The sequence below is a fragment of the Anabrus simplex genome, chromosome 8 (assembly GCF_040414725.1).
Source record: "Anabrus simplex isolate iqAnaSimp1 chromosome 8, ASM4041472v1, whole genome shotgun sequence".
Taxonomy (NCBI): Eukaryota; Metazoa; Arthropoda; class Insecta; order Orthoptera; family Tettigoniidae; genus Anabrus; species Anabrus simplex.
In genome coordinates this window covers 96,155,302-96,277,197 of record NC_090272.1, presented here as the reverse complement: position 1 = coordinate 96,277,197, position 121,896 = coordinate 96,155,302, and the positions used below count along the sequence as shown (strand labels likewise).

General features: G+C 39.2%; 1 protein-coding gene across 2 annotated transcripts; it reads left to right on the top strand.

Annotated features, from left to right (window-relative positions):
* Positions 1-7,617: 7,617 nt before the first annotated feature.
* LOC136879161 (vesicle transport protein SFT2B) lies at positions 7,618-71,334 on the top strand. Of its 2 annotated transcripts, none has more exons than XM_067152920.2 (4): positions 7,618-7,945; positions 39,770-39,939; positions 40,051-40,168; positions 63,419-71,334. In XM_067152920.2, exons 1-4 carry the CDS (start codon positions 7,874-7,876, stop codon positions 63,545-63,547), a joined length of 489 nt encoding a protein of 162 aa, XP_067009021.1. In that variant the 5' UTR covers positions 7,618-7,873; the 3' UTR covers positions 63,548-71,334. The 2 variants fall into 2 exon arrangements, with proteins under 2 accessions (XP_067009021.1, XP_067009022.1); XM_067152921.2 differs by lacking the exon at positions 7,618-7,945 and adding an exon at positions 26,851-26,912.
* The last annotated feature ends 50,562 nt before the right edge of the window (positions 71,335-121,896 follow it).

The window sequence follows — 121,896 nt, the reverse complement described above, 5'->3', positions numbered from 1 at the left end:
GTTTGAAAGACGTTGTCTCGATCTTTTATCTGAAATATGTATCGAGTTGGTTTGTTTCGTCATAAATGTTATTCCCCTCATTCAGTTTCGTACTGCTGCCTTCGGTCTCGCTGCAGCTTCATCAGTCCGTGTGACGCGCCGCGCTCAGCCGTGATATGACTGACAGTAACATGCTTGAAATATTGTATAATTCAGATGAAAGTTTAGTCGGAAGTAGTAGTGACAGTATAAGCAGGAGTGATAATGAAATAGATGATGTAGCAGTGGTAAATGATGAGGGTGACGATGAGGAGGAAACAGTACTTGGAAATTTCGTGTAAGAGACTATAGATAATTATACAAGTCAAAGAGAAGTTTTCAACGGTGAATTCTGATTGCTAAATTCTCTAATAATACTCACAGAGGTCACAGAGGTCACAGAGGCCACAGAGACAAATATTGAGCAATTACCTGATCGGGTTCAGCTGGTGAAAGGTTTGTTTACAAAATACGCTCGGGAGGGAGAGGAACGAAATATTCAAGGCCGGCGCGCATCAGATAATACAGTTCCAAGGTTGCAGGAAAGACATTTTATCAGCAAATTAGCACCCAAGAGTCGGAAATCCAAACCTCAGAGACACTGTATCCTGTGTTCAAAACACGGCGAAAAGAAGACGTCAGTGTACTGCTGCCAGGAGTGTGACTTGAGTCCCTGTCTCAAAGAGTGCTTCGAACTCTATCACACGGAACTAAATTACTAAGGAAATGTGGAACAATTATGTAATTATCTGCATATGCATAGTTCTGCCATAAGGAATCCAAATTTCGTGAAAATCGGGCTACTCTTATACTTGTAGTAACGCTTTAAGTGAATCGATGCATTTCAGTCGCACGTAGTTGAAATCTCATCCGGCTGCGGAGTAGGAAGCTATTTAAATGGCTGCGACGCTGAGGGGATAACGACCTGCTGCGTCTTAACCAGAGCCCCTTTTACCACCACTTTTCAGAGTTCCTGAAGGGCCTTCACAGCTACCGTAGCGGTCTCAGGGCCCTCGAAGTCCCCACTGTACTTCACCCCTACTTCCCCTACTTTGGCTGTCCAAACTTCTTAGACCAGGGGATGGAATTAATTTATTCACACGCATTCTTTATTTACATTAACCTGCACTGGTCGAATGCCCTCTAACATTTCATTTATTTTCTCTGTTGCTGTTTATTCTCTTTTCGAATATCTGTACAGATTTTGGAAAAGGATCAAACACTACCCCTGGTAAACTGTTCCACTCCTTCACACCCTTCCCAATGAATGAAAATTTACCCCAATCGCTTCTGCTAAAATTCCTTCTAATTTTATATTTGTGGTCAGACCTGCCGATATAATTATTTTCCAACTGAAGACTCTCACGGATATCTCCCCATGCTTCTTCTCCTGTATAGGCTCTATATAATCCTATAATCCATGTCATAGAAAATCAAATCAAATCAAAATCTTTATTTGCAAATGAGGTGTCTACCTCGGTTGCAAATGGTACACTAAAATACATTATTGTCAAGCACTAAATTTTAAATTAACAGGAGACGAAGAAAATTTTCCTAGAATACAATATTATACAATTTACGCTAATAATTTTTTCTATTAAACACACACATCATCCTTAATAAATTTATATTGTTTACAAAATTCTACTTATAATATCTTACAAACATAGTCAACTCATATACAGTACGGTATGTGAAATTACTTCTAATAATACTATACAACTGGTATAAGATTAAAATTAACATTGAATTTATTTACATATTTTTATTTTACCCATTTTGGAACCTAAGTAGCATAACGACCTGCTGCGTCTTACCCAGAGCCCCTTTTGCCACCACTTTTCAGAGTTCCTGAAGGGCCTTCACAGCTACCGTAGCGGTCCCAGGGCCCTCGAAGTCCCCACTGTACTTCACCCCTACAGGCAGTCCCCTACTTGGGCTGTCCAAACACCTTAGACCAGGGGATGGAATTAATTTAATCACACACATTTATTATTTACAATATCCTGCACTGGTCGAATGCCCTCTAACATTTAATTTATTATCTCTGTTGTTGTTTATTCTCTTCTTGAATATCTGTACAGATTTTGGAAAAGGATCAAACACTACACCTGGTAAACTGTTCCACTCCTTCACGCCCTTCCCAATGAAAGAAGATTTACCCCAATCGCTTCTGCTAAAATTCCTTCTAATTTTGTTCTTGTGGTCAGTTCTACCAATATAATTATTTTCCAACCGAAGCCTCTCACGGATATCTCCCCATGCTTCTTCTCCTGTATAGGCTCTATATAATCCTATAAGTCTACTTTTCTCCCTTCTCTTACTTAAAGTTTCCCACCCAAGTTCCTTTAACATTTCTGATACACTACTCTTTCTCCTGAAATTCCCTGTTACAAACCTTGCTGCTTTCCTCTGCACACCATCTAGTTCTTTTATTAGGTATTCTTGGTGAGGATCCCAAACACTGTTTGCATATTCAAATAATGGACGAACCATACTTAAGTAACTTTTTTCTTTTAATTATTTGTTGCATCCTTCAAGTAGCCTCATTATGACATGTAACGATCTGTATGCTTTCCCAACAACGTCATCAACATGACACTTCCAGTGCAAATTACTTTCAAATCTCACACCTAAGTATTTGCACTTGCCATCTTTTGGGATAACTACCTCATCCAAAGTATATTCAAATTCAGTTTTAAAGCTCCTGTTTGTAAATGTTGTAACAGTTGATTTGCCTCCATTAATCTTCATATTATTTTCTTCAACCCATTCCTGGATACTGTCAAGGTCCCTTTGTAATTCTGAACAATCCTCAATGTTATTTATTTCCCTATAAACAATTATGTCATCTGCATACAATCTTATTTTCGATGCTATATTGTTCCCTAAGTCATTTGCGTATATTAAGAAAAGTAACGGACCGATTATACTACCCTGTGCAATTCCCTTCCAGACTTTCTCTTCCTGTGATATATTATTTCCTACTTTGACTTTCTGAACCCTTGAATTTAAAAATGTTCTTATCCACCGTATAACCCTTACGTCCAATCCTATTCCCTCCAATTTCTTTAATAATATTCCATGTTCCTCTCTATCAAAGGCTTTGGAAAGATCTATGGCTATGCAATCTAACTGACCTCCTGAATCCAACTGATCTGATATGTCCTGCTGAAATCCCACCAGTTGTGCCTCACAAGAAAATTTCTTTCTAAATCCATACTGGCTCCTCATGAACCAATTTTTATCATCACATATCCCTCTGATGTACTTTGCTATTAAACTCTCCAGTATTTTACAAACTATACTGGTCAGGCTGATTGGTCTGTAGTTCTCTGGTTTCCTTTTATCACCCTTTCCTTTATAAATTGGTATTATTATAGATTCCTTCCATTCCTTTGGTATCACACTATTATTTATGACATATTCAAAGAGAAATTTTAAATAAGGCACTATATACCACCCCATTGTCTTTAATACCTCCCCAGTAATTTGATCACTTCCTGCTGCTTTTCCTTGCTGAAGCAGTTGGATTTCTCTGAAAATATCTTCATTTGTGAATAAGAAGCTTCTTGTTTCTCTCTGTGTCTCTCCCTCTCTATCTTCTGTTACGGTTTCCAAGTCCTGACAATCTTCTACTGAATCTCGGAATTCCCTACTAAAGAGGTTTGCTTTCTCAGTATCTGTTAAATAGTGTTCACCCCCTTCTCCCACCATTGTAGGAATTTGGATTCCTTTTCCTTTTTGATTCCTAATATATGAATACAGCTTTTTCTATTTCCCTTTGTGGTCATTACCCTCTTGAAGAATGCCATTCATATAATTGTCTTTTGCTTCCTTTTTCACTCTATTCAGTTCCCTCATTAGTTGTTTTCTAGTTTCTCTATTCTCCCTACCTTCTTTGATTTTCCTCTTTACTATTCTACATTTTCTTTTTAATTTTCTTATTTCCCTTGTGTAATAAACAGGGTCTGAGGTCATTTTACCCTTCCTAACAGGTACAAATCTCTTCTCTCCTTCCCAAATTATTCCTTTAAATTTAGCCCAAAGTGTATCCACATTATTCCCTTCACTTATCCAACAACTGAATTGTGATTTAAGGTAAGTCCCAAGTCCATCAACTTTAGTTTTTCTGTATAATTTCTTGTCTTTTGTGACCCTCTTATTAAGCATTTTTGGTACGAGTCCTACATCCATTATTACAGCCTTATGGTCACCTCTTCCTTCAATTAGCTCAGTTTTATCAACAATTTCCCATGGTTTAACCAAGAATACATCTAGCACGTTATTGAGACGAGTTGGTTCTTGTACTACTTGTGTAAATTCTCCCTCCCAAATTAACTTATTTGCCAGTTTCTGTTCATGGGCTTCACTTGCAGCTCCATTCCATTCAACTTCTGGCAAGTTTAGATCTCCCCCAATTATTACCGTATCATTATTGTTTTTATGAATATAATCTATTATTTTCTCAAATATTTCCATATCTCTTTCCTCTCTTCCAGGCCTATATGTTCCTATAATTCCCACCTCCTTCATATTATCACAAACTAATTTTATCCCTAATATTTCATCCCTTTCATCAGTAAACCATTCATGCGAACAATAAGTTTCCTTCACCAGAATAAATACCCCTCCTCCTTTTTTATCTCCTCGGTCTGTACGATAGACTGTATACCCTTCTGGAAATACTTCTGTATTACCCACCCCTTCTCTCAACCACGATTCCACTCCTATCACCACATCCGTCTCATAAGATTCCATCAATGTACCGTTCTGGGATTACTAGCTGAAAGCTAACTTTGAAAGTTGTCCATTATGAAGAGTAGCCTAATTTTAAATAACAATGCAACTGACATCTACAATAAAGGCTGCATCAGTTTCACAAATATCAGAAAAATACCGGTACTGTATTTACAATGCTTGGTGTACTTTTGACCGAAATAGGCGACTTTTCGTGGTTACGTTTCTTTGGCGGTAGGCGTTCCATTTTCTTTGTATGTAAATGTCAAGGAAAATTTAATAGTCTTAGAACAGCATTTGCTAGTAACCGCCGTTGGTCATTTGTTTCATACATGTACTAATCTTCGAAATGTACATAGCGTAAGCGACTGTAATTGTTGGAATACCATTTATATGTTTTCGTCCTCACAACCCATTATTCCGTTAATCCCTTGTTCTTTAAAGGAAATCTGAAATATAATCCGATAAATAATTACTGTGGCTACCAGTACTTCCGCTGTATAAGCATTAAAATGGATTTAATTACAAATAGAAATTACAAAAAGTGATCTCGCCTATCATTCAATAATGCTTATTTAAAATACGATATATCCTTGGTTTTATTACTCCGGTTAGTACAACCGTACACTGAGCATACGGCTGGCATTCTTGAAAGCGAGAATTTATCTTTCCATTTCTTCAAAACTTACGAACACTTACGACATTAAATTGCCAGCACAATTTCCCTGTCATCTCAACACATGTTCTCGCGCCAACTCGCTTTGTTTTGACTACCGTTAACATGACTGCCTTTTATCAACTTGCTTCCGCAGGACGCGCTGATGTTGGGCCGTTGCCTACGTTATAATACAAGGCCTGGAAATAGAGCCCGTAAAACGCTATGAAAGTGGTTACACTGAAGTTCAATGCCGGGCCACTAGGATCGCTATCTTACCCCCTGTCGACCAGGCTCGCGCCTTTAAACGTGTTCATTAACTGAGTTGGTTGTGAATGTATTATGTATTTGTCTGATGTTAAGCATTCGCAGTTCCAGTCATGGTTTATTCACGAGAAATTAAAGGTAGTGGAATTTCGTTTCACAAGTTTCCAGTGAATGTTCCAAGTTTTGATCCGAGTTACGTCATCAGAATCGGGCGATCCCAAAATTTGTCACTGGACTTTTTTAAAACTATGCTACCGTGACCGGCAATCATTTGAGAGACATCTTCAAACTCAGAAATCTTAAATTAAGAAACCAACGAGGAAAATAATTTGCCCAACAAATTTCACGAAAATGAATGTAGCAAGAGCTAAAAATATTGTATTTTCCTCTGAAACAATCTCTGGTTTGTAAAGAATGGAGATGGTTTTGTCCCGAGAGCATAAAATACAGTTTAAAATAAGCCATTTGTTTTATGGAGCATTTTATTACACTGTTCAATGCGCATAACGTCTGCAACACCTCACATGGGGCATATTCAGGAACGAGAACAAACGAGCATCTTTTAACCGGGCAAGTTGGTCGTACGGTTAGGGGCGCACGGCTTTGAGCTTGCATCCGGGAGATAGTGGGTTCGAATCCCACTGTCGGCAGCCCTGAAGATGGTTTTCTATGGTTTCCCATTTTGACACCAGGCAAATGCTGGGGCTGTACCTTAATTAAGGCCACGGCCGCTTCCTTCCAACTCCTAGGCCTTTCCTATCCCATCGTCACCATACTACCTATCTGTGTCGGTGCGACGTAAAGTCACTAGCAAAAAAAAAAAAGCAACTTTTAGTACTGAAGATGAACTCCTCAGTTGGTTAATTAATGATTTTACTGTCATATATTAAGAAACTTAAAATGCATTCAGAGAAAGTAAAAAAGAATCATGAGAGAAATGTATCAGGCATAGATCTTGACTACCCAGTCCACTGTGGCCTGCGTAAAATACCTCATAATTATACATTTGCATTATGCATTGATGAGGAACCTAACGAGTTATGACATCGAGCTCTTCTTCAGCTACCTAAAACGCCAAGCGGAATACAAAGACATTATGGTTCGTGTGGCAAAAGAAAAAAAAACAGACTGTAAAGGCTGTTTAGAGCATATCTGTTCTCCAGCTACTCAAAGTCCAACATTGTGTCTTATCCGTTTTCAAGATCGAGGAGCTCTCAGATACCGAAAATCGTCTGTGGCACTTCTGCAGTGAACGACGGAATTTGTCACTTCCGCTACGCAATACTTGTCCCGAAGAGAGTTATAAAAGGTGTACGTTTATTTTTTCGAAAGACATGTTCAACAGTGAAATTAAGTGTGGAAAGTGTAAAGGCGACAAACCACCTCTTTTTCTGCTATGAAAATTTCAGAGACCTCTGTTAGACAACATTGCTTTGAGCCACTCAAGTAGAAGAACGAAAGTTTTGAAACTTGATAAGAAGCCCCTCAGAAGGAAAGTTTTGAAACTTCAATCACATATCCAAGCCAATGCAGTACCGCTCTATAAATAAAGTACTGTCAATACTCGCAAAAACATTGAGTTATTTTTATTTGGGATATACTTTACTTATTGACATATACGGCCATGCGAATACAAGGGGACAAGTCCGCGATCCTAGCGGCTGAATAGTGAACTAGGAAGCAACCCGTTTCCACGAGTGCATTTCAAGGCCTCGTATTATAGCGTAGGCAACGGTTGGGCGCACAGCCCCTCTAAAATGTTGCAACTCTGTTATCGTTGCCATAGCAACAGGCCATTTTCGAGCAGCGTTAGCCAACTTTTTTTCGCCTGTGGCACTAAACGTCAGACTTCAACTCTCGTGGGCCCTACTATATGTTATTCTAGCTCGTTTGGGATCTCTTTGATCCTGAAGAATGTGGATCTCTTTGAAGTTGTTTATCTTTGGTTATGTGTGACACAAATCAATTTCGGGTGATGTGAATGTTATCGAGACTGCCCTTAAATCACATGTTTTCCACTTGTTGCACTTTGCATTTGCTGTACGTGTCAAGAGTTCTGTCGAAAATGTACGTTTGATGTCAAGGTGTTAACTTTTTCAGGCACGTGTACTGACCTAGTGTTAGAATCTTGTGGTAAATCAGCATTCTGCGATTTCGTACTTGTCAGTTGTGGGATTTAGATAAACCACTGTTATGGATAAATTGAGAAGGGCTCTTAGCGGCGATGACAGCCAAGCGGAAGAGGAAAGCGGCATTATGCCACAGGTAATGAATTGACTACCTTGACATTTCGTCATTTTAATATTCGATATAATTGGTTTGTAATCCTTTAAACAAAATATTTATTGTGTCGTACAAGAATGGTAGTGGTAAAAGTCTAAGAACGGTGAATGCTAATTCTTATCTTGGACTATTGGCAACAGTGATATTTATACATATATTGTACACCTGAACGAAGTCTAACCTCTCTTGTGGAGCGAATGGTGTTGAATTGTTACACACCAGAATTATTTTTTAACCCCTTAAGCGAGTAAAAATCAGGCTGGTTGTAACGCGACCCATAAAAGTACGGGTTTCTTAAAACCTGCCAGGAAACTCATTAAAACCCTCGTATTTGTATCTCACAATGAAATCAACATGCAAAATATTACAGAGTTAGGTTCATAAAAAAGATAGATCATATTTAAATACCAGTCATTTTGTCATCAGAAATTTGATTTGCGGGCTATTGTGTTTCATATATGAGAAGCTGGCTGTTGTACTAGTCATAGACGGGACAATCACTTAGCAGGAAAGGTAGACGTGCAGCTGTCAGCAGCTTGTCATGATGTACTAGTTTGCTGGCTCTATGTGACCCTTTGCAGTTTCATCTTTCTCACGTTAGGCCTATTGTAGCTCTTTCGTTGATCTGTTCATTTGGTATAAAAGCAAAGTACAGTACCGGTATCAGGTACCGGACAGATGTACAAAGCCCTTGAATGTTGCCAGGATGACTAATAATTATATAATGTTATTTGCTTTACATCCCACTAACTACTTTTACAAGTTACACGATTGTGAGCAACTGCAAAATGACTTTGATAATGTTGTGAGATGGACAGTAGGCAATGGTATGATGATAAACGGGGATAAAAGTCAGGTTGTGAGTTTCACAAATAGGAAAAGTCCTCTCAGTTTTAATTACTGCGTCGATGGGGTGAAAGTTCCACTTGGGGATCATTGTAAATACCTAGGTATTAATATAAGGAAAGATCTTAATTGGGGTAATCACATAAATATGATTGTAAATAAAGGGTACATATCTCTGCACATGGTTATGATGGTATTTAGGGGTTGTAGTAAGGATGTAAAGGAGAGAGCATGTTTGTCTCTGGTGAGACCCCAACCAGAGTATGGTTCCAGTGTATGGGACCCTCACCAGGATTACTTGATTCAGGAACTGGAAAAAATCCAAAGAAAAACAGCTGGATTTGTTCTGGGCGATTTCCGACAAAAGAGTAGGGTTACAAAAATGTTGCAAAGTTTGGGCTGGGAAGACTTTGGAGAAAGGAGATGAGCTGCTGGACTAAGTGGTATGTTCAGAGCTGTCAGTGGAGAGATGGCATGGGAGGACATCAGTAGACGAATAAGTTTGAGTGGTGTCTTTAAAAGTAGGAAAGATAACAATATGAAGATAAAGGGAGATGTTTAATAAATTTCCAATTTCTTTGCAATCATTTAAGAAAAGGCTAGTAAAACAACAGATGGAGAATCTGCCACTTGGATGACTGCCCTAAATGCAGATCAGTAGTGATTGATTGATTGATTGATTGATTGATGGTTTTTGGAGACGCTTATGTGGCAGAATTTAGTCCCACAGGAATTCTTTTACGTGCCAGTAAATCTACCGACACGAGGCTGACGTATTTGAGCTCCTTCAAATGCCACCAGACTGAGCCAGGATCGTACCTTCCAAGTTGGGTCAGAAGGCCAACTCCTCAACCGTCTGAGCCACTCAGCACTAGGATGATCCTCATAGCAACTCTCCATAGAGTTATTTATTGGATCTTGGTCCAAAACTTCACCCGACCAGCACTGATATTTCCAATTTTATGTACTTTTTAGGTAAAACATATAGAACAAAAAGTTTTGTGTTTCAAAATAAATTTTTTCTTGAGCAATTTTCCTGTAAAACTAACCATAAAAGAGATGGAGTTTTTTTTGTTTAAGCCCCCCCCCCCCCCTCCCGAACTCCAACCTGCTGATATTTTTTTTTTTAAACAAATTTTAACCACAGACCTACTCACCCATATCCTTAACTTGAATAGGTAAGGTCTATGAACAACTTAACCAATCCATTATTCCATGATGCTGTAGGCCTAACGGACAAAAAGTAAACTGGGAAACAAAACATGGTCTCGTATTTGTTAATATTCAAAAAGTAGAGACACAAATATGATTTTATGTATTCATAGGTTATAAACTTCATGGTTCTGATCCGTATTGAATTTTACATTAAGGCTGAAGATGGCCAGCCCCGGCCGAAACTAGTCCCTAATTAATGTAATTTAGAATATTACATATTATAGTATTGAAAGGTGAACCATTACTACATTAACATGATTTTGTGTGTCTAGATTACTTTTGTGGATACAGTGTTTTTTTTTGTAAAAGTATTCACATTTAGTCCTTTTTTCACATGCAGAAATTTTTAGATCGTCACTAATTTCTCACCTTATTTCTCTCCTAAATTATTTCTTTATTTCAGCCAAGTCAACCAAAAGAGTAGATTCGCCGTGCAGTTAGGAGCGCGCAGCTGTGAGCTCGTATCCGGGAGATAGTGGGTTCGAATCCCACTGTCGGCAGCCCTGAAGATGGTTTTCCGTGGTTTCCCATTTTCACACCAGGCAAATGCTGGGGCTGTACCTTAATTAAGGCCACGGCCGCTTCCTTCCCATTTGTAGGCCTTTCCTGTCCCATTGTCGCCATCAGACCTATCTGTGTCGGCGCGACGTAAAGCAAAAAAAAAAAGAGTAGATTCTCTCAATGGATGTAACGTAGTGCTGGCAGGGCAAAAAAAATATCTCTGAACAAAACCAATAAACCGTGTTGGCAAAACTATTTTTTTCTATTGCATTATACTGTAGCCTATATTGTAACCCACTCTGGATGGATCTCTACTTAGAAGCCAATTTCCTGCACTTTCCTGTTGTTCTGCCCATATTCTTGGCCACTCTGAATCTTGGATGTAACATACTAACAAGGTAGTGGAAGGGCTTGAGTGCTTGTTCCTTTTGTTTTTATTTAATTTTTTTCATTGCATTCTTAAAACTTACCTTATAGGGTTCCAAGCCATGATTTTCTACAAGATCAATCTAGAGTTCCACAGCTTGTAGTGTAGCCTATTTGTGTTGTCTACTTGATGAAGATCCGTGATGAAGATCCAGGACAACAAATCTTTGACAGTTGTCAAAAAAAATGAATGGCTACCTTTTATAACATCATCTAAGATTTTGCTGATGTTTGCTGGGATTTGTTAATAGTGCTCTGTCACAGTTTTTATACATTTAGAAAAAACATTAATGAAGCTACACAAATAGTCATTTTGGGAATTCCATCTTCGACCTTTTTCTCTTAACGAACTGTGTAGTTGAAGGTTGTTCTGAAAGTACTTATGGACTTTTAGTAATATGCTTAGAGAATTTGGAATTAGGGCCTATTTCTTTTTCAGGTAAGTTAGAGTAACATAATAAGCAGAATTGCCATATGTAACTTAAAAATTTTTCAAATTAAATATAAATATTACACTATAACCTATCTGCAAAAAAGCACATTATTAACCTTCCATCGGTCGCGCTGTAATTTCGACACTGTAATCGCGTGGCATCTAGTAGGTACCATTGTGTTCTTAGTTTTAAAAATACATTTCCTGTAGATGTGTTTGGATATGATTTGAGTTAAATAATGTTGACATTCCTTTTACTCTTATTTCAGCTGCCTCTGTGGATCAGCGGTAGAGTGTCGGCCTCCGGATCCCAAGATAGCGGGTTCAAACCCGGCAGAGGTAGTCGGATTTTTGAAGGGCGGAAAAAAGTCCATTCGACACTCCATATCGTACAATGTCGGCATGTAAAAGATCTCTGGTGACACATTTGGCGTTTACCCGACAAAATTCATTAAATCTCAGCCATAGACGCCCAAGAGAGTTTCAGTTTACTCGATCTGCCATCTAGTGGGGGCCTAGGGTAAAACGGAACGTCGAAATTGACGAGCAGACAGCCAGATGGCGTCAAATTGAAATGTCTGCACACGGTAGCTGAGGCCATACGATTATTATTATTATTATTATTATTATTATTATTATTATTATTATTATTACTCTTATTTCCATTGTTAACAGCAACAATAAAGTCCTGCATGTTATTTTATCTCGTTTCAAATATTACAAGAATACTCATTGTCATATCTCTTAGGTAGTCATTATTTTACACACAATAATATATGCAACAATAAGAACTATAGCATGATATTCCATAATCATGTTCACAGAATTTGAAGTAATAATAATGTAAAAACAGAAAAGTATGCAATGTATTACAAAACTAAAGAAAAAATACGGAATGAACTGTTCATCTTTCCTTTCATTTTCCCAAGTCCAGATTTTCAAAGCATTCATGACAAATCATTCTTCTGTGTTCCAGGCAGAAATGTTTCTTACCCTTCTTGCAGCTGTGCCTTGTCATTCTAGCGATCCTCTTCGGTTTAGCAAGCTTGCAAGTGTCACAATGTTTCTTTTTAGCAAGTGGTGGAAGGGTAGTTCTAGTGGCTATTGCTTCTTTGTCTTGCTCTGCAGGTCGGTACATTTCAAGTTGGAACCGCAGTGTCAAATGGAGACCTGTTGAATTCATGCTCCTTCGCCTAATCTCTTCTGACACCAACTGCTCGGATAGTGTTCTCAAAAAGTCTCCTACCAACATTCATTCCATTCCCAGTAGCCACTACTTGAGCATTTATGCCAGCTACATTCAACATAGCAAAGAAAATAACTAGTGGCAAACGTGTGGTATATCGGCTATGTTTAACTCCCACACATTTTATCCATGACATCTACTCCACCCTTTGTCCCGTTGTAGCATGTCATAATTATAGGTGTGGCATTTTCTCCAGTTTCATTATCAATCGAGTCGTCATCTAAATGATGACTGAAAACGAGCGGGACAATTCGGTTTTTCTTAGGAACATAGGAGTCTAAAGTGGCATGTTCATTGAAACCAAACATTGATGACTTTACTGTCCTTTGTTTCACATTTGTAAGCTCATCTGGCAGACATCTTTTATTCTTGCTAATGATGCCAACATAAGATAATCTTCAACTATCTAGTTCAAGTCTGTGAACCAATTATCCGCCAGTGTTATAGGGAGGCTGTGCCAATTGCTTAACAACATCTAATGGTTTATTACTGATATGAAACGGCCCCTCTGGCTGTTTCCCTGGGTAAATTTCCAAATTATGACAATAGAAAGTTTTTGCATCCATCATCATCATCATCATTGTACAATTCCAGTTTCTCGGGTACTGTTAATGAGCCTCTTCTACTTCTTCCTGTCCATATACAACTTGTCATGGAGAACATCATCCACTGTCCATCCTCTGGTAACTGTCCATCCTCTGGTAACTATATCAACCTTGATCATGTCCATCCATTGGGCAGGTCTTTTCCCCTCCACCTGTCTTTACAAATTTATTCTGGCTGTTCTTGTAGGCTCCATCCTCATCACATGCCCATACCACCATAGTCTGGATGTGCCAATTCGTCTAATAGGGATGTTTTATTCTGGCTTCTTCCTTCACCTCTTCATTTCTTAACTTGTCCATCTTGGTCTTCTGGATGGTGGATCTAAGAAATTTAGTCTCTGATGCTTGTAGTCCTGATGAATCTCTTTTTGTGAGGGTGCACGCTTCAATACCATAGGTCAATATTGGTATGAAATAGCTGTTAAACATCATCATTTTGGCTGGTTTTGGAATCATGTCATCCCATAAAAGTGTTCTTACTTGTTGGTAAAATTCTGATCCCTTTTGTACTCTGTTTGTAATTTCCTTTCTGACCAAATTATCACTGGAGATTACACTTCCAAGGTAAGGAAAACTATCTACACACTCTAGCTGGTGGTCTCCTAGTTTTACACTTGCTGGACGCCCTTCTCTGTTGACTGCCATCACCACTGTCTTGGTCTCAATGTTGAGGTTACATTCCTGGAACTGGGATTTCCATGCGTTGAGTCTGGTCTGTACTTCCTCTTCTCTTTCATCCCAAATCATATCATCAGCAAAGGCCACTGCATTCAGTTCACCTAACTTTTCCTTGACCTTCTTCTTCTTGTTTTCGAATTTGGCCGCCCATGGACCGCATTGAATTTAAGGCTTTCTATTCTTCTTCTTCTTTGCCTCCTCCCAGAACCTCTTCATCCTTTCACTTCAGATCTTCCTTTCTTTCTCAGATATGACAAATTTGGTCTGCATTTTGGTAGTTTCTCCTGGAATGTTTTGATGCTGTCCACTCAGCTTCTAAATTCTTTTCTGTTATGAATCATATCCATTGTAAGTCCACTTTCTATTGCATCTCTTTTTATCTCTTCTGCCCAGTCTACCTCCATGGCTAAATGGTTAGCGTGCTGGCCTTTGGTCACAGCGGTCCCGGGTTTCATTCTTGGCAGGGTCGGGAATTTTAACCATAATTGGTTAATTTCTCTGGCACGGGGGCTGGGTGTATGTGTCGTCTTCATTATCATTTCATCCTCATCGCGAATCGCAGGTCGCCTAATGGCATCAAATCGAAAGACCTGCACCTGGCGAACCGAACATGTCCTCGGACACTCCCGGCACTAAAAGCCATACGCCATTTCATTTTTTCTTCTTCTATCCACTTCGTCAAAGCTTTCAGTCCAGTAATGTACTTGAATATTTTCTTAGCCGTTTCTCATCCATTCTTTCTAGATGCCCATAGAATTTTAGCCTTCGCTTTCGCATTTTTTCGGTGTATTTGTAGAGATCATAATTTTTTCTGTTCCTCCACTCCCCATCAGCATTTTTATGTGGTCCAAAAATTTCCCTTAAGATTCTCCTCTCCTTTTTTATCGAGATCTTAAAGAAGCTCACCCTTTTTATTCATTGTCAGGCTCTCTGAAGCGTAGGGACCCTCTGGCTTTACCACTGTGCTGTATTGTCTAAGTTTTGCCTTGTAAGATATTGCTCTTTTGTTGTATCTGTTCTGGGTTAACCTGTAAGCTAATTCTAGTTTTCTAATTCTTGCCCTATTTGCCTCTTTATCCATTCCGTTAAGGTTCTATACATTCCCCTAGATATTTAAGTTTCTCAGTTCTTTTTACAGTCCCATGCTTCACTTCTAAGTGTGTCTCCCCTTGATGACCATATTCCATGTGTTCCGTCTTCTCAAATGAGACTTTGAGACCCGTTTTCTCAGCGATCTCGTGTAGCATAATTTCAGCATTTTCTCGGTTGTGAGCCAAGAGGGCAAGATCATTTGCAAAAGCCAAACACTTAATTTCTAAGTTCTGTCCTTTCCTCCCTAAATGTATTCCCTTTATTCCTTTCACTTCCAAGGCATTCTCCCAGGTTCTAATGATTTTTGCTAGAACAATGTTAAAGAGAATTGGTGATATGCAGTCCCCTTGTCCAACTCCTGTTTTTATTTCAAATGGTTCAGAAATTTCACCGAAGAATTTGACTTTTGAGAAAGTTTCTTAGGGTTTGTTTTATTAACATTCTTGTTTTCCTGTCAATTCCAAATTCGTCTAGGATGTTAAATAGAGTCTGACTGTTGATTGAATCATACGCTTTCTTAAAATCAATAAATATTACCACGGTGTTCTGGCTTCTCAAAGCTCTTATTCTAAGAATGCTCTTCAGGTTAAATATTTGTTCTGCACATGATCTTCCTTTTCGAAAACCAGCTTGGTACTCACCAACTCTTCAACTCTTCTCAATAGTACTTTTGAGAGTATCTTATATGTTATTGGGAGTAAAGAGATGCCTCTGTAGTTATTGATGTTCGTCCGGAGACCTTTCTTGTGAAGTGGGTGTATAAGAGCACACTTCCAAACATTGGGGATCTTTTCATCTCTCCAGATTTCTCCTATGACGGCGTGGATTGCATTTGCTGCAGTTTCTCCTCCGAGCTTCCACATTTCTGCAATAATTCTATCTTCACTTGGTGCTTTGTTGTTTTTAAGCTCATTTATTATTTCCTTGATCTCTTCTAGACTCGGTGGCTTGGAATCGTGGTTATCTTGAGATAGATTTTTCGTATCCAATCTTTCCACAGGTTCTCACAATTCAGCAACATTTTGAAATAATCTGCGAAAAATTGACAATTTTCTTTGTTGTTCGCTGCTACACTACCATCCTCCCGCTTAAAACACAAACTTGATGGCTTGTATCCCTGTAGTTCCTCTCTGAAGGTTTTGTAAAATGCTCGAGTGGTGTTCTTTCAAAAATCATCTTCTATCTTATCCACCCTACTTCTATCATAATTTCTTTTCTTCAGCTGCTTTAAACATTGACTTTTTGATCTCTTCCCAGCTGTTCATATTCAGCTTCGACAATTTTTCACGATATGTCTCTTTGCTTTGTTTCAAAATATCTGCATCAATTCTCAGCTTCCTCTTGATTCTTTGTTCAGGTTTGTTTGGTTGGAATCTTACTTTAATCTCTGAGAGATAGTGGACCGAATCTTTGTTTAAGCTTTTTCTTACCTTAACGTTCAAGATTTCCCTTCGGTTTCTCATCGTAATAGCAACATGGTCGATCTGAAACTCCCCCAGCAACGTGTTAGGAGATGCCCATGTTTTTTTCTTGTTTGGGAGTGCCTTGAAGTGTGTGGACATGAGTTTCAAGTTAAAATGTCTGAAGAAACTGATTAATCTTTCGCCATTTCTGTTAATTCTGTTATGTGCTGGGTAGTCTCCCACAACTTTCCTGTACCTTCTTTCTTTACCCATCTGAGCATTGAAATCGCAACCAGAATTTTTCCATGGTATTGTGGAATTTTGGACGTTGTGTCTTCAAGAATTTCCCAAAAGTCATCTACCTTCTCCGGGTTTTTCGTGTTATCGTCATTTATTGGCAAATGTGCATTGATACTTGTGTATGCTTTATTACCAGATCTAATGGACAGAAATGAGATCCTCTCTGTTGGTGAGGTGAAATTGATGATGGACTCCAGAATGTTAATTTTAACCATAAAGGCCGTATCTAGGATCGTTACAATTGCGTTGTTTTTTATTGCTGGTTTTCCTTTGTAAATTCTATAACCAGTAGATTCCATGTGATTTTCATCAAGGTATCTTGTCTCTTGAAGTGCAAGTATGTAAATATCTCTTTCTCTCAAAACATCAGTAAGTTGTTTTAATTTTCCAACTTTTAGGAGCGTGTTGATGTTCATTGTTCTGAGCAGATGTTTTTGCTTGGTTCGTATCTTTCTTGAGGAGGTTCTGGGAAGCTCCTACTCTTCCCTGCATGACGTTCCAGGCTCTCCAGAATCCAAAGGCCTAGTTGCACCGCTCACGACGGTGGGGGATTTCCGTTTCCGGCTGCCCCCTGGAGTAGTCTTTCCTGAAGGTGTTTCCATCATGCCTTACGTTGAAGTCAGTTGGGAGAGTAGGCATTGCCTGCTCCTCCCGAATTAAAACTGAGGTTGTAAGCCCCAGAGTTTGGTTCTTCCGCCTTCTAAACCATTGGGAATCTTCCTCTTCTGCTTTAGAGACCGTTGACCCTTTTCTTTTGCCTCAGTTGATTCGCGGGTGTTTATTTGGAGGAACCATATTCACACCTGTCCTGCATATCTACAGGAACCTCCCCTGTCAGCCATAGGGATGCGCCGTGTTGGGGTTTAGGCCCCTCATCCCAATATCTTATGTAAGATCATGTTCAACCTCTGCTTAGTTCCTGGAGTATGTTTACGGCCGTATCTCTGGAGGACAGGCGTTTCACATTGCTTGTCTTAAAGATGGCTGACATATCTCCTTTCTATGATCTCTAGAATGTTTAGCTCATGAGACAGCAGGGTTATTCCTCTATAGTTGGTAGGTTTCCGTCTGCTGCCTTTCTTAAACAGGGGAATTATAACGTCCTTGCTCCAATCTGCAGGTATTTTGTTGCCATTGATGCTCTCACCGCCCATACTTGTAGACATGATATAGGCTTTTGGGCTTATGCCCTGTCAAGAAAATAAGGTGAAATTCTTTACATTTCGCAGAGAACTTTGCTGTGCGTCATCGGAAGAAAATCTCGACTGTCCCCGAGAAAGGCTTCTTAAACAATTGTTCTCTGCGACACGTAAAGAATTTCACCTTATTTTCTTGACACGGCACAAGCCCAAAAGCCTATATCATATCTACAGGTATTTTGTTGCCTGTCCAAATGGCAGTTAGTACCCTGTGCAGCCATTGTATACCCTGGATGCCTGCTGCCTTAATCATGTCCGCATTAACTTCATCTGCACCTGAAGATTTTCCTTTAGGCATAGATTTTAAGGCTGTCTCAGTTTCTGTCCAGGTGATGGGAGGTTCTTCATTGTAGGCTTGGATTTCCACTTCTGTATTTTGTTCTTGAACTGGTCTATTCAGTAGGTGGTCGAAATGGTTCTTCAGGACTTCTCCCATGTCACTTTCTGTCCTAACCAGATTTCCATTTTCATCTTCAAGTGCCCTTATAGTATTCATTGGTTTCCTTTTACCTCTGATAACACTATACAGTAGTTTCTTATTGCCTCTGCTGTCTTCCTCTAGTTTCTGAGTGAATATATTCCATTCCTTGGTCTTTTCTTCTGTAACTGTTCTTTTAACGTCCAGTTTCTTGTTTCCGTATAATTGTTCGCGGTTTCTGATCTTTGCCTCGTCTGTAGTAAGATCTGGTTTATTTTTGTCCCAATCCCTTTCTTTCCGCATGAGATTTTTTCCCCTGCTTGCCGCTCTCACTCTTTCATTCCACCAAGGTGTTTCCTTCTCCCTTATTTTCATACTTGTCTTTCCACAAACTTCAGTTGCTTCCTTAACCAATGTGTCTCTTAGTCTGGTCCTTTCTGCCTCTCCATTTTTTCTTTCGTCTCTTGGTAACAGGGTTTTTATCCGGTTCTGATACTCAGTTCTCTTATCTGTTTTTTGGAGTTCCCATACTTCGATTTATGGCATTTTCCTGTTCTGTACTTCTGTACTTTCTCAGGTCCACTACTAATAGACGGTGGTCACTGTCGAGGCTCTTGCTGGGTATTACTCTTGACATTTGTTACCATTATGCTCCTTTCTTCATCTGAGATGACATAATCAAATTACAGTCTTTTGTAGTCCATCCCAACTGTATTGTGGTATCTTATGGCTCTGTCTCTTCTTGAACCAACTATTTTTCACCACCAACCCATTCCTCATACAGAAGTCAAGGAGATGTTCACCTTCCATATTTTGTCCACCATGTCCATGAGGTCCCATTACGTTCTCGTATCCTGTTCTATCCGTCCCAATCTGTGCATTCAGATCTCCTATAATGATTAGTCTCACTTTACGAAAAACTTTCTCCAAATTGTCAAGAAACTGGTTCTTATCCTTTTCACAACATCCAGTTTGAGGTACATACACCTGTACCAAAGTTAGTTTTCCTTTCCCTAAATGCACAGTCACCTTTATTATTCACTTACTAACATACTGAATGTCAGCGACTCCTTCTAGATCACATAAAATCAGCTTCATGGTCCGTATCGCACTTAAACAGATTCATAACTAAGTATTTTTTTATTTTCCACCTTGTTGATACACTAAATTGCTTAAGGCAACTTATTGGTTAAAAGTGGTATATGTTTCGTATATTATTAACATCTTCAGCCACATAACACTGTTTAGATGAAAAATTCATGTAATGACAAAGTATCAATGCTTTAGAGGAAGTGTCCTTACAATTAACATAAGAAGATTGACAGTATTAAAAACAAAATACTTAAGAGAAATTATATAAATTCTTTCTACAATTGAAATTAGTTGTCAAGGAAACACTTGCATTTTGTTTTTAATTCTGTCAATCTTCTTGTGTTAATTTTCAGGACACTTCCTCTAAAGCATTGATACTTTGTCGTTACATGAATTTTTCATCTAAACAGTGTTATGTGGCTGAAGATGTTAATAGTATACGAAACATGTACCACTTTTAACCAATAAGTTGCCTTAAGCAATTTAGTATATCGACAAGGTGGAAAATAAAAAAAACTTAGTTGTGAATCCTTCTAGATCTTTACTCATGATGAAACCAACACCATTCCTCATCTTTGTCATTTCCATGTAGTCGATTGATTCTTTATTTTCCTCCAGATCTACATTATATGTATATGATCCATTAATGGAGAAAAAATAACAAGTCTGACCTAAACCAGCTCACAAAAGGAAAAGAATACCACCAGATAGGCAGACATATGAACAAAACCAGAAATAATAATAATAATAATATAAACACTGTCGTATTGGCCAGGATCCACCCTTATTGGTGGTCTATTGGCCATGGCAGAAGGCAGTATGATAATAAGAAACTAAAATAACAACATATTTACTGTGTAGAATACAATAATATTGGCAGACGACATCTGTGATTTAAACAATCTGCATATCACTTCCGGCTGGGCTCCCAACTCAACACAATCTATCCTGAACACTGACCTCTCTGTTGCTCTACTGAAGTCGCAAACCCAGCTTTTGTGTTACATCCACCGTCATGCCAGTGTGCAATTATTCTCCTTACGTTTCGTTACTAGTGTCCACTGTTAAACTCCATTATTTAGCTACAGCTCCAAGTATTTTGATATACCAACCGAACATAATCATGATACCTCGCTATTATTTACAAGCTCACCAAACCTACCATTGTGTCACTGATTCACAATCATCCTCCACCTCAGATTTTACCACCTAGTCTTATTCTTCCACCACATATCAATGTTATGTCCTCAATCTCAACCAAACTTTGTTTCATTCAAAATTTCAGGCCCATCTCCACATTAAATTAAACCATCACACTTACCATTCCATACTACTCCAACCATACATCTCTGCCTCCTTTTTCATTCGCCAACCGTATGTCCTCACAATTTTACAATCACTGTATTACCTTCCTTGCTAACAATACACAATAATATCATGTACCAGCCATCTCCACACATCAGCTTCCTCCCTCCAGCACAGTTTTGTTCATCAACCGCATCTCATAATTTATATACCTTATACACATAATCACTCTTGGTGGCCTTCACACAGTACTATCATCTTCACCCAATTAACTTCTTTCCTTCAATGCCCTTATATCCATCAACCGTTTCTCATAATATACATGCCATATACTAAACATAATCACATACTCATGATACCTCACTCTTATTTACAGACTCATCAAACATACCATCGTATCACTGAGTCACAGTCAACCTCCATCTCAACTTATACCACGTGGTCTTATTCTTTCACCACATATCTATTTTGACCTCAATCTCAACCATACTTATTCTCTTTTAGAATTTCAAACCACTCCCCACAATAAACGACTACATCACTATCTCCCTTTTCATCGGCCAGCCTTAGCTCATCACAATTTTTACAGCCACTCTACTACCTTATTCACTAACAATTGACTTAGTCCATAAGATCATATACCAGCCATCTCCACACATTAACTTAATCACAAAACCTCATAATTATTTACAAACTCACCAAACATACCATTGTGTCATTGAATCACAATCATCCTGAAACCCCTTGTATTCACCAACCATAATACACTGACTGACAGAGCAAATGCAACACCAAGGAGGAGTGGTTCGAAAGGGATGAAAGTTGGGGAAAAAACAGAGACGGCACGGACGAATAATTGATGTTTATTTCAAACCGATATGCAGGTTACACAATGCGCACGGCATCGACTCAGTAGGATGTAGGACCACCGCGAGCGGCGATGCACGCAGAAACACGTCGAGGTACAGAGTCAATAAGAGTGCGGATGGTGTCCTGAGGGATGGTTCTCCATTCTCTGTCAACCATTTGCCACAGTTGGTCGTCCGTACGAGGCTGGGGCAGAGTTTGCAAACGGCGTCCAATGAGATCCCACACGTGTTTGATTGGTGAGAGATCCGGAGAGTACGCTGGCCACGGAAGCATCTGTACACCTCGTAGAGCCTGCTGGGAGATGCGAGCAGTGTGTGGGCGGGCATTATCCTGCTGAAACAGAGCATTGGGCAGCCCCTGAAGGTACGGGAGTGCCACCGGCCGCAGCACTGCTGCACGTAGCGGTGGGCATTTAACGTGCCTTGAATACGCACTAGAGGTGACGTGGAATCATACGCAATAGCGCCCCAAACCATGATGCCGCGTTGTCTAGCGGTAGGGCGCTCCACAGTTACTGCCGGATTTGACCTTTCTCCACGCCGACGCCACACTCGTCTGCGGTGACTATCACTGACAGAACAGAAGCGTGACTCATCGGAGAACACGACGTTCCGCCTTTCCCTCATCCAAGTCGCTCTAGCCCGGCACCATGCCAGGCGTGCACGTCTATGCTGTGGAGTCAATGGTAGTCTTCTGAGCGGACGCCGGGAGTGCAGGCCTCCTTCAACCAATCGACGGGAAATTGTTCTGGTCGATATTGGAACAGCCAGGGTGTCTTGCACATGCTGAAGAATGGCAGTTGACGTGGCGTGCGGGGCTGCCACCGCTTGGCGGCGGATGCGCCAATCCTCGCGTGCTGACGTCACTCGGGCTGTGCCTGGACCCCTCGCACGTGCCACATGTCCCTGCGCCAACCATCTTCGCCACAGGCGCTGCACCGTGGACACATCCCTATGGGTATCGGCTGCGATTTGACGAAGCGACCAACCTGCCCTTCTCAGCCTGATCACCATACCCCTCGTAAAGTCGTGTGTCTGCTGGAAATGCCTCCATTGACGGCGGCCTGGCATTCTTAGCTATACACGTGTCCTGTGGCACACGACAACACGTTCTACAATGACTGTCGGCTGAGAAATCACGGTACGAAGTGGGCCATTCGCCAACACCGTGTCCCATTTATCGTTCGCTACGTGCGCAGCACAGCGGCGCATTTCACATCATGAGCATACCTCAGTGACGTCAGTCTACCCTGCAATTGGCATAAAGTTCTGACCACTCCTTCTTGGTGTTGCATTTGCTCTGTCAGTCAGTGTATCTCAACTATAGTCACATAAGCCTCTCACCATATTAAATTATGCCACTACATTTTCCCATCTCACTATATTAAATTATGCCGTCACATTTTACCATTAACCTTTATCCTTATCACCTAACCATTTTTACAATCACACTCTTCCTTACTTACTAACCAAATGCCCACCTCATCTTAATTACAGCCTTCCAATACCATCTAACTTCACTACCTGTCCTCTCATTCCAACATAGAACTCTGATCACTCTATTGCATTTTTGATACGTTGGACATCAATCAAACTCACTATATATTTCAAATACAGTGGCAGAAATTAATATACACACTTCACCACCTACCAGTTTAACTACTTAATCACTCTTATCTCAACTACAAATAACACACACTCTCCATTATTCTCATGTGCTTAAACAATTTACTGACTACTGATACTCGTTTTTTACTTCCTGTCACTACGCCATCGTCCGATTTACCCTTCTTACCCCACATCTCCTTTAGGCTCAACCTTCTCCCTTTAGCCAACGCACCTCTTGCTTCTGCTTCATCCCTCAAAGCAGTATTTTCACTTCATTTATGGACACTTGTTATTTCTTGTGCCCCCCCCCCCCCCACTCCCACCCGCACATTCACTCCCTGTATCTTCCTTTCTTCTCTCACCCTGTCCTCCATCCTCAGCTCCTTAACCCGTGGCTCACCACCAGTATCTGGCCCCTAATATACACTCTCAACCCCTGCAGTTTTGCCCTCACTAAATGTTTCTTCAAAATTTTGAAATTCATAATCGCCTCTCTTCCCAAATCCCTCTTGATCCTAATTTTCTCACTCCGTAGATTACCAGCGTTCCTTATCACTATATCTGCCATCAGTGAAGATAGCAGCAACACTTTTATGGGTCTGCGCCCTCTCACCTTGCCTATTCTTTCCACATTGTCTATGTCGACCTCACTAAAATTGATTTTCATTTTCTGGTGAATGGCATCCACCACTTTGTAGATAATGTCTACTTTCGTTTCTGCCTCGTCTTCCTCCACCCCATAAATAAATATGGATTTCTTCTTGCGGTCCTGATTGCGGACTGCTATTTCTTTCTTCAAATTTACCACCTGCTCTTCCATATTTTTTATTCTTTCCTTTAGTGACACCAGTTCTCTCCTGCTGTCCTCCATCTTTGCCTTAGTATCTCTTGTGTATTCATAGATCCACTGTCTCATCTTTTCGTGCTCCTGGACTTGCTCCTGTAGCAATTTCTTTAGCTGCTCGAACGGGCATAACTCCTCCACTACCTCCTTTACCACCTTCAATTTCAATGTCTTCCCAACCCATGTTGCTACTACTCTGTGGCCCCAGATTTACCTTCACTCCTCCAATGACCAGCAGCACAGTAACCACCATTGCCACAAGAAGCATCTTCTCCTTCATTGCCATCTCTACCTTACATTTTTTTAAATTGTTCGTTCCCTTCCTCATTCTCCCGTGCCATCTCCCGATAGTGACCCTGTACTGCTTGATACAGATCATCTTCCGAGCTTCCTCCACAGACTCCACTTGACCCGACTGCTCCCCTACTCTTTCACCGCTCCACTCAGCCAGCACACACTGCACGACACGTCTGACCTCCTTCCTAGTTTAAGCTAGACATGTCATTTCCATGCCAACACAGTGTGTACTGTTTTCTTAATTTCTTCACTCCTTTCTCTCCATTTGGTTTCACTCAGCCCCAGTATCATTAATTTCCTCCTTTCCATGAGGTCCACTAGTTCTTCACATTTTCCTGTGAGACTGAGCAAGTTGATGGTCCCAATCCGTGTTAGTCTCCTCCAGGATTTTTACATTTTTGCAGGACCCTGTCTATCATCAGGCCATAAACCATCATCCCTGACATGAGTCTGCTCATGCTGGCGTCTTAATTTAGTTGATAAATGCGTTCCGAGGCTCTTATGTGTTTTGAAAGCAACTACAAATAAGCTCTTTTAATGGCTTGCTAGGCCTAAAGTAATTGAGGATTTTCTTTCGGGGTTTACTGCCTTAGCCTTTGAGGATCCCTCCTCATCCTCAACGCAGTTGATTCCATCTGTACTACCCCCAGATGAATGGGTTGCCTCCTCTGCCAGCTCCACCGTACTGAATCATATTCTCCGCTTTTCCTGCCGCTGAGGTCTTCACTCGTTACCCTGAGCTGGGAGTCTTTACCAGATGTTACACACTGGGTCAGCGTGCTCTGGGACTCACATAGGCAGGGGCGCCACTCCCTGGGCAGGGTTGCCTCTAAGATGGTCCCTACCTGTTACCTGTTTTTGCATCCACTAGGGCATATATTTTTGTCCCATATTTGGCTGGTTTTGATGCAATATATTGCTTAAACTGGCATCTTCCACAAAAGGCTTCAAGTTTTTCATCTGTTGTTACGGACGCCCCAAGGAAATATTTCTTTAGTTCTTCGTACAGTTGTCAACAAATGATTGAAACACTTTCCGGATAGCTGCCAAGTTGTCTAACTTCTTACGCTCCTCTCTTGTAACCCTGTCATCAAAACGAAAGCAACAAAGCAAAAATTTAAAACGCCTCAAATTCATAACAAGACGGAATTTTTCCACTCCATTGCTGTCCTTGCCCCACAAGTTCTCCAGCATTATTTTGTTGGCATATAAAATACCAGCCAAATATAAAGTCCTAAGAATGCCTTTATATCAATAATATCAGTCACTTTTGCATCTCTTTCCCTTTGAAAATGTCCTTTTACGTGTTCTATATAGTGATTTGTATATCGAATGAATTATGTAACATTTTGTCAGTTATAAACAATTTCCAACACTCGCCTTCATCTTCTACATGATGTACATCACCAATAGCTCCTGGCAGTTTTGTGAGCAAATTACGTGGGGGTGTTTTATTCCTACAGTTAGATTCAGGGTGCTTACCCCGTTTTGTGTTTCCATCCTTCCCTGCATTAAACAGGATGTCCCTGAGAAGAGGTTCATTTTCTGCTCTACTTTACTCAGTATTTGAGTTGTCTTCTTTGCTCTCAGCCGGAAGATCTTCAGCGTCAGTATCACTGTCCTCTTCATTCTGTTGCTCTTCGTCAAAATTATCATCAGAAAAATATCTAATTCCCTCCATGGGAATTTAGAATTTTCCATTCAAAATTATGATCAGTAAGTAAATGTGGATTAATTTCAAGTCACTAGGATTGGTTAAATCGAAAAACTGACAGTTACCGGCCATACAAAAAACACGGAAGGTTTAGGTCGTGTGGCATCCGGTAGGGGCCAACGTTCAGTATCCCAACACTAATGTTATCATCAATGACAACTTCTCACCTGTATTGTAAGACCATAACGAATGGAAGAGAAAGTGTGAGCTCTTAAGCTGTTCCCTGTTGGCTAGTATAGGGACTACGATGAATTGTCCACTAGGGGCAGCACCGTTACTATCGGAGGGTTTGTATCTGTAGTTGTAATATGGTTATGTTCGGTAGTGTTGTTCTGTGAAGGCAAAAACTTAAGTGTCGTGCATTATTGTTAAGTGAAAGTGAAGAACATGTAATGTGGTGATGGTGTTCATTTATTTAGTGTAAATATAGTGCTGAGTTTATAAAACTTATGAACATACCGGGGAGGAAGAAATGCCTACTTGCTTCATTCCTGGCTGTAAGGGTACGTTCACACTGCACGCAGCGAGCTTAGCAGTAAGCAGTACACAGGAAGGTGAGCGGCGTGCTCCGTTTAGAAACACAGCTTCTTCCAATGAGACCGTCCACATCGCACGCTGCGAAGGTTTCAAGGACATGCCAGGCCAACTCTCCTGCTTGCCTCGCAGCTCGACAGGCAGCAGTGTTTCTAAATCCAGCGTACTGCTTACTAGCTCGCACAGTTTTCACCATGGAAGAAGTTTTAATCAGTGCTGTGTTTAAGAGGAAACCTTTATGGGATCCCAAAACAGCGTCATACAAAAACAATACGATTAGTAGGAAACTTTGGGACGAAGTAGCTACAGAGGTGGGCTGTGATGGTAAGTATTCAATATTATTAATAATAATACTTACGAAATTGACTGGTGTTCTGGTTTTATTTTCTCAACTCTGTTTAACGATTAATATAGCAGATACATAAAACAAGGCTGCCTTTAGTTACATGAGGTTTACCTTTTAACTAAATGAAGAGAATCTCATTTTTTCTTACCACTATAAAATATTAGCAGTGAAAATATGACACCATCAAAATTAATGTGTAACTAGTCCCTCTCTGTTTACTTCAGCATTTCTTTCCACAATGTTTTCCGGTATAGCATAATTATTCTGCCAAGCCAGTTTCCCAGGTCCACTAAAATAATGCATTAGTATTTCCCTAATTTGTTTAGCTGAATTCGAGAAGCGGAAGTGCGAACCAACAAAATTGTGTAATACACAAATAGAATTCACAATAGAAATTGCAAGATCAACGTTCGTTTCAATCGGTTTGTGCAAAATTCTTCATTTAGCACTCATGATCCCAAAAGCACATTCTATGCATTTTCTTGCTCTGGATAGACGGTAATTGAACACAAGTTGTTTATCATTTAAGTTTCGTCTAGGGCACGGTCTCATCAGATATGGTAAGAGAGGATAAGCTTCGTCACCTACAAGGACAAATGGAACCTTGTACGGTGTCTCCGGCAATTCCGTGTGATCAGGCACATTCAAAATTCCAGCTTCTAATTTTTGAAACAATGAAGATGTCCTGAATGTACCTCCATCACTCTGACGGCCTGCAACACCCACATCAACTGCAATTAATCTGCAGTCAGCATCAGCTACAGCCTGAAGCACTATTGAAAAATACTGTTTGTAATTGTAGTACAATGAGCCAGACTTAGACAGACATTTCACTTCAATATGTTTTCCATCTATACTGCCGATGCAATTAGGAAAATTCCATTTCAAAGAGTACTGTTTTGCTACATCATACCACAATTCTGTTGTTGGCTCCGGTATATACTCTTCATGCAGAACCTCCCATATTTTTTTACAGGTATCCTTGACAATAGCTGCTACTGTAGATTTCCCCACTCTAAAGCGAAGGAAGAGAGATGCAAACGAGTCACCAGTTGCAAGAAATCTGAAAAGGAGACGAAACGTAATATAATTGTGTCTTCTGAAATTTAGAGCTTTTAAGATTAATGATGGACTTTTTCTTTCCCATTTATTTATTTTTTCCTTCAGAGATGGGTTAAGCATACAAACAAACGAACAGCGGGCCAAGTGTCTGGAACTGTATTATGATATCACCCTAGTATGTGTATGAGCAAGTAAGGAAAACTGAAACACCTTCAAATATACGGCCGGTGAGAATTAGCGAAGCAGGGATATGAACTAAAATGGCATACTGAGAGGGATAGTTGCATATATCAACATTGTTTGAATCATAATCGTAACTTTTAATTAGTGAATCATTCTCACCCTCTTTTCTTGTTCTGTTTTTCAGTCAAACATGCCAGATCCCGCTGGAAAACACTGTGCGACTATTTTCACCAGGAAATTAACAAAATTGAAAAGCCGAAATCTGGTACCGGTGGAGACGGGACGACAACTAGCTCTTGGCAGTTTTTTCAGCTGATGAGTTTCCTGCGTGATACGATGATATCAGAAGCTAGAAGTTCCAGTCTAAGAGTTTCTTCATTCGACTACTCCTTGTCTGCAGAAGTAGCAAATGAAGTAGTCTCTAGAACTCAAGAAGATGGCCATACACCACCTTCTTCAGAGACATCACCTCAGGAAGAGATACCTTCGGACATGTCATCGGTAAGCACTCAGAGCATGCGTAGAGAGAAAAGAAAAAGGTCACGCCCTGATATTGACTAAGAATGAAGCATTGATAGCACTAGAAAAACAAAAATTGGAATTTCTTCAGAAAGATATGGCCGAAGAAAAGGACGACGACCTCATGTTTCTAAAAAGCCTGCTGCCTGACTTGAAGTCTCTGCCTCGTTCTCGCAATCGTGCAGTGCGTTTGAAATTTCCGGAAATAATTTGCAGTGAAATTGATGCATTGGAGAGGCAGCCCTATTCTTTTGCTCCCAGACCGACTGAAGGAACTAATATTTCTACCGATGGTTGCAGAGTGATAAGTTTAAATCCCAGTTTTCCGTCAGACATTTTACACAATTCTTTGTAGTTTTTAATGGTTGTTGTGAGAAACGACAAGGACATTTTTGTGCTTTAATTCATTAATTTGTTTTTGCTAATTACTATACGCTCCTTATTATTATTAAAGGTAAATAACTTCAAAATTGTGAGTAAAATATCTGAGTGAAACTTCTCAATTGATAAAATATGATGATGAAGTAATAAATAATTATTTCCAGCAGATTTTGCTACCTTTTCCATTTAAGAGTTTGCAATATGATTTCATTACTCACCTAAGGGTAATAACAAGTCGTTCTTCTGGTGATATTGGCCTCCTGAAATTAGTTTCTTCTCTGTAAAGGTGTCTCTCCAGCTTTCATAGTAGGGAATCAAATGTCTCTTTAGTCATTCATAGATAGTTAAAAAATTTATCGTTGTACTTCCGAACATCACGGTAGAGATGATTAAACTCGCCACGAGTGGCTCTAAACTGGTTAAATTCATGTACCCATGTACGAGTCAAGATCCTAGGATCATCCATCTTTACTGCAATACTTTCCATTAAATACATTCTTCTCGATAACTTTGATAATGCCATCTTACACAAAAGCGAAACGCGGCAGACAAGTGATTAGCAGCACACTGCCAAACGTAGTGGTGTGAACACTTGTGCTGCTTGCTGCACACGACCCTCACCTAGCAGCAAAGTCACCCTGCTTACTGCCCAGCTTGCTGCGTGCGGTGTGAACGTACCCTAAGTCTGGCTATAAAACTACGAAAGGTAAATACTTCAAACTGACTAAAAATGAAGCACAATTTTCATTCTGTTGCTCTTCCTCAAAATTATCATCAGTAAGTAAATGTAAAAGTAAAGTCGATTCCCAGAAAAGACAAAAGGCTTTCTGATAAGTGTTATGTGTGCGATTCACATTTTTCTGATGAATTTATTATTAAATCAGATTAATTTGTAACACAAGGCAAACAGGTAGAAATTCCTAGAGATAGACTGAAACTGAAAACTGGCGCTGTCCCTCATATATTCCCCAATTTGCCACAATATCTCACGAAACAATTAAACAAATGAAAACAGATAAACTCAGAGGGATTTGAAGACAGTGAACCGACAGGAACCTTCACTAGGAAATTAAATATCCCAATAGTATTAAATACATCTACACCGGCAGAGGTTCTTCATATTCAATAGGGTATCAAACCTTAATAAAATGGAGAGATAACGTCAGTGGGAAGAATAATACTTTTGCTTCAGAAAGAACTCTTAAATCCCTAAGAGTAACACTTGAGAGCACCATACAGTTGGTTGAGTATTTATGGAATAATGGATGCTCACAGCCAAATTTAATCAAGATACACTAGAACGGCACTTAGGTATACTACGCTCATGAAGTTGTGATGACCAACCTTCAACCGTGGATTTTTTGAATTTACACATGTTTCAGTCTATTCATACCCCAACCAAACTTGCCCTGTCATCAAGTAGTAATAATTGTGAGCCCAAATTTAAACTGATATTGACTTCATTCATCAATCAAATGAGAACACTGGCTAAGAAGACAGAAGATACAAATAAGGCTGTAGTAGAAAGTGCACAAAATAAAATAAGGCAAGCACTAGACTTCACTGAAAACATGGATGACCTCTTACTAGACTGGGAGAACAATTTAGGTCTAAGTAACAATGATAGCCGCAGTCTTGCAAAGGAGTGTTTGATTATCTAGGAGAATATATGATATGCAACGCATCAAAGGTCACAAAATGTTCTAAATGTGTCAGCCTGCTTCATGGAAAGCCTACAGAAGAAATACTTGCTGCAGGCCTCACATTTTTTAGGGACTATAGCAATAAATACAGCATTGACAGCACTTTTCTCACCCATCCTTTAAGAGCAGTTTATAATGTGTTTGTGCAAGTTGAAAATGTAGTGGAACAAGAACTCTCCTATGAACATAGTCTATGGGGCGATATATATTACGAGTGTTTTGACATTTCGCACAGTATCACTATTAATTCGAAAGAATTAGGATGCTGCGATGGTCATGTTGCGGACATTGTCCCTAAATTTGTGTTACATTATATGAAGTGTCGATTTTATTTTGTAACAAGACAGACGAGAAAGGTACTGAAATTTTCTAAGACCACAAAGTCTACCCGGAAGCTATCTAAATTATCTGACAACTGACTTCTGGAATGGTATGCAAAAGCATAATATTTTGCATGCAATAATTGTCTTTTATTTGTATGCTGACTTGTAAGCTCAAGCTCACTCACTGCTGGAAGAGCGGCCTAGCAGAGGAACCGATGAACCAGGGGAGGGATCACACTTCTACCTTCTCCTTGCTAAGGTTAGACACTGGCAGTTGTGAAGATACAGTACTGTGAGTGCAGGTTCACCAGACACATGCGCTGTGAAGTAGGGTGCGAAAAACTAGCTCTGGTGCCTTCTGGATGCGGTGCGACCGACAAATGGTTAAACAAGGAATAAAATTACACACTATTAAAAAAAGACTGACTTGTTCTATCACAGTTTTTAAAACTTAGAAAAAATTGTTTAATAGTGTAATATTTATATTTAACTTGTGTGTTTGACAGATTGAAAATCTTTTAAGTTACTTTTAACAGAGTTGACACTAGAAAGTATGGCTTCCTTCTTAACAAACAGCTATATATTAAACATTCCACCGGGCGAGTTGGCCGTGCGCGTAGAGGCGCGCGGCTGTGAGCTTGCATCCGGGAGATAGTAGGTTCGAATCCCACTATCGGCAGCCCTGAAAATGGTTTTCCGTGGTTTCCCATTTTCACACCAGGCAAATGCTGGGGCTGTACCTTAATTAAGGCCACGGCCGCTTCCTTCCAACTCCTAGGCCTTTCCTATCCCATCGTCGCCATAAGACCTATCTGTGTCGGTGCGACGTAAAGCCCCTAGCAAAAAAAAAAAAAAAAAAAAAAAACATTCCAACAGGATGTTACATTTTTACCTTTTTGTTTACATTTTTAGTGCAAACTGCAAACCCATTTTTTTCTTGCACTGTGGATTTGGAAGAGTTGTCAGGGATATGTAGCTTCTTCCACCTGCCTGTATTGAAAGAGGATCACAGCTTCAGGTCATGGATCAGCTGCAGGTCATTTGTCTCAGCTATTGCATCGAGGTTCTCTCTTCTCTGATAGGTTGTCTTGTAGCCTCACGCAATGCTTTGCAATTGAAATCATCCTGATATAGTTGATGTCATAGTTGAAATTGTCGGCCTTGCTGAGCTGAACTCCTCACCAACTAACTTGTACACTAATGTTGTTGCTCTCTGTCAGTGAGGCTGAGGTAACGTTGATTCCAGATCTGGTGAAGATTACACTGCCATACTGGGCACGTGATCAGTCCAAGATCAGCTCCATGGCTACTGTGGGTTTGTTGAAAAGATGTCACATTCATATTCCTTACACAAGTCGGACAGTAAAATCTTTGTGTCTAGATAATTCCTCGATATTTTGAAGAAATAGCAGTTTTGTTGAGTTCATGGTATGCACTTGTGGAAAGACTGGCCAATATTTTCATTATTGCCCAAGTAATACCTGAATATTAATCACACAATCTTCAGGGAGGCTCTTTCTGTGTCCCACACATTTTTCTGAATCTTATCTTCATCTGGAAGTGACATCACATTCCACGAATTGCAGCCATTGGTAGTGGTAGTTGTTGCAGGAGAAAGGGGCCTATGGAAAACTTACATACATACATACATACATACATACATACATACATTATCATTATAGACTGTTATGCCTTTCAGCGTTCAGTCTGCAAGCCTCTGTGAATTTACTAATCGTCGCCACAATCCTCGATTTGCCTCTAGTGCTGTGGCCTCATTTAGTTCTATACCTCTTATCTTTATATCGTTACAAACCGAGTCTAACCATCATTGTTTTGGTCTACCTCTACTTCTCTTACCCTCCATAGCAGAGTCCATTATTCTCCTAGGTAACCTAACCTCCTCCATTCGCCTCACATGACCCCAACACCGAAGCTGGTTTATGCGTACAGCTTCATCCATCGAGTTCATTCCTAAATTAGCCTTTATCTCCTCATTCCAAGTACCCTCCTGTCATTGTTCCCACCTGTTTGTACCAGCAATCATTCTTGCTACTTTCATGTCTGTTACTTCTACCTTATGAATAAGATATACTGAGTCCACCCAGCTTTCGCTTCCGTAAAGCAAAGTTGGTCTGAAAACAGACCAATGTAAAGATAGTTTCGTCTGGGAGCTGACTTCCTTCTTACAGAATACTGTTGTTCGCAACTGCGAGCTCACTGCATTAGCTTTACTGCATTACGACACCTTGATTCAATCTCACTTACTATATTACCATCCTGGGAGAACACACAACCTAAATACTTGAAATTATCGACCTTTTCTAGCTTTGTATCACCAATCTGACATTCAATTCTGTTGAATTTCTTACCTACTGACATCAATTTAATCTTCGAGAGGCTAATTTTCATACCATACTCATTGCACCTCTTTTCAAGTTCCAAGATATTAGACTTCAGGCTTTCGGCACAATCTGCCATTAAGACAAAGTCGTCAGCATAGGCCAGACTGCTTACTATATTTCCACCTAACTGAATCCCACCCTGCCATTTTATATCTTTCAGCAGGTGATCCATGTAAACTACGAACAGCAAAGGTGAAAGATTGCAGCCTTGTCTAACCCCTGTAAGTACCCTGAACCAAGAACTCATTCTGCCATCAATTCTCACTGAAGCCCGATTGTCAACATAAATGCCTTTGATTGATTTTAGTAATCTACCTTTAATTTCATAGTCCCCCAGTATAGCGAACATCTTTTCCCTTGGTACCCTGTCATATGCTTTCTCTAGATCTACGAAACATGAACACAACTGCCTATTCCTCTCGTAGAATTTTTCAATTACCTGGCGCATACTGAAAATATGATCCTGACAGCCTCTCTGTGGTCTGAAACCACACTGGTTTTCATCCCACTTTCTCTCAACGACTGATCGCACCCTCCCTTCCAAGATGCCAGTGAATACTTTGCCTGGTATACTAATCAATGTGATACCTTGATATTTGTTGTTGTTGTTGTTGAAATCTTTCCTGTTCCCTTGCTTATAGATAGGTGCAATTACTGCTTTTGTCCAATCTGAAGGTACCTTACCAACACTCCATGCTAATTTTACTACTCTTTGAAGCCATTTCATCCCTGCCTTCCCACTATACTTCACCATTTCAGGCCTAATTTCATCTATTCCTGCTGCTTTGTGACAATGGAGTTTATTTACCAATCCTTTCCACTTCCTTCAAGCGTAATTTCACCAACATCATTTTCGTCCTCCCCATGAGCTTGGCTGTTCGCAACACCACCAGGATGATTTCCTTTTACATTGAGAAGATGTTCAAAATATTCCCTCCACCTCTCCAGTGATTCCCTAGGATCTATTATGAGTTCACCTGAATTACTCAGATTCTTTATTACTGTCTAGAAAGGTTTCCCTGCTGCTTGACCTAGCCTTTCCAGGTTATTACCAAAATCTTCCCACAACTTCTTTTTGGCTTCAACAACTATTTGTTTCGCTCTGTTTCTTTCATTTACGTACAAATCCCTGTCTGCCTCGGCCCTTGTTTGGAGCCATTTCTGACAAGCCTTCTTTTTACGTTTACAACCTGCTCTCACTTCATCATTCCACCAAGATGTTCGCCTTTTCCCATCTTTACACACAGTTGTTCCTAGGCATTCCCTTGCTGTTTCTACTACAGCCTCCCTGTATACCACCCATTCACTTTCTATATCCTGAACCTGCTTACTGTCCACTGTTCGAAATTTCTCACTAATCATATCCATGTACTTCTGTCTAATTTCCTCGTCCTGGAGATTTTCTACCCTTATTCGTTTGCAGACAGATTTCACTTTCTCTACCCTAGGCGTAGGGATACTTAGTTCACTACAGATCAGATAGTGGTCTGTATCATCGAAAAATCCCCGGAAAACTCGTACATTCCTAACAGATTTCCTGAATTTGAAATCTGTTAAGATATAGTCTATTATGGATCTGGTACCTCTAGCCTCCCATGTGTAGCGGTGAATAGCCTTATGCTTGAAGAATGTATTCGTAACTGCTAAACCCATACTAGCACAGAAGTCCAGCAAACGCTTCCCATTCTCATTAGCTTCCATATCTTCCCCACATTTACCAATCACCCTTTCGTACCCTTCAGTTCTATTCCCAACTCTCGTATTGAAATCGCCCATTAGCACTATGCTATCCTTGCTGTTGACCCTGACCACTATGTCACTCAATGCTTCATAAAACTTGTTAACTTCATCCTCATCTGCACCCTCACATGGTGAATACATGGAGACAATTCTAGTCCTAATTCCTCCAACTGACAAATCTACCCACATCATTCGCTCATTTATGTGCCTAACAGAAACTATGTTGTGTGCAGTGGTATTCCTGATAAAGAGCCCTACCCCAGACTCTGTCCTTCCCTTTCTAACACACGTCAAGTACACTTTATTATCTCCTATCTCTTCCTTGTTATCTCCCCTTACCCAAATATCACTTACTCCTAGCACATCCAGATGCATCCTCTTTGCTGACTCAGCCAGTTCTACTGTCTTTCTTCCATAAGCCCCATTAATATTGATAGCTCCCCATCGAATTCCATTTTGTTCGCTAAGTTGTTTCCAAGGAGTCCCTCACCTGTCAAATAGGAGTGGGACTCCGTTACTCCCATAGGTCCGAGGCTTGCTTAAAATGTTCTGAGCTTGGTAAATTCATGAAGCAGGATGCTACCCTACTTGCACATAGTCCAAGTGAGGATCTCTCCTCTAACGGGTTATGGACCACCGGTGAATTGTATAGTCCTAGCCGCCTGAGCACAAGGAGGGCCATGACACAGAATATGTCCAAGATGCCCTCTCCCATTCCATAGCAACTAGTATCCCAACTCTCAGGACCACTTACTAGGCCACTCAGCCGTTGCCCATGGTTCACGAACTAGGACGTGACTACAGTAACCCACACCATGAACCATTTATGTTATAAAAGTAAACACATATCTAGGAGCAGTTTGGTGGGTCCTTAGCCTTGGCGTTAAACACTTCTTTCTCCTACAAGTAATACAAGGTAAGCTTTGCATCATTTATTTCTTGGAATCATGTCACTTTTGGTGTGGATCCTTTAAGCAACTTTCATATCATTGGTCTGTTTAAACTAGGATTGAGAAAAACCAGGTTTATACTCCTTCAGACTCCCTTCACTCAGGATATATTCTGTAAACAAACCAATGGTGATAAATGAATAACTAGCGAGTTGGCCTTGGTTAGGGGTGCACGTTGTGAGCTTGTATTTGAGAGATAGTGGGTTAGAATTCCACTCTCGGCAGCTCTGAAGATGGTTTTCCATCTTCACACCAGGCAAATGCTGGGGCTGTACCTTAATTTTAGGCCGTGGCTGCTTCCTTCCCACTCCTAGCCCTTACCTGTCCCATCATCGCCATAAGACCTGTCTGTGTCGGTGCAACGTGAAACCAGTTGTAAAAAAGAAAATTAATACACACTCGTGTAGTCATCATCATTTACCAACTCCAGTTTCCTGGCTATGGTGTACAAGCATTTGCCATCTCCTCCTGCCTTCATACATCTTCTGTTCGAGAACATCTTCCAATCTGAGACCTTTCTCCTCCACATCTAGTTTTTCTGTCTCTACCAGAATTTCCCTGGACAGTATTCTGGCAGGTCTTTTGCTGTTCATTCTCATAATGTGCCTATACCATTAAAGTCTGCACTTCTGTATTACACTGGTAATAGGGACCTCACTGCCATCTACCTTCGTATTTACCTTCATTTCTGATTTTGTCCTTTCTAGTAGTCTGATTCACAGTTCTAATGAATCTCATTTCTGTTGCCTGAATTTTGCCATAGCCATTGTTTGGTAGAGTTCATTACCTCTAAACCAAATGTGAGAATCGGTACGAAGTAGGTGTGGTACAGGGTTATTTTTGTTTTTTATGGTATTTTGCATTCTCATAGTAGGTTTCTGACTTTATTGTAAAAGTCTGGTGCTTTCTGTGTCCTGCTGAATATTTGTTTTTTTTTGAAATTGTGCTTCTGAGTTACTAGTAGTGGGAAACCAATTCTAATTTGGTTCCTTCCAGAAAAAAAAGATATTCAAGTTTGTTTCTTCCCTGTTGGTCATTTCTGCAGTTTTTGTTTTGCTCATCTTCAACTTAAAGTTGTTGTACATACTGATCCATTCAGGCAGTTTTTTCTATACTTGAGGTTCTGTTTCTCCTCGTAACACACTCATATAAATGAAGTGTAATCCCTTATGCTGAAAAGAAACCAATGGTTATGAATTTTAATACACACACTTACAGGAAGTCTAGCCCCTTGTGCTGTAAAGAAATCAACGGTGATATATTATAGCCAGTGCCAGGGTGACTTAGTTAGCAACAGAAAGTAACAAAAGTCAATCATGCTGCAGTGGAGCAGCTAGGCCTACTCTGCGGGTCCCATAAGCAAAAGCAAGTTCTGCTGTCCAGTGATGGTAAATTAATAGATATACCACAAAGGCAGCAGATGTTGTTGGCTTTTGCTGGAATCCGGCCTCATTGTAATATGTTAATGAAAATACTTGATCGCAGCAGTTTCGGGTCTGAAGCCTGCCTGATCCACAGGAATGAGTTCTAAAATGGTTGACCCAATTCTGTTATAGATAAGCCTTTCAAAGAGTTTGTAGCAACAGCTAAGGAAGGTTATTGGTCTGTAACTTTCAGGTCTATTTACAGGTTTTCCAGGCTTCAGTATGGAAATAATTTTACCTTTCTTTAAGTCAGGTGTGATTTGTCAAGTCTGGAGAATGTCTATGTAGAACTGTGCCATCCCTCTCTTTGCATTGTCTCCCATATGTATGCAGATCTCACTGTGCCTTTGATAATTCTGTATGTAAGGAAGGATTGACTTATAAATTACTCAGAACTGTACCCTGCAGAACAGATTGCACAGCTTATCAACAACATGGTCAGCAACAGGAAATCTCAGGTCTCTTTAGGTGAAAAGAAAAGCTCAGTGAAAAAGCTGCGTAATGGTTTGTCCCAGGGATCAGTTTTATTGCCACTACTGTTTAATCTGTACATCTATGATCTTCCAGGAACAATATCCAGAAAGTTCTGCTATGCTGATAACTTGACCCTGGCTACACAACACAAGATCTTTGAGAAAACTGAAGACATTTTGACTAAGGACTTATCCACCCTGGCAGAATATTTCAGAAAATGGAGACTCAGACCCAGTACAGCCAAGACGGAGATTTCTCGCTTCCATTTGAGTAACCGGCTTGCTAACTTAAAACTTAAGATTACCTTCTCCAATCAAGCACTTAATCACAATAGGTATCCAAAATATCTCTGTGTTACCTTGGACTGGAGTTTTTTCATTCAAGCAACATCTTTTGAACTTGTCAAAGAAATTGAAAACCTGAAACAATATTATTCAGAAATTAACTGGTACAACTTGGGGATCTACTGCAAACATCCTGCTCTCTTCAGCTTTAGGACTGGTTTTCTCTACTGCCAATTATTGTGCTCCAGTGTGGCTTAATAGCCCATGTACAAAGTATATTGACCCACAATCGAATACCAGCATGCATCTTATATCTGGCACCATCAGATCAACTCCATTTCACTGGTTTCCTCTGTTGTTTGGAATAATGCCACCTAACTTATGAAGATCCAATGCTCTTTTTTGAGAGCACATTAAGATCTGCAAGAATCTTCTGCTCCCTGTTCTAGACGACATACCAGCTCTTAGTCTCCAAAGATTGAAATCATGACATCCACACCTTTGTGATGCTGCTCTTAAGGCATCCACCAATTTCAATGCTTTGGAGTAGTGGAAAGGCTGCTGAAATAACTCTACTGACTTGCCCCTGCATAACATCTTCAGAGGGGAAAAAGTTTCTAATGGATCCCAACTGCTGTGTGCAACTTGGTCCAGACTAAACAGGATTGAGTCAGGTCATGGAAGGTGCAGGGATTCTCTCTACAAGTGGAACTTTGTACCAACACCAGAATCCCTCGCCAGACCAGTACCCACATTGTAAGAGAGTGTCAAAAGGTAGATTGGAAGACTTCCTATCACTAACAGCGGAAGCACTACAGTGGATTCAGAAGTAGGACATTCAGATATAACAGACGACACCAGTGCTCGAAGTGAATCATTATTTTTTGTTATTGTGTATATATTATGTATATCATTTCCTTTTTGTTATTGTGTATATATTATGTATATCATTTCCTTGCCATACGCTAATAATAATAATAATAATGATAATAATAATAGACATACCCACTAACAATGTGTAACTCCTTATGCCTAATTGTAAATATTGAAAAGACACCTATAATTTGACATTTCACATGGGTTCACCATGTTAGTTTTGATAACTGCATTACCCAGCATTTATCACAATGGTGAATTGGCATCCACCGTTCAAGAGGTTTACTGTAGATTTTTTTAACAGATTCATTCTTTTGAATATTCACTGTTTGAATATAAAGTGAGAATTTTGTGCTTTGGTCTGCAGTATTCAATGAGATTTCAGTTTGTCATATATTATACTGCTCAGTGGTGGCATACTTTTCTTGTATAATTGTCAGAAAATTGTATGTTTCTGGATTAGAAATTGAAGGGAATTACCTCTCTTGTTTTATTAAAACCTTTTTAATTTCAGTTGTTGGATGCAACGTCTCTTAGCTGGTCCACAAGAATAAAGGGATTCATTGCATGTTTCCTCCTTGGTATTCTGATGTCTATACTTGCGGATATCTGCTTTTTCCTGGGCAGAGGATTGAGTACATTTGCAGTTCTTTACACATTTGGAAACATTATTTCTCTTGCAAGGTATTGCTGCTGGTCCTTTTAAGCTTAACATTTCAAGTATATATGTATTAATAATGAACTTTTCCTTTGAATATCTTTCTTTTTTTTTTTTTTTTTCTTTTTTTTTTTCAGTACCTGCTTCCTCATGGGTCCTGTAAACCAGATTAAGAAGATGTTTGCTCCCACACGAGTTGTAGCAACAGTAATGGTGTTTGTGCTGTTTGGTTTGACATTATTTGCTGCTATTGGGGTAAGAATAAGATTTGAATTTTGTTATTTTCCTTATTTTATTGGAAATAACAGTCTATGTGTACCACAAACTTGTTGGAGGGAATGATGTGGGTTAGCCGTGTACTGCTGGTTGCTTGTAACCTTTGACAGAATGACTTGGTGTTTTTCTGCTCTAAGTGGGTTTCTAAGAGTATAGTTGACTGAAATGAGCATTGGGTGCATATTGTGCTCCTGCAGTAATTGTTTGAGGTGTTATAACTGAATTTTCACTTCACTGTAGACTGGTACTACAGTAGTTAGACAACCTTGACTCATTGTGCTGTAGGTTTTGGATGACCTTGGCACAGGGTGATGTTCATTTATGTTTTCCCACCTGTCTTAATTGTATTATTGGGTCGGTGTCATTGTAACAACATTGAAGTCATCTTACCTTTCCTCACTCTACTGTTCTCCGCCCATCACACTGATCTTTGCCAATGTAACGAGTGCATAGTGCACTAACTGCAGTGTTAACCCTTTCCCTCTGATCTTTCAGGCTACTCAAATGCAACTTTCCAAGCACCTTCTTTCTCTTTACAACTCCAATTCCGTAGAGCCAATGTTTGAACAGCAGTAAATATATAAAACTACTACTCCTATATACCTGTAATTTTTACGAGGGATGGACGTAACACTGTGGCAAAGGAAAATGAAAATTTCACTAAACAAAATTTGACAGATTAAAAATTTATAGCGTGTGATTTGAACAACTGGAGAGACATAACTCGTAGTTGAAATATAACAATTTTGTTTTTATTTATAACGGCATATTTAGTTTCAAAATGTTTATTTTCACTATAATACTTCTAGGTTCCCAGTTTTGATCCTCTTTATTTTGTTGCTTCATTTTTGCGGACTGGTTTGTATTGTCTGCCAAAAGTTGAAAAAGTCCTCTCCAATATACAGTGAAAACTAGTCCAGCACACTTGATCCTGCAAGTAAGCTGTGAAAAGCACCTTGATATTCAATGAAGGGAGGGATATAATACAAATTATTAGACCATTGTACACACATAGGCCTAATTCATTGAGATATCTTTGCTGGCAGAGCTCCATTATCTTCCTGCATTTAACACCCCTCCTTTTCAAATCCTTCGGTTTCTATTTCAAAATCACTACCACCATTGTTGTAGCTATCACTTTCATCGGTATAACCTCCTAAATCAACACATTCTTCCTGCAAATACGGTATTTCCTCATCAGGAACACAACCCACCACTCACTGTGCCGCCATTTCTGTTTACATCAAGTGTGACCTTGCCGTGATACGTGCATCACATATTGATCTCCTTACCCAAACTTGCATCTTGCATTGTTTCACTTCCCAAATATTTGAAGTATTCAACAACCTCAAGGTTTTGTCCCCTGATACTAAGATTTCTTTTCCTTTTCTTTCTCGTTTTGTCATCACCACTGTTTTGCTCTTCTCCACACTGATTTCCGTACCATATTTCTCAGTATTGTCATAAGCCTCTAGTTGGATTTGTACTTCTGTATTATCGACTCCCCAGATGTGCAAATAACAATATTTTTATAACCTCTAATACCTTGCCATTGTTTCCTTTAGAATTTCATCCATAATCATTAAGTGAAGACAATACACTGTCCTGTCTTAGTGCAGTTTTGTTTGTAAACCAATCTGTTCTTCCCATTGGAGTTTGGACACAAATGGAACAATTCTTATATACAGCTTTCACTAGTTCCCCTGATTGCCTTCCACATCCTTTTCTTTCCAAGGTTTCCCACACCTTTTCTCTATTAACACTATTGTATGCCTTCTCTAGATCAACGAATAACATCACCAGATCTTTTCCATATTCTGACCACTGTTTTTCCATCAGTAATTTCATGATAAAAATAGGGTCTATCGTTGATCTGCCCTGTTGAAATCTATACTGCACTTCCTCTCATTCTACTTTCTATTATTCTCTCCATTACTTGTGACAACAGTGTAATTCCTTGATAATTGTCACACACCTTTCTTAAATACTGGTATTATTACACCTTTACACCAATCCTCAGGTACACTTTCTTTTTCCTCCATATACACCTTAGCAGCCTATATAAACAATGTAGACCAATAGGTCCTGCTGCCACACATATTTCATCCATCCCTGCTGCTTTTCCTGTTTTCATACGTTTAACAACCATCTGGATCATCCTGATTTACCACTACTCTCTCTTGTGCATCATTTCTCACATTCAGGAGTTTATTGAAATGATCTTTCCACCTATTCTTTATCTCCTGTAGATCTGTTATTACATTTCCACTCACTTATTTTGTGTAGATTTTTTCTTTTCTCTTACTTTTTTTATCAATCCATACAACATCCTTTTTTCACCATTTACATCCTTTTCCAACTCTTGTGTGAATTTCTCCCAACATGTTTTACTGAGCTCGATAGCTGCAGTCGCTTAACCCTAGAAGTGCCGAGTGTTTTTCCTTAAATGCCAGGCCATTTTCGCATGTATTACACATTTATGTTTTTAAGAAATGTAAGCACGTTTAGTGCAGAAAAGTTAAGCATGCAGCACACCATATTACTCAGAAAGCTTTATTTAAGATGCTTATATATGTATTAGATCATTTACTTGCTTATCTGGTGCGTATCAGGCGATCAAAAATTTGGAAAAATTAAAAAGTTGTGTTTTCATATTTTCAAGTTCTCTATTAGTAATAAATAACAACTCATTTAAAAAAATCACTATATACAAAACACGCGAAATTTCTTCTAGTTTTTAAAAATATTAAGTTCCCAAATGGAGAAACAAAATATAATCACAAAAGAATTAAAACTTCCGAGCTGCACACAGTTCCGTCAGCCGCCGAGCACTACTGGGAGTCGTTCTCGGAGAGTTTTCTTTCGCTGCCATACCTGATAGGCCTTCTGAAATGCTGTAATTTATGATAGCATTCACGGTGCAACTCATATTTATTAGAATGGCAATTTACTTTTTCATTTCGGAGACAGTTACATCAAACCAGGTTCGCATACGAGAAAAGGCCTTCATTTCTCCAGAATGTCTTTTAGTTTTTCTCGCCGCATAGTCCTTACTTTCTTTTACCAAGAGCTTCCAAATCAAATCCGTAAATAACAAGTAGAAATACATAATAGGTGTACTGTTTCGGGGCGAGCAGATCAAAATTCCAGGATCCCTTACGCGGAACTTCCCGGAAACATCGAACTCCGGTTCGGGTGGATAAACCCTGCACCATTTTGGTGTTACGGAAACTGTATCATCCAATGAAACGTCGACAGGCCTGCTCTCTTCATCGGAATCACTTTCAACTTCAGATTCTTGAATATATTCTTCTCCGCTCTCAGAAGAATCATCAGCTAAAGAAAATACTGTATATCGCTGGAAGAGGAAGCATCCCAATCGTCTTCAAGAACTTTGTGAATATCCCTTGAATCACGTAGCTCATCATCCATGATGAAACGTTACACTTCGAAAGAAACAATTTAAGAATAAACTAAATCTGTTGAAATATAGCGAAAGATATTCACAGAAACTAACAGGAACAGCGAGCGAGCGCGAAGTTACATAGCAACTGAGACGGCAGGAAGATGAGGAATGAGTAGCTGAATTTATACCTACCCTGACCTTGACTGAGTCATTTCCGGCTAGTAAGGAATGTGTGATGGAAGACTTGAAGCTTCCTCTTCAATGTCTTACTTATTAAAATAACGTAGGTGAACGATAAATGATGTTATGACTGATTAAGCGAATCCATGTACTATGCGTCGCGCGTGCGACGTTGGCATTCTAGTGACACTCTATTGAGTCGCAAGCGCGACGTTTGGCAGTTCTAGGGTTAAATGCGGCCGGCATCCAGTATTCGGGAGATAGTAGGTTCGAACCCCACTGTCGACAGCCCTGAAAATGGTTTTCCGTGGTTTCCCATTTTCACACCAGGCAAATGCTGGGGCTGTACCTTAATTAAGGCCAAGGCCGCTTCCTTCCCACTCCTAGCCCTTCCCTGTCCCATCGTCGCCATAAGACCTATCTGTGTCGGTGCGACATAAAGCAACTAGCAACATGTTTCCTTTTCATCATTTACCACTTTTAGACACTTACTTTTAATTTCTTGATACTGAAACTTCCTTCTTTCTTATCTCTATTCCATTCTTGGCATGCTTTCTTCTTTTGTTTAACAACCTCACTTTCCTTCACTCTCCCCAAAGTTCTATCACAAATCTTCTGTTTTAATTCCTCCTGAAATTTCTCCATAGTTCTTTTATCTTTTAATGTCCATACTTTTATTTTTTTCCGTCTTAGTCCTTTTACTCTCACAATTGTACCTATTTTCAATTTTGCTACCAGTACTCTGTGGTCTCCATTAAATGCCTCACATGGTAGTGCTGTTACATCCGTTTATGATTTATCAAAACTGTTTTTATCCTTCTTTAACCCCAGCCATATCCAGTGATCTTTCTACTATTCTTCTTTCTAAAAAAAGTGTTACTCACAGTCATTTTATTTTTTAATCGATTTATCTCCCACACTGTTTCTTTCTCCATATTCAAATGGACCAACCACTTCTTCTTTACCAATTCTGTCATTTCCAACCTGCACATTGCAGTCTCCCATGACTATCACTTCCACATCGGTGATTACTTCTTCGAGTGTCACCCAGAATTCCTCTATATTTTCCTCAGTTTCCAGTTTGGAGTACATAAACTCAGATGAAATCTTTCACTTCTTCTTCCGTCCCCAGTCGTACTCTAATTATTCTTTCACTACCGTAGTCTACCCTATCCACATTTCCATCCATGATTTTGTTATCACTCCTACTCCATTCTTTGCCTCATCTCCTCCACTCCAGTATAGGGTATACCCTCCACTCATCCTCTTCACTCCCTTTCGCCTCACACTTGACCTCACTTAGTCCCATCATTGCAACATTCTCCCTCTCCATAAAATCATTCAACTCTTGATTTTTCCTGTCAGAGTCATGACATTTATTATTCCCACCTTCATAATATTAAATGCTGGTTGCCTACTTATCTCAGCTCCCCCAGCACAAGAAGTGCGGTTCACTTTTAGCAGGGCACACCCTAACCTTTTGCGAGACTGATAATTACCACCACTCATTTTGGGTTACAATGGGGTCGCCACTCCCAAAGGCATTTCAGAGCTACTGCCAGCAATTGTTCAGGCCGCCCCTTACATGGGGAACAGACGCCCTTGCAGCTGTCCCTAATGTAGGAAACAAACACTGCTGATAGTGTACTCGTATTGTTCCCCGTGTACTGGGCTGCCTCTTCCTCAATCTCCACTGCTCCAAAGTACATCTTCTCCACTGTAGATTCCGTTGAGGTCTTGGCTTGTAAACTTGAGCTACATACCGGGTTGGTGTGCTTTGGGACTCACATAGGCAGGGGCGCCACTCTCGGGGCAGGACTGCCCTTGAAGAGGGTCCCTACCTGCTGTTACCTGCAGTAATAGAGAGCACTATATAAGAAAACACCGTAATCACGTCTACCATCGCAATATCAACCGATCCATCTTTTTTTTTTCTCTCTCTTTATTACCAACAAACTTCCTGCTATTAAGCTCACTGGAGAGGGTAGTGATGTGTTTACTAATTATTGATTTTTTCTCTTCTTGTCTCCTGATTGGCTAGATTTTGACATTGACTCTCAATATTGTTGATAGGTTTTTCCAACAGTTCTTATGTTTTGACAGTCTATGGTGGAGCGTGGAAATTTTCAGTGTTTTGTTTTTTAGTTTTTTCTTCAAAGTTTTTGGGGTTGTACTGGCTGTAATTCATCTATTTTTTTTCTTAATTTATATCAGTTTCAATAATTTTGTCCTTTTTTACTTCCTGGTGTAACACCTACAGATGGCTCTGAGCTGACCGTGAACCATTCAGTATAATAGAGGTTTTATTTGTCATTGAACTTGAGTATTAGTAATAAGTGTTAAAAGTTAATACAGAGTCTATGCAACTCTAGATTCAAACATCTCGGGGAAGTTGTGATGATTTTCCTTCATGACACTATGTGAGCATATCTGGGGTATGAATTGGTGATATGATCTGAGGGCTATACATGAGACATTCTTATTGTTGTGGCTAACAAGGAGGCAGGCAGCAGCAGAAAGCAAGCAGTGAGTGAAGTGTGATCTTGGAACTACTGCTGTCCTCATCCCCTCCTCCTGGACAACCTATTGCTCGCAGCACTGTCACAGTTGCCAGCAAGTGGTGATACTCCCTGTGCGAACCATAGTGTTAAGTTTTCACGCAGTGGATTTGGTGGTGGATACAGAGTGTATGCCACTCGTATACTAATTTGTAACTGGTTTTGTGTGTAGCCAACTGCGAACAATCAAAGGGATAACAAACGACAATGGAATTGGAAGCAGGCTGGGAATAGTGAGATAATACCAATATAAATGGTCCATTATTGGACATTATAAATTTTCCACCTTACTCATTCCTGGATGCCAGTGTTTTGCCTCAGTGTGCTAAATTGGGCTCATCAGTTGGTAGATAGCACACCCACCAAGATGCATGGCTAGTGCATACCGTGGAGGCCACTGCGTAGGCTACTTGGAGCCACCGGCAGTGCCAGTGCACTATGAAAGACTTTGCCTCATTACCAAAAATTGATGACTGCCTGGCCATCAGATGATATAGATGTTGATTCCCATAGGGAACCTGAAATATTTGTCCCGAATGAGTAAATTTATAAATTTATAATTTATACCAATCGGAACAAATATTTCAGGTTCCCTATGGGAATCAACATCTAATAGTGAGGTATGAATGGATGCTACAAAAAAGAATAAGTGTGGTATTTAACAAAAATTGTGTATTCTATCTATTGAAACATAACTAAAACTGAATTCAGTATCTCCAAACTAAGGTACAACAAGATTTAAAGGAAATTACGTCAATGCGATGGATGAGCTTCAGGAAAAAAAGATGTAGTTTACAACAAGATTTTATGTACAGAATCCTAGACCCTTTACAAAAGGTTTAATATTCATCAACAATAAAAAAAGATCTTACGACTTCCAAGTCCTAGTCTACCAAAAAAACGTAAACACAGTTTCAGAAGAATTAAGTGAAAATCTGCAATAGAGAAGGTCGGAGAAGGTAGGGGCGGAATCACAACACCGGGAATCATTCGCAAATAACTAGATGAAGTACCAAACTTTTCAAAAGTTCACTTGCCCAATGGTTTGTTTAAACTAAAGTCCAGAACCACTTTTCACAACTCAAGCCTCAACCGAAGATACATTTTCTTAGTTTTTTTTAAATAACTAGTCAAGAGAAGTACTGAAGTTAAATAAAACCAAACCCCGAACCCCATGGCACTACAGCCCTTGAAGGGCCTTGGCCTACCAAGCGACTACGGTTCAGCCTGAAGGCCTGCAGATTACGAGGTGTAATGTGGTCAGCACGACAAATTCTCTCTGCCATTATTCTTGGCTTTTTAGACCGGGGCCATTATCTCACCGTCAGATAGCTCCTCAATTCTAATCGCGTAGGCTGAGTGGACCTAGAACCAACCCTCAGGTCCAGGTGAAAATCCCTGACCTGGCCAGGAATAAATGCTTGTACAAAATATGAGCTGTCCATGCTTGTAAAAGAAAAGGAACATAGTGTAGAACTATGCCCACATAATAAAGTCCGCGGGGCAAAATGATAAAATCATAACACTCTGTTGCTCACCAAATATTGTTGAAGCAGTACCAGAATTTCCCAGTAATGAAACTGGGAGCAGGTAAGACGACCCTCCAACCTCACTTCTCAGTGTTGGACTGAAGACCAAGCGGTTGGGGGAAGAATTTATAGGGCGAAAGAAGGTTCACGAAGCACAATAAACTTTGAGAAACAACACCCCAGTGACGTGGTGAGTGGCGTAAGCTACAGGCAATAGCAAATAGCAGTCAGTATGTAGCAGCATGTTGAGTGCGTCAACCGATGTGCGGAGCAACAGCAGGTCGTACAAAGTCAAATAGGTAAGTACTCGTTAGAATAGGTTGTCCCGGAGGAAGGGTGGGACAGAGCATGGCGTCATTGTAGGTATTGCGCCAAGTACACTCTTATTGTTTTTGGGTCCAAATCTTTCTCTGTTTGGTCTAGTACTATCCAGTGTTATCTGCAGTTTTTTGCTGACCATGTAAGTTCAAGATGTACTGGATGTGTTGAGAGTGTGTTTCTCTTGCCATGGAATACTATTTTCTCTATATTCTACATTAAGAACACTTCTCAAATAACTCTCTTTTTTTTTTTTTGTCATCTTTGATGAACTTGATCCATATTAATTTTTAGTCTGACTGTGTGTTTTGACTAGCTTCCTCTAGTCTTAGTATAAGTAACATCACTAATATAGCTGATAGCTTTGTGGAATGAGGATTTTCATATATTGTTTGTCTAGGAGCCTGTCTTCTGTCCTGTATGTGATATGTATGAGAATTGGTCCAACTGTCAGGAATTCTATGCCCAAATAAGTCTAGTAATGATCCATAAACATTTTACAGTTTACTTCCCATCTTCTGAATTACATAGATTCTGTTTTGAAGTTATTTATTATATTCCATTGTTATCTATCCATGCTGAAGAATTGTTAAATACTATTTGTACTTGAATTGGGATTCTGAATAGTAGTCATGTAATAATACCATTCAGGATTATCATTCATTTCTCTTCAACATTGTGGGTTGATTTGTTTCTTGTAGTATTGCTTCTATTAAATCAGTTTTGTGTGGATAATGCTGTTGAAGGCTTTGCAGTATTATGTGAAAATCATGTACTAGTGATCCAAATGCTTCTCAAAGCATTATCTATACTTCTTACTTTTATCTCCTGGGTTGTAGATTCTTCAAATGGGGGCCGATGACCTTATATGTTAGGCTTCTTTAAACAACGAGCATCATCATAATTCTTCAAATGAACCTGAACTGGTTGTGTCTTTAGATGTTAACATATACACAGCCTTGGTGCATTTTAGGTTTCTGTTTGTGAATTCAGGTGTCTTCAGCGACGACTTTACCTCTTATTACATGTTATAAATCTCATTTTTGGTCCATATTGAAAATTTAGAGTTCAACAATAATAGAGGTGTTTTAATTTAATCCACCTATTCAATACTTTTATTTTTCACTTATAGTGGTTACATAAACACCTTTATTGTTGTACTTTACCTCTTCCACATATTCCTTTATATCTTTCCGTAAATCATACTGGGAGCGGTAATTGTAATACACCGGGGAATTTACTGGCTGGAGCAGATATCATTTGACCAACAGCGCTCACAGCCTTGCTGAGGAGAGCTCTGACATGATGCACTCAAGTAAAATATTTAACTGACAATTTATGGTAGTGGAAGTTTCATCTTGGTGTACTTCACTGTAGCTATTGAAAATGTTCCCCATTCATACTGAAGAACAAGTTGCTGCAGCTGTGCAGTTCCTCTTACCGAGCTCGATAGCTGCAGTCGCTTAAGTGCGGCCAGTATCCGGTATTCGGGAGATAGTAGGTTCGAACCCCACTGTCGGCAGCCCTGAAAATGGTTTTCCGTGGTTTCCCATCTGCACACCAGGCAAATGCTGGGGCTGTACCTTAATTAAGGCCACGGCTGCTTCCTTCCCACTCGTAGCCCTTCCCTGTCCCATCGTCGCCATAAGACCTATCTGTGTCGGTGCGACGTAAAGCAACTAGCAATTCCTCTTGACTTGTGTTATAGCAGTCTTGTGACCTCCTGTTTGAAAGGTTTTTCCTGTACACTTTCTGTTTGCGAGTACCTCAAAGATAATTATCACAAGCAGTTAATTGTGGCATATGGGAGAGGGATAAAGTCTGCTTCTAATTACTTGCTCATCAAAAATCTCAATTTTCACTGAGCGAATGTCTGGCTCCATGGCCTTTGGTCCAGGGGTCCCAGGTTTGGTCCCCAGCTGGGTCGGAGTTTTTAACCTTAATTGGTTGATTAGTCTAGCACGTGTGTGTGTGTGTGTGTGTGTGCGCGCACTGTCTTCAGCATTAGAAATCAACTTTGGTAGGTTCTCATCCTCACATGCAGGTCGTCTTTAGGCCATCTACTAGAAAAAGATCTGCACCAAGCTCTCTGGAGGCCAGATGCCATTATTCTTATTGAACGAACAAACATGCAAGTTGTTGCACGATCCTCCTGTAAATACGTGGATTGTTTTTCTTCTTTCATTAGCATTTCAGCAAATGGTCACAAAATTCATTCATATAGTAGTGCTTCGAATTCACTGTGTCATAATCATAGTTTTCGATTGCCAGTCGGCCTCCCAGATAACATCTGTGCAAATTACGGATGCATTTTTCATACAACTTTATCTGTAACACGCCTTATCTGCTCAGATACAAGCCCTCAACTGGCTGTCAGTGAATGGAACGTTTCTCTGATCTATACTTGGCCTAGAGATCCCCAGACCCTGGCCATCACACGGGACCTTGTACAGCCCATGAATTCCTCGATGCATTAGGTTTGCGTCTCTCTGTACCTATTTCATTTTCACCTTCTAGTCTTCCTCTATGAAACAGTATGTCCTTTCTCATCTTTTCTTCCTCTCTGTCCCCATTAGCCCAAGGGTGGGTATGTTCTTCATGGATTCAATCAGTTCTTTGGTCCATGTTGACCATTGTCACTTTAATGATGCCCATCTAAATGAGGTTCAATACACACTTTATTGAAGCATATTACAGTCCACAAGTGTCTATATCTGCGGAGTCTCCCTTCTCAGCTAGATTTGTGGTACTTGCAGGGCAGTTCTATAATGAAACTTGAGGAGCCAGCTGAGATGATTTATGTGTAACCTTTCTTTTTCTTTCTTTCATGGTGCTGTCAGCCATGAAGGATATCAGCAGCATATTTTCTATCCCAATAGGTTCACAGTAATATAATAGTGTCTTATGGAGATATTTTCTCCTCTGTTATTAATATGCTTGTAAAATGCTTCTAGAAGCAATAATTTATAATAATTTATTTTACATTTTACAGTATTTGTCAAGCTATTTCAGAAAGTTTTTTAATATTTGCTTAATGAAGTATGCTAGTCTATACTGAAGTTTCTTCTTCTTATAAACTATTTTATAGTGTATGTGTTTGAAAATTATATTATTTCTGGTATCCTGGTAGGATTGAAAATATATCTCTGTTTAACACATTGTTCAATTCATGCAAGCAGCCTATGTTGAAGATACCTGAAGATAGAATAGTGGAAGTGAAAGCAGCTGGAGAATTTTATAACAGGTAGCATATTAAGTATGTGCAAAATATGAAGTTGAGTATTAGTTTTGTAGCATAGTTCTTCGAAGTTACTTAATGCACTGCATGAATGCTACAACTTCTGTCATATTCAAAGTAACAATTATTTAGCTAATTTGTTCTGTACTAAGCTTTAGGCAAATTTTATATTTTTGAACAATCAGAATAGCTAAACACAGTATATATATTAAAAAATTCATTCAATCTCTTCGAGCATTTTCAGACATGAAATTACTATTAATTTTGCCCCGGTTTGGCAGCGGGCTCATCAGTTGGATTACCACACCTTCTGGTAGGACACTGCAATGACTTGGAAAGGTGTGGCAATCTGGCAAGCCTGCTGCCACCATAGGGCAAAATGCTGTTAAGTTCAATATTGACCAGGCCTAAAGAGTTTGAATAACTTGATATTCCTAATGGGCAAAATGAAATTGTGATTTCTTTCTAGGAACTTAATTTTTCATGTTTTGTTTTATAGCGGATCATCATCCCTCGATGTTTGAACCAGGTGGTAATTGAATAGTTCAAAATCTACAGCCAAATTTAGTAGCACAGGCGGTTAGTCATTGTAGTCATTCTGTTCTCATAATGAAAAGGTTTAAATTCACGATTCTGTGTTGTTTACTTACAGCACATTGAAGAACGTCCAATGGATCAAAATTCTAACATTTTTACATCGGTTAAAGTCTATACTGTTTGAAAGGATGTTAAATATTAACTTTCAACTAAGCAACTATGTATATTTATTTTTATTTTATCTCTTTGTATTTGGATCGTTAATACCACCCAATGTACCAATACCCTATCAGTTATCAAAATAGAATAGTGTCGACTGAGATTATGTGATTACTGTATAAAGCTAGCTTAACCCACTCACCTTTGGCCTTCGAAATCTCTTGCTTGCCCTAGCACGTTGCCTAGTAAGCCTTGTGATTTCACTGTGTGCATTTAATTGGAAAACCGTTCATACCCTTGGTCATTTTTGTTATATTTTTATGAAATAAAACTACAGTGATTATGAAAGTTTCCTATAAACATGACATCACAAAAGTAATATGCTTTGAATATTTAGATCAGATCACTCACAACTATTACTACAACAATATTGAAGAAGCTGTTAGTTCAAGTGGCAAAAGCTAAGGAGGTTAATATGTTGCTATAGGGTCAAGGAAAGAGTCAGATGTGTGGAACGCAGACTACAATGGTCCAAAGTGATGGAATGGTGGATGCTCAAACATACACAGCACTAACTGTTGACAGTATGCCTATTGACATTTTTGAACATTTCTTTGATGATGAACTAATCAATTTGTTAGTTACAGAAACAAATTTGTTTCATTAAAAATCTAATCTCAAAGGAAAAATTAATTCTGGAAAGTAGGATTTACAAATGCGTAGATATTGTTGATGACATTTATAGATTTTATCACGTATTATATTGATAGGTATAGTCAAGTAACCATCAATGGAAATGTACTGGTCAACTGACAAAATGCTTTCTACAACTTTGTTTGGGAAATGTATGTCAGAAAATAGTTTCCCTTCTGTACTTAGATTTCTCCATTTTTACCAGTGATGACACATCAAATGATGACAAATTGCACAAGATCCAACCTGTGTTTACACACCTCATAAATAAATTTAGAGACAATTATCAACCTGGCAAAAAAGTCACCAGATGCGGGAGTCTAATGATGTGTGGAAGAGGCAGTTGTGGGGTGCGTAAAACAATACAATAATACAAAAAAGGCCAGGTTTGGAATAAAAAATTTGATTTATGTGAGAGTGCTACTGGATATCTTTATGATACCAGTATTTACACAGGGAAATGTACAGAAAACATCAGTGACCAGGACTTACAACTTTCAGATTCAGGACCCCCTACTAAATCAGGGTAGAACAGTATATCTGGACAATTGGTACAGTTCTCCACAACTGTTTATAGCTCTCCATAATGAAGGAACTAATGCAATTGGTACTGTTTGTACTAACAGGATTGGACTACTAAAAATTGGTAACGCCAAAAAACTACAGAGGAGAGAACACGTGTTATGGATAGAGCCCTGCACGGATGCGGATATCTGCGAAGTTAGTGTCTTGGCGGATGCAAACTGAATGGCAGTGCAGATAATTTTGCTGATAATTTCTAAGTAATGACGTTTATTGATTTTCACTCAGGTATACTCTTATTTTTGCTCGTGGTTAGGTAACCCTTGACAGTGGTATGGGAAAATAGTGATATGTAAAGAGCCTTGAGACCAAAAAGTCAGTAAATGTGACCTAAGCCTACCTGGCTCTTGCCCGTAATTAGTGGAAAGAAGGAACAAAGGTAAATATGTCGGTAGTTGTTGCAAGAGAAAATCCCTCATAAACCTGTTTCGCTAGGGGTTTTGGTGCGAGGTGTCAGGCCTAATGTATTATTTTAACAGATCAATCAGTTTCAGTACTTTTGGTGTAATATACTATAGTTAAATAGTTACAGTATCTGCGGATAATCATTCGCGAATGCGGGTGCGGATGAAGGAAGTGCGGATGCGGATATTATTTTGTATATCCGCCTGGGGCTCAAGTTATGGAGTGATAAAACACAAGTGTCAGTTTTATCTAATTGGCACTCTAGGGTGGGAATGGTGGATACATAGAAGACAGATCCTATCATGTTATTACTATTTTCAAACCCGACTTGGTGGATGATTGTAATTAAAATGGAAATTCTAAGTTCCCATGGAGGGAATTAGATATTTTTCCACCAATAGAGCATATCAGAAACAGATAAAAAATTAGATGTATGGCTTTTCAGGCGTTTGCTCTATTAACCAGCATTTCGTCTTAGGTCTGACACTAGACTCTTCAGAGTGGGATGTGTCAGACCCTACCCACTGATGCTGGGGTGTTATCTCCCGTATGCAGTTATCAGACTGTGCCTCATAAAAGGCTTCTGATAAGTTCACTTGCATACACCCCAGCATCAGTGGGTAGGGTCTGACACATCCCACTCTGAAGAGTCTAGTGTCAGACCTAAGACGAAATGCTGGTTAATAGAGCAAACGCCTGAAAAGCCATACATCTAATTTTTTATCTGATTGTAATTAGCCGGGCTGAGTGGTTCAGACTGTTGAGGCACTGGCCTCTGATCCCAACTTGGCAGGTTCAATCCTGGCTCAGTCCGGTAGTATTTGAAAGTACTCAAATATGTCGGCCTCATGTCGGTGGATTTACTAGCATGTAAAAGAACTTCTGCGGGACTAAATTCTGACACCTTGTCATCTCCGAAAACCATAAAAGTAGTTAATGGGACATAAAGCCAATGACATTATTAATATTATTATTATCATAATCAGAATATTTACTTGATCAAGTGAAATATACATACACATCTATGAGGAAACCTGTGAAGTTGTATAAGAAATTGTTCCTTCACATGTTGAACATTGCTATTTTCACTATTTTCATTGCTATTGCGACTTGACTGCTTCAGCTGTCTTCAGCTCAGTCATACCCAATTTATTCCATATAATGTCCAGTCCATATGTGGCAATTGGCGATATTTTCGCATCGAATAGTTTCATAGCAGTTTCTAGTGAAAGCTTGGTAATTGTTTTAATATCATATATAGCTTTGGTGGCCGCCGTTGCTCTAGACTTTATGTGAGTCCTATAGGTTGTTGCTGTTGTTTGCATGGTCAGTCCTAGATACTTAAATGTATTGACAGTCTTGAGGACTGTAGATCCTAGGTGTATCCTGTCACTTGCGGCCTCTCGACCACCTTTCCGAAATGTCATTTTCACTGTTTTCTCTGTGTTAATTTTCATCTTGTTATCTTTTGCCCACCTGTCTAGATTGTCTACAGCTTTTTGCACATCATGTAGGGAACTTGATCCAATGACCACATCGTACGTCGCAATGTTAAACAGCATGGGGCTTAGTGGGTCTCCTTGGAGTACTCCATTGGTCTGCATGATCAATTTCGAAGTCGCGACTTGGTCATCAATTTGTATGTAATTTGTCTTCAGTATGTTGCTTATCAGAGTCGTGAGATTTGCTTTCCCCATTATTGCTTCCAGCTTCGTGATTATTAGTGGTCTGCTTAACGTGTCGAAAGCTTTTGCATAATCAACAAATACTGCATGGAATTTGCCTCTTGAATGTCTGAGGGCTTCTTCAATGTCATTGATGAGGTTGTTAATGGCATGGAGGGTGTTCCTTCCTTTACGGAATCCAAACTGTTCCTCTGGGAGTTTGTGTTCTACTGCGTCTGCAACTCTTTTTGTGAGAAGCTTTGTCATTATTTTCAGCATGCATTTTTCTATAGCTATTCCTCTATATGAGTTAGGGTCCGACTGGTCGCCTTTTCCCTTGTACAACATTTTCATAGTCGAGTTCTCCAAGATGTTGGGATGTTGCATACTTGTAGACAGAGGTTCATTAGGTTTGAAATCGCAGGTAATAGTGTTTCTGATGAGTCTTTTATGTGTTCGATGTATATGCCATCGGGTCCTATGGCCTTATTTTTAAGTGTCATAATAGCTTCGTACACCTCTTCCTTTGTGAACGGGTCAGTTACTTCTTGGTATGATCCTGTTATCGCAGCCTCAGTATTGACGTCCTCATCAATATTTAGTATATTCCTAAAGTGATCTTCCCATGTATCCATTTCTATCATTCCACTGCTTTGTATTTTCCTAGGCTTTAATGCTACAAACGGGTCCTTGATGGCATCCTTCACAATTTTTATCGCTTCTTTTTCCATATGTTCATTTCGTTTTACCGACAGGAGTTTCTTGTATTCCTTCCTGATGACGATGTATTGCCTTAATGTCTCAATGCTCTTGTTGTTCTTTGCCGCATGCATGACCTTAATAGTGCTCTTTCTCTTCTTATAGCAATCTTTATCGAACCACATTCGCGATCTTCTCTTACGCTTATACACAAGTGCTGATTTGATTGTCTTCTCCATGGATAGTGCTGCTGCATCTATGTCATTATTCTTTATGTTCTTTTCAAGTTCTTTCCGTTCTTTGGTTTGTTGTTTGAGTACACTTTTATTTATCTGTCTTGAGGGTTTGGCATCAGCATAGTTCTCTCTCTTCTCTATTCTTGAGACATTAAAATGCGTCGAGACAGGACAGTGTTTCCTTATCATCGCCTGTTCTGTAGTGAAACACACGGAGTAATTTATTAGCTTAATGTTTTGACCTTTGTAAAAGATTAAGTCTATAGTACTACTCCCTGTATATGTAAAGTACGTTCTATCTTCGAAGTTGTTAACAAGGTTGAAACCTTCCTCAGTCATCATTTCCAGGAGCTCGTTCGCTCTATGATTGTTGTTGTCAAGTCTGCAGTTTAGGTCTCCAGCAAGTATTATGTCTCTGCCCGGAGCTATTTGCTTTATGGAGGACATGATGATTGCTATTAGTTCTTCAATGGGTGTTAGTGGCCCTGCGTATATTGCTATCACGGAGATCCATTTAAAGTTTATCATCATTGTATCCTGTTCTTGGCGTGTACTTAAAATTTTACCTAGTCTTGGTTTGTAGTAGCATGAAATACCGCGCATTGGTCTCCCTCTTGGTCCTTGGCGTTGCTGGTAAATGTTGTGCATAGAAGTGCTTTAGTTCAATGGGTTTGGTAGATAGAGTCTCCAGTAGTATGAGAATATCATGTAATTGTAGAAGGTTATTGTTTGTCAACTGTATGGCGCTCTTTAGACCTTCTACGTTCCATAACAAGATGCGAAGAAGGTTGGGCTGGGAGTTTGACTCCTGTTTTTCTGGAGCGAAAAAGACGGTATCGTCTCACGACAACGCCTTTAGGCCACGCTTCTGGAGCGTACACCTTCCCCATTTCATGTAAAGGTATAACTACTCTTAGTGCTTTAAGTGAATTATTAGTTTGTAATTCTTCACATTCAATAATATTTGTCACATTTAACTTGGTTAGGTGTCGCTTTACCATTTCTACAGTGGTATTATGGTGTAGTCGCCCTATGTATATCCAAGTTCTGGGTTCTGCTGCTTGTAATTCTGTTTCATTCATCGTGAGGTCCTTTTCGGAGTTGATTAATCGTGCATCTGCTGTTGTCAAGATTGTCGGCTGTATGTTGGAAGGCGCTGGTGTCTTTTGTGTGGATCGTGACTCTTCCATGATTTATTTGTATGTGCGGCTGAGGTGCGTTGTAATTTCCATGGATGACATATTATTTAAACTACATAATTTAACAGTTTCAACTTCTGAAATATCTTTTCTGACATTAAAATAAACTATTTCTTTCTCCTCAGACGACATCATATTTAAATGACAAAAAGGTGGCCATAGAAATGTTGCTGTTTTGTGGGTCACCTCTAGCTTAAAGGTATAAAATGGCGTGTTCTTTTCAGTTTCAGTTTCCTCGCAGGCTGAAACATCACATAGTGAAGTTAACAGCTGTAAGTCTTAAGAAATGTTTATAGATGTATCAGAATCTTTCAGTTTAAGCAGAGACCTACCTGACTATAGCCTTCTGTTTCCTCCAAATGCTTCAACAGCTTCTGTTGACAAAGGAGATCCAAATGAAGAGGAGGAAATTTTTCTTTTTCCGGTCTGTCTGTCACTTCTTTGAAAGGTCTCAGGACACAAATGACCTTTTAAGCAAGGCCTTGGTTGAAGTTTTCCATTATGGATCCTTTCTTTTCACTAGCTAGCATCATTTGTATATCATTGTATTCATCGTGATTTTAACATGACTATTCCACCTGGTCTCTGTAAGTTGATATAGTTGATTTGTTTTGTTATCAAACCACTATTTTTTAAATGAGTCATGGCTTGTATGGATGCTTCAGTAGTCAAAGACACATCTCTAAGGCTCCCATAATCTAGTTGATCTGTTTCCTTCTGTCGTTCAAATACGTGCTTTAGAATAGTACTAATGCAGTGGGTAGAACAGGCTAGTCATATGTAATTGGAGAGTGCTGATTTAATATTTGCCCCTCCAGTTTGGGACAAGAGGTTACATTCTCTTGTTCATTCTTATGAATATTGAGCCCTGTCATGTTCGTTTCTAAATCCTCTCTAATATTTAACCCAGTTTTAGTTCTGTTTCCCAATAATTTATCCGTGAAAAGCACTGTTTATTAAGAATAGCCTCTTTTACTCGAGGTGAAAGTTCGCTCTTGATTTGGTCAGCGAAGTTGTGAATTTGATGCGAAACTGTACTTTTTAATGGTAATATATCCTCAGCAGCTGCAACTCCATACATGGCCCCCAGCCTGAGAAGCTCATTTACCAGATTAATGAAGCCTTTACCTTCCACAGTTTCAAAGGGTCTTAAATCAAGAGTACAAAAAAGTAAATGTCTTCAAAATTTCCTCCTTGGCTTCCTTTGGTACTGTGGTATGTCTGGATTTGGCACAAGTATGTCTATTATGTTATGAATTTAATTTTTTGATCTGCGGTGAATGTCTAGATAGATAGACAGATAGATAGATATTGCCTGTATTGCTGACGAAGTTAGGGCTCAAGGCCCTCTCTTACACTTAACCACTAGATGAGTATACATTTACATAACTTATAATTTTGAATACAAATAAAACAAATAATGTTAATAGCAATAATAATAATCATAAAAGAATCCTTAACTTTAAAATACACAAAATAAAGAACACTTAAATGATGTAACTGCAGTAATCCATTCATTCATCTCATTCAATTCCTTCATTCACTCAACAATTATCCAGCAAGTCAACGGGATCTGCCCAACAAATGCTCGCGGCAAGCCACTTTAAACTTGCGATGAGAAGGATTGTCTCTAATGTTTGCAGATAGCGAATTCCATGACGTATATATAACTTTATCAACACGGATTAGCACTTTCAGCTAATTAACTTGCAATTCAAACAGGGTGTAGCAAGAGCAACTTTACTCTACCGTCTCACTTTATGCCATCTTTCTAATATATTATTATAATAAAATTATGCTAAATATCCACCTTTTCACTACAACAAATCCTTTGATTATTTTATTTCTATAATCTCGTAATTTTCGCAAGACATGTTTCGTCCGTATGTGGACATCATCAGCCACATTCCCTTTGTACAGATTAAACTTAACATAAAGAATAGGTCTTAAAACATTACACAGTTAACAAATACTTTGATTAAAAACATATTTGGATAAAATATGAAGAGTCTTATGAATTGATATTTTTCTTCAGGAGTATTGCATTTCTTTTTTTTTTTTTTTTAAGCAACCTGTTGTTAATAAAATTACTCTTGTACATGTAGTTATGTATTCTGCGTACTAGTCATCTTGAACATTAGAATGTCTTCCTTCAAACAACTTATTTTTAGATCTTTTGTAAAAACTGTTACAAAAATGTTGGATTTATCAAGTCTTCTTGCTGTGAAGTGAAGGGGATTTCTTGTTGTCATTTGACAGGTTTGGACCATGTATTTCTTGAAAGGAGTTAAGAAATACTGTGCACAACTGTAATGTCTGTATTTCCTACAGCTGACTCACCCATGGCTATCTGTTATATTGACAGCTGCTCTACATAGAGCTGCTTCTTTTCTGATCCCGACAGTATTAAGTTTGCGAAGCCTGGGAGTCTTTCATTTTCACAGTCTTTGTGGCCATTCATTCTTTGAAGAATTGAACCACTTCTTCCCCTCCCCCTTTTTGAATAGTGTTAAGAGGAGGTGACTGCCCAGTTGTACTAGTTGTATTTCTTCGAATATTATTCACTTCTACAATCACCATTACTATTACCATCACCAAACACTATTTCAGGACTGTTTGGTGACAACGGACTTAGCATCGGCAGTCTAGATAAGTACGTAAGTTTTTCATTGTATTAATACTTGTAAATTTATTTTTTTCATTACTGGTTCATGTTATCACTAAAGTCTCTATCATTGACAAGTTTACGTAATGCAAACAATACTGTACATGTATAAGCATGTTTTAAGTGATTTGATAGAATCTGAGGATGTTCTTGTAGAAGGAAACATGTCATTCTTTGTGTAATAGTGTGTATCTTTACAGGTATGTTTATAGTGTTATAATTTATATTGTACTGTAATTGCTGTATGTTTGACAGACTGAAAAGTTTTTGTTACATTTAACTAAGTCAACACTGAAAAAAAAAAAAATGGCTTCATTCGTAACAAACAAACAAGCTAGTAGTAAGTCATTATAACTCTCAGTCTATAAGAAATTTTAGTGTTAAGGCAGTGGAAATATTTAAGTTGTGTGTGAATTTATATGTGATTATTATTGTGATACACTATTTTGTAGTGGAATATTTTGTAAATTTTATGTGTATTTCTAAGTGTCTGCATTGTAATTATGTTACGTTAGATATAAGAGAATATTTAGGTTATTATCCACAAATTTCATGCTACAGTAAAGCCTGTCCTCAGCAAAAACCTAAAGGACTGAAAAGTTTTTCTGCTGTATGCAGAATTTCATTTCATAAAGATGGTTAAAAAATAAAAACCAAAAGTACATACCTCCATTAGAAAATCCAGCAGTAGATTTATATGATTTTGTGCGGTAGTAGATACAGTAATGACACTAATCACACACTTACAGTATATACAGTAGAACCTTGCTTAACCGAAATGCTCTGGCAAAGTTGTATTTTAATATACAGTAGAACCTCGCTTAACCGAAATGCTCTGGCAAAGTTGTATTTTAATATTTTGTTTTTACCCTTTCGTTCTTAGCTGTCGATATTAGTAATTCTCTTACTATATTTGTTGAGGGCTACTAGGCAAACCCTATTTTTATATTATAACTTATGCCAGAAGGCATGTGTAGCATAAAACAAAACAGTTTCTTACCCTCTGGTTCGTTCCATGATACATTTTTTTTTGAACAAGCAGGAATTATTATTACTGTATTATTCATAATGAAGACTATGCAGACGACTCCGACCTTGACAATAGCAGTTCTAAGAATCGAGTTACAACAGATTATGGATTTAATGCATTGGAGGTAGGATTGATTTAGAGTTTTATTAATATAATTACCACACGCTTTAATTACAGTATTCAGTTCAGTGGTAACAAAAAATGTTAGATTGCTTTGCGCTTTGTTGAATAAAGCAATGAATTTACACCAGCTGATGTATTTTTGATTAAATGGTGGCGCGACATAGTTGCGCGATAGCGCTGCACCAAGAATATTCAGAATCACTGATTTTATACAATGAGTGACATTATGTAAGCATTTAAATGTTAATATACAGTATGCACCTTTGCTTAAAAGAGTTTATGCATTTTTATTTCGATATTTAACTTCCGAAAGTATTTACCGTGTGTCATCTGAAAAAACACGTCAACCGAAGTGGCTCCGCCCCCTTTATTTTGGATAAATGGGGTTCTACTCTATATACTACTTCATCAGCACTAACATAAATCTGTTCTTGCTTAGAACTTCTTCACAGCGAACAGTAGTACAGTACATACTTAATACAAATTATATGTTTTATAGAAATAACACCAATAGTAATACTGTACAGTACTGTCATTTACTTCTTCCAGTAATCCAGAATTGTGCGCTGGACATAACTATCCTTCGTAGCATTGTTCACAGTTAAAATGTGGGCATGGCAAATATCAAATAATTTTGCATCATTTTTCACTAGCAAAAAATACCAAATGTCCTTTACGGCTGATAGACGTCAGTAGGACTTCATTACCTAAACCATCTTCTTCGTCGTCTTTGTTCTCATCATCAGCGCCATCAATTTCTGCTTCCTTTCCTTGGAGGTGATAGGTGATGAACTCTTCAATGTTTTGTAACACCGCATCTGTCTCAACTCCTAGATCAGTTGTTGTGTAATCTTCTGCACTTACATTACCATAATTGCACTGTTCAAGAATTTGTTGTAGAACATCAGTATTTTTGTTATTTATGGTTCCTTCGTCAGGGTGTGAGACAAACTTGGCTTTGTGAAAGCAGAGGTGTGTGGTATATGGCAACACTCTGTTCACTGCTTCTGCGATCCAAATTACAGCACCAAGCACAGAAACGTACATTTCCTGGCCGAATGCTATCTTGGCAATCTTATATCCATTCGGTATACACATGAACTGAAGGTTCCGCGAAATACAGGTAAACTTACTTGAATATTGAACCATAATTCACAGGACCGGGAAAATGTTCCGATATAGACAGTTTTTCAGTTCATAAAGGTTCTGCTTCAAGGCAGGTTTTACTGTAATTTCTTTACAATTGCTTTTAATTAATATGTTATACTACTTGTTTGTCATTTTTAATTATCAGGATTGTTGGTTTCTTGTCTAATGTACTTCCTTTTTATTCTTCTTTTCTTATTGTGAAATTTCTGGTTTTGATATAATTTCTTGTAATATTTTGTTTTCATGGAATGGTTTGTTTTATTTTTGTTGTTACTGTTATGTAATTTGTTTTAATTTTGCTTTGTCATCATACTACTGTAAGTAAACATTGTCACCAGGATATATCCCAGTTGCAGTGCATTTGTTGAAATTAATGATAATGTGGTGGTGATCACGAATTAATCATAAACATGATATTGTATGTATGAGGGATGAGTGAATGCTCACACCTATACCCTGATCCTGGATTGATTAAGATGTGACAAACAGGCAAACAATCTCTCACTTTTTACTCTACTGCACTCTATTTCTAACATGCTCTTATAGCTAAGCTGCTTGCACATTAAGAAAGCATGCTGATGGCTTGAGACTTGTAGTTACCTTATGTTATGGATAGAGCAGAATTGAGTAGCATTTGCGGTAATGTGTTCTGGCTTATTTGGTATTCAAGATCTGGTATTTTATAAAAAAAGAAACTCTAAACAGGGGAATTATGAAGTAGTTCAAGCTTTCCTGCATTCCTGTGAATTTGTGATATTGTATCAATTTGATTGGTCGATCAGCATTTTTTAATTGTCAGATATTTGTCTAAAATCATCTTTGTTTACAGATAATAACATCTTATATTTCTTTTTTTCAGCTTCACAATCCTGGCTTAGCATTGTTGTTCATCATTCTTCAAATACTGGCGATGACTTGGTATTCGCTCTCTTATATCCCGTATGCAAGGGATGCTGTGAAGAAGACTGTATCTGCATGTATTGCATAGGTCAAGGAAGATGTGGTATGACTGTCGTGATAAGAATGATGTCAATTATTAGTATTTCTCTGTGAGTTTGTGATACTGTATCAGTGGTAAGTGGAATGAATGATTCATGTTTCTGTTCAGCACTGAAGAATGTACATTATGTACATGTATTTATGTATATCTTAGTGCCAATGTGCCTGGATAAGTTATTGCATTGTGTAATATTTGTTAACTTCTATTTAGTAGATAGTGTTGTCAGTGGGCAGGATAACATAAAGTCTAAATACCAGAAATTCCGAGATGTGTGATTCTGTTCAAGAATAAAAGATGACGATTAATTCCTGTGGAAAATAATATGTGAGATTATAGGAAATCAGTTTGCTGATTCTTAAGAGATTTGTACTTCATCATGAAACTTTGACTAAGTCAATAGATGCCGAGTGTGCAGGCTTCTGGATTGTCTTCAGTACTACAACACATGTTATTTATGTTATTTCTTACATTATTTTATGAATATTAATTAAATTTATAACCTTCAGTCACAATGCACAAATACAAATAAAGTGTACTTTTTCATATAAGCTGGTGGTTCCTAGTTAAACATGTCCACATAACTACATCTAATTCTGAAGCTCAGCACAGATGTCCTAAGAAAAGTTTGCAGGTGGCAAAAATACCTTTTTTGACAGCTAAATTATTATTGACATTTTTGAAAGTGTAATTTTTTATACCTAGGCAGGTAATTTTAAAAACTATTGAGGGTGCAGTTTCAATTGGCAATACAGCACTGCTAAAATGGAGTTGGGAACTACATAGACTTTACTGACTACCAAGTAGAGAAATTTGATGGATGACAGTCTTAATCATTAGGCCATAATCCTAAACATCTAACATTGAAAAGTTGGTAATCTGTCCTTCAGTACATACTGAAGAAATCAGTAGCATCCCACCCACTTTTGTACCTTCCAAACTGACAAATATTCTAATACTATATCTGCATTTAATCTTGCAGGCTGACAAGTTTGATAAGAAAAAGAAGTCTAATTATGAATCGTGTCTGCCACACCTACCTGAGCAGTACAAAATACGGCTCAACAAAAGCAGACGTGGCATCTCTAAATTTACGTGGAATCACTTAAAGGATATCGGGATTACCCTAAATTGTTCAAAGAGTATGCTCATAGGAATTATCAAAGATTCCCTCGGTTTCTACTTTATCTCTATTTCAGTTCAATCTGTAAAACTTGCAGTTTTAATGTTTGATTAGTAGAAATATTGGATATTAGTGGTCTCTCGTTCTGCTTTTGTAAATACTCTCTTTTGGATCTTTTAGCCAGGGTAAGAAATTACTTTCTTCTTCTTTCAGGGCCCCTGTGGTCACTCATTTTGTATGAGCTGATGCCATTTTTGTGGATAAAAAAACAATATAGTTTGTACAACCAGTTGTTCAAATTATACTGGATGTATCTAGAATCAACCAACAAACTTCTGTAGATAATCCAGCTGGCAATGCAGGGTCTCTATATTAAGAGTATGATCGCACTTGAAACAAGATCTACGTTTGCTAAATTATTGCAGTTTTCTTATTGGCTTTGTCACGTGTGAAATTTTACATTTTTTATTGTTGACAATACTTGATTTTTTAGGATATTAATAGTTTTACTGGCTAGATTTCTTTTCATCTCAATAGCATACTTCAAAAAATTACAGTATCATGAAATTATTTTCAACTAATCAGTTGATTATCCTGGTAATTGTTCTCAGTAGAAGTCAGTTAGTTGATATAGACCACCTATACATTTTATGGTTCTTTGAAGTTTTAGTACATTTTCATAATGCGAACATGTTGCCAGTTAAGAGAATTTAAAACCATATTATGTATAACATATATATAGCAAGCATCAAATTTCTTGAGACATAGCACGCTAAGAAATCTTCTCTTTTAAATTAATAATACAAAGCAATTAAAAATTAAGTACTTGTATTTAGAAATACGTTTATAATAAGATAATAATTGCCTTGAAATTCTGTCATGTTATTCTTGAAGGTCTGAATGTTTAATGATGTACAAGGGTTTTGCTACAAGTTAATATAGTAATTATTTCATTTTGTTATGCAGTGTAATACTTATATACTTGAGTGATATACTTGGTATTTTTACTCGCATAGTGTTCAATTCTGGAGACAGAAATTTTCAATTTGTTAAATTTAAAACCTTGCATGTTTGTAATAATACTTGTGGTACATTTATTAATTATATATTGTTGGACTATAAGTTATCCTTATTGTTTTGAAGTGTGAATTTCTATAACCTGTCTGAAGTATGAATGGAAAAGTATAAGAAGTTGTTAAATACATAAGGTACATATTCATGTTGAAATGAAATGGCGTATGGCTTTTAGTGCCGGGAGTGTCCGAGGACATGTTCGGCTCGCCAGGTGCAGGTTTTTTGATTTGACACCCGTAGGCGACCTGCGCATCATGATGAGGATGAAATTATTATGAAGACGACACATACATCCAGCCCCCGTGCCAGCGAAATTAACCAATTAAGGTTAAAATTCCCGACCCTGCTGGGAATCGAACCCGGGACCCCTGTGACCAAAGGCCAGCACGCTAACCATTTAGCCATGGAGCCGGACATATTCATGTTGATGCATATCATCATAATGTTATTCAGTTATTAATCTCTGGTTAGGACTGCTTGAACCATAAACCTTTCTTATTGCATCTCTGGACCTTAACCCTTTTAAATCGGCATAGCGAGTATGGTGGCTTGACCCTCTGGATGCGAGCAGTGGGTGGTACAACCGAGCCCACTGTGTGGGATACTGTACTTGTCTCGCTCTGCTCTCTTGTCCACAGTCAGCTTGTTATGCGAGGAGAGGATAGGCAGAGTTTAAAAAGTATTTTATTGTATCTGTAATGCATATTCGGTGAAATGCTTATGACTATTTTTTTTAGCACTTTTCATCATCCTTGCACAGAAGAGTTATGATACACATGTTAAAAACAGCTGAAAGAAACTTAACCTGCTAGCATTGTCCACTAAACTTTTCAATCCGGAATTAGCTGCATCGAACTGTGTTTCTTCGGCTTCAGCTTGTACTTTATACCAATTTAGTTTTTTGCTTGGTGGTTCACAACACCTGATCTTCATTGTCACTATCTTCATCTTCAGTCGAATCATCGAAGTAGGCTGTTTTAGACGAAGTAGAAGGTGCGATTGAAGTCGCTCCGTCACCAGATTCAGGCGACAAATCACTATCATAGTCATCTTCAAAGTCGTTACCCAGTATGAGGGCAAGAGCTTCCTCCGCAGTATGTCTTTCCTCCGTCATCAGGCCGTTCGCAATTTCAAAGCTACTGAAAGCTAAGTAGAGAAGCACAAGCACATCAGCACAGGGGAGCAACTAGGTGCGAAGCGAGTAGCATACAGGACACATTGCTTTAGTCTTCGAACTGGTTACTCCTGTCATCACCGGGCGAGTTGGCCGTGCGCGTAGAGGCGCGCGGCTGTGAGCTTGGATCCGGGAGGTAGTAGGTTCGAATCCCACTATTGGCAGCCCTGAAGATGGTTTTCCGTATTTTCCCATTTTCACACCAGGCAAATGCTGGGGCTGTACCTTAATTAAGGCCACAGTCACTTCCTTCCAACTCCTAGACCTATCCCATCCCATCTTCGCCATAAAACCTATCTGTGTCGGTGCGATGTAAAGCCCCTAGCAAAACTCCTGTCATCTGGTGATCGTAGCCGTAAATATAGATTCCCAAGACAGCCACGAGAGACCTACAGCGAGCATGCTTTCCAGCTGAGTTCAAGGTCATGAATAACCGTCATTTCAGAAGTGTTAATGATGTTTGTTCTCTTTCCAATTTGATTGTGATTAGTGGTGAGCAGAATTGAATATAATGCATTCGAGAACTTGAGAATCAATACTGACATTCAAAACCATATTCTCGAGGTCAACATAACTTTTAAATGTCGATGTAGGCCTAATTTACACAGTACAAAATTTCCATAAACTGACTACGAACAGTATACCGGTGACCAAATTACAATGGAAGATATAAAAAAAAAAAGGATTTTGCCATAATGTTGGGTGCTTTTGTATCTAGTGTGCTTTATTTTATTACCTAGGTCAGAGAATTAAAAACTACTTGTGGTTGATTATTGTTTGACTTGGTGTTACGGGTATTAGATTTTTCAAAGAGTTTGACAGATCAAAGTTGCTGAACCGAAAGAAGTTTTCAGAGGAAATTGACAAATTTTTCCCTGTAAAACTGAATGTAAAGTTTAAGTCGCGTACCGGTACCAGTAATTGTTTGAAGCCGGCCCCGCCGTCTAATTTGCCTGCCTCTCACCCGGAGCGCCCGGATTCGATTCCCGGCCAGGTCAGGCATTTTTACCTAGATGTGAGGACTGGTTCCAGATCCACTCGGCCTATGTGATTACCTTGAATTGAGAAGCTATCTAAATGGTGAGATGGCGATTGGGGTCTAGAGAGCCAGGAAAATGGCGGAGAGGATTTGTCACACTGACCGTGCATCACCTCGTAATCTGCAGGCCTTTGGACCCAGGCGGAAGGCCCATTGGTGTTGTATAAGTATACATATTTCATTTTTGTGATGTTTAGCTAAATTGTTGATGGTTCATTCATTCCCGGATTTTCAGTTTTCCCGTGTTGTACGTTTTCTTACCGTAGTTCCTCTGAAAACGGAGAATCGAGGTTCCACTGTATTGAGTTATTCGTACTTTTTAATAATTTTTGCTGTATTATATGTCACAGTATGCTTATTACTCCAGTCTGAAACTTCATTTTCATTGCTTGTAGTCTACTTTTATCTCTATCATCCATGTCGTTTTGACCCATATATCAGATATTTTCCCCTTTCATTATTTTCCCTCATCCAGATCCCCCAGGTTGATTCAAACAGGTTCCCCTACATTTTACTCTGATTTTCCACTACTTCTCATCCATTACAGTATTCCAAAGTTTCACCTTATGCAGTTTTTAACAAGGTCAGTCCATTGTGATCCGCCAAAAATACGTTTCTGTCAACTAGTTCTTGACCTTTTGTGGTTCTATCGTCTCCCAATCAGTCCTATGCTGAACATGAACTTTTTTTTCTTATTGTCATCGTGTTACATTAATTCATTTTCTTCAGCCATTCTCAGGAAGTATTAGAAATTTTCTATTCTCTTCAGCTGCTCTCATGTTATAGTATTTTCTTCTCTCTTCTTTCATTTAGTAATACTCTAATAATGTTATTGATTTCACATCCCACTAACTACTTTTGCAGTTTTTGAAGATGCTGAGGTGTCAGAATTTTGTCTCTCAGGAGTTCCTTAATGTGTCAGGATCAAACCTGCCAAGCTGGGCTCAGATTGAGTGATTACCACTAGAAGATGACAAATAGTCTTTCCACATCTTTGGCTGCTCCTGTACTCCTTTCTCATTTCCAAAGACTAGTAGGCCTACTATAATTCACTGATATACAATATGTTTTTAATTGATTATTCATCACGTTATCTTCATCATTCTGCTCTGAAACATTTCTTCACAGTTTGTGTCTTCTTTCTTCTGTATCACCAATGTCATTTTTGACCTATATATATACTGTAAGATAATTTCCCTTTTCGTTTTTCCTCCTCATCTGGATCGCCCAGGTTACCATATTACCATGTTTTTCTCCTTTCTACCTAATGTTCTGTTCTCTACCTTCATAATTATTGCATTTCTTACCGCCTATATGAAAACACAAGTGTCTACGTTGACAGGTACAGTATTTAATATAATGTAGTTAATATCAATTTTTTGTGTTTCCTGGTAGCATCATCATCATGTGGGTATCTTTCCAGCGGGCCAGGTAGGACTTTTGTGGACAATATGCCTCCATCGGACATGCTGCAGTGTTGTTCCTTTCTCGATAAGGTCTGCATTTATTTGGTCCAGCCACCTTCTTTTGAGACATCCAACAGGTCTCCTTCCGGGTACTGCCAGTTCCAAGTATTGTCTGGGGGTTCTAGTCTCTTCCATCCTTTGCACATGCCCAAACCATTTCAACCGTGCAATGTGTAATCTTTTTTCCATCGTACAAGTCACTTGCATATCATTTCTAATGCGCTCATTTCTAATTCTGTCTTTTCTTGTTTTTTTGCATAGCAGATCGTAAAAATTTAATTTCACATGCTTGCAGTTTGCTGATGTCTCTTTTCAATAACACACAGGTCTCCAACCCGTATGTCATGATTGGCAGGAGGTAATATATGAACATTGTTTATTTGGCTTTTACAGGAACTGCTTTGTCCCACACTAGGTTTCGTACCTGATAGAAGAACGTGGAACCTTTTGTCACTCTGTTGTGGATTTCCAATTTAGCACTCCCCTGATTCGATACATTACTTCCAAGATAGCTGAAGCTTTCTATACATTCAATTCTCTCTCCATGAAGTTTGTGGTCACATTCGCTGGGTGTTCTACTCAATTTCATTGCTACTATTTTCTTCTTACTCACAGTTAACTTATATTTTTTAAATTTGTTGACCCAGCAATGTAATGTCCTTTGGACTTCTTGGTCTGTTTCTCCCCAGATGGCAACATCATCTGCAAACACTAATGCATTCAAATCTCCAGGTTCTGCAGCTTTAATGATTACATTCTTGAGTGCAAGGAAAAGTAGTGGAGATGGTGCACTGCCTTGTTGTACACCTCTCTTTGTTTGGAACCATTCATATCTACCATTTCCTATTTGTACACTACTTTCACATCTATATATAAAAGAACATGTCCTGACTGACTGATTTATCATTGCTGAGCCAAAACTACTGGACATAAAGAAATGAAATTTTGAGGATACATGTATATTATAATGTAGGTGCTCGCTAAAGGAAGAATTTAGGATATTCCGTTCCGAAGGGGGGTGAATTTTTAAAATGGGTGTTTCTATATCTCAAAACTTTAAAAGTTTACAGATGTAAAAATTGGTATTTAGAATCTCCTTTAAAAATAAAGAAACACTTATTTTTTTGTCTTCGGAAAATCCCTATAGGAGGGGTGAAAAAGTGGTTGAATGCCTTTAATGAGGATGCTTATATCTCAGAAACTGAAGATATTACAGACCTGAAAATTGGTATTGGAATCTCCTGTAAAAGTAAAGAAACATGGGTGGTTTGTTTTTGGAAACTCCACTTAAGGGGAACTAAAAAGGGGTGAAATTTTAAAATGAGCATTTCTACAGTATATCTCAAAAACTCAACATGTTACAGAAATGAAAAATGCTATTTTTTATCTCTGTTAAAAATAAAGAAACATGTATTTTTTGTTTTTGGAAAAACCACTTGGGTGGGTGGGGGTAAAAGTGATTGAAAATGGGGTTGAATTCTTTTAATTAGGATACTGATATCTCAAAAACTGAAGATGTTACAGTCATGATATTTTATATTTGGATGAAGACACTATTATCTCAAAAACGAAAGATTTTGCAGATGTGAAAATTGGTACTTAGAATCTGCTTTATAAGTAAAAAAACACGTATCCTCGGAAAATCCAATGAAGGGGGGAGGTGAAAGAATAAAAAATTAATTGTATGAGGATACTTACACCTAATAAAAACTAAAGTTGTTACAGACATGAACATTGGTATTTGGGTCTCCTTTAAAAACAAAGAAAAATGCGTTTTTGGGCAGGGGTGAAAAGGAGTTGAATTCCTTTTATGAGGACACATATCTCAAAAACTGAAGATGTTAGAGTCGTGATAGTTTGTATTTAGAAGATCCTTTACTATTAAGGAAACTAGTATTTTTTGCCGGAAAATTAACTTGGGGAGGGAGGGGGGGAGTGTGAAAGGAAGGGGAAAAGTGAATTCCTTTTATGAGGATACTTATATCTCAAAACTGAAGGTAACAGACGTGAACATTGGTATCTGGAATCTCCTTTTAATATAAAGAAACATGCCTTCTTTTTGGGGGGGGGAGTGGAAAAGGAGTTGAGACCAATTGATTTTACAGTTCTTAATGTACTCATTCTGATCATAAACCGATCATTTTTTATCTTTCCTGGGTTCGTTTTCAAGAGCCAAATTTTCCTTTGGAGAACTTAAATTTAGATTACAGTAGATTCTCCTGGCATATAAATAAAAATGTAAACACATTTGAAGTAAACGATAAGAATGATATTGACCATACAATTGTTTACCTCTATAATAAGGTCAATAATGCACGGAAGTATACCATTCGTATCGCCAGAAATCCCGCGAACTTGCCTACGCGCGACAATGGTGCTGGTCACATAGTCAGGAATGACATTGCAGCAGATGTAATTTACTGCCAAGTAGCGGTCTTGCATCTTGCTGTGGGGTCCACAACATCAACAACAATAATAATAATGATAATAACAACCTAAATTCAACTAATATCACCCACCTTAATAATAATAATAATAATAATAATAATAATAATAATAATAATAATAATTAGAGCCCGGTTGTTGATGCAGTAGTAGGTTAGAATGCAAACTAATTTGTCTAGTAGGAGGTGTGGTTTAGCCCATTCCTCCATAACGTAATGAGACTAACATAACTTTCAGGGGGTTCTAGGAGGCCAAGCTCCTAATTTTTATGCAAACCACATAACAGGATTGTTAACCAGTTTAGAATAAACGTGTTACACTCTCGAGTAAGTTTGCATTCTAACCTTTTAACGCGTCAACATTCGGGCCCTAATAATAATAATAATAATGTTCTGGACCGTCGTCAAAATGTGCGGACTGCGCTGTAAACGGGTCCTGGCTGAGTAATGACTACGAACACAGTCCGGTCGCGGGTTCACTACCGCTAAGGCACGCAAGACGACACCATGCCGGATCTCCTCAAGGATTTGATCCATATTAAAAATACTTATAGGAAAAGATGGCAAAGATTTAGGCACCCAACTGACCGGGTGGAATACCTGGACCTAGCCCAGGAAGTACAAAATCGATTACTGGAAGGAAAGATTGAAAAATGGGTGGAACTTTGCTATAATCTCTCAGAAAACGAGTCCGATCGCAAATTTTGGCAGATCTCTCAGAAAACGAGTCAAATTGCGATTTTTGGCAGATTATATATAAAACGTTAAGCATTCAGTTATAAATTTTATAAATTTCAGTATAATACCGTAGCGAAGCACGGGTATCTTACTAGTTTTTCATATAGCCGTAGCGAAGCACGGGTATCTTACTAGTTTTTCATATAGCAATTGGATCTTACGAATTAGAGAACTTGGAGCACCTAGTTTCTGCAGACATTTCCATATTTTGCTCCTTGGAACACTGTCGTAGGCTTTTTCTATATCTAGGAACACTACTGTCAGATCTTTCCCTTTTCCCCAGTACTTTTCCATTAGTTGTCTAACGGCAAAAATTAGGTCTATTGTTCTTCCTCAAACTGATGTTCTGTTCTTGTTCTTAATCTCTTCGCTCTGATCTTTTCCAATATCTTGAGGCAGTGTGGTAGCAGGGTAATTCCTCTGTAGTTTGTACACTTTCTTCTGCTTCCTTTCTTGAATACTGGTATGATCAATCCTTTTTTCTATTCATCTGGTACCTTATTTTCTCTCCAGATTACTCCTAGTGTTCGATGTAGCCACTGAAGATCTTGTATGGCTGCCTGGCCCTTTGATTATATCTCAGATAATCCATCTACTCCTGGTGATTTTCCTCCTTTCATAAGTTTCAGGGCATTTTCTGTTTCTGTCCACGAAATTGGTCTTTCTTCTTCTCCATGTTTGATAGGTTCATTATTTTCGTGCTTCTCTTCTTCATTGCCATGTAACAACTTGAAAAAGTTTTAATTCACCTACTCAATACTAAACAATCATTGTAATGCCTATGTATACATTACAATGTATTAGGGGACTAGTTTCGACCCTGTGTGGGTCATCATCAGCCTAAATAAGGTACACTTTTTATATGTTGATATCCAGGAACAATATTTTGTCATAAATTGATAAAATTAATCAAATGAGCAAAATGTGTAATGTGATAACATGTATATAAAATGGTGAAATGCATGAAATGTTATGTAAGATAAAATTATATCATGGTACTGATCAATAGATAGTAAAATGTTCAAGTTTACATATTGCAGTGAGACTATAAATATAGCACCATGTCGATTATTTATAGTAATGGTTGAAATATTGCACTTTATACATACATTAAAATTGCCTAGTGATAAGGTATAAAATGCCAGTCTGAATATAAAGTCCAGATGCTTCTAGTGAATTCTATTGTTCCATTATGTCTTCTGTCAAATGTTGAATATGTGTTATGTACAACATTGGCACAGAGGGCACTCTTGCTTAAAGTCCAGTATTTATGATTCAGAAAATGTATGCAGGCTGAATGTAAGCGACTTCTTATCAGACAAAGAGTTCTGCATATGATGAGAGGTGAAATTCCCAATCCAAGATGGAACCAATGGAACCTGATGATGAGAATATAAAATTAAATTAATGCGAAGTTCTTTAAGAAAGGGAGTAAAACGAAGAAAAAGAAAAAAGTACTCACCTTACGCAGCACTGTGATTGACCTGACCGGTAGTGTGCAACTGGGTGAAGACTGTGTTGGGAAGGAAAGCAGGAGGGGAAGAGGTTGGTAAGGGGAGGAGCTACCAAGTGGAGCGGGTAGCGTGGGCTAAGGTGTAAATGGAGGAACGGGGAGTAGGGGAGGAACTTAAGACAGTTTGTCTTTGCAGAATGTGTAAAGATTATTGTAGCGACTTCAACAGTCACAGTATGAGCTGGGGATGTAGTAAGACTAATGAAAATGGGGAATCTGTTGAGCAATGGGCAGAAGCAAATGGTCTGAGTGTCGTACAAAACTCCAAATAGCCCAAATCATTCACAGGCAGGTGCTGGTCTAGTCACACTAACCCAGGCAACATTTTTGTCAGTATAAGAACTCGATGTATCAAAACTATGGGTGACTACTACCCACACAGCCAACTTCGACCCATAATGTGCAGAATTACATCTGGTGTTTATCCCCTGCGCTTGTCAAGCCAACCCCATTTCAGTTTCAATAAGGCTAGTTAGGAGGAGTTCGAACTCAAACTGGACTCTTCTGTTGAAAGTATACCAACCAACTGTGAAGGATACAAAGACTTCACTACTGCTGTATGAGAGATCTCAAAAAAGACAATTCCTAGGGACACACGGACAATGTATATTCCAGGACTAACTAAGGAGGAAGAATCACTACTTAAAAGAACTCCATGCTACCTACTGCATAAGTCCTTTCTCTGAAGAGGTTACCAGCATGTCCAATAAGCTCAGTGAACTTGTAGGTAAAAGAAATAAAGAGAAAAATGGCAGGAGACTATCTCTGAGATCAGTACGTCAAAGAGTAGCCGGAAAGCATGGGCAACATTTCATCAACTATCTGGCGTTAAACATCACAATGTAGGCCACTATAATGTTACTCCAGATCAAGTTGCCCATCAGCTGATCATGAACAGGAAGCCTGGTAAATCCATCCAGAAAAGATTCCCATGTCTCACCCAGCCAGTAGATGCTCAGCTTTTTTGTCTGGATATACTGCTTACCCACGAAGAAGTAAAAAACACTATCCAAAAGCTCAAAGTAGGAAGGTCTGCAGGTTTCAATGGTATTAGGAATGAACAGATCAAAAATTTTGGAGCAGAGACCCTGGAATGATTAACTCATTTCTTCAGTTTTTGTATCCATTCCTGATAACTGGCTTAAGGCAAAAGTGGTGGTTCTCTTGAAGCCAGGTTAGAGACCATGCAACCCCCAAGAACTTCAGACCTGTCTCTCTCCTGATCCATTTTTTTAAACTGTTTGTATGCCTTATACTCAATAGAATGACTTCTCTTGTAGAAAGTAGGCTGATTGATGAACAGGTAGGCTTCAGACATGGACAATCAAGCACAGACCAAGTACTGAATCATACTCAGTACATTGAGGATGGATTTCAGAAAGACCTTGTAACTGGCACTGTTTTTGTTTGTCGACCTGACTGCTGCTTATGATATGATCAACCACTGATTTCTTACACACAAGATTCATTCATTGTTTGTTACTCAACAGAGTGACACTTCAGGATAAGAAAGTCACTGGAGGAACTAGAAAAATGGTCTCCCACCGGGGAGTGTCCTTGCATCAGTTCTCTTCAATATTTACACTAATGACCAACCTATTGGACTGAATACCAGGCATTTCATATTTGCTGATGATCTTTGTATTGGAACTCAGTCCAGATCATTTTGGGAGGTACAATCCATGCTGTAGAACTGCCCCTGTGAATTGTCCCTACCGTAAGCCGAATCGTAAGAAAACACAGGTTACACCCTTCCAACCACGTAATCTTGCTGCTAATCACAAACCTCGGTTGGGAGGGAAGGCAGTTTGAATTCACCCCTGTTGTCAAATACCTTGGAGTTCAGCTTGATCGGTCTCTTACTATTAAAGCACATTGTCATTCTGTCAGCCGGGCTCTGTGACAAACAGTTGAGGCGCTGGCCTTCTGACCCGAACTTGGCAGTTCGATCCTGGCTTAGCCCGGTGGTATTTGAAGGTGCTCAAATACGTCGGCCTCTTATCGGTAGATTTACTGGCAAGTTAAACATCTCCTGCAGGACAACGTTCCGGCACCTTGGCATCCCCGAAAACTGTCAAAAGTAGTTAGTTGGATGTAAAAAAACAAACAATAACATTATTCATTCTGTCAGTATGAAGGTCAGAGACAGGAATAATCTACTACGCATGTTAATGGGGTCAAGCTGGGAAACACATTCAGCAACTGTATGAACTATGGCCCTAGCATTTTCTTTCTTTACAGCTAAGTATGCTTGTCTGTGTAGGTCAACTCTGTCCGTTCCAAGAAAGCAGATATTGCTTTGAACGACACGTGCCATGCAGTTTCTGGCTGCCACACTTGTGGCATAGCTCCACCTTCAATCTGACAGCAAGTAGCAGCTGAAACTGAGAAACCAAACAAGATTATGAAGTAGTAAGAGTATCTCAGATAATGGAGGAGTTTCATTAATAACACCAGGTGCCAAGAATCAATACTGGCAGCAACAGTCCACACTATCCAACTGGAATCAGCCAACAGAAGGAACTCCAGCACATGCTTTGCAATCTTGGCCTGTCTCGAAGACCCTGAGTAGGATAAGAACTGGAATGCATAGAACTAAGGCTAGACTCACAAGATGGGGTTATATACAGAACGCTGACTGCGACTGTGGTGCAATAAAAAAATCTTCAACATCTGTTTCACTGACCAAACTGCAAACCCAACTTGAAGACTTCCCAACTTGAAGACTTCATTACAGTCAGTGATAAAGCTATTGTGTGCATTTGGTATGGTGCACAATTTATGAGGAACATAAAAACATTCACTTCAAACCAAATTAAACAATAGATCACTACATCTGATGAAAATGAATACCTATTCAAGTTATGAATGTATCATCACTTAAAATATTCCATTGTCAGTAGTTCTAAAACCCAAGTTTCTTCCATAGTACAGAGTGAAAAGAGTGCTTTCGTACTGTGAAACAGTTGTCTATATAACTGAGAGTTTCCATAAGAGAGGTGATTTTGTCACTATTTATGATTTATACGGACATAAAGTTCTGTTCATATTAGGTGTTCGTAAAGAGAGGTTTCATTACAATATTAAACTCTTTGCCAACAAATAGTGGATCCATACTGTTACTTGTAAATCGTCATTCAAGTAGCTGTGGTGCACTTAACAAGAAGTTTCATATCAACAAACAAATATATTGCCCAACTACTATATTTTAGGTTCTTCTCTGATAGAACGCATTGAAGAAATACAATTTATTATTCTATGACTCTAGATACTTCTACATGTACAGGCTCCTGATAATTCAGTTCTTGCTCCAGAATATCCAGTGAATTTTTGTATCATTAATGAAAACAGATATTCCTGTTATGTTTGTCATTCATTTTGGAGCATATTCCATATATACCATAAAACATTGTTCTGATAATATAGCTTGTTTGATTATTTACTAGGCAGCATTCATAAAATTCTATTGTAACTTTAAAGCTTTTCAGTCTGTCAAATACTAAATGTAACTCCTATAACACTATAACATACCTGTAAAAATAAAAAGAAGCACACTGTAAACTAGCCAGCTGGCATCGCAAGGACATTATTATACGATCTTGCACTCTTTATCAGTCTAGCAAAGAGATAGGAAGCACTACTGGAGCATTTCATTGAGATAAATTTTCACTTTAGAGTATTAAAGGGTGAAAACAGATTTTAAACATAACTGTTTCCACATTTCTAAACAATTTTCATCATTTTATTTAAAAAATGTTGTTGATAGAATCTGATATTCATTCAAAAATGAAACACGTCATTCTTTTTTTAGTGCATTTTTTACAGGTATGTTATAGGTGTTACAATTAGTGTTCGACAGACTGAAAAGCTTTAAAGTTACATTAATTGAGCCGGCTGAGTATGGCTTCCTTCTTAAGATAAAATTTAAGAAATTTAAGCAGATATATCTTCTTCTTGAGGGCTTTGAACATGTCTCAATTTCAATCTCTTTACAGATATTGTAATGTTATACTTTCAGCTGCAGATAATGCTAACTTGTGTCAAACAAACAAAAACAAAACTTAAAGGACAAAGACTGAGATTTTGATAAACTGTGTTATGGACCATCCTCCTCTGATTTAATGCCAAGCTACATATTATACTTATTTAAATATTGCACCTAAGAAGGTTCCTTGTAGCGATTGAATATTTGTATTGAAGCTAATGGGATATTATTACAATAAGTTCAGATGTATTTTAGAATTGGTATATTAACCACTGTTATTTTTACAATAGTTTAAAAATTACAATTTTGTACATATTTGTAATTTGTCTTTATACACATAAAGTTGTTTTTTTCTCTTTCTTTTTTTATTTTAATGTCCACCTGTTGTCTTCTTTTTCCTTCTCCCATAGGAAATAGAGCAGTTTATTTACAATGCTTGATTACAGAGCTTTCTTTTTTTGTTTTTGTTTGTCCAAGCATTGTCCCGTTTCTCTACGGGGTCGAGTATAAGGCGAGATGACTCTGTTGTGGTGGGTTTTTATGACTGGATGCACTTCCTGATGTCAACCTCATCAGAGGAGTTAATGAGATGAAATGAATGACGTGATATATGATAGTAGGAAGACAGAGGGTGAAACCCGGTGCCAGCAGATAGCCTACTCCTTTTGAATAGCACCGAGGAGTCTACTCAAGGCTTTACGTCCCCATCCGATGGATGAATCGTCATCAACAGCATCATATGCACTCACTCCATATAAGTACTGCAGAGAGGTTTGGTATTTAATCCAGGCTTTTGGCACACAATCTAATGATTAGAAATTCACCACCTCCCCTACCCTGCTGGCCAACATTCTGATGGTGAATTTTTTTTGACCAACGGGACTCAAACCAGCTCACTACAGTCAGACCGTTTAAACTTCAGCGCCTTAACGATCATGGCCACCAGGTGGGCTTTTAATTACAGAGCAGTGCCTTAGCTATAAATTTGTATATTTCTTTCCACGTGAGTAATTTTTTTTTTTTTTTTGCTAGGGGCTTTTACGTCGCACCGACACAGATAGGTCTTATGACGACGATGGGATGGGAAAGGCCTAGGAGTTGGAAGGAAGCGGCCGTGGCCTTAATTAAGGTACAGCCCCAGCATTTGCCTGGTGTGAAAATGGGAAACCACGGAAAACCATCTTCAGGGCTGCCGATAGTGGGATTCGAACCTACTATCTCCCGGATGCAAGCTCACAGCCGCGCGCCTTTACGCGCACGGCCAACTCGCCTGGTCCTCGTGAGTAATAATTACAGTGTTCTCCCTAGGAGCTTTTTAATGGGCCCTGCCATTTGTACAGACCGCCCAGCTAACATAACCTAGACATATGCTAACTACATAATATTTATAGATTTGACTCGTGGGTGCTCCATTATTGTCAGCAAAATTGTATCAATTACATCGGAGTTTAAATGTTTAGCTTGATTATCGCGTAGTGCCATGCGCGAGTGATGTATGGACTAGCGTGGAATTGCATGCAAGCACTCAATTCTGCATGACGTTACAAACACGTATGGCACTCGACAGCAACCGAGTGATAGCCCCGGAGTTAAATGATTATGAATGAGCAGTATAACACTAGTTCAAAATACTCTTATGTCTTGTTTGTGATAATAACACTAAAATCAATTTTCCAGTTATTGTTTACCTGTCTGATATTATTGTTAATGCACTGAGGGGGATAAATTGAGATTTAGTCATATTCATATTTTTAAGTAGAATTCCCCGCCTGACTACTCAGTCCTGCCACCCGGCTGATGAAAATTTCTGGGGAGATCACTGAATTACATAGTTCTGTATATGCAGTTACATTTTTAAATCATTTAACTTTCTTAATTAACATCTGAAGATAACTACTTTGACGGGGAAGATATTTAGTCATGCTTCAATAACAATAACAATGTTAACAAAAGTATGTATGTCGGGTATTCAGCTCGAAGGCTGGTTTGATCCTCCACAGTTCCGCCAACACCTGTCATAGATAGCCTAGGCGTCACTGAAGAGGCATGCTAGGGAAATGAGGAGTGAGGTAGTTTCCCGTTGATTTCCTCACTGAGGCAGAAGTTGCTATTACATATCAGTCTGCCATGCCCACTGAAATGCATGCACCAACTGACCCTATGAGCAATATTTTTGCACCATTCATAACAGGGACTGGCTGCATAAGGAATGGTATTACTAGCATTGCTCATACCTCGGTCACCTTCATTTTGTCAAAGCCAAGGATGAGACTGAGACAGGTCAATGAAAGTAACAAATTTATTCTAGCTCGTACCAGAAGACATAGTGCACTGTAAACATTACATCTCGCCAGCAAAGGCATTAACAAAAGTATGGCCAGGCTGAATGGCTCGGACAGTAAAGACTAAGTTGGTAGGTTTGATCTTAGCTCACTGTAGTGGTATTTGAAGGTGCTCACATTCACCTGTTTCATGTCAATAGATCTACTGGCATGTAAAAGAAGTTTGACAAGACAAAATTCCAGCACCTCCGAAAAACCGTAAAAGTAGTTAGTGGGATGTGAAACCCATAACATTATTATAGTGAAACCTTGTTCGTGCATTCCTCATTAAAACTTTTTTCCCATTTAGCACGTCGTAAATTCTGAGTCCTGATTCTCATAATATTAAATCTACACTCGTGTTCATACAAACCCGAACACCTGAAAGACTAGAGATAGGAAGTTAATATTCACAGGACATGTACATTAGTACTGTATGTTCTGAAGTAGCATTTAAACCATAACGGCCTTCAGGTTCAAGGTGCACATCGATATTTCAGCGCACCACCACTGACTGGTAAAATGTGCCTGCGGCTCTCATTGTCACTATAAACTGAAGGTAATGGATCGATGTGACTTGAGCAAATTGCAAGATGCCTCCCAGACGTATGTGAGGACTGTACCATCAAATGAGTTTGAAAGATGGCGCATTATTGGCATGAGAGAACATGATTCATCCATCCAGGAAATTGCTGCCCGTGTGGGACGAAGTGTGTCGGCAGTGCAGCGGGTGTGTACAGAATGGTTCACAGAAGACCACAGAACATGACGAGATGGGTCTGGTCGCACCATCCAGAGCACACACCTCTCCCCTGAGAAGATCGACACCTAATCCGAATGGCATTGCAGGTCAGATCTGCATCCTCCTCGGCTCTGGCACAACAGTGTAACACATCCTACACTATCAGTAGTGACAGTCCGTCGCCGTTTATTATGATCTGGGTTACCAACGTGTCATCCACTTCTCCGCCTACCTGTGACTAATGTGCATAAACATGCTAGACTGCAATGGTGTATGGAACGACGTTACTGCGGACAGGAATAGCAGCAGAAAGTGTTTTCAAACGAATCCAGGTTCTGTTTGTTTGAAAATAATGGCCGCATTTTGGTTTGCTGCAGACGGGGAAAGGCATCACATTGACTGCACTCGCACAAGACATATAGCGCCAACTAAAGTCCTTATGGTGTGGGGTGCTATTGGGTAAACCACAAATCACAGTTGGTGCGTGTCCAGGGCACTGTGACCAGTTTGACCTATATAAATGACATCCTGCGACCTGTATGTGGGTCTGCAAGACGCCCCAGATGCCATATTTCAGCAGAACAATGCGCAACCACATATTGCTGCATGAACACGTGCCTTCTTGTCACAAAATGTCAGACTGTTGCCCTGGCCCACCCGATCACCAGACTTGTCGCCAATCGAAAACGTGTGGGATATGGTGAAATGACGGGTGCGGCGCTGTAAGCCAATGTCAACCACAAAAGATGAACTGTGGAACCAGGTGAATGCAACATGGATGACTATAACCCAGGATGCCATTCGCACTTTAAAGACGTCGATCCCATCATGCATGGAACAAGTTATCAGTGCCCATGGAGGACTCGGTGCCTACTAGGAAACAGGACACATGCTGAACCTAGGTGACTAAAATGCTAATCGTTTCTGCAGAACATGCTGATTAATATGAAATTCCTATCTCTAGTCTTTCAAGGTGTTCTGTTTTTTATGTACATGAGTGTATATAAAAATACTTCACTTATCTAGTCACAAATTTTTTGCTATTACCGCCTAGTATGATCACATTTTTCCTAGCCCTGAAAATGTTATTTGTAAATCCTTGTGAAAGGAACATGATTTCTAACTCAACTCGGGTAAAAGTCCTCATAACAGTTGCTTGATAACGGGGATAGGCCTTGAATTCCTGAACTTCACAGGAGAAGTTGCACCTTCGAGGAGCAAGCCGTTGGCCTCAGGAATGTTCAGTTTTGCTTGCCCGGTTACCAGTGAGATTGCTGAATAACACAGCCTGTTTGTGCTTGTATTTTGTAATCCATTTAGGAGGGAATTTGTTTTGTCTTGAGTGGTACAGTGAAGGGTAGGCAATATTTGTCGCATGATAGCCTACATCTGGATTAGGAACATAATCATGTGGAGTTAACCAGCGTAGTGCATATTTTTCTTGTGATAGCCTGGTTATGGATATGGAAAAGGTTGTGCAATTTCTTACGAATTACGACAAAATTAAAATCTTTAAACGCACAAAGATGGCACGAATTTTGAAACTCACACTTTCCAGTTTTAACTTGATCCCTCAAGTAGGTCGAAGTTTTGTCGGATTCAAAATGGCGGCCAAAATCATTCTCTTGCAGTTGTATATGGTCAAGTGTAACCTACAATTCATTGTCTAAGAATGTGACCAGAAAATGTTTAATAACCCACTGGTCCGAAATAAAGGCTTTTACTTACATTTGTTTGAGAAAGTGTGTGATTTGCAATAATAGTTTGATTAATTTTTATGGGGCCCCCGTGCATATGTTTTCGTATTTGTTGTCTGGTGTTTTTCACACCTTTCAGTGCACTGTCATTTTATAAGCCCCAGAAGAAAAGTTTCATGTTTGTTCTCTCATGTTTTTCCACCTTGTAATACTCTTTTCTCATCTTTAGAAATGGAAGATACACACTGTCGGAAAAAAGAACATGCAACATCTTCAAGGTCAATATCATTTTATTCACAAGAATGTTACAGTTAGTTCATCATTGCAGGAGTATATCATTACAAATTCAGACCAAATGAAATATGTAAAGGGTGCCCAAACAGCCACATCAATAGACAGTTTACCCCTCTGTGGCGGCAATGCAGGTGTGCATTTGCACATGCAAACTATCATAAAGGTACCGAGTGGCATCCTGCGATAGATTGTCCCAAGCATCTTGCACTTTTTAATGCAATTCCTTCAATGGTTCTTGGAGGCTTTGGAGTCAAGATGGCGGCAAGAGCAGCCATGTGTAAGTTTAGTCCTGCTGCAGTTTGTGTGGTAATAATGAGAGTTGTTGCGCTTTATAGTTCTCTGTATGGGGTTCTATTCATGTTATGGAATCAGTGTGTGCAAATGAAAAAGTGCATTCTCCTTTTACGTGGCTACTAGCAGAGACAAACTACTGCATTCCAGCGTTCTCTTTGATTGGATGCGCTATTTTCCAGACTTATAGGCGCCTCCTAACGCGCTCTGTGCCGAACGATCCTAGACCTGTTCGTTCAGCGATTAAGGGCTTGCTTTGCCTCTTACTACTTGCAGGAGATATCCATTTAAACCCCAGTCGCACCACTTGTGAACCGAAGGCAAACCTAAACATCTATTTTCAGAACATGCGCAGTCTAAATAATAAACTGTCTGATTGTGAACTACCTTTGTCAGACTTAAGAGTAGTTGATGTGATCGGACTCAAAAATGGTTCTCGTGGACTAGTAATAGTGAACTACCACTCAGCGCTAATTACAGCATATTTTGCCGAGATCGCGCTATTCTGGGTGGTGGAGTGAGCTAGCAGTGAATAGTGCATTACCATTTAAAAGAAGGACAGATCTCAAACGGAACTGTGAGTTTGTGCGTGGAGCTATTCTTTCCTCAACACCCTGTACTTGTGGAATGTTACTGTAGGCCACCAAACAGCCCATTCTGTAACCTTGAACAGTGCCTAGACTCAGTTGTCGCAGCTCTTCCTCAAGGTGAAATAATTTTAATGGGTGACTTCAACTTGTCTATAAAGTGGTCTTCTCCATCTATAGGATTGTCCGCTAATGACTGTAACCATAGACAGCTTCATTAGTAGCCTCAGATTGAAACAGTTTAATATGTATCCAACCCGTGGACCCAACTCTCCTCATTAGAATTTAATTCAATAACCCCAGGCAGAAACCTCTTCCTCTGCGACCACCAGTCCCTCGATTACATTTCTCCTTCCCCACCCCTTTTCAAAGCCTCATAGCAGGATATTCTGCCGCCCCACCTCCATCTCGCATCGTGCTGACTGGCCTGCAATTTTTCGTGCCCTGTAATGCCGTCCCTAGAGCCTTCTCGAAATAACTGACATCGAATTGGCTCTTGACCTCTTGCACAATGCGCTACTACCAGCAAATATCAACTTTGAATATCACAAGGGATCAGGCTGATACTAAATAATAAGAAGAGAGCTTGGCGCTTCTGGAAAGACTTCCCTAACCCACACACTGACAATACCTTTTCTTTACATTTGCCGCTACATGAGGTTTATGGTCAGAAGAGACTACAAGACACATGTAGACACAATCACTGAAAACGTCCGGAGCAATCCCAAGCACTACGGGAGTTTCATCAACACAAGGAGGACAGAGCAGATTCCTATCAGCAAGAAACACAACAATACAACAGCAGATGGTGCGAATCGCAATGAACTGTTCAACAGGTATTCCTTTTCCAACTTCTCCCCTCCCTCACAAAAACAACTGCTCTCTCCCTTAGGCACAGTTTCAAACAAAACCCTATTGAGCATAACTAGCACACCAAGTGAAGTTCATAACCTTCTTCAAACTCTTCGTACCAATAAAGCTACCGGTCCTGGCACTATAGGCCCTCTTTTCTTGAAAAATACTGTCAGCAGCCTTTGCATCCCTCTCTCTAAATTATTTAAAAGATGTCTTGCCAATGGCTATTTTTCTATGACCTGGAAACAGGAAAATATTGTCCCACTAAAATCAGACAACAAATTTAATGTTTCTTTGAAAAAAATTATTCACCAACATCTCACATTCACTGCTCATTATAGACTATCTCAACCAATCAACATGGTTTCTTACCGGTTAACTCTAGTCTAACAAACCTGGCCACTGCACAATTTTTCATCACATGCCACTGCAGCTAAATCAGTCTCTTTCAATTTTTGCTTACTGAGCTCGATAGCTGCAGTCGCTTAAGTGTGGCCAGTATTCGGGAGACAGTAGGTTCGAACCCCACTGTCGGCAGCCCTTAAAATGGTTTTCCGTGGTTTCCCATTTTCACACCAGGCAAATGCTGGGGCTGTACCTTAATTAAGGCCACGGCCGCTCCCTTCCCACTCCTAGGCCTTTCCCATCCCATCGTCGCCATAAGACCTGTCTGTGTCGGTGCGACGTTAAGCAACTAGCAAAACAAATTTTTTTTTTTTTGTTTGCTTTGGAGTCACTACCAAGGTATATGACCCCAAGTGAACCTGTCTCCCCACCTTATATACTTTCAACAAATGTTTCTCTTCAGTATTTCTCTACATATAAACAATAATTCTCTTCATGTTTCTCTCTTTGGCCCTTATTCTTATATCTACCCCTTAGCCACCACACCATACATACCTCTTACTGCTTTATTTTCAATTTTCCCCCCCACCCCCCTATCTTCCCTCTCTCTTCCCACAAAGAATTCCAGTAATGTTCTTTTGGTCGTACACTCTGACATGATCAGCTTCTTCTCGGTATCTTTTACTCCAATACTCAGCTTCTTTTCTTTGCTCTGAACCTCTTTATCCCAGCAGTCTCCCATTCCTATTCTATCTAGCATTCTTTTCACCACTGTTACCCAGTAATCAGTGTGTGAATGTTGCATCTGATGTTAGCATGCTAACCCCACATTTCTGTCCCTTACAATGCTGTGAATTTTATAAGCGAATTTAGAACATTTTTCTGCAATTATTTATGTTCAATATTTGGCATCTTCCTCTCCAAACATCTCATGCTAGATAAGGCTGTGAGTCCTTCATTTTTGCTTGTCTTATTTGTTCTTTCCAAGTACCATCAGATGCTAGTATATTTCCTAAATATTCCATTTTATTGACTACCTCCATTTCTACACCTTCTATCCACCACCTTTCTTTTTTTCTTCAATTTATTTTCCCTTTTTATATGCCATTACTTTTATTTTCTTAATATTAATTTTTAGATTGCATTTTGTACAATATTTAGCAGTTTTGTGATGCTTCTTTGCACACCAACTGATGTTAAAGATAGCAGAAGGATGTTGTCTGCAAAAACCAGGCCACACATTTCTTTATTCCTTTTTCTTCACTGTTGTAATGACAAACATATTGTCTGAAGTTCTCATTCCTTTCCTAAGCCCTTTATTTTCCAAAATATAGTTAATAAAAGTATGAACAATATAGGTGATCATTTGCATCCCTGCTTTAGTCCACTGCTAAGTCTTCTTTTACTGTAATTGTGCATTTAACCTCTGAATACAGTTCTTCTATGGCATTAATAATTTTAATTGACACCCCTCTTCTAGCCAGCTTTGTAGCAACCACCCATCTGCTGACAGAATAAAAAGCTTTCTGTAAAAATATAGCTGCACTATGTAATTTACCACTTTTTTTTCCTTCATTGACAAATATATTGTCAGAGGTTCTCATTACTTTCCTAAATCCAGACTTGTACACCAAGAGTACAGAGTAATCCTCCACCCATTTTATGAGTCTTTTGACTAATATCCCAATATAAATTTTGCTAAGTGTGTCCAAAAGAGTAATGCCTCTCTAATTGTATAAGATCTCTCTCCCTTCCTTTTGTATACTGGACATATTACTTCTTGACAAAATCTTGGGATTTTCCTACCATCAAAAGTTGTTAATATTTTAGTTATTATTCCCATCATATGACTGTTGTTACCTAGCTCTTTCCATTATTTGTAAGTTATTCCACTAATAGCATCTGATTTTTCCCTTATTTCCGTTTTTCATTGCCTGTAATACTTCATCCGTAGTTATTGAATCATCTAATTAGGGCAGAGTGTTCCTGCATATGTCTAAGTACAGGGTCTCCCATATAAACTGAAACTGTCCAAGCGGCATTTTAACTCTCCAATATGTAAGCTGCAGTATTGGAGGCGCGCGCATAGTTTTTGACCTTGTAAGCAGCGTACACGTGTTTGACCTCGCAAGCATCAATCGCCAGTCTGAAACTGAGCTGTTAACATGGTGAGACAGTTATCATTGCAACATCGTATTATCGTATGTAAAAGTTATTTTAAGTACGAGTCAGCTTGACGGGTGCACAATGCATTTATTCAGTTTCCCGGTGTAATGGCACCTTCATGAGCACAGATTCACGTAAATGTAAATAAATTTGAAACTACTGGCTCAGTCCTCAAAAAAAAATTTTTTTTTATGCACACTTACGGTGTTCATTAAAATTCTACTTCACATTAGAACGTTTTCATTTTACTAACAAGTTCATTCAAAAACAAGACTGTTGTATTGACAATATTGGATTTATGCCAATACACATTGTACTAGTGTTACTCTAGTAACATCGAGAATAAGACAATGGTTCTTAATGGGCAATTATTAACTCCATAAAATCGTTAATATATACAATGAAGCTTCAAGGACAATTACACAAGTCAAGAAATACCGAATCAATATAAATAGCCAGATCTCAAATGGTTTTAAAATGATGTTCAACAGATGAGTTTCGTCCGTAAGTTTAAAGGACAATGTTAATATTAAGATTTTAGACAAATGTGTTTTAACCTGAAGACACAACTTTTATTGTTACATGATCTGTAAAATATTATTTGTCACTTATGCTTACAAAGCATATTTTAGCTCAATAGAATATGTTCACGATCTTATAAAACCTGGGGTAAATGTTAATTGGATGATGATGCTCACAAGGAGCGAAACATGTACCATGTTAACAATTTAATAAGGATGTAAGTTTTCATTAGTCTATTATGCATTGAGTAGGTGGTATTTAATAAAATTATAATAATTTGTATCACATGTACATATTCAATACAGACAAAAAATGACATTTATATATAACCTGCAATCTTGAACAGTCACCGAATAAATCACTCCCAAATTAACACAACAGTTTCTTCTGCACACAGAGCTACAAAGCTCTTACTCATCAAACTGTACAGGTTTACATGGGCCTGTTGTTTAAAACCTAGTGATCCAGCCACAAGAGTGAGATATTGTGAGTAGTGTCTTGCATCAGTGAATGATTTTTATTCAACCCACAGCTTGAATTCTTTTCGGATGAGGCCTGGTTTCATCTTAATGATCGAGTGAACAGTCGTAACTTTCGCTACAGGTATGCAGAAAATTCTAACTGTATGATAAGAAGATTGGTGTGCTGTTAATGTAAGACGAATAATTGGGCCTATTTTTTTGAGACAGTAAATTCAGAGAGGTACCAAGATGACATTTTGATGCCGTTCTTACGTCATTTAACGGAAGAAGAAAAATCTTGTGGGTGGTTTCAACAAGATTCAGCCTCTGCTCATACAGCAGAAGATTCCCTTTTTACAATCTCGGAAGGGTTTGCAGACAGAGTGATCTGTGCTGGTCTCTTTCCCCCTCATTCTCCAGATATAACAGTGTGTGATTTTTACTTGTGGGGTAAACCAAAAGAAAAAGTGTATCGAACAAACCTCACACATTGAAAGAAAACATTAAGAACATTACGAATGAAATCGGAAGCATTACAGTGGCAGAGCTCACTCGCATCAGCTAGAATGTGGATAACAGATACAATGCCTGTATCTGGACAACACTTCCAGCATCTTTTATAGGGTAAGATTTCATATAAGATTGTATACACGCTTAAAGCAGGGCGCCCGCTCTGACATAAGTTCGGCTGAGGCAACTGCCGTAACACAGAGCACTAACACCGTGTGCTCGGTCTTAGTTTATAGGGGAGACCCTGTATGCCAGTCTCATTTTGTTATCCTGATTTGTAGTAATTGCTTTAAATACTCCATCCATTCATCATTGATTATGCTTGCTTGGTTATCATTCTTATATCCTTTACAAATTTTGTTTATCCTTTTCCATATTTTTTTGGTTTCATTTTCTTTGCAATATCTGTTCAACAAACTGTTCTCTCTTTGACCTACAAATTCTTTCTATTCTCACTTAGTATATCTTTGTACTCCCTCCTTTTGCTATAGAATTATATCCTTGACTCCTCTGATCCCTCATTTCTGTATGTTTTTAGTGCCTTTATCACTTAAGGTTGTTTTTTTTTTTACATTCATTGTAGCTAAAATTCTTATTATTTTCCCTTCTCTTACAACCATTTTCTGCCAGCTTTTTCCACCATTCATATTGCTTCATGAAGGTTGTTATGCTTTGTTATATCTTCAATATCTATCTTTGAAATTTCAAATGTTTCCCCTCTAAAATACAAGGTGCGGCAATTAAATAATGAGACTGCACCCCTCCTACTCCGTGGTCGCATGGTGGGAGGTTGTCATTGGAATGTAGTTGACCTTGATCCTTCCTGAGCAAGCACACTTCGTTTTGTCATTCTACCTGCTTTAGTTTGCTGTCGAGACTTGGTTGTAGCAGGCGCTGTTGTGTAGTCGTGCCGCGATCATGGTGGGCCAAAAACTCGAGCAGCGCATTAACCTGAAATTCCTAGTGAAATTAAAGAAATCACCCACGGAATGTTTTCAAATGTTAAAGGAGGTGTTTGGTGACAATGCTATGTCACGTGCACGAGTGTTTGAGTGGCACAAGCAGTTTTCTGAAGGCCAGGAAGAGGTTGAAGATGATGAAAGTCCCGGGCGACCTGTGACTGTCAGAAGTGAAGGAAACGTCCAGAAAGTCAACGGAATTGTGTTGAAAGACCGACGTCAATACTATAAAGAAGTCCTAATCAAGTTAAGGGAAAGAGTAAGGAAGAAAAGACCAGATGCGTGGAAGAACGGCTCATGGATTCTTCACCAAGACAACGCACCAGCTCACAGTGCCCTGTCTGTGAAGCAGTTTATAGCTGACAAGTGCATTCCTGTGCTAGAACATCCTCCATATTCACATGATCTTGCTCCATGTGACTTTTAGCTCTTCCCAAAAGTGAAAAGTGTATTGAAGGGAACAGTTTCAGTCTGTGGAACACGTAAAAATAAAAACGGCAGAGTTGTTGCGCAGGGTGACAAAGGATGACCTACAGCATTGCTTTGAACAGTGGAAGGCATGTATGCAACAGTGTATAGATAGGGGAGGGGAATATGTTGAAAGGGATAAAAGTGTATTGTAACTTTGTTTGCAATAAATCACATTTTTCACATCAGTCTCGTTATTTAATTGCCGCACCTCGTAATCCATAAATTTGTCTGTGTTCATCTCTCCATCTATACTGTACCAACTGTTTCTGCACATTAGTACCCTGTTGTTTTTCCTTTGAGTTTCTTTCACTTCTCTATAACTTAATAACAACTGGAAAATGATGAGATGCTGCATAGTTCTTTACCTATACATCTTTAATATAATTAATGCCTCTCTAGAAACTGAAGCTAGACATATAGTACCCCCTCCTGAATCAACAATATAAGTTAAATTCTCTGTTTCATCCTCCAGGCACCAATCATTTAATACAGTATGTGTACTGTAGTTCCTCTACTGCACACATTTCTAAGTTTCTCTACATTCTTATTACATTATTTGTCTTGATTTCTCCTTTCCTCCGTTAATATCTTATCTATTTCTTTATTGTATGCCAGATTTTTCTCAGTCATATTTGCATTTAAATCGCCCATTGTAATTTTATCATCATCTTTCATATAGGTTGACTAAGGATCATGGTATTCAACTATTGCATTTTGGGTGGGTTTTGATGTTTGCCCAGTAATTGTGCATCCTCTGGCTGTGTTATTCTTTCCTCTCCTTTGTCCAGAGGATGCCTGTCTTCATTCTTGGTGGTTTATCCTAGAACCTCTTTTGTTTAAGCATCCTCCTGAGAGATGTCCACTCTTTTAAGTTTCTTTCTGTTCCTTCCAGTTCCTGGAGATCTTTGTTTACTTCCATCAACCTCTTCCTCTTGTTTTGCTGGTTGGTCAGTCTGGCATGATGTATCCTGTAGACATGTCCATAAAATGCTAGGCACCTCTTCCTGGACATGTCCATGATTTTTTGACAGTATTTGTTGAGCTGTTGGTTGGGCTGCCTTTTGTATTCGTTCCCTTCCTTGACTGGTCCTATTATCTTCCTCAATAAAGCTTGTCTGTGAGTCCCTTCCTGTTGAATATTAGATATTCTGAAGCATAAAAGGCTCCATGGCGGATGATTGTCTGGTAGTGCTATATTTTAGTGTTTAGGAATAGACACTTTGTCTTGCAGGTGTTTTTGCTCAGTTGGTATGGGAGTTCTAGCTTATTAACTCGAGTTGATAATGCTACTCCTTCGGAGAGATTGGGTTCCAGCCATTCTCCCAGGTACTTAAACCTGTTGGTTTTCTTTATCGTTCCTTGCTCCAGATGCAGTCTACAAGGAGATTCACTGATGTTCGTGATGTATTATGTTTTCTCAAGTGAAATGTGTAGCCCTAATTCTGCTGCTTGTTGTCTGAGAACATTGAGTTGTTTCACTGAAGTTTTTGTTGGGCCAATGACCTTCGATGTTAGGCCCCTTAAAACAACAAGCAAGAAGCAAGAAGGTTTTGTTGAATTAGATAGAAGTGTCAGGTTGTCAGCAAATACCAGGCAATCATAATAATAATAATAATAATAATAATAATAATAATAATAATAATAATAATAATAATGCTATTGCTTCTACATCACACTAACTACTTTTGGATGGTTTTTGGAGATGCAGAGGTGCTGGAAATTTGTCCTGCAGGAGTCCTTTTACGTGCCAGTAAACCTACCGATATGAGGCTGACGTATTTGAGTACTTTCAAATACCACCAGACTGAGTCAGGATCGAACCTGCCAAGTTGGGACCAGAAGGCCAGTGTCTCAACCATCTGAGCCACTCAGCCCAGCGCCAAGCAATCAATATTCAGTCCATTGTGCTTGTGTCTCAGAGAGATACCTCATGGTATCCCCTGTCTAATTATTTGGAATTTCAGCTGTCACAACCTTATTAATATCATCTGGATTTTGAAATTTACAATCCTCTCCCAACGTCAGTAATAAATGAATGTGGGGCAGAGTGCATTTTTGGACCTCGCCAGAAGAAGGTTGCGACCAACAAATGAGTAATTTTTCAGGAGAGGAAAATTATTTATGGGGCCTATTTCGTGATATACACTACTTGAACCCATGTCGTATGCAAATGTATAAATGTCTTCAGCTATTAAAAACAATAGATATGATTATTGGAAGTGATGCAATAGAAAAAGGATGTATTGTCATTCTTTTTTCCACAAAATAATACGCAAGTCTAGAGTATTTCTTACATTTTTATTCAGCAGAAGAGAAATCCTATACGTGCACTTCGAACTCAAATTACAACAAATAATGTTTCTGTAGTATTAGTAATAATATCAGTGAAGATGTCAAGAAAATATTCCAAATGTATTTGTGATCATTCACATAATAGTTGTAAGCAGTAAACTGGTGCTGATAGAATGATGAAAGAGTATTAAAAGTACGATTTAAATGAGGGTGTTACAGTGATAAAAATAAAGCTTCTAAAAATAAAGTTTGAAAATATTACATCTTTATTCTTCTTACCTCTGTTTTCAGCTTCCTTGCAGTTTTTACAATGCCTTTTTGTTTTGTATATTTTTGTCTACTCGGCTTTAAACTTTTCCTTTTCACATCTTTCCAATTGTGCATTAATGTTTCACGTATGGCCTTTATTTAAATTATTTATTACAATTCAATCAATCAATACTGATCTGCATTTAGGGCAGTCGCCCAGGTGGCAGATTCCCTATTTGTTGTTTTCCTAGCCTTTTCCTAAATGATTTCAAAGAAATTGGAAATTTATTGAACATCTCTCTTGGTAAGTTATTCCAATCCCTAACTCCCCTTCCTATAAATGAATATTTGCCCCAGTTTGTCCTCTTGAATTCCAACTTTATCTTCATATTGTGATCTTTCCTACTTTTATAAACGCCATTCAAACTTATTCGTCTACTAATGTCATTCCACGCCACCTCTCCGCTGACAGCCCGGAACATACCACTTAGTCGAGCAGCTCTTCTTCTTTCTCTCAATTCTTCCCAACCCAAAAATCGCAACATTTTTGTAACGCTACTCTTTTGTCGGAAATCGCCCAGAACAAATCGAGCTGCTTTTCTTTGGATTTTTTCCAGTTCTTGAATCAGGTAATCCTGGTGAGGGTCCCATACACTGGAACCATACTCTAGTTGGGGTCTTACCAGAGACTTATATGCCCTCTCCTTTACATCCTTACTACAACCCCTAAACACCCTCATAACCATGTGCAGAGATCTGTACCCTTTATTTACAATCCCATTTATGTGATTACCCCAATGAAGATCCTTCCTTATATTAACACCTAGACACTTACAATGATCCCCAAAAGGAACTTTCACCCCATCAACGCAGTAATTAAAACTGAGAGGACTTTTCCTACTTGTAAAACTCACAACCTGACTTTTAACCCCGTCTCACAACATTTTCGAGGTCACGTTGCAGTTGCTCACAATCTTGTAACTTATTTATCACTCTATAGAGAATAACATCATCCGCAAAAAGCCTTACCTCCGATTCCACTCCTTTACTCATATCATTTATATATATAAGAAAACATAAAGGTCCGATAATACTGCCTTGAGGAATTCCCCTCTTAATTATTACAGGGTCAGATAAAGCTTCACCTACTCTAATTCTCTGAGATCTATTTTCTAGAAATATAGCAACCCATTCAGTCACTCTTTTGTCTAGTCCAATTGCACTCATTTTTTGCCAGTAGTCTCCCATGATCCACCCTATCAAATGCTTTAGACAGGTCAATCGCGATACAGTCCATTTGACCTCCAGAATCCAAGATATCTGCTATATCTTGCTGGAATCCTACAAGTTGAGCTTCAGTGGAATAACCTTTCCTAAAACCAAATTGCCTTCTATCGAACCAGTTATTAATTTCACAAACATGTCTAATATAATCAGAAAGAATGCCTTCCCAAAGCTTACATACAATGCACGTCAAACCTACTGGCCTGTAATTTTCAGCTTTATGTCTATCACCCTTTCCTTTATACACAGGGGCTACAATAGCAACTCTCCATTCATCTGGTATAGCTCCTCCGACCAAACAATAATCAAATAAGTACTTCAGATATGGTACTATATCCCAACCCATTGTCTTTAGTATATCCCCAGAAATCTGATCAATTCCAGTCGCTTTTCTAGTTTTTAACTTTTGTATCTTATTGTAAATGTCATTGTTATCATATGTAAATTTTTTTACTTCTTTGGCCTTAGTCTCCTCCTCTATCTCGACATTATCCTTGTAACCAACAATCTTTACATACTGCTGACTGAATACTTCTGCCTTTTGAAGATCCTCACATACACACTCCCCTTGTTCATTAATTATTCCTGGAATGTCCTTCTTGGAACCTGTTTCTGCCTTAAAATACCTATACATACCCTTCCATTTTTCACTAAAATTCGTATGACTGCCAATTATGCTTGCCATCATATTATCCTTAGCTGCCTTCTTTGCTAGATTCAATTTTCTAGTAAGTTCCTTCAATTTCTCCTTACTTCCACAGCCATTTCTAACTCTATTTCTTTCCAGTCTGCACCTCCTTCTTAGTCTCTTTATTTCTCTATTATAATAAGGTGGGTCTTTACCATTCCTTACCACCCTTAATGGTACAAACCTGTTTTCGCATTCCTCAACAATTTCTTTAAACCCATCCCAGAGTCTGTTTACATTTATATTTACCGTTTTCCACCGATCATAGTTACTTTTTAGAAACTGCCTCATGCCTGCTTTATCAGCCATATGGTACTGCCTAACAGTTCTACTTTACACCTGGTGATGAACCAACACAAGCACTGTCCACCATCTTGACTGATGTTTCATCCTTATTCCACAGAGGACAAAGTTCTGCTGGCTGTAAATCAACTTGAAATTCAGATATATGACACAAGAAGGCACCACAGCATAGAGGACCCATTGACAGTTGAGCTTTTTAAAGTTGTAATCTCGTTAATGGGAATGTTATACGTTCTTAGATAATGAATTATAACAGTTTACTGATATATTTTTAATTGTAAGATATTTGATATGTGGTAGCATGTAATTTGATCAAGCCTGCAGAATACTTGTGAACATTTTGTCACTGATGAAGAGAACGTAATAGCGTTCTCGAAACATGTACAATAGATTAAATTATATGTATTGGTTTTTTATTAGTATTGACAAGGTGGACTCATAACATCCTGTTTTCTCAGTGTTGAGATTGTTAGATAAACGTCAGTATGGATCCAAAATGGTCAAATAATAATAAATTAAACAATATCTGGTCAGTTATTAGCTGTAAGAGGACAGACTGTGCATCATCTTGTGTAATATAATTTTATTTGATGTATATCTTTCTATGTTTTTTGGAATTGTTCTGACTTCATTAAGTAGCTGAAAATGTCCCAGAAAAAGGGATGAAAATGTCCTATTTGACATAATTGTATTTTCAGTAGTGAATGCAAGGTGAACTTCTCTCAAAATATTTATAATTAATCATGGTCAATACGGGTTTTCAACCATGAAATTTATTTCATGCAATAGCCACAGTCTGCCGGACTTTTGCTCAAAGTACACCTTGAATTGGCATTTCTTTACACCAACCTCTTTCACCACATGGCCAAATTAAAGTGTAACACACAAGGTCACAGTATATACTAACATAATTGAGGTTCTGCGGAAGTGCCTTCTTTCTCATCAATTGTAATACTTTTATGAGAAGGAGGTACTCCATATGCTGTTTCAAACACTGCAGTAATTTCAATTTGGTTCATTGAAATGCCAACGATCTGCAGATGATTCATAGTAGAACCTCATTCCTGAATTTATTTATGTGATTTTCTTTTAGTCGCCCAAATTGACTATAGACGTGTGGCTTATGGCTCAACATCAAAATTTATGCTGAGCCTTTTAGATGGTATTCACCATAGTGGAGTTAGGCTGGCAACAGGAGCTTTCTGTACTAGCCCCATTTCCAGCCTACTCGCTGAAGCGGAAGTTCCATCTTTACAAATGAGGCAGCAGTTACTTCTTATGTACGCTGCTAAAATTCATGAAATGCCGCTTTATCCAAGCTATCAACGCATCTTCAGTACCCAATACCACCAGAGGTACCAAGACCGGCCGAATGCCACATGGCCAGTAGAGTTTTGAATTGATAGCTTGTGTCGTGATTTAAATATAGATATCGGTGGTTGTCTTGAACAAACTCTTAGCAAGGTACCTCCGTGGTTAGTTCTGCGACCGGAAATATGTCTAGATCTACTCCGTGGATCCAAGGTAAACATGGATTTCTCCCTTTATCGGAGGTATTTCCAGGACTTAGTTCACCAATATCCAGTCGCGAGACATATCTTCATGGATGGTTCTAAAATCGGAGAAAACGTTGATTGCTCTTTCTTCACCGATGATATGAGCACAAAGATCTCTCTTCCTAGTGTACGTAGAGTGTATACTGCAGAGCTTTACGCCATCTTAGAAGCTCTGCAGTTTGCACTGGGTGATGAAAGAAGCCACATTCTTAAGTGTACTGCCAAGTATTCCAGGTTTTCCAAAAAATGTACGGATTTTGAGTGTGATTTACGGTTGTACGGGTAAACAGCGTTATTGTATAGATTTTGAATATCCACGCTTGGTTTCGCTTTCTGTTGTCAAATCGGATTTGTTTGACTTTTGATAGTAGCTGGTAATACGAGATTTGTACGGGTAAACAATGTTATTGTATAGATTTTGAATATCCACGCTTGGTTTCGCTTTCTGTTGTCAAATCGGATTTGTTTGACTTTTGATAGTAGCTGGTAATATGAGATGCAATGTTTGAATTTGACCGGTAAATGTATCGATTATCACCGTGCTTTTGTCAGCTGTTCTACGTCAAGTGCTACTTCATTCAATGAGATGTTCCCAAACAAGTAGCAGGCTGTGATTTTGAAGAAAGGAAATTCGTGAAAAGTACCAGGCTGTGAATTTATATTTATAGAAAATAGATCTCAGAGAATTAGAGTAGGTGAAGCTTTATCTGACCCTGTAATAATTAAGAGGGGAATTCCTCAAGGCAGTAGTATCAGACCTTCATTTTTTCTTATATATATAAATGATATGAGTAAAGAAGTGGAATCAGAGGTAAGGCTTTTAGCGGATGATGTTATTCTCCATAGAGTATTAAATAAGTTACAAGATTGTGAGCAACTGCAACGTGACCTTGATAATGTTGTGAGATGGACAGCAGGTAATGGTATGTTGATAAACGGGGTTAAAAGTCAGGTTGTGAGTTTCACAAATAGGAAAAGTCCTCTCAGTTTTAATTACTGCGTTGGTGGGGTGAAAGTTCCTTTTGGGGATCATTGTAAGTATCTAGGTGTTAATATAAGAAAAGATCTTCATTGGGGTAATCACATAAATGGGATTATAAATAAAGGGTACAGATCTCTGCACATGGTTATGAGGGTGTTTAGGGGTTGTAGTAAGGATGTAAAGGAGAGGACATATAAGTCTCTGGTAAGACCCCAACTAGAGTATGGTTCCAGTGTATGGGACCCTCACAAGGATTACCTGATTCAAGAACTGGAAAAAATCCAAAGAAAAGCAGCTCGATTTGTTCTGGGTGATTTCTGACAAAAGAGTAGTGTTACAAAAATGTTGCAGAGTTTGAGCTGGGAAGAATTGGGAGAAAGAAGAAGAGCTGCTCGACTGAGTGGTATGTTGTTATAGATGTTGATTCCCGTAGGGAATCTGAATTATTTGTCCCGAATGAGTAAATTTATAATGCCAATATAATGGTCCGTTATTGGACATTATAAATTTTCCAGCTAACTCATTCCTGGCGCCAGCGTTTCGCCCCCGTGTGCTAGGTTGGGCTCATCAGTTGGTACCTAGTACACCTACCAAGACGCTGGCTAGCGCATACCGTGCAGGCCACTGCGTAGGCTACTTGAAGCCACCGGCAGTGCCAATGCACTATGAGAGACTGTCTCATTACCAGAAATTGATGCCTAGCACACGGGGGCGAAACACTGGCACCAGGAATGAGTTAACTGGAAAATTTATAATGTTGAATAACGGACCATTATATTGAGTGGTATGTTCCGAGCTGTCAGCCGAGAGATGGCGTGGAATGACATTAGTAGACGAATAAGTTTGAGTGGCTTTTATAAAAGAAGGAAAGATCACAATATGAAGATAAAGTTGGAATTCAAGAGGACAAACTGGGGCAAATATTCATTTATAGGAAAGGGAGTTAGGGATTGGAATAACTTACCAAAGGAGATGTTCAATAAATTTCCAATTTCTTTGAAATCATTTAGGAAAAGGCTAGGAAAACAAGAGATAGGGAATCTGCCACCCGGGCAACTACCCTAAATGCAGATCAGTATTGATTGATTGATTCCAGTATAAAACAACTTTAGTAACTGTTTTATTTAATGTTAAAAATTTCATAATTCGTCCGTATTGAAAAAAGATTTACAATTAAGAGATGAAAGTATATGATTTTCCACCTGTTCAATACAAATTAAAATGACTAGTTCCTCTTTAGCCTTCAGCTGGCATGTGGTGCATGAGGTCCGTTTTGAAACAAGATCTCTAGAATTGCATTTCACCACCTGATGACATAGTATTTTGGGAACTCGTACCTGTCAAATACGGCCTTAGCCACTCACAAGTTCTTTGTACTTCTAAGGTTTAGAAACTTAAAACCATCCGGCAACCTAATCTACCGCTAATTCAAGCAAGATTTATTTGAGTCCCAATTTTACTTGGCTTACCACCTATATTCTACTGAGGAACTATTTTTAATAAACATTAAATAACGAACGGCTATTCTCTTCTGCAATGTAACAATACTGAACACTATTACTAATTTTATTTACATGAGTAGTTTTACGTGATATGAATGTCTTAAATTTTAATACTATAGGAATGTCAACACTCTAAATTTTATTAAGTGTATCAGCTGTTCAGACAGAGGTGTTTTTAAAAGACATCTTTTATGGTTTAACACACAGTTGTAACACAAAACATTACTAGGTAATAGATCACAAAATTTTAAATAGATTATTTTACCTGTATCATAAATATTATAAGAGATATACTTGAAAGTTTTTATACATTCAAATTTATATCAACGTTATTATGAACTGCCAATATGTCAAGAAATTTATCTGTGTAATGACGTATCATTTGGTTGTATCCTTGTGTATCTAACTTTAGGCTGATGATGGCATAGATATGCCGAAACCGGTCCCTAATATTTATGAATAAAATGTGACATTTTAGTATATATCACATTTTAATTTGTATTGAACAGGTGGAAAATCATATACTTTCATCTCTTAATTTAGTAACTGTGTCGTGCTTTGTAGCAGCTGAAAGGCTTTGTTTGTGTGCGTGTGTAACATTGGCAGTTGTTCTGAAACTCGTGGAATTGTGTGACGAATTTCTAAGCGATTTAGTATTTTTAGTGGTGTTCATAATGAGTCCAACTAAGAAACGATATTATCAGTCTTTTTGGAAGGCATATTCTGCTTAATTTCCTTGTTTTATACGATCACGAAAAGTGTTCCCAGTGTTAAGTGAAAACAGACGAGCTAAACAATAAAACACGGGTACTGTATTGGGACATTTTTCGTTATGTAAATACACTGACTGACAGAGCAAATGCAACACCAAGAAGGAGTGGTCAGAACTTTATGCCAATTGCAGGGTAGACTGACGTCACTGAGGTATGCTCATGATGTGAAATGCGCTGCTGTGCTGCGCACGTAGCGAACGATAAATGGGACACGGCGTTGGCGAATGGCCCACTTCGTACTGTGATTTCTCAGCCGACAGTCATTGTAGAACGTGTTGTCGTGTGCCACAGGACACGTGTATAGCTAAGAATGCCAGGCCGCCGTCAACGGAGGCATTTCCAGCAGACAGACGACTTTACGAGGGGTATGGTGATCGGGCTGAGAAGGGCAGGTTGGTCGCTTCGTCAAATCGCAGCCGATACCCATAGGGATGTGTCCACGGTGCAGCGCCTGTGGCGAAGATGGTTGGCGCAGGGACATGTGGCACATGCGAGGGGTCCAGGCGCAGCCCGAGTGACGTCAGCACGCGAGGATCGGCGCATCCGCCGCCAGGCGGTGGCAGCCCCACACGCCACATCAACCGCCATTCTTCAGCATGTGCAAGACACCCTGGCTGTTCCAATATCGACCAGAACAATTTCCCGTCGATTGGTTGAAGGAGGCCTGCACTCCCGGCGTCCGCTCAGAAGACTACCATTGACTCCACAGCATAGACGTGCATTAAAACCAAACTTCAAATGCTCTAAGATGTACTGGCAACAACAAATCCTTACTTGATAGGTAGCCAACTGGGAGTTTGTCAATATTGCTGTGATACCAGAGGAAAATACATTACGACACTGTTTTTTGTGACAGGAAGATCAAACTATCAACAACTATCATACTTGATGAAAAAACTTGCTATTACAAAGTAATACAATTTCTATCAAATTTAGTCATGTCTAAGAAGAAAAATTTCATCCAACTATTTTCGAGGTGGCAGTGTCCTGAGAATAGATGTGTCATTCCCACGCTGTAAAGCTACGCTGATGCACTCACTGAATAAGAAACATTGTTGATTGCGTATTGCCAGAAATACAAGCAATCTGTTGGCCAACGTACCACTGGATTCAGTGGCTAGAGGTACGAAGAAGAATTTGTCTAACAAATCACTGTACTTTCTTTTAACATTTTCCCTATTTCCAGCTGCACCTCTAGCACTCATTGATGAAAGGGGAAGAGGCAAGCTGAGCATTAGTGGGGCTCACAGACAAATGCTCCCAAACTTAAAGCCAACAGAAACATTCATACATTGGGAGGATGGAGACAAGAGAAGGCGAAGATAATGCTTGGAGCCATGGACCAGATTCTTTAGAAGCAGCAGCAAGAAGCTTTGTCTTGAAGCAGAAGCGACTGGAGATAACTGATAAGGAGAGTATCCCAAGCAGCTTGAATACTTCTTTCGCCAATCAGTGGTGATTTTGAGCAACTACAACATGACCTCGAAAATGTTGTGAGATGGACAGCAGGCAATGGTATGTTGATAAATGGGGTTAAAAGTCAGGTTGTGAGTTTCACAAATAGGAAAAGTTCTCTCAGTTTTAATTTCTGCGTTGATGGGGTGAAAGTTCCTTTTGGGGATCATTGTAAGTATCTAGGGGTTAATATAAGGAAAGATCTTCATTGGGGTAATCACATAAATGGGATTGTAAATAAAGGGTACAGATCTCTGCACATGGTTATGAGGGTGTTTAGGGGTTGTAGTAAGGATGTAAAGGAGAGGACATGTAAGTCTCTGGTAAGACCCCAACTAGAGTATGGTTCCAGGATTACCCGATTCAAGAACTGGAAAAAATCCAAAGAAAAGCAGCTCGATTTGTTCTGGGTGATTTCCGACAAAAGAGTAGCGTTACAAAAATGTTGCAAAGTTTGGGCTGGGTAGAATTGAGAGAAAGAAAGAGCTGCTCGACTAAGTGGTATGTATGGAATAATATCAATAAGTTAATTTATTTGTTGGAAAATTCAATAAATTAACTTATTGATATTATTCCATTCAAGTATCATCAGTACAGATCAAGAATGATATTTATCACATGTAATAAGTGGTATGTTCTGAGCTGTCAGCGGAGAGATGGCGTGGAATGACATTAGTAGACGAATAAGTTTGAGTGGCGTTTATAAAAGTAGGAAAGATCACAATTTGAAGAAAAAGTTGGAATTCAAGAGTACAAACTGGGGCAAATATTCATTTATAGGAAGGGGAGTTAGGGATTGGAATAACTTACCAAGGGAGATGTTCAATGAATTTCCAATTTCTTTGAAATCATTTAGGAAAAGGCTAGGAAAACAACAAATAGGGAATTTGGCACCTGTGCTACTGCCCTAAATGCAGATCAGTATTGACTGATTGATGATCGAGTGGAGGACTATGCTGACTAAGCTTGACCACTGAGATGTGCTCTCTTGTACGGCAGCATCGATCAAATTCCTTATCTGCGTTCATACAAAACAATACATCAAAAGGTTGAAGAGGAAGAAGAAGAAGCTATGACTAAAAGTAGTGGTGATTTTTGTTTTAAGAGTAAGTACAACTAGGCAGAAGGAGAGCCTCGACAAAACTAAGAGAACTGTGGAAAAATACTAAAAATGATGGAATCGCCAAATCCGTAACAAGACGAATGCTGAGGTCACTAGAACCAACAGGAAAAGAAGACTGTGACCAAGCACTGTCACTAAAAAAAGGATGATTTCGAGCGCATGTTTTAAAACACAATCAGATTCCTTATCTGTGTACATACAAAACAATACATCAAAAGGTTGAAGAAGAAGAAGAAGAAGAAGAAGAAGACATGACTAAAAGTGGTGATGATTTTTATTTTAAGAGTAAGTACAACTAGGCAATCATCCTCTATGAACAGTTTAGTGGAAAAGAAATATAAAATAAAAGAAACTCATTTATTCAATGAAGGAATTTGGAAACGCAGTACAAAATAAAACAAAAAATTTCAAATTAGGCCGAAAAATTATTAACGAATCAAAAGGGAACGTGCCTTTCCTGAGTAACAGTACACTTGTAATTTATATACCCTTGAATAATCCACTGTCACACATAAAGCGCATGTGTTTGAGTGTTTCCTGCAGGCTGAAGTCAGCATCACAAGAACACAATGGGGGGTCTTCCCTCTTTAGGAGATAAGAGTGCGTAGATCGTCCTCAACCTACATGATACTATGGCCTCTCTCCGTGAAGGCCGGAAAGAGGACCACCACACAGTACTTGTCTTCTTAATTGCTCTCAGCTTGTTGGGAGTTCGGATAGCTAGCCACTCCGATTCCCAGGACGCCCAAATGGTTCGATGTAGCTGAGAACAAATATCCTTAGCAGGTACATTGATGGGTCTTGGAGGTAAAAGTACTGCTTCCTTTGCAGCTTCATTCGCAAGTTCGTTTCTTGCAATCCTAACGTGGCTTGGAAGCCATGCGAAAGTGATTCTGGTGCCAGTATCACTTAACCTGGCTAGAAGGTCGTGAATAGGTTTCAATAGATTGCAGAGAGCTTAACCCTACCTGCCTTCTTTCAAAAAGAGAAATCCAGAAGATCCTTAAGCGGAAATTTTATAACACCACGTGCATGCGTAACAGTCTTGAAACATAATGAAAAAGGACGGCAGGGGGGAAGAGATTATAAACAATACTAATACAAGTCAAATACAGTAGAACCTCGATGCATCTTTCTCGGAACTGTCGTTTTCCCGTATTCATCATTGAATTTATTCGGTCCCAAAAATGTTCCATATAAACCAATGTTAAATTTCCCACCACATATCATTTCTCAAACTATTGTTTTATCACGTCGATCATCAAAAAATGATTTGTCCTCGGTCACAATTTTCCCACACTGATCGATCATACGTAAGAAAAATATACGCAAAAGGTTTTTGAATTTAGAGGGACTGCTCAATACTCTTAGCATATAATAGTGGTAACCTGTTATGCGAGAATGTACGAGCGATTCGGAGTTGCTAATCTTGAACAAGGATCTCGTAGGCTGGAGTGCTGTACGCAGGTTATTCACGCGCAACCACACTACGAGCCTCCTGGTGCCATCGCTTCTCCTCGGCTTACTAACCGACCCTTAGAAGTATTCTTATTTACAAGAATTAAAACCCAGACAGCGTAAAATTCAAATTTGGCACCATTTTCTGTGTTGGTATAGGCTGGCTAGGGCTGCCAACTTTGTTGGGAAAAAAGAGAAAATCGTGCTGTGCGCCAGATACGTTTTAATTAGTTACAGGGCGATTAATCGCGCCGTACCTTGTGGAGTGTAGGGGATGCTAGAGGCCTGTTGACCGCTTTGTTGCCCGCTGCCCAATATTCTTGTTACATACCGGACCAAACCAAGCCAGACCAATATCTTTTCTCATAGCCTAGTCTTGTAACTAGTTCCTAAATTGGCAGCTTCCCACAAGCCACTGTGACATCGTTCGAGACGCACCGTGTTGAATTTCTAACCTCTGTGACATCGTCCAAGCTGATCTGCGGGAACCGCGCAGTGTTGGGTATCTCATCTATCGTTCGCAGAAGGGTCTACAGAATCTTTTCCTAAATACAGGTTATCGCTGTAATATCCACATATATCTTTAATTTGTAATAAGAGAACCGAATTTAAAGGTTTTCAATTATTACGAAATGTGTAAAGAAATGTGAAATGAAACGGCGTAAAAGTCACGTTTCTTATTTTCATCTCGTAGGCCTATATCATGGTTGCAATATTTTGATACCGGTATGTATAGTATGAGCTAAATGGTTAGCACGTGTTGGCCTTTCGTTCAAGAGGTCTCGATTGGGTCGAGGATTTTAACTTTCCTTGGTTAATTCCAATGGTTCGGGGGGTGTCTGTTTGCCAAATTAAACATTAGAATTCATGATAGTTAGGGCCGCATTTTCATATGCGCGTAGATCACCTATCACGCAACAACTCGAAAGACCAGCATTCGGCTCCAGAGGCCACGTGCCATTATTGTTGTTTTTATAATAATAATAATATACACTGACTGACAGAGCAAATGCAACACCAAGAAGGAGTGGTTCAAAAGGGATGAAAGTTGGGGAAAAAACAGAGACGGCACGGACGAATAATTGATGTTTATTTCAAACCGATATGCAGGTTACACAATGCGCACGGCATCGACTCAGTAGGATGTAGGACCACCGCGAGCGGCGATGCACGCAGAAACACGTCGAGGTACAGAGTCAATAAGAGTGCGAATGGTGTCCTGAGGGATGGTTCTCCATTCTCTGTCAACCATTTGCCACAGTTGGTCGTCAGTACGAGGCTGGGGCAGAGTTTGCAAACGGCGTCCAATGAGATCCCACACGTGTTCGATTGGTGAGAGATCCGGACAGTACGCTGGCCACGGAAGCATCTGTACACCTTGTAGAGCCTGTTGGGAGATGCGAGCAATGTGTGGGCGGGCATTATCCTGCTGAAACAGAGCATTGGGCAGCCCCTGAAGGTACGGGAGTGCCACCGGCCGCAGCACATGCTGCACGTAGCGGTGGGCATTTAACGTGCCTTGAATACGCACTAGAGGTGACGTGGAATCATACGCAATAGCGCCCCAAACCATGATGCCGCGTTGTCTAGCGGTAGGGCGCTCCACAGTTACTGCCGGATTTGACCTTTCTCCACGCCGACGCCACACTCGTCTGCGGTGACTATCACTGACAGAACAGAAGTGTGACTCATCGGAGAACACGACGTTCCGCCATTCCCTCATCCAAGTCGCTCTAGCCCGGCACCATGCCAGGCGTGCACGTCTATGCTGTGGAGTCAATGGTAGTCTTCTGAGCGGACGCCGGGAGTGCAGGCCTCCTTCAACCAATCGACGGGAAATTGTTCTGGTCGATATTGGAACAGCCAGGGTGTCTTGCACATGCTGAAGAATGGCGGTTGACGTGGCGTGCGGGGCTGCCACCGCTTGGCGGCGGATGCGCCGATCCTCGCGTGCTGACGTCACTCGGGCTGCGCCTGGACCCCTCGCACGTGCCACATGTCCCTGCGCCAACCATCTTCGCCACAGGCGCTGCACCGTGGACACATCCCTATGGGTATCGGCTGCGATTTGACGAAGCGACCAACCTGCCCTTCTCAGCCCGATCACCATACCCCTCGTAAAGTCGTCTGTCTGCTGGAAATGCCTCCGTTGACGGCGGCCTGGCATTCTTAGCTATACACGTGTCCTGTGCCACACGACAACACGTTCTACAATGACTGTCGGCTGAGAAATCACGGTACGAAGTGGGCCATTCGCCAACGCCGTGTCCCATTTATCGTTCGCTACGTGCGCAGCACAGCGGCGCATTTCACATCATGAGCATACCTCAGTGACGTCAGTCTACCCTGCAATTGGCATAAAGTTCTGACCACTCCTTCTTGGTGTTGCATTTGCTCTGTCAGTCAGTGTATTAATCCCAATAACACTGTTTTTGGTAGTCTGTCCCATATGATACTATTCAAACATTTGTCGAGATTCTGAGTTCACCCATGCAGATATTTCTTCGGGAAATTGAGGTCTGCAAGATCCTTGAAGATAGACTTGATAGTCTCTATTATAGCTAGTGGCAAACTTTTTCTTCTTAAGAAGGAGGTTGGCGATCCACATTGTAACCTCTCCAAAGGGTAAGGTTACAATTAATAGTTTTAATGAAGAGAAAATGTTTGCTACCGTAATGCATTCACCAAAAGTACTCTACACTAGGCATGTCAACATGTACGTAACTAAATTTGCTAGCACATTAATCACCGAAAATAAACAAACAGTTTAACCAACATGACTGTTAAGAAAGGATAACCGGGAAGCGGCTGGGAACCATATCCAGGCGGTGGAAGGTATTGGTAATACTGAAGAAGCGAAGTCAATGTAATCCTAAACTTTACTTAACAATTTAGATTCAATTTCATATATAAAGCAATAGCCAATATACCATTAAAATTTTGACGGCATTATTTCAATAACCATTACAATTTACAGTTTACATGAGGGTAGCATTTAGTTATGAAATTTCTTTTATACCGGAACATCACACACGACGTTCCACTGTCGTGGCGTTACCTTTAAAAACCCAAATTGTTTGAAATAAATGAAAGGAAGGTAACGTTATACTAAAGTGAAGAGATACATCTAAGGAGGAAAAATATTTACATATAATCATGGAGCAGAGCATCTTCAGTGGGTAGCCCCCTCAAAAACACTTCTGAGAAAGGGTACCCGACCTAAAGACGAATATTCCCCGATCAAGCGCAATGAATGAGATAGTCCCGAAAAAAAAATTACTTATAACGATTACTTCGAAAGGCGTATAACATTTAATTTACAAAACAACAAACGAGAACTATCTCTTAACAAAGTGAGGCGACTTACCGAAACGGCTAAGTCATAATGATAACATTTGGAAGCAGAAGGAAACACGGGTACGCTCCGGCTAGATAAATTAAATGAAATTAAATGAAACACTACATCTGAAACTGAATACCTGAAAAGTTAAAAGTGCTTACCGGATGGCGGGCCCAAGAAGACCCGTACCTTGGAAGGTGACCGTTCCCTTCAGTGGTCAAACAGAAAAGACGCCCTCGCAGAGCAAGGCTCCAGCGACAACGCTTCTCCCCGGAAATTATGAAATCTTACCACGGCCAATGAGCGTACGATGTTTTCCTTCACCTACCAATCACATTTCCTTTTATTTTCTCCAATAGGAGCGCATAAAAAATAGTGCTGACAAAGAACATTTAGGAAGCCTCTAGAAATTACGAAATTGATGCAACTTTACGAAACCGGAAATCTCCCACGCCGATGTGGCGCGTGTGGTACAGGATGCACCAGAATTACCATGACAATCAAATAATTTTAAAATCATATCAACTTCAAATAAATCAAACAATTCTAAAATTCACATACTGAGGAGAAACCAAAACAAACAATTGAATAAATAGTTTACATACACAATTCATCGCCGTCTTCCGAGTCCAAATAACCAAATCCCAATAATCACAACACACATAACTAGCTCTGATCTTGACAGCGCAGAATGGAATGCCATTTCTGAAGTACAGCAGTGCCATCTTCGAAGGTCTTTCAGCCATGAATTTCTTCTTCTCCCAACAGATCTCTTCCCCTGTATCTTTCCTTCGATAATAAGCTGTAATAACTGATTACAAAGGAAAACACAATTCCTAGGACATTACAGCTGTTTTATGATGAGCAGTAGTTCTTTTTGCTTTTTCATCCAACTAAGGACTTCGACATTTGAGATTTTCATCACCCAAGATATCCGCAAGAGACGGTGATACAAGTACATTTAGAAGGCATCAATACGTTTTTCTATGATTGGATTCAGAGTCCAGCTTTCACATCCATAGAGGAGAACAAAAAAATATATAGCAGCGTATCATACAAATTCGTAGCTGGAAATTGAGATCTTACCTCTCAAAGAATTTCTTCATGGTAATGAACTGTTTCCTGGCCTGCTCAATTCTAGATATTATCTCCTGTTTCGAGTTACATTGGTTGTCCAAGATGGTACCCAGATATTTGAGAGAAGGCACTTGCTTAACTATTTTATCTTTTATTTTGAGATTTATCTGAATTGTCTTTTTAGAGAACACCATCACTTTCGTCTTTGAGGGTTTAACATATATGTAATCCAAACTCTTCACAGAGTGGCAAACATTGATGGTGATTATATTCATTTACTTCCATCCCCCTACTGTATTTACAGCAGCTGTCTGCACCTGATGGACAGAGATCATGTCATCCTCCATGCAAAGGTAAAAGCAGAGTGCTCGCCATGTCTAACACATGAAAATATGAAATGCTTTTATGTGTTGTTTCCTTGTGATTCCTCGTCATTTTGAAGAGGAAATTCCAGAGTTTCGTAACATGAAAACTCGCCACAAATTGTTTTGTTTTCATGACGACGTGTCATTGTCGCCTCTCATCAGTGCCTCTTTGCAACTACAGGCATATGGACAAAATTCTTCAAGACAGAATAATGCCCATTATCTAATTCCTTCAGAATAGTAAATTATGGACATTACTAGCGCCATAATAAACAGTCGTATCATTATATTTGTAATGCAGTGTGAAGAGACACTGAGGAAACAGATCACTAATATTACCAAGTTCAGTATGCCCAGCATATTCACCATCCATCACCATTATGCGTTTATAATCAACAGGCCTTTCTTTTTTTTTTTTTCTTTTTTTTTTTTTTACATCGCACCGACACAAGTAGGTCTAATGGTGATGATGGGATAGGAAAGGGCTAGGAATGGAGAAGGAAGCAACCATGGCCTTAATTAAGGTACAGCTCCGACATTTGCTTGGTGTGAAAATAAGAAACCACAGAAAACCATCTTCAGGGCTGCCGACAGTGGGGTTTGAACCCACTGTCTCCTGAATGCAAGCTGATAGTTGTGTGACCCAAACCACGTAACCACTTGCTCGGTAACGCGTCTTGATAGGTGTATGTTGTCCATAAGATTCATCGCCAATAAGAAAATCCTTATATTCTTGATCACATTGCTAACACAATATGAACAAATTTCATAATATTCATTTTCATATGAACAATAAAAAACTGCACGAAATAAATAGTTGCTATCACCAATAATTTGGATCACTTCAAAATTTCTGTACACCATCATACTGATGTTGATTCGAAGAGATCTGGATAGCAACTGATATGAATGATAAAAATGATTGCTTTATATGATAAAAAATTATTCAAGGGGGCTGTGGAGTGCAGATCGAGTTTTTTTTCTTTTCTGTGGAGTTAGCCATGAATGACAACAGAATTATAAGCCTCTTCATGAATTTTAGATACTGTGTAGTATAATTTAATTTTAAATGAATGATACATATCACTGCTTTATATTATCAGAAATGATCAAGGAGGCTGTGGAACATGGGCCGGTTGTTATTTGCAGTAAGTAGTGAGATTCAATAAAACAAACCTCTTCCTGCATATTAAATTAATTTTTATCAACTTATACACTTTTGACTTTCAACCTTACATATTACATGTCACACTATTAGGAGCGTAAATGTGTGAATTACTGAGTTCCAACTCTGGAGCACGCTGCATAAAACTGACTATGAAAGAAACATGGAGTTTCCAAATAAATCCCTGCTACTTTCAGCAATTGTCCTTGAGCCTTGTTTACAGTCATTGCAAAAGTTTCATTATGTTCATGTAGTACAATCTCATAAACCAGCGACAATTTATATTATTAAACCTGTAGTTAAGATTTCCCCTAACGATGAAGACTTTCCAACAGACTTTCCAATTGCTGCAATGTATGACTAAATCAAATTCTCTACAGATTGGAATAAAGAGAATCAGGACAGTATATAATTAGGCATAGTTTTAGAATGAAGAAACGAAGTGGAATGTAAAACTGTGGTACATATGACTGAAGCAAGAAATCTGTACCTGAAAGCAATCATTCCATAATCATTCATGTGCTTCCTCTTGAAACCTAAATCTCCACTGGGGTTAATTGTTCAGAGAATGGATTGGTAGATTGTATCATAGAGGAAAATACATCCATAAAGTAAGCTATCACAGCAGGCCTAGAAGACATAAAGAAGAGTTTTTTTTGAGGACGTTGAGCGATGGTATTGCAAAATGCCCTGCCATTTTTTGGGCACTGCCTCTTACAGAGCTAGAGGAGAAGTTGAATAGGTCATTTTGAGAATGGTTAAGGCTGACCACTCCTTGATCAGTTTCCAAAAGCGGAGTGACTTTTGGAAATATCTCGGAAACGGTTGATTTTAGGGCCGTCAAATGTTCTTTGGCTTTTTGGGGGGTCCCTCCAGGACTTATCGAATATTGCTTCTCACAGTGAGAGGCGTAAGAAGAACTTTTTTCGATCTTTCTACGACACCTTCAATATTTTGCCTCTTTGATGGAGTTTTTGTTTTGTCTTGAGCCCCCTTGCGGCATGGAGTTAAAATTTGAAATTGATAATTTAATTACTTCTACAATACATCAGAGTGCCACATGAGCCTTGATGCACATTTTGGTGTTGTTCAGCAGAGGCACATAGATTTGTGTAACAAAAAGCAAACTTGCTTTTAATTTTTGGATTAGTAATAATTGCTGCCCAGGTACTTTTTTTGAACGTTTAATATTTCTATTACCTGTTTATTAGCTGCCTCTGTGGATCAGCGGTAGAGTGTCGGCCTCCGGATCCCAAGATAGCGGGTTCAAACCCGGCAGAGGTAGTCGGATTTTTGAAGGGCGGAAAAAAGTCCATTCGACACTCCATGTCGTACGATGTCGGCATGTAAAAGATCTCTGGTGACACATTTGGTGTTTACCCGACAAAATTAATTAAATCTCAGCCATAGACGCCCAAGAGAGTTTCGGTTTACTCGGTCTGCCACCTAGTGGGGGCCTAGAGAGAAACGGAATGTCGAAATTGACGAGCAGACAGCCAGATGGCGTCAAATTGAAATGTCTGCACACGGTAGCTGAGGCCATACGATTATTATTATTATTTACCTGTTTATTACTGTGAAGTGAATATTTGTAGTTTTTGTTGTGATGATAGATATTTTGCGAAGTTTTAGTGGTATTGCATACATACATACATTATCATTATAGACTGTTACGTCTTTCAGCGTTCAGTCTGCAAGCCTCTGTGAATTTACTAAACGTTGCCACAATCCTCAATTTGCAACTAGTGTTGTGGCCTCATTTAGTTCTATACCTCGTATCTTTTAAATCGTTAGTAACTGAGTCTAACCGTAGTTGTCTTGGTCTACCTCTACTTCTCTTACCCTCCATAACAGAGTCCATTATTCTCCTAGGTAACCTATCCTCCTCCATTCGCCTCACATGACCCCACCACCGAAGCCGGTTTATGCGTACAGCTTCAACCATCGAGTTCATTCCTAAATTAGCCTTTATCTCCTCATTCCGAGTACCGTCCTGCCATTGTTCCCACCTGTTTGTACCAGCAATCATTCTTACTACTTTCATGTCTGTTACTTCTAACTTATGAATAAGATATCCTGGGTCCACCCAGCTTTCGCTTCCGTAAAGCAAAGTTGATCTGAAAACAGACCGATGTAAAAATAGTTTCGTCTGGGAGCTGACTTCCTTCTTACAGAATACTGTTGATCGCAACTGCGAGCTCACTGCATTAGCTTTACGACACCTTGATTCAATCTCACTTACTATATTACCATCCTGGGAGAACACACAACCTAAATACTTGAAATTATCGACCTGTTCTAGCTTTGTATCACCAATCTGACATTCAATTCTGTTGAATTTCTTACCTACTGACATCAATTTAGTCTTCGAGAGGCTAATTTTCATACCATACTCATTACACCTATTTTCAAGTTCCAAGATATTAGACTGCAGGCTTTCGGCACAATCTGCCATTAAGACCAAGTCATCAGCATATGGGTTACTGTAGTCATGTCCTAGTTCGTGAACCATGGGAAACAGCTGATTGGCCTAGTAAGTGGTCCCGAGAGTCGGGATACCAGTTGCTATGGAATGGAAGTGAGCATCTCGGACATATTCTGAGTCATGGCCCTCCTTGTGCTCAGGCGGCTAGGACTATACAATTCACCGGTGGTCCATAACCTGCTAGAGGAGAGATCCTCACTTGGACTATGTGCAAGTAGGGTAGCATCCTGCTTCTTGAATTTACCGAGCTCAGAACATTTTAAGCAAGCCTCGGACCTATGGGAGTAACGGAGTCCCACTCCCATTTGACAGGCAAGGGACTCCTTGGAAACAACTTGGCAAACGGAATGGAATTCGATTAGTGGTATTGTTATGTGTTAATTTTTAAGATTTAGTTTTAGATTTTGTTTCGTGTTAAACTTAGTCCTGATGATGATGATGCTTGTTGATTAAAGGGGTCTAACATCGAAGGTCATTGGCCCCTAGACGAAGTCCTTGTGAAAGCTCTGATTGTCTGGGGAGTAGCTGGTATTTTCAGATAAATAATACAAATAAGTGAGAACTGGATGTATTTACGCATCCCACTATATATATGATGTACAAGATTCCAACTGTCGTTAAAACTGTCGCCCATCAGCCTTGCAACCCTGAAAACTATGGATTCAGGACTAATCTTGGTCATTTTGGACATTTTCTTTTTCACCCCTTTTCAGCTGCTATGCCGATGGAGGTTGCACCTGGACTTAAACGGCATCTGGAGTGTTACTATCCGTTTCAGTGACCCCGAAAACTATGGATATGACTCTAATATTGGTCATTTTCAATTACTTTTATGGGTCATCCCTTCCCCAACCCCACCGATAGGGGTGTCTTACCCCCACAGTAAGTTTCTTTTGATAGTAAGTCTTATGTGTACGAAGTTTGGTTGAAATTCCTCCCTGCGTTCCAGAGCTACTTGGAACATACAGTAGATACATACAATATTTGATTTTAGGATTACTGAAAGTTGACTTAACTCAGAGACCTATCAGTGCTTGATGGCTCATCTGTGGGATCTGAAGAGAATTTAATTTTTTTTAAAGAAGTAAATTGGTCCAGTAGAATAGCCGGACGGACTGGACAAAGCCCTTTTTGGTGATTTTTTTTTTTAACATATACACCTAGATTATAGTGTATCTATGCCACCTTTGAGCTTTACCACATGGTGTAAATCTGCATTCCTGGAGCCCTATGTCATGTAACTCTGCAATTCAATAAAAATGTGTCTGACAATTCCACAATTTTATGATTCATAAAACATGAAGAGTCAAATATCAAGACAATCCTGCTGGCTGTCATAACAAGCTATTGAAAATGTGTATCATTATGTTTGAAAGGTAAGGATCTGACATAATTGTCATATTTATATCAAAGCCATCTGTTCATGTCTTGTATAATAACTAGGGTAGATTTGGGCATATTTGCATATTTTGTTTATTTCAAGATATAATATGCTCATAAGAAATAAAGCCAAATTATAGCATTCAAAATTAAATGGTTAAGTTTTGTAGTGGATATACATGCATGGTTGACATTTTTATAATTATTATTATTATTTTGTATAAAACAAGATATACTTGATATACTGTATAGAGGTAATCAAATTGGTACAACAACACAAAAAAAAAAATGATTTTAAAATCCATTCCCTGTCAGAGCCTTTACAATTCATTGTTGGCAGCTGACAGTATTAACAAGAGCTTGACAATGTACAAGTTTATTTTGGTGGCACTTATGTATCCAGTTAAGTTGTTGGAATTGTAGAAAATAATGCTTTACAATACCTGAATTAGCAGAGGAGAGATCCTTCCTCGATGTTTGCTAGGGACCAACCCACCAGCCCCAGAAAGTATTTTTATTTATATAAAACAGTTAAAACCAAGGCAGCCTAAAACCAAAGAATGCAGTCATTTTCTTTGTTCCTATGGTCTTGTCCAGACCAACGTTTTATTGCTCTAACCTATCTTTCATCTTTTTCATTCATCTTTCATGTTATTCAGTAGGTGTATATAATGCGCCGACGTTGGGAAGCTTCTTGATGCATTGTGAGCTAGTTGGAGCTGTCACTAATTTGGGTCTAAAACCTATACGTTCATTTCTTTGTTGTATGAAGACCAGTAAATACCAGCAATCATACCAAAAGAAAAAACAGGTGATATATTCTGCTTCAGCAGTGGCTTGGCCAATATGGAGAACCACCGTTGTACATAAAAAGAAAACAAGTATTTTGCTAAGTAAGCAATAAGTTGCATACACAAATCAGCCAGAACATTATGACCACCTACCTAATAGCTCGTATGTCCACCTTTGGCATGGATAACAGCGGCGACGCGACTTGGCATGGAAGCAGTGAGGCTTCAGTAGGTCGCTGGAGGGTGTTGGCACCACATCTGCACACACAAGTCACCTAATTCCTGTAAATTCCAGAGAGGGGGGCGATGAGCTCTGACACCACGTTCAATTACATCCCAGATGTGTTTGATCAGGTTAAGATCAGGTGAGTTAGTGGGCCAGCACATCAATTGCAACTCGCCACTGTGTTCCTTAAACCACTCCATCACACTCCTGGCCTTGTGACATGGTGCATTATCTTGCTGAAAAATGCTACTGCTGTTGGGAAACATGATCATCATGAAGGGGTATACGTGGTCTGCTACCAGTGCACGATACTTCCCGGCCATCATGGTGCCTTGCACGAGTTCCACTGGACCCATGGATGTCCACGTGAATGTTTCTGCCGCCGTCACCTTATCTCCATCCCGCAGTAATGATGAAGAATGTATTGTGATTCATCAGACTGTGCAATGCTCTGTCACTGCGTCAACGTCTAGTGACGATGGTCACGTGCCTATTTCAGTCATAGTTGCCGATGTTGTGGTGTTAACATTGGCACAAGCATGGGTCGTCGGCTGCGGAGATTCATCCTTAGGAGTGTTAGGTACACTGTGTGTTCGTACATGCTTGTACTCTGCCCAGCATTAAAGTCCTGTTTTATTAGTCTGGTCAGCCTATGATGTCTGACATCTTTAATGAAGGGTGGCTGCCCGACCCCTGGATGTTTGGACGTGGTTTTATCTTGGTTTTGCCACTTGTTGAAGACGCTCACCACAGCACTCCTCGAACACCCGATGAGTCGTGCAGTTTCTGAAATGCTCGTGCCAAGCCTCCAGGCCATTACAATCTGCCCTCGGTCAAACTCAGATAGATCGTGCGCCTTCCCAATTCACTTTACAAATGAAAAAATTCCCCATACTACACACGGACAGCATGCTCTGATACTACATGCACCATGCATGTGTCTGACTAGCAGTCATTCCTCATCAGGTGACGCTGCTATCACCTGGACGGGTTTATATCGATAGTAGGTAGGTGGTCATAATGTTCTGGCTGATCAGTGTATATTGCTGTTTTTAAGTGCAGAGATGAATGCATATTTCGCTGTAGTGATGGGCAATGCTCTTGCTTGAGACTCTTAAGACTGACGTCACAGATCTCGAGTCTCTCTCGAACCAATTCTCCTGTGCTGCGATCTGCGCAATGTCCCAGTAACCACGAGCGTAAGCTTGATAGTATATCATCAGCAGTTACTATGTGAAATAACATTCTCATATGGAAACGTGTGCAGATACATTTTGTTAAAAGCCTGCAAAAGGAGTGCTTGTTCAACTATGAGCCCCTGAATACCTTTGAGGTGGACTTCTTAGTTGAATAACCCTGTATAATTTGTGAATAACAGTACACAGGATGTACATCTAACTGGATATCTCGCAATTGTCGACAGGGCAGGTTCTTTTGATGTAGACTGGGCCAGAGGTGTCCTCTGTGACAATTCCCCTTTGGTGATATTGTGTGTTTTTAAGTGCCACATCATCCCAGAAGTATTTTAATTCTTTTGAACAAACAACACAGTGGACTGTGCTATGCGACTTCTCTTCAAAATAATCCCATGTCCATGATTTACATTGCGTTTAGGACACCATCTTAAAGTTGTCGCGTACAATTAGACACAATTACAAAGTGCACAATCATTTGCCGAAGTAAATGAGATGGTGTATATGGCATATAAAGCCGGGTGTGTCAGAGGACAAGTTCGGCTTGCCAGATGCAGGTCTTTTGAATTGACGCCCTTAGGCGGCCTGCGTGCCGTGATGGGGATGAAATGATGACGACGCATACACCCAGCCCTCGTGCCAGTGGAATTAACCAATTATCGTTAAAATTCCCGATCATGCTGGGAATCAGACCCCAGTCCTGGGTGTCTTAAGGGGAGTCATGACTCAAATGTTGCAATTTTTTGACCCAAAAAAATCTATTTTTTTATTTTAACCTTAAAAATCCCACAATTTTTCCTCTTTCAAAACCCCATTTTTAAAGCTCTAAATGCCGGATTTAAAGGATAGCGATATGGCATACATAGCACAAGCATACGCCCCTTTCTCTCACACTGCCAGACAATATTGGATTCAGAGTTATTTCAGACTATTATTTCAATAATCCAGCTGGAATATATTTACCTCGTAGTGGACCTAGGCTGTGCATTAGAGGAGACAGAAGTCTGAGTGAGTAACTTTACAGTCCAGAGCAATTTTAATGTTAAGTATGTTTCTTAAAACTTTCAATTGCATTTTTCTAGCGTAAAATACTATCAGCTCATTGCCATGCAAAAAAATGCTCCTTGCGACAGAGTTATTATCAGATTCACCTGAAATTTTCTGAATTTAAAGAAGTTCTGCATTTTATTATCAGTTGAATTTTACCTTCATATTTTTATTCCTAAAATAGCACCAAATTAGATTTCCGCATATTGTATTAATAATGAAAATACGAAAAACTCATATCTCCAATAGCTTATACCCGACTGCAAAACCCAGAGCTATTATTAACCCTGGAGAGGGTGCGTCACGGTCTTTTCGACCGGGTTCAGAGATAAATGTTTTTAGTTCTTAACGTAGCGGGCCGCTGGCTTCTATCCCCTCAGTATCTTCCCTTGGACTCGTCCACTATTAGTATGCGTAAACAATTCACCAACTCACGCTCCTCAGTTTCAGCCTGAGTGCATTGTTTAACGGACCCGATCTAAAACTCCTGGTGCGCCCCATGACGTATGCGTGTTTAGGAGTGAAGTTTTATTTGACGTTTTCAGTTAATATAGTAAGATTGTGTCAGTTTTGTATCATTTTCATGTAAAATAGTGCCTTTGTATGTAATGAAGTCCAACACATCATGGATAGAAATAGGGAAAGAGAAACCAAAAAAGTTTTAGAAAAGGAACATTCGCCAAATGTTAGGATTGCCTGAAGAAGAGTAGCCCTCTGCAGCTCCACAAGAACTAAAAGAACCTCAAGATGTGCCTACTGCAACAGAAGAAAAGAACAGAAAAACCAAGAATAGATGCCGTGTATGCCAGCGACATAACTGTGAAGAACACTCAGCGGTAACGTGTTCGGTGCGGTACAGAAAGTCAAGAATCAAGTGATAACGCAGAATGGACGTCAGTTGTTAAACATCCAATTTTTATATTGTTAAAATACTTTTGACATTATTTACAAGTTGGTTCAAAATTATTTACTAGTTTTGTAACATTAAAAATAGTTTCTGCTTAATTTGTGCTAGTTTTTCCAGACCCGGTATAAAACACCGTGCACGCCTCCTCACAGGGTAATTTTTACGCGCCCTCTCCAGAGTTACGTTTGAGTATTTTTGACCCATCTGTCAAATTATAACCCAAAGTTAATTAAAACTGCCGCAAGGAGCATTTTCCACGCAACATATAAAAAATAAACAATATTTCTTAATAACTTTGCAACAAATTAACTAATCAACTTCAAATTTTGTGGGGTGTTCTATCATATCAATATATTGTCGCTGCCGGGACAAAACCTCCTATGTGAAATATTTTAGCTCAGAACTTTGGCCGGTAAGGTTCTGTCATCTAAGGTGCAATATTGTGTGAATGTTGTCAAGGGATTCTCGCTCTTCATAATGTATGTGCTGCGGGTCAGTATATCTCCAAAAATATTATCACATAGGAGGTTTTGTCCCGGCAACGACGATATGCTTGTGTTTTAAATTTGGTTCTGATAAGTAGTAAACTTATTGAAGTTCCAGATTTCAGTCATGACTCCCCTTAAGATATGTTCTATCATTCTGTCTCTTCTTCTCATCAAATTTAGCCAAATCGGATCTCCTCTCACCAATTCGACTAAGTATCTCTTCATTTGTGATTTGATCTATCCATCTTGCCTTCAGCATTCTTCTGTAACACCACATTTTAAAAGCTTCTATTCTCTTTCTTTCTGAACTAGTTTTCATCCATGTTTCACTTCCATACAATGCCATGCTCCAGACAAAAATCTTCAAAAGCATCTTTCTAATGCCTATATCAATGTTCAAAGTGAGCAAATTTCTTTAGAAAGGCCTTCCTTGCTTGTGCTAATCTGCTTTTATGTCCTCCTTACTTCTGTCATTGTTAGTTATTTTACTACCGAAATAACAATATTCATTTACACAAGAACCTCGTTTATCCAGATTAAGTCAGACGCGAACTAATCCAGATTATCGAAAATCTGGATAATCTGGAAAAACTAAAAAACAAATACAGTACATGTTGTATAACATATTGACGTGATTTGTTCAGTAATACCTTTTTTTCAATTGTACAAAAAATATAAGAACACTTTTCTTACATTTACGACTCTGTTTTATGTATTAAAATAATGTGAGTGCACGATCACAAAGACGTTTTACTAACATCAGTTCTGCCAGCGCGGTTTCAGTCTGGGATTCTAAATAGGCCATCAGTTTGTCCAGCTGCATTGCTGCCTCTCCACGAGTCATTGTTTCTTCTGATGGAGCACTGGTTTCATTTTTTAATTCACCATCACTCTCGTCATTACCTGCCGAGGAACAAGAGGCAATAATTTCTTCATTTGTCATTATGCCGTAGGCTGAATTTCAGTCATTTACATCGTTCTCATCTACGTCCGAGCATCCGGAAATGCATGAAAATCTGTCAAGGAATTCAGAAGAGTCCACAACTTCACAAACCTCGGTGGTAGATGCACAGATAGAAGGCCATAGATTCTTCCAACACTTTTTAATTGTCATTTCACTAACTTGAACCCATGCAGTGTGTTTGTATAAATAATGTCTTTCATATATATTGATTTCAATACCAAAATTACACCATATTCCCCCTCTTCGTCAATCAGTTTGCTGAGCAGCTGCCTCCTGTATAACCGCTTGATGTTTTCCAGTACACTCTGATCCATTGGTTGCAACAGAGCTGTTACATTAGATGGTAGAAATTTCACTCGGATATCATCACTGACCAACTCTTCTACTCCTGGATGTGACGCTGCACTGTCAATGAACATACTGGCCTTCAGTGGCAAACCTTCTTCCGTTAAAATCCTTTTTACGTTCAGCACAAAGTCTTCTTGGAACCAGTTTTTGAAATTTCCACTGTCCATCCATGCATTCTTGTAGGATGTGTAAGAAACTAGCAAGGCAGATCGATTCACATTTTTAAGAGCACGGGGACTTTTTTATTTCCCTTTTAACAGGAGAAGAAATTTATGTCCTACAGATGCATTAGTGCATACCATAATTGTAATGTGATCTTTACTTCTTTTATAACCCCTTGCTGATTCATCTAATTTAGATGCTAGTATCTTATTTGGTAGCATGCGATAAAACAGCCCAGATTCATCAACGTTATATATCTGATCTGGCGTTAAGTTATCGGAGCAAATAATGTCCTGAAATTCCTTTATGAAACAGTCCCCTGAAAAACTTTCACCAATCACTGAAAGCTGTCATATGCCACGACAAGCTTTCCACCTTTCCAACCAAACCTGACTAGCTCTGTGAAGTTAGAATCTCCATTTGCTAGCTTGCTGTTTAAACCAAGCTCCTTTCCTTGTAAAATCGGCCCTGAAATTGGAACACTGTGCTCTCTTTCTTCACTAAACCACATGAATAATGCGTCATCTAGAGATTCATTTCTAGCTTTCTTTACTGTGCCACGATTCTCTAAATTATCCTTCGTCATCATTTTCAAGCAGAAGTCTTCAATTTCTTTTCAGTTTTTCTTCCAATCAGACACAGTTGAAGTCCTTACACCCTAGTCTACAGCAATATTTTTCAGAAGTTCTCCTTTGTCCAGCCTGCTTAATGCTTGTAACTTTTTGTCCATGGAAACAACCACTTTCTTCCGTTTTGAAGCCATTTCATGCTTACTCAAACAATTCAATACTGCACAGGAAAATACTGTAACAGTACAACGTGGTGTTAACCTTCAACTACTGATGTGGTCTCTCACAGACTACTGGATATGATTACTCATTCCCTTCCTCTTTTATCGTCTTAAGCAATTACACAGCAGGTCATTATTGAGCAACGATGTGAAACAGAGATAACGTCTGCAGTAGCAGATGAGTGTCATAGACTCTATGTCAGCAGGACCATCAAAAAAAAAAGTGATTGATGAAGTGACTAAACAATCATTATTTACTGAGCGGTGTAGCTCTGCGTGCTGAGGCACGTTAGTAGTGCATTGCATTCAGAAGAGCATGGGTTCGAATCCCACCTTGGCCGTCCTGAGAATGGTTTTCCATGGTTTCCATAACTCAATTCCAGGCAAGTGCCGGGACGGTACCTTTGATAGATTGTGGCCGAATGACTTGCAATTCCTGTCCTTAACTATCCTTGGTGGAAAAAACAGTCGAGAAGAGTTGACCCTGTAAAAGAAATACTGTAGAAGTAAAAATAATTCATTATTATTTTTGATCTGGTTAAACCAGAGATCCGAATTAATGAGGGCCAGATAAACAAGGTTCTTGTGTACTTCATTTCCTAATGTAATATTTCCTGCATCACCTGACTTTGTTCGACTGCACTCCATTACTTTTGTTTTGGATTTATTTATTTTCATCTTGTATTCTTTACCCGAGACTCCATCCAGAACATTCAGCAATTTCTCCAGATCTTCTGCCGTTTCGGATAAAATAACTCTATCATCGGTAAAACTCCGGGTTTTGATTTTCTCTCCTTGGATTGTGATTCCTTTTCCAAATTCTTTATTTTCCTTTACTGCCTGTTGTATACAAACACTGAAAAGGACGGGGGACAAACTGCAGCCTTGCCTCACTCCTTTCTGGATTGCTGCTTCTTTTTCAAAGCCCTCGATTCTTATCACTGCAGAGTGATTTTTATACAGATTGTAGATAATTTTTCTTTCTCGGTATCTGATCCTGATCATCTTCAGAATCTCAAATAGCTTGGTCCAATCAACATTATCAAATGCCTTTTCTAGATCTACAAATGCTACGTATGTGGGCTTGTCCTTCTTAGTTCGATCCTCTAAGATCAGATGTAAAGTCGGAATTGCTTCACGTGTTCCTATATTTCTTACGAAGTCAAATTG

Excerpts from the sequence above, each read along its gene's own strand:
- LOC136879161 (XM_067152920.2), top strand. The coding sequence starts at position 7,874 with ATGGATAAATTGAGAAGGGCTCTTAGCGGCGATGACAGCCAAGCGGAA. Across the intron at positions 39,940-40,050 it reads AACATTATTTCTCTTGCAAG|TACCTGCTTCCTCATGGGTC; the intron begins GTATTGCTGCTG and ends TTTTTTTTTCAG. Across the intron at positions 40,169-63,418 it reads CATTATTTGCTGCTATTGGG|CTTCACAATCCTGGCTTAGC; the intron begins GTAAGAATAAGA and ends TCTTTTTTTCAG.